This window comes from Carassius auratus, chromosome 20 (assembly GCF_003368295.1).
Source record: "Carassius auratus strain Wakin chromosome 20, ASM336829v1, whole genome shotgun sequence".
Classification (NCBI taxonomy): domain Eukaryota; kingdom Metazoa; phylum Chordata; class Actinopteri; order Cypriniformes; family Cyprinidae; genus Carassius; species Carassius auratus.
In genome coordinates, this window is record NC_039262.1 from 12,975,886 (window position 1) to 13,097,637 (window position 121,752).

Consider the following 121,752-nt stretch of genomic DNA (forward strand, 5'->3'; position numbering starts at 1 on the left):
CACTTTCAAGTTGTTCCAAGCCTGTATGAATTTCTTTCTTACGGTAAACAAAAAAGATCTTTTGAACAATGTTGGTAATAGTTGCTGGTAACCATTGGTTTCCTTAGTATTTTTATTTATTTTTCATAAAATGGAAGTCAATTGCGACCAGCAACTAAGTGACTGAATACTAATATTTTTCATATATTGTGAATCATATTTTGTTGTAGAAAGGCTATTGTAGTGCAGAAAATTTGCACAAGAGCTCAAGTAGGGAGATCCTGAATGTTAGTGTTGTAATGTTGCACTGGACCCACTGGTTACAAAAGGATACTGTTTCAGAGCAATGCGTACAACATAATACACCATCATACTGTAGGAATAAACCAGATACATAAAAAAGGCTTAAAGGGGGGGGGGGGGGGGGGGGTGAAATGCTATTTCATGCATACTGAGTTTTTTACACTGTTAAAGAGTTGGATTCCCATGCTAAACATGGACAAAGTTTCAAAAATTAAGTTGTACGTTTGGAAGGAGTATTTCTGTTCCAAAATACTCCTTCCGGTTTGTCACAAGTTTCGGAAAGTTTTTTTCGAGTATGGCTCTGTGTGACGTTAGATGGAGCGGAATTTCCTTATATGGGTCCTAAGGGCACTTCTGCCGGAAGAGCGCGCGCTCCCGTATAAGCAGAGCACTGGAGGAGCACAGACATTCACTGATCAGAGCGAGAGCGTCGCAAAAAGTCACAAAAGAAGTGTGTTTTTGGTTGCCAGGGCAAGACAACCCTGCACAGATTGCCAAAGAAAAAACAGCATTAAGGGACCAGTGGATGGAGTTTATTTTTACAGAGCATCAACGGAGTTGTGCAAGTGTTTGTTTCCCTGCATTTCGAAGATGCTTGTTTTACAAACAAGGCCCAGTTTGACGACGGATTTGCATATCGTTTATTTCTTAAGGATGACGCAATCCCAACGAAAAAGGGTCACGATCGTGTGTTGGAACCGCATGCGGTGAGTAAAACTGCTTAAAATATCTCTGCCTCCTTGTTAGTGCGTCCGCCTCCCATGCCGGAGACCCGGGTTCGAGCCCCGCTCGGAGCGAGTCGTTGCTGCTGCTGCTCTCGTTCAGTTTCAGCCTCGGGATCTGATTCTGGATCATAAATAAACGGCTGAATCTGACTGTAAGCCATGGTTTGTTTTAGATGATGGTTTTTTTCCTCAAGGTAATGTCACAGCTTCCAAACGCTCTCAACGCAAAAGCCTACTGGCGCTCGTGATTCTTTAGCTCCGCCCACACATGACGCCTCCAGTCGGTCGTGTTTTTCTGGGAAAAATTGGTACAAACTATCTTTCTCTTATGGATATAATAAAACTAAAGACTTTTTGGAGTTATGAAGGATGCAGTACTACTCTATAGGTACTCAAGATTAACAGGATATTGAGTGAAAACGAGCATTTCACCCCCCCCCCCCCTTTTAAACTCAAGACCCATCTTAATGTGTTCATATAGCGTCTAATCAGTCCTGTACTCTCCTACATGAATATTTCACCATTCAAAACAAAAGGCTGGTAGCTCAGCGCACTGGAATCTTAATGTAACAGACAAGAACTCGGCCCTGGAACATTCTGGGTGTGGGACTATCAGCTATCCCCTCATTAAATATGCAGCGGGAGGTGTGAGGGGTCACAAAGGGCACCATATTAGGTTTCATTTTTGTTGTCTTTGTCCATTTCCTTTGTTCTGCTGTCTTGTGTTTGACCAGCCGCTGACACTTGCGTCACTTGTACAACACTACACTAGGTATATATTCTGTGCCTGAGTCAACAACACTGGGCAACTACATTTAGCTTAAAAAAAGAGGCTTTCAGCTGGATAATCATGTGCATCTCACCTACTTGAAAACAGATGTTTAGAAATATTACTCTGGGTTCACTCCAGGTTTTTTGCATATAATTATCACATGCCAAAAATTCCCCTCAGGGACCAATAAATAACTAGAAATCAATCTCTCCACACAGCATGTGCAAATAAATATCATGTATGACAAATTATTCTTGCACAACATTTGTCTTGCTCAAATGTTTAACCTGATTATGTAAGGGATGCACGAAGAAGGGTAGAAATGATCTGTATGTGCCATTGGCATGAGTTTTTACAGGGTGATGAACACAAAACATTTTCTCCCATCTGGGCGCCCATGCTGTCCACAGATGGTCTCAGGATAAAGGCATGGTAAGGATATGCCCAAAGTCCTCCATCATGCAGGTCAAAAACAGTACAGAGTACTTAAAACGTTATGTCTCACTACAAATCCTAATGAAGCTTGACAATGCAAATTCTCATAGTATGTCAGACACTATTCACACATGACGATGTACAGCTTTTGCCGCATGGCAGTGAAAAATCACCATGCTTACAGGAACCGGCTGGAGGAATGTCCTCACAATTGAAAGAGTCTAAAATGCACACAGGTGCCACATTCTTCTGTTTAAAACAGAATTAAAATAAATTGCATGCAGGTTTACACAAGGTGTCACATAGCTCAAAGACAGGCAACTATTATAAGATCAATGCAAATGCATGGAAAGGAACTAACAGGGTAAGTGTTAGAGTACCTCTATGGTTCTTGACAACTGCATTGTATTTCAATGGGGCATAGCTTAAATTGAAAAGCTTTTCCAAAGACTGTGTTTGTGCTTCATTTTCTGTGCTTGTGAAGATGTCATGTAATATAACGAGCTGATTTGTTTAAGCATTAAATGCTACAGCACATCTAAACCTAGAGATTACAGAATTTAAAAGAGATGCAAATAGTTTCTTTTTATTTTAATCTAGCAAGTAGTTGCCATCAGTGAGTTTGTCATTCTTTGTTTGTCTGTAATGTGTATCATACAGTATTTGCTCTTCAGATTTCAAAGTTATGTTTTGAAAATGTGATGCTTATTATAAAAATTGGACTATTTTTTGACAGAGGTACTGTATACATTTAAATTTACTTCGCACAAGAGTCAAGTTATTACACATTAGATATCACTTACTTGTTTCTAATTTCTATGAGACAGTTGCAGAAGTTCTTTATGTGTCATTTTGCACTTTATTGTCAATATTAAACGCTTAGACTAGGGATCTAATGTTTTCAAAGTTTATCAAGAACTCTAAAGGAAGGAAACATGATTAAGACATGACCCCTTTAAAAATAAATCATTGCTCCAGGCAAACAGCATAGGCAAAAAAAAAAAAAGAGGAAAAACATGCTGAACTACAGAATAATTTTATACTCAATCGTACATTTTTTATCAAATGAAAAAGTTTTGAAATTCAAACTGTTTATATTTCCTGTCTTTGTGTCTTTTTCTAGGCCCCAAAATGACAATTGTTTCGCTGTTATCATGGATTCAACTGAACAATACATTTGCCACAGTGTGTTCAGTCCTGTTCACTCACATTGAGTTTTTTCCCACTCTCATTATAGACAAACCCCATGAACTTATGGTTGTTTACTCAAATACCATTTCCCATTTTCTTTGCAAATTGACTCCTTAAATCTGTGTTATAGTTAGTTATACGCATCAGGAGTTATTTCTGTGTCTTTTAAGAGTTGCCGCTCATATGAACTTTAAAAATATTTTCTTTTCTTTCAGTTGAGTCCATGGGATCTCTCTCTTTATTAGTTTTCTTCTGAGGGCATCCACCTTCATGGTATTTCCAATAATAAGTTGTGGTTAAAAAGGAAGTTGTTTTCTGAGCGCCGAGAGGCCATTTTATTAAAACAGGATTCAGTCAGGAATGCTCTCTGGAACTCCAGAGGCCACTTGGGAAGCTTTCAGGCACCAAAAGCATGCACAAGTGCTGCAGTGCTTCATCTTATGTAGCCCTCTCATTCAAGGTAATTTATTCTCAGGTTTCTACGTTAGGATCTTATTTAGGACAGTTTAAATGAGCCATGAGTTTGGCTCATTATTTAAGTACACAATGTTGAGCAATAAACACCTCACTAAGAAAATTTGTGTCTGTAGAGAAAAGATTTAGGCATGGGCGGTTCTGAGGGCAGATCATTTGAAATATGCTTGTTTGGTAATATTTTTATAGACCACAGAAGATATTGGCTAGACCCGAGAGATCAAGGGATGACGCACGTAGGTTCTACTAAATATAGGGCTTGTTGGGAAACAGGTGTTACTGCACCATTAAATAATGAACAAGGTAAGTTAAGATGATCTAAAGAGCGTGATTTGCCACTTTATCTGGAAACTCAGCCTGTGTAGCAAGAGATCCCTTCAGAATGGGCATCTTTACTGCATTTGCATACATCAGTTTCAAATTTTGTAAAAATATTTGTGTAATTTTTGTCAACAGGCATTGTTATGCATATTTTTCTACATTAGTTGATTGCAATTTTGAGATTTCAGATTTTTGCCTCAAATATACAGCCTAAATTTTTCCTTTTTTAATTAAAACAGTTAATACTGTTTTTCTACCTAACGGTTAATTGTTTTTGTTTCATTAAAGGGTACAAAAATAATGACCAGGAAAACAGGTTTCCAGAATATGATCTTGTCTCGCATTGGTCAGATAAATAGATAACCCAGCCTCAAATACCAAGGTTGCTGTTGGTCAGCTTGGTCCTGTTAATTGGTTCTCGCTGTATGGCTGATGCTATTTATCTGGACCAAAGGTGGACCACAGTCTAAAAAGACACAGAACCCTTACAAGAATCAACATCTGAACTCTGCCTCACAAGCCTACCTTCCCCATTCAAGATAAGACACCCAATTGAGGCTACGTTTACATGACAACGATGCAGTCAAAAACGGAAAAGTTTTTCCCTTGCATTTTTAAAAAGTTAAAAAGTTTCATGTATACACGACAATGTTTTCAAAATCATTTGTGTTTACACATATTCTCAAAATTGGCCAAAGATGCTGTATTACGCAGGCCAGGTTTACACAGAAACTATAACGGTGGCATTTTTGAAAACTTGCTTTTTGAAAGCCATTTTCAAACATATGTGTTTTCAGTCGACAAAACACCATTGTCGTGTAAACAAACAGGCAAAATGTATAAAAAGATTCCAATTTTTGGATAAAAATGTTATCGTTCAAATGGCCCCTGAGAGAGACAAAAGTTTCAAACCTTATTTATAATTCTCCACGTCCACTTTCTTTACTCACTCTCCCCCTCTCTCCCTTTATTTCCATCGAAACACAAGACACTACAGAGATCACCGGAACCACTTTTCTTAATCAGAGTTTATAACAATGCAACTGTTCTTGTTTGATTTCTTTTGAAAGGCCTCTGTGTGTCTGGTAAAAAGTTCTAATTCTCTTAACAAAAGGACAGACAAATCCTAAGAGTTTAGAGATAAGTTGATTACTGTAGAGGGCATGTCATTTGCGAGTGTCTTTAATGCAAATTACCTTCTGTCCCAAAAGATGTTAACTCTACTTTATCAATGCAAATTCCAATTGTTAGTTCTTGTATCCATGGGGGATGCTTGTCTTGGTCTGGTTAGCCAGTTGCAAGAAGTCAAGTCAAGTCAAGTCAAGTATGCTTTCTTGTCAATTCTTCCACATGTACAGTACATACATACAGAGAACTGAAAATGCGTTACTCTCAGAACATTGGTGCATACAGATAACACTAACAGTAGAACATTAAATACAGATAAAATATAAAGTACAACTATACAAATATCCAAATAGGTCATGTTAAAAGAAAAATAAGTAAAGCAGCACAAGGCACATGGCAGATAGAGTGCAAACCAGAGAAGTAAACAAACAGAGCAGATATATTGATTGTAGTGCAAAGAGCTTATTCAGTCTGATTAAAGTGTCCAAAATCTCGGAGAGCAGTTCTTTATTTAAACTGACATAAGAGGTATCAGTTCCCTCTCCAACATAAAAAAAAAATGTAATACATTTTTAATTGTTTGTACATGTCTTGGATAATTGTCTAAAACAATGCATTTTGATGAAAATCAATTATGTTTCAAAATAAAATTCTTACATCCTTCTTAATTTTATTAATTGTATTAATTAAAATGTATTAAATATATTAATCTAACCTTATATTCGGCAGCAAACATACCTAAAATGCAAAAACTGAAAAAAAATTATTTCCATGAAAATAGCTGCTGTTGTTGGGCAATAGAACATTCAAAACAGGCTCAATTAAACACAAATGCACACACATACGAGATGAAATGTAAGTAGATCTTTACAAAATACACCTGGATTATAAAGCTTGTGAAAAGCACACACAAGATAAAATAAGAATGCTTCGATTATGAACTGGGTTGAGCGAGTGGTACTGCGCGTATTGAGCGAGCCGAGCGGGATCTTCAAAAAGGCTAATTCAGTCTAATGCTGCACAAAATGTGTGTTAGTGGGAGCTTGGGGGGTGGGGTTGGCATGCTGAGGTTCAAAGTTCAGTGGTGCATGGGGAAAAAAGGAGAGGTGGGGGCAAGGTCGGGAGGGAGTTTAGCTTCCTGACAGCCTGATGAATGAAGCTGTCATTCAGTCTGCTGGTCCTGGCCTGGAGACTCTGTAGTCTCCTCCCTGGAGGCAGTGGACTGAAGACCGTAAATGTCCTGGAGGAAGGGGAGGGAGACACCAACAATCTTCTCAGCTGCTCTCACTATGGGTTGAAGGGTCTTCCGGCAGGACACACTGCAGACGTGTCTGATGGTGTGCAGTCATGGGTCAGCAGAGTGAAAAGGAGGGGGGTCACCACACATCCTTGGGGGACCCCAGTGTTCAGTGTGAGGGTGCTGGATGTGTTACCCATACTGCCCAAGTTGTACCAGTCAGAAATCCAACAGCCAGTTGCACAGCGAAGTGTTGAGCCCCAGCTGGACCAGTTTGTGAATGAGATGTTGAGGGATGATTGTGTTGAATTCTGAACTGAAGTCTATGAACAGCATTCTGACATATGAGTGTTTTTTGTCCAGATGTGTGAGTGTTGAGTGGAGGGTAGTGGTTATGGCATCATCGCTCGAGCGGTTGGACCGATATGCAAACTGGAAGGGGTCCAGGGAGTGGGGGAGGGCAGACTTGATGTGGTGCATGACTAGCTGTTCAAAGCACTTCATGAGAATAGGGGTAAGTGCAACTGGACGGAAGTCATTGAAGCAGGATGGAGACGGCTTCTTCAGGCCTGGAATGATGGTGGTAGCTTTGAAACATGTGGCAACAACAGCCTGACTAAATGAGATGTTGAAAAAGTCTTTGAAGACATTAGTGAGTTACACTGCACAATCTCTCAGTACACTCCCAGGAATGTTGTCTAGACCCGGAGTGCATTGGTCCTGCTGAAAGATCTTCTCATTCTGTCTGGGGTCAGCGTCATCACCTGGTCACTGGGAGGAGCTGAGTCTTCTGTGCAGTGGTGCTGTTTTGTGCCTCAAAGCGAGAAAAAGAAGGCGTTTAGCTCATTCAGCAGAGTGATGGTGGGGGCTTGTAGACTATAATGGTCTGTATCTCCTGCCACAGGCTCTGAGTGTCTCTGCTGTTGCTGAAATGATAGGCTATCCTCCTGGAGTACTGGCTTTTAGCCTCTCTGATGCCGTGGAATAGGTTGGCTCTAGCTGTCCTCAGGCCCACCTCATCTCCAGCTCTGAAGGCAGTGTTCCACATTTTCAGGAGTCTGTAGACCTCCCCTGTCATCCACAGCTTCTGGTTGGCCCGGACAGTGATGGTCTTTGTGACTGTTACATCATCCATACCCTTGGTGATGTAGGCAGTGACAGTCTCGAAGTACTCTTGGAGGTCTGTGGTATTATTGTATGTGGCAGCCTGCTTAAACATATTTCAGTCAGTGGTGTCAAAACAGTCTTGAAGAGCCTCTCACGACCCTTCCAGCCACACTTGTATTTGTTTGTGAACTGGTTTGGTGACTTTAATGAGTGGTGTGTATACAGGCTTTAGCATGACAGTGATGTGGTCTGAGGCACCGAGGTGGGGGAGGGCTTTGTAAGCTCATCTATGTGTGGTGTAAACAAAGTCCAAAATGTTTTTACCTCGTGTTGGAAAGTTAATGTGATGGTGTATTTTTGGGAGCACACTCTTTAGTCTGCATGGTTGAAATCCCCAGCTAAAATGAAAAAAGCATCAGGGTGGGATGTCTGCTGCTCATTGATGTGCTGGTACATTTAGTGCCTCACTCCTGTTGTTGTTGTTGGAGCTGAGAGGGATGTATACAGAAACGAGCAGTATGGCTGAATATCCCTTCGGTAGATAGAACAGCTGGCATTTAATAATCATAAATTTCACCAGGGGTGAGCAGTGTTTGCAGATCACAATAGCATCGCGGCACGACACATCACTGATATAAACACAAATCCGCCGCCGCGTCGCAGTGTGAAAGGGGCTTTACAGTCTGAGTTGAGCGTAGTGATGAGATGTAGTCCAGTTTATTGTCCAAAGAGCGTACATCAGCCAGTACGATGGTGGGGATTGCTAGCTTTTATGGGTTAGCTGTTACCCTAACCCTAAGCATTCGAACCCAAATACAATGTCAGTGTAAATAAAATGGAGTCATTAGAATTTAACTTAAATTAAATAAATTTGTGCACTGAAAAGACAGTATTCCATTCATGCAAATGCACAGAAGTCAGTAAAGCTCCATGATGTATGTTTTTACCATAAATTACATTCTTCAAAGTTCAAACAAGATAAAAATCCTCGTACAGTACATTGTAGACTCATCAGACACACTCAGAAGAAAAGTGTCTTCCTTTATCATATCACTGAGCATTCTTGTGGTCATCGTACAAACATCCTGTTTCTCTGGATCCACACAGGACAAGGAAATCAACTTTCCTTCCTCCACAATCTATTCACAAGCTAACAACCCAAAACCATCACAGACGCTAACACACAAGCACACAAATAAACATCGGAAGAAAAGCGCCCTCGCTTTGGTGCACGCACACATTAAGCTTCAGACAGTAAAAAGACATTTCTTTTCACACAAATTACAGGGTTACGGTCTATGGATGTCTAATTTTCCTGAAAATCTCCATAGCTCTTTTTCTTGTCATAAACAATTGACTCGTTCATCCATAACAAAGCTAATCCGAAGAAATTAGTACAATAGTCTCACACTCGCTTCATATTCAAATTTCTAGCTGTCACATCCTACATTGCAAATAAAGAACAAAAAAAGTTGTATTGTTATCCAGCCGCTTCATGCTCAAATAGAGCTGGTTTCTGTACTTGCACACATAAAAAAAATTAAAATAAATGACTTTCTCAAACAATAAGCTCTCTTTTGTTCGCAAACGGTTAACCCACATATGCAATTAGTCTTAATGATAAATAAATTGTAGTTGACAGCGATTACCTCACCAACACCTTTCACACACTGTCAATGTTCTCACAATGCCAGGCCCTGACTAATACTCAGAAACACAGAATGCAGTAAGAAATTCTCATGGAGTTTATGTTTGTTCACTATCTAATGCCTACTAAAATCGGATCTGAAAAAAGCAAGGGGATTTACTGAATTGTCCACACACAATGTCTAAAGAGTGTGCGTGTGTGTAAGCGGTACTGCGGGGGTGGACTATTGTCTCTTCATTAGTTTGCTTGTCTTTTCCGTTCAAGATTGTTTTCCTCAAACACAGCTGTGTGGATGAGTGGAATGTGACGTGGAAGACTCACACTCGTGGAACTGACAACCTGAGAGCTACCCCTTCCTGTACAGCTGGATAGGCACTGACTGCATAAAGGACACACACACACACACAGGTATGGCCCTTCATCCTCAGAGAGAGACTGACCATATATTAATGAATAAAAGACAAACGTCCTGAAATCCAGCAACTCTCTCCGTCTCTCCAAAGCCTTATTCAGATGTATGACATCATATTCAAGCTTTGAGATTTTAGGAGAGTTTAATCACTGATCGACTCTTATCGCTCCCCACAGACCTCCCCGAACCAGCTGTGGCAACACACTCCCGACGCAGAGAGAGAGAGGACACATCCTGTCCAACTCACTGCACTTACTATAACCTGAGGATTTGTATTGTTTGTGGAGCATAATTGCATCAGTCTGATTGAGGTAATCCCCAGATCACAGCTGCTGATAGCTGGAATAACATTAATTGTTTAAAAGGAGCCTAATTAGTTCAGAAACGTGACAGATATTCAGTGTGATGTCATGGTGTTTGTTATAGAGGAGATCAAGCCGCACGATGTATTGGAAGGCTGATGAAAATTATTTACCGATGATTTATCAATTACTATAAAAATTATTCACATATTTCACATGAATTAGAGAATGAGACACTTCTTATGCAATTTCTCACCAAACTATTTTAAGAGGTGTATTTGATGTTAATTCTTACAAAAACATAAGATTTTCAGAAAAAAAGGCCCATTCCTGAACATAACCATCACTGGGGCATGAGTAGACTGCACAAAAATTTACAACTTAAATCATTCAAATTCTTATGAATTAGCCACCAATTCGCCATATTACTAAAATAAACTAATCAGTCACAGCCCATTAAAAGGTAAAATTCGATTTAATTTTTATCCCTTAATGTGAAACCATTTGTCCACCGCTCAGTGTTGCATTCCGCTTTTAATATCTATTACAATTTGGCTTGAGCTTTATTCAGTTATTGTCTGATTCATGCGATCCTATAACAAACATTAATGCCATAATGTCTCATTTGAATTGTATCTCCTTTATATCATCTCTTCAGCTAAAAAAGACTGTTTCTGCTTTATTTCCATCACATAAATTATGCCACATCAGTGGCCTAACATGTGGAACATATTCCATTTACATCTGGAACATATAACATTTACATCTGGTGCACAGAGTTTTGTAAAGTATCACGTGAAAACAAGCATTTTCAACACCAAGGCCATTGCAGAAATCTGCTATTCACACTTAGGCCATGATTAAATTATTCTGTGAGTGTAGTGTTAGGGTTAGGGTTAGTATTTGGCTGGTCATGTGATCTCACCATTAAAAAAAGAGATGAAACTCAAATCTAGTCATTATTGGGTTTATTTACCAATCATTGTCTTGTAGTAATTCCCAGTTTATATACTATACTGTGAGCATAAGTGTCTAACATGGTGCACAATTTAAAATAAAACCTGATGTGAGAATATTAACATGTTTTCAAAAATACTATTAATGTCTTTATGTGTAACACTGAAAACAGCTTTAAGTTCTATTTGTGTGAAACAAAAATGGTGAGGTCTGTTTTCAGTTTTCTCCATGATGTGGGTTTGATAATAAGATAGGTGCTGACAGAAAGATACCATCTCAAACTCTTCAAAACATCACCACTCAATACACAGACTATCACAATGTGAAACCATAACACAGCCGAGTCAAGGTACAGCCATGAATGATGCCTCAAGCCTCACATATGAAGTCAAGCATATAGAGGTTTGAGTCCGGCGATGTACAAATCTTACTTTGAAATGGAACTTTATTTGTATGCTTTTATTTTAATACGGCCAAGCCACCGAGCCTTCAGTGTGATAATCATCTGCAAGTCTTTCAGAATTAAAAATGTTGGATATGGCGTGTTGAACAGGTTAAAGCCTTAAATTGTGTTTGTCTGTTCTGTCAGTGTCTACGTATTTCCCAGATCATTTTACAGATGAAAAAAAAAGAAGAAAAAAGAACATTGCTTTGGGGAAAAAGTCATGATTTATATCGGAATGCATATAAAATGTTATGATCTTGACATGAAAAACAATCCAAGAGCAAGTCTGATTGTGCAAACCATTAAAGCTCAACATTATTAACATACTCTCTTGCATGTTCGACAGTGCCTAGCAAAATTTGCCTGAAGGTGTTGGTGTCTTCTGTGCTAATGTAGCTTTCATATTTGAGAAATTTAGCAGCAATACTAACTCTACCTACACAGCATTTCAATTGAGTAAAAGTCCTAATAGCCTGTTGTGTCAGAGAAGTATGCTGGAAAGTGAGAAAAATACTCCCCCTAGAGGCTGAAGACAGTTTGCCTCGTTTACAGCTCCAGCCACACACACATCCATCATCGCATCTTTATCTCACCTTTATATTTTCAATCAGAAATATAAAAAGTTTATGTGCCAATTACACTTATACCTACACAAATCTTTCAGATGTGAGTAAACGCAAGTTTCACCTAGCATATCATTTGAAACTATTCAGGACTGACGACAACAGGTTGAGCATGACTGTGTGCATGTTTGTACTGATACACGGACTACCCAACAACTTTTTTATTTGTTTCTTCAAGATACAGCTATCATTAATTACACGTGTTCATCTCTGCATTCATCTATTCATTCCTTCATTTCTTTTCATTTAAGATAAAGAGTACATGAAAGAAAGCAGGAATTGGCTTGTTAACGGGGACTTTTATGTTTATCCCTGAGGCGTGTCATGTCAAAGTCTTTTATTGTCGCTGCTGTCTTGAATGGAAGAAGAAATGCAATACGTTGAAATGAACCGCGTAGGCACAGGGCCAGTGACGTCTGTACATTTTCCATAAACTGAACTTGTTTTACATTCCTTACACAACAACAGCAGTGATATGTTTATGCCTGAATTGTATTTGCTTAACCTTATCTGTTAAGTCTTGATGAAATCAATTCTTGTGCATGCACACAAAGTGCTTTCCTATGAGATAAACTTTGACAAGAAGTTGAACACCCTTGCTGCTTTCGAATAAAAAGTGATGATGGAAATTAACAACATATTCAACAGATCATAACTTTGGATTTTCATATTTAAAAAAATAAAAAAACATCTTTGAGGACGAATGCGAAAACAAATGGGCAGCTATCTCTACAACAGAACCTCTCATCGACATCAGAATATTTGAACAAAGTAAATATGGACAAAGAGATAATGAATCTCCTAACTTTGTTGGATAGGCTATACAAATTGTACTTTGCAAAACCCAGGCCTTTCTTCAATTGACATTTATTATAAAGGAACTCCAGTGGAATTTACCTCTTGGAGTAATCTTTCTGTTCATTTGAAATTTTTAGCAAATATGTTCGTTGTTGCATTTCCAAACTAAAATATCAATCCCACCCAAACGTACTGCCTGAAAATAATAATAATAATATATATATATATTTTTTTTTTCTGAAATTAAGGTGATTTCTATTTAGGCTAACTGGGTTAAGCCTGCAAGTATAGTTTTCATCAAGGGAATATATTCCTTTAATGGGATAGGAAAGTTATGACTATTTATAAATTGTTCATCTGCTACAGATTGTCAGATGATAATGATCCAGATGTAAACTCATACGTCACCGACCTGTATCCCTGTATGCTTGTGTCACAACAGACCCGCAGAAACAAATAAAGGCCCGTCGCCTGAAGTCACACAGTTTGGGAGAATGTTATTACGACTGGCCCTGTGGCTCATATAAAGATTTTAATCTTACTAAAGTTTACAAAACTGTGCTAGTGTATTTATCGTTTTATTTTTGTCACATTGAAGTAACTTTACTCTGTACTTTCCTGTTGGCGCTTTGCTCGGGTAACCTGCTTCTTTTGCTCACCTTCACGACTCAGTTCATTCACTTCTGTTGTCTTTTTCAGACGCAGGATATATGCATAAACTCTTTAATAGAATTTAGTCGTTTTTTTCTTTCTTTCATTTAGTGTCATCCAGTTTTGCCAACTTATTTTCATGTAGCGAAAGTTGCTAAATGATGTTGAGACATCATTGGATGATGATGTCATTATGAAACCATGACGCAAAACTAAGTCATTGCGTAATACACATAAAAATTAAATTCTCTGTAAAGAATAGAATTAAAAAAATGTTTATTTAGATGTGTTCGTAAAAATAATATCAACATTTAATGTTATTTGTATATATAAACACATTTTTATTACATATTTTTATTTTTAAATACAACATTGAATTATTGAAAATATACACATTTCTGAACAATTTCATTTTCCGTGTTTTCCAAATAGCTTTAAACTACACATTATTAACAAGTGTACTTTGGGCACAGTGTAGCTACTTGTTAATATAAAGGAATTTTCTTTATTTGTTTTTACCAGCATTTCATTGCATTGCATTTTGATAGATAGATAGATAGACAGACAGACAGACAGACAGACAGACAGATAGACAGATAGATAGATAGATAGATAGATAGATAGATAGATAGATAGATAGATAGATAGATAGATAGATAGATAGATAGATAGATAGATAGATAGATAGATAGTCTCTAGTTTCAGACCCTTGCTGATTTGTCAGCCAACTAAGTCAAATAATTTTCTAAATATATTAAAAAGTAAAGAACAACAGGTATGTTATATAACAGAAATTGGGCTCTTTGCAAACTCTGCAATTTTTTCACATTTACTCAAATTACTTTAAATTATATATTATATTTATTATAATTATATTCTGGAACAAAATAAATCGCACTGAAAATACGTAATGAAAAGAGCTGAAATTGAATTAGTTATTAATTTATTTACAGCTAATGTTAGTAATGTCGTAATGTGGCATTGAACTAAAGAGAACTTCATCAAATGTTACTCACTCAAAGCATCACTAGGTGGCGGCAGAGTTTTTATTTACCTCCAAAACAAAAGCGCTTGCTGATGAATATACAAAATATGGGCCTATGAAAAAAAAAAAAAAAAAAAAATAATATAAATAAAATCGTACATGAAAAATAAGATCATCTGATCATCATATTAGTTGAAAAAAATATTAGACGTCGACTGTTTGGATGATGTTTACGGTGTTTTTTCATAAACTTGAATGAGAGCAAGGGAGGACACTTGAAACATTCATTATGCTATTTATAGGAGAAGCCATTTCTCTAAATTAATCTCCGTTAAATTGATGTCTGAATTTTTATTTGAGGGTGAATACTTTAGGCTCATTGTTAGAGCTCTCAAATGTCCAGTCTTTGTATGTCACATAGGGTTCAAACTGTATGTGTGTTTGCGCATTTCCACTGCTTTCCACATTACCCATGTGCGCCAGTGTGCCAGAGTTTGTGTGTTTAAAGATATTTCCTGCCATTGCAGATCATTGCAGGACATTTCCCCCATTCCAAAGGAAATGACAGTTCCTGCAGCTAAGAAGGATACGCTTTTATCATGAAAGACAAACAGATAACGTCAGTTTTTGATCATCCCCAGCTATTTTCAATCATCTCAAATATAAACTGGGTTTAAAAACGCTATGTTGTGCTACTTAACAGAGCAAACATCCACATTGACATCATGATAAGCATTCACAGATTCCGTCAGTAGCAGCATGTGGAGCCATTCCTGATCTCTAGGTGGCGCTAGTAAGAATGAGTGCTCCTCAGATCATTGCCTTAACATAAAGAGTTTTAAAGTATGGCATTCCTGGAACAAAACTTGCACAGTATGTGTATGCATAACCTAAAAGTAAATGTGCGTGTGTGCATGGCTCAGGGCAAGCACTGTAAAATCGCATGCCCTTATTTGTGCCTGTGTTTGGCAGCAAGACTGTGGTTATCCTTTGATGTTGATGTTCTCAGGAGTTGTAGGCACCAGTACATAGTAAGTTTATGTAAGCACAGCTTCCTCACACAGTGGGAATCCAAGCAGGGTACAACCTCTAATTCACTCAAACAAACACCAGATATCAAATGCACGCAAAGGTTACAGGGCAAAGGTGTTTTAAGGAGATAAAAAAGGAATAATTATTGTTGCAAAAACTAAACTGTGGACTAAAATTCAAAAACATTCCATTTAAACCAGTACAAAGCTACTAGCTCAGAGAAAAATATAGAACAAATATATGTTGTAAGTGAAATGAAACACACTGAAATAGAAACACTCTAAAAAAAATTTGAAACATTTAATCAAGGAAATAAAGTCTTAAAAAGAAAAGTAAAAAAAATGTATATGAAATTAAATACATACAGTATGTTGAAATAGAAATATTAAATAATATTATAATATTTAAAAAATCTTTTTTAAACCAGGAAATAAAGCTTTTTTTTTTTTTTGATTTTTTTAAATAAACAAACATTATAAATGTTATATGTGAAATATAAATAATAATTTCAGAAACCTTTTGTTTGAACCAGAAAAAATTAATAAATCCAATTTTGTATTTCAAAAATTAAACAAATATTATTCAATTAAATTGACAGAATTTTCTGCACTATTTCTTGGTCACTATTCAAATGAATAAATGCATTTTTTCTGAAGCTCAATATTCTCTTTGGATCATGTTAAATCATGCTGGAGAACATGTTAAGATTATTGAAGCAAAACAGAGACAGACTGAATACTAAGACATTACTAAATTCATGTAGATTTTTACATAAAAAAAGATATTTGATCAAAAATTTTAATAAAATTATTTTGTTTTTTTCCACTTGTGTTCATAATGTTTCCTCCACTGGGAGACATGTGATGTGAAGCAACTAACCCACAGAATTTATTATTATTATTAATACAATGATAAATGTAAACAATAGCTGGATGATAAGTAAGGCCCAGAGCGCAGGTCTCACCACACTTTGATGGCCTTGTGCATGCTATTCTGAGCAGCCATTTTGAGAGCAGCACTCCTAGGAAAACACCCAAGGCTGTGTGAGCATTGTTTCCTCAGGCCCAAGTGTTCACACCCACACATACACAAAAATACAAACGCATGAAACCCAACATGCACACACTAGTAGGAAAAAAGCAAGTCTAGTTCACAGAGGCTGAAACACATTGTCCTGTTTTCTCCGACGTAGACAAATAACTAGAGATACGAGGACATTGTCTCGTCAGGGTCACACAGAAACAGATACAGGAAGAGAGGGGTCACAAAAGATGCATGTAAACACGCACACCTAAATCTTGTTTTTGACTGTCAAGAGTGTTTATTTAAAAAAAAAACTAATTACATTAATAGACGTGTAACTAAATAATATAATCATAATGGCAAAATACTGACATTTTTCTTACAAAGACAAAGAAGGCCCTCATTATAAACTGTACAATCAAAAGGCCAACCGAGAAACAAAGCTGAGAAAACCAAATTCAGACAGACTGTTTGTTGCTTGGGGGAGAGCAAGTCTGGTCACGATACGTTTAAAGACAATGCAAAAGATGAAGACAACAAAATGGAAAACATTCTCACACTCAATTGTCTGACATTCCAGTTGCTATTTCCTGTGCGGTAGGAAGAGGGCAGGTCTTTGCACAGGAAGTGGCGTGGACACACTGAGAGAACACTCTTGCTCCGCTAGTCTGTGTAAACATGATTGTATATGGCTAAGGCTTTCTCACTCTCAAAACTCCCCTTACATTTAGAAGAATAAAACTAAAACATATATCTTATCTGCTCCAAAACAGTCTGTTCCAAAACAATATATTACATTTATTTCAAAAAGCGAGTATGATAAAAAGAAACAGTTAATCGTTCAAATGAGTCAGTGGTTCCTTTACGCATACAATTACGCAAGAGGCGATAATGGTGCATCTCAGTCGAAGCTCAACCGCCAATTTAACAGTTTGTAGTTTTAGGGTGATAGAGTCATGTGGTATGTGAAAAGCCTAATGTGGGATGAAAGGTAAGAAGGTTGCTACTCATTTTAGATAGGAAATTGCCCTTAAGCTGTTCTGTCGAATGAGCATGAATGAAAAAATTAGTCATTTATGCAACTCCATGTTCTGTTAAACCTGTATGACTTTCTAAAGAACAAAAAAGTTGTAATGTACCAGACAATGTAAGTGGATGGAGACCAAGGGCTGACAAGCTAAAAAAAAATGGAGCATCATAAAGCTCATAAAGAGCAGCTTGGAAATTGTTTTATAAATATTTTGTTTTTATAAAATATTTTTAAAATTGTTTTGTTTTAAACATAAGAAAGAAAGTCAAAAAAGGACTTAAAAAGATGTGAGGGTGAGGAAATGATGTCCAAATTTAAACTATTACATTAAATATAGTTGAAAAATGAACATTTCAGTTTCCTCATTTACTCTCCCTCAAGTATGAGTTTCTTTCTTCTGCTGAACACAAAAGAGGGATATTTTGAATGTTGGTAAGCAAACTGCTGGCACCCATTGACTTCCATAGTATGTTTTTCTTCCATACTATGGACGTCGATGGCCACAGTGAACTTTTGGCTACCAACATTCTTCAGAATATCTTTTTTTATGTTCAGCAGAAAAAAATAAACTCACAGGTTTGTAATAACTTGAAGATGAGTAAAGCCCCGCTCACACCAAGAACGACAACTATAAAGATAATGATATTAGCATCCATGAAAAAAAAAGGTTCTTAAAGTTATTCCAATGATATGGTTTCTCTGTGCCTTTATCGTTAAAGCTGTGGTGTGAACTCTGCTATTCTTTAATGTGGAGAACGATTTTTAGAACTATATCTTTATGGTTATCTTTATGGTTATCGTCCTTGGAGTGAATGGGTCTTAAATAATGAAACTGAAATGTTAATTACTACTACTACATTAAAGATCTGAATAACAGAAAGAGCAAGACTGTTTGAAGCGCTACAGATGTTAAACTGGAGGCACACTATAACGGACCTCTGCGCTGAACTTGTCATTTCTCTTGGGCAGTGGAGGTTTCATCCGAATGTCTCTCTTCAGGATCATCTCCTCGTTGGCGTATATGGGGGCTTCTGCATCATCAGAGTGGTAGCCGGACTGATAGCCGCTGGTCTGATTGGAGGATTCAGATGCTAAAGACTCCTTACTCTTGCATCGCAGTAGTGGGCTGCGGATAAAAGCATGAATGTGTTTATATGATTGTGAAACTGCCTTGGTTTGTAGCTCTAATAAGATCAGGATGAAAGTGTCACCTGAAATTAAGTGGTCTTTGCGCTTGCCGATCCAAAGCTTTCATTTGCTCACGTGACAAGCCCACGCCACAGTCCATGTGACCATTCTGTCACATTTAAAATCAGCATTTAACATTGACAAGTCAAAAATATATTTTTAAAAAAGTTGTAGTATTGTAGAGTTGATGTACCATTACAGCAGTGTGCTCCAGGGGAATGTCCACAAAAGTCGTCACACTTACTGGCACACCGCAGCTGTCGATCTGCTGTGGGAACCTGTCAGGAAAGGCATGGGTGGGACCATTGTTGTATTAGTTTGTCAAAGGAGAGGTTAAGCACGTTATACCCACAAATGTCAGGTCTTCAATTTTGTGTGAACATAAAACTTGGGTGGGGATGAGTATTAGTACTTGCAAGGATATAAATAATTCAGAATCGTTTCAGTCAGTAATCAGATTCGAATCAGTAATGCCAACAATTCCACACACACACACACATTTTTTTTTTTGTGAAAAGTGGGGACATCCCATTGGCAGATTGGTTTTTATAATGTAGAAACTGTATATTATATCGCCCTTCACCAACCCTACCCCTAACCCTAACCCTCACAGGAAACTTTGTGCATTTTTACTTTCTAAAAAAAACTCATTCTGTATGATTTATAAGCATTTTGAAAAATGGGGACATGGGTTGTGTCCTCATAAGTCACCCTCTCCTTATAATACCTGTGTCATACCCATGTCATTATACAGAGTTGTGTCCTGATATGTCACAAAAACATGCCCCCACCCCCCCCACCCCACACACACACACACATACACACAAAACACCAGACTGAGAAGTTACTGTAACTAACCCTAGAGGTGGAGCATTGTCATAGTGGAGCTGGGCGTCTTTGTTGCCTGCATAGAAAGCTATTTTCGACGTCACACTGAGGTGAGGAGCTCCTGATTCCTCTTCGATCTCTCCGTTTGTCAGAGGGATGTAGTCCTTTCCATCCTAAAACAAAGGTAACAAATGGTAGTTCAATTAAAAGATTTCAATTTTGTCACATTGAACCATATTCCATTACATGCAGCAAAAGTCTCTTTATTCCTGTTTTTGTCGTTTTCCAATAAAAATATCTAACCATCCAAATTAACATTAGATGTGAAATCGGAGATCATTTGGTCTTTTTTTTTTTTTTTTTGTAAAGTTAAAAAAAAAGTTTCAAACTTAAAAAAAAGGTAACTGAAATATAGCAGAAATAAAGTAAAATCTAAATCTAAATCTAGATACACTTATAAAACATTAGTGAAAATGTAGTCTTGGCAAGTAAATGAATTAGGCTGCAGTGCTAAAATTACTAAAACTAAAATGAATGTAAGGTTATTAGAAATACATAAAACTGATATATTAAAATGACAAAGACACAAAAAATGAAAAATATAAACAAAGCTAGTTCTAAATATATAATAGTGTCTATATAATACTACAATAACACCGGTTTAGGCTTGGCAAAAACACGAGAAAACTATTTGCTAATGAAGTAAAGAAAATCATTCAAAATAGAAATGGAGAAAAATAATAGACTTACTATATGAACTCACTATATTAAGTAAATTTATCATATTTTTAATGTAAAACAAGACAAAGTTATTATAGTTAATTATTTAGCTATGTCTCAATTACTAAAAACACATGAATGAGACAAAACATATACTTGAAGTCCAATCTAACCTGTTGAGCGCTAGCTTGTAGCAGATTGCCCAGATGCTCGACTAGCTGAGTAAAGGTTGGCCTGTCTTTAGGGCGATCAAGCCAGCAGTCCAGCATGGTCTGGTATCTGGAAGGATTTCACAGTAACAAGGAAGAGATGGGATTGATTACATTTCCAGGATTCAGTCAGTTGCCACATCTCTCTTTTCAATGATAAGACTTAGGTTCCTCTGCAATCTGAACAGTATGAAATAGTATGAAAGTTAAACAAAATTGTACTACTTATGCCCATTTTCCACTGGAAACACTATGACTTGCATCGCCAGAACTACAAAAACCTAGATCAACTGCTTGTTTCCACAGACCTTCAATTTTACAGCAAGATTAAAAGTGTGAAGTATATTTACATCTCAGGTGTGGCATAGTCTGGAGCTCTCATTCTGGTTCCCTCCTTTAGTCTCCTGCAGAAAGACTCATCGATGCACACACCTGGGTATGGAGACGCACCTGCACCAAAGATGATGGGCCATCAGGACACCAGTCACCCTGTTATAGTACGTTTATGCTGTCTAATAAGCTCAGTGTTCATGTATATATCAAATATTGTGTTACCAAGTGAGAAGATCTCCCAGAGCAGCACACCAAATGACCAAACATCACTCTGTGTGGTGTACACGCGGTCAAAGATGGTTTCAGGAGCCATCCACTTGAGAGGAAGACGAGCCTGTGATGATACAAAAGAAATGCTCAAGTAAATGAGTCTACTTCGCTTAATAGCTGCAATGAAGTTGTCTGTGTGTGTAGGAAGAGTTCTCACATCTCCTTTGCGGACGTAATCAGGGTCTTTATATACGTCTCTAGCCAGCCCAAAGTCACATATCTTCACCACGCTGTTTTCGGAGAGAAGGATGTTTCTGGCTGCCAAGTCCCGGTGGATACACTACAAACACAATGTAGCATTATGACTGAAGCAATCGTCTTGAATGAATTGTAAACATTAATTAACAAAGTACACACACACAAGCAGACCATGGTCATGTGTTTCAGTTTTACCTTTCGAGAGGCTAGGAACTCCATGCCTTTGGCCACTTGGAAACTATAGCTAATGAGATCCTCCATCGTCAGGTGATCCCAGTCTGAACTCTCTGTACATGAGCAGATGAAACGTGATCAAAAACATTTTTAATATGAAGATTTTACGTTAATATTTACTGTATGTATGTGTATAAATATATTTTGTGTGTAAAAGTTTTTTGCATTCATCATTTTTTTAAATTCATTAATTATATATATTTTTAAATATGTATATATATATATATATATATATATATATGTGTGTGTGTGTGTGTGTGTGTGTTTTAATATACAGTGTGAACTTAGTAAAATTCCATATATTTTCTCAAATAATGTGAGCTCATTTAAGCTCCCTAAAAATTAGTAGAATTATTACTAAAAACGATTATTCTGTTTGTTTATTTATTTTTATTTTGCAGTTATTACTTATTTTTAATTTAAAGTGTGACAAATCAATTTTTACAAATATTCCATCTATTTTCTCAAATAATATGAGCTCATTAAGCTGCCTAATAATTAAAAGAATCATGTATAATATTAAAATAATTAAACTGTTTGTTTACATATGTATTTATTATTAAAAAATTTTTTTAATTAATTTAGAGTGTGGCAAATAAATTTTTAAAAGTAAAACAATTCACTGTAGGTTTTAAAATAATGAGCTCATTACCAGTGTTCGAACTATACCGTGTCCTTTGGGGGAGCCCACTTTTTTTTGGGGGGGGGGTTGGGAGGGGTAGAGTTCGTGCACATGCGCATGCCTCAAATAAGGACTTACAACAGCTACAAGTGTATGCACTATTATACATTATCGACACGAGTGCCTCAAAAAAGGACTTATAATGACTTACAAAGCTACATAACAGCTACAATTTGCACTATTATACTTTATCGACACAAATTAATAGGTCAGGAAGACAGCCTTGAATGATGTTGTGGTCTCCTCCATTAATTTAGACCTCAATTACTTTATTTGGCAGAATCGCCTTTTGCTTAGTTAATGCCACTTCAATGGCCATCTTGTGTGCAATGCTGTCCCTGTATTTATATATAATTTTTCGCGACTGGTTCTGAGCATTAACCATTAATCCACTCCTCAGACAAGTGCGTGCCAGGTACCTTTTCAGACAGAAGAAGGTTTTTTGCGTCCTTACAAGTTGTAAAGAGTGGGAAAAAATGTGGCCCCTTTAAGAGCTGCGCGCTCCCTGTAAAACGGCATGCACTCTGTATGATAATGTATACAAGCGCGACTCGAATCGCCCATGTATGCGGGTAATCTCTGTTTGGAAATCATTTTGTTTTAATCTTGTTTGTTTTGTTTTGGTTACGCTGTGTACGGTGGAACATGGGACAGACAATTGCCCGAGTTCGATTGGAGAAATAAAACGCGAGTCGTTGTTAAATGTCAATCGCCTCCGTGAGTTTTGTCTGGCCTAATAACTTTGTGAGCTACCCATATTTTGTCCCCCTCTTGACACAACGCGTTACAAAGTGATGCACCCCAAGCTTACATCCTTAACACACAGCCATGTATATTGGCTCTTCCAGTCTCTCCACTGCTGGCTGGTCCAGTTTAACGCGAGAGAGGACTCGAAGCAAGAAAGCAAGAGGGTTTAGGATCCCAGAGATTACTTTTCTTCAGCTTCATGCGTTTTCACGGTGGGCTTGGCTTGAGGTTTACCAGTGCTTTCAGCAAGTGAATCAGTCGTGCGTCATCACTACACAATTTCTTAATAAAACCAAAATTAATTGAACTACCTTGTTTTCTTTTTGCCCTAGCTATGATGCTATAACTGTATAATGGAAGGACTTTTGCGCACGATAAATGGCCTCCAACGTTTATTTTGTTTCTACGAACCTATGACATACTAACATGTGGAATTTGCAGCGCAGCGCCCCCACACCTTCTGTAATCTTAATTGAAGTTAATTAGGTTTTAATCGCCGTCATGCATGAATGAATAATATTTTGCCATCATAATCACATTACAAAACTGAAATTGCACTTAAAAATATTCACATTGTCAGTATTTTTTGAGACCCCCCAAAATTTCAGATTTCTCGTTTTCAGGGGAGCCCATGTCTTATTAAGGGGAGCCGAGCTCCCCCTAGCTCCCCCGTAGTTCGCACTATGCTCATTACTATTATTTTATTTGTATATTCTAATAGAGCATATATCTTTAACATTAGGCTAAGATGAATAGAAATACAAAAACTGATACATTAAAATGACAAAAACACATAATGATGAAAACTGAAAATATAAACAAAGCTAATTCTAAAAAATTAAGAAATGATATAATATTATCTATATAATTCTAAAATAACACTGGTTTAGGTTTGGCGAAACAGAAGAAAACTATTTACCAATGATTAAAGAAAATAATTATTCAAAATACAATATATCAATTAATATATCGATTTATTGCAACGATTTCAGTAAATATATCTTGTTTTAATTATTTTTTAGTATAGCATTTAGATGGAGTTGACAGCACAAGACATGTCAACTTCCCAAATGACCTAAAATATATGATTCATTTGGTAACATTTAAATGAACTAAATGGCTATATTAATTTAGACATTTGATACAGTCTGACACAGTTTCCATAAATTTATTAAAAGAGCCATTTTATCTCTGTCCAGATACAGTACAGAGTCTCTAACAGACTAATATACTGGACCTTCTTCGTCCTGCAGCTGGGTCGTGGAGGTCTGTTCCCCTGTCCTGGAGCACATGGCAGTACCAGTGCAGATGTCCAGCCGAGTGCTGGTTCCCAGACCCAGATCCCCCTCGTGCAAATCCTCATCCTGCTGCACCTCCCTCATGCACGACATCCGTGGCGTTCGTTTCTGAGAAACACAACACCTTTGGATCAGTTTCCGTTGTTGTCAGGGTCAAGAAGTACCAACATATCAGGTACAGTTCATAACACCTTCAACCTTGAACAACATTTAAAGGCCTTACAGTTGGCTGTTGCCCAATGTCTTACATAAGGCACCCGAATCAATCGGACCGCATCAGAGGACATGGAGCTGAGATCTCCAAAACCACATCACATCATTTTACTAGTTGCATTATGTTATAATGGAATTTACCTTGTAGGGACTGTACTCTCCTCGCTTGCTTTTTAAATAGCTGGAGAGGTTACCATGTTTACAGTACTCAACAATCACCATCAAGGGTCCTAAAGTAGGAAAGAAAGAGAGGAAGAAGAGGAAAGGCCTTTAATGTGGGTACACCGTGTTCTTCTCAACAACTACTTTGCGGCATTTCTGACTTTTTTTATATTTTTTGGGGTGTTAAAGGGATACTCACCTCCTGGTTTGGTGCAGGCTCCTAGAAGGTTGACCACATTTAGATGGTGACCAATATGGATGAGGATCTTCAGTTCAGACATCAGAGCGCGGTACTCACTGGTGGTAGCGCCCTCTGTTGGAGATTGATAATACTGCTGTCAGTTGTGTTATGAAAGATATGCACAGTCAGTTTATTAAGGCCAGTGAACAGATGCCTCATACCCTTGAGCATCTTCACTGCTACTGTAGTACAGGTGGTGGCCTTCTCAATACCATATGCGGTCGCCTCCACAACTTGACCAAACGCCCCTCTGCCCAGCGGCTCTCCTGGAAAGCATAGTGGTTCAGATTTGTGAACACTTACATTTATAGTACCATTTTTGTGCAAATATTTTAGCTTTAGGCAGAGGTTAAATTGGGACTTGTCGGATGTCAGAAGCCAAAAATCTGATGGAGATTTTGGGCAAGTTATAATATGCTTAAGAATAGATAACATAGATAAAAATAAATAAATATGCATTTAGCAGACACTTTTATCCAAAGCGACTTACAGTGCATCCAGGCTATCAATTTTTACTTATCATGTGTTCCCGGGGAATCAAACCCCTAACCTTGCGATTGCTTGCTTGCTAACATAATGCTCTACCAGTTGAGCTACAGATTGAGCCAGTTGAGATTAATCCTAAAATCAAAACCAACAATTAACTAACAAAATAAATTAATTAATGTTATATAGAGAAATAAAAACATATGACTGAATGTGTTACACAGTAAACTTCGGTACAGTGTAGAAATACTTGCATTTGATGTTAGTAGTCCCAGATTTAAATGCAGATTGCAATTAACCAATTAACAAACAAACAAATAAATGCTACTCCAAATCAATGGATAGTAACAGATTTTCTGTTCTAGACAAGCATATAGTATCTTAAAAAATCTTACAAGTCAACCATAAACAAAGGGAAGTTAATGCAATTACCTAATTGCATTGAACAAGTACACTCATTAAATTAAGACAAAATTCTATTGAATACTATTATTTTATTTTATTTAAAAAAATCAAAAGTCCAGATTGGTCCTAGTTAATTTAACTCCTGGATATTTAAGCTTTTTAATTATTATTATTGGTTTATTTCTCACGTTCAGTCAACCTCACCTAGCTTCAGTCTGTCACGTGGGAATTCCCACTTGTTTGCATCATAGGTCAGTCTCTCACAGTGCTCATCCATTGGCAAATCATCTGAGTCCAGAATCATTGACAGGTAGCCAGTTTTCAGATCTCCTTCATTAGGCTGCTGGACAGGGAAGAGGCAGGGATGGAAAGGGTGAGCATGACAGAATGACAAACACAGTGCAAGACCTCCAACTTTGTCCAGCTTGAGTCTCCCAGAATCAAGCGCTCATTATAAAGACACCCACTAATGAGTTACTGGAAGCCACTATCATACTCAGAGGCAGAATTAAGGCTGGGGTAAAGCAGGACTTGGGCCCACGGCTGGCTGGTGTACGTGATGCATCGCAGCAGAATGTGGGCTGAGCATACAATAGAGAAGACGTAAGCCAAGTCCGGGTCGTCAGTTTTGATCAGTCAGGAGAGCTGACTGAGTGTGAACAGAGAGGGGAAGCAAACGAGGAAAAGGGAAAGAGATGGAATGTTACCCGCTTCCTATTACGGATGACGAAGACGATGAGGAGCCAGAGGAACATGGCGATGACCACGGCACCAATAGGCATGATCAATTCCACATTCATCTTTTCTTCTGCACCTGTGAGATGGGTCACATGATCAATCAGACATCACATGAAAAAATATGACAAAAAGATACAAGATTGAACCAAAACTGAGTAGATAGATAGATAGATAGATAGATCAGATAAATATCTTATTTCAGAGAGGAGCTGGAAAAAAGGCTCTTCGTCTTATATTAATAGCAAAGGGAGGCACAAATTGCCTGGAAGAACCTAGTTTACAGGAAATATTTGTGTGCTGCTAGGTGTGTGTCATGGGTACAAGAGCAAGGAGTGGGAATTGTTTGCGAACCTGATATTTCAACCAATCAAAATAAGACCAGCAAGAACCAAATCACATTTGGTTGAAAAATACCATGTTCTTTTTTTTATATATTAGAACATGCAACTGCTCAGTGGATTACTACACGATTTAGTTTATTTCTTTATCTATTCATTCAGGCGACAGTTGCCTTTGCAGTGACAACAAGAAACAGTGATGCCGAGAAACGTGTCACGTACACACGGAGTATGTCTGTTATTTGTGGGCCATTGCACTTTCTGTCCTGTGTGTGAAGCAAGAGGCTCAACCATACAGAGATGTAAGTGACTGGGAAGAATGTGTGTGACAGAGTGATAGAGAGAGGGTGGGACACCCCTCTTTTCTTTTGTGTTCTGGGATTTTGCTTTGTTTTCTTTAAGCACTCCCTAAAGGATGTACACTAACAGAGCCCCCTTCCTGACAGACTAAAAAGAGAGCTATTTTTGACACAAGGCCTTGATTACAACAAAATCTCAAAGAGGATAAAAGTCAGTGGGAGACTGAGCTCGCCTCACAACCAACACGTTCAGAGAATGCACCCTTAAAATGCGGTCTTTAATAGTGTGGATACTACAGTACATGTCGTTTTACGTGTCGATTTATAACTGACAAGCTACTGCAAATCTACCTGCCATCTTTTGGTATAAAACTACTGTTCAAAAGTTTGGGGTCAGTAATTTTAATTTTTTTTTTTTTTATTGAGAAAAAAAGAGGCATTCAATTTATCAAAAGTGACACTAAAGACACTGATAATGTTACAAAAGATTTATATTTTAAATAAACTATTTTCTTTTGCTTTCAACATTGATAATAATAAGAAAAATCCCTTGTATATAAATTATACTTATAAATTACATTTAAAAATATATTAAAATAGAAAACTGTTATTTTAAAATTTTAATAACACTTCACAATATTACTGTTTTTACTGTATTTTTATCAAATAAATGAAGCCTCTGTAAGCGTAAGACGATTCTTTAAAAAACAAATTACATTAATGTATTGCAAAACTTTACCGAAAAAAACGTTTTAGATCCTACTGCCCTTTCTTTAAATCGGCAAACCAATAAAATATAGTAAAGCAGTGTAAATCAATAAATTAATGAGTTTTGTTTACTCACCATCTACAGTGATACGAGCCTCGCGAGAGTCACAGCCTTGCTGGTTACACGCAGTACATATGTAAAGACCACTGTCCTCTTTTTTCACCCGTTGGATGGTTAAGACGCGATTTGACTGTTTCAGAATCACACCTGACAAAAGAAATGCATGAACATCACTGTCACTGTAAAAAATGCTTTGTCAGGTAGCCTAATTAATGTGTTTTCGGTGGCATAACATCTAAACGGGTCTTACTCAAATCTATATTATTTAATATCAGTGAGTACACTTAATGAACTTACACTTCATTTTAAGGGTCAGACAAACATAGCTTCTTAAAGTAACAATTGCCTATTACAGCTTTATACAGCGTATTACACAAAGTTGAATTAATATAGATTAATATTGAATTTGTGTGACATGCAGTAACAGCAGCATTATAATTTACATCACTGGTTTTGTTTGCTCTTTTGGGACCCAGATCTAAATGAGCAGGTAGCTATTAGACATGTGGAATATTTCTCTCAAAAAATCACCTCCCGGAGTGAGTTTCTGCTGTTCATTTGGTCTGTAAAGCACACTAAAACCAAACTGATTTTTTAATTAAGAGCTTAACAAAACAATAAATGAATTCCTTCTCAATCCTGAGAAATGTGGTAAAAAAAAGTGTTCTGATTATTTAAAATCAGATTTCCCTCCAACTTATGAACTGATATCCTCTGAGTAAAATGATTCAATGTCATAAAGGTTAAAAAAATATATATATAGCAACATGATTTTCTGTTAAATCTGACTTCAAAATCTGCATTTTTATTATTTGGCAACCATTGCTGATTATTTTAGTATTATTTATATACTATTATAATATTTTTAGATATTTTGAATTAGCTTTTTTTTCAGTTTTTTTTTTTTCAGCAACATTTCTCATTTTCTTTCTAATATTCATATTTTTTAAGTTTTTAATCTAATATTTATCTTAATTGAACTGCAAATGGCAAAAATCCATGTAGTGTATTTAAACTCTAAGGCAACTGCTAATTGATTATTGCTGTGGATATAGAGAGAGATGTTTATTCTTGCACCTATAATATTTTTGTACTTCTATAGAGGTTATATGTTGCTCACCTGATCCCTCCATGACGGTCTGGTTGTCTTTAGTCCAAACTACAGTAGGGGTTGGTGTGCCGGACACTTCACACACTAGAGTAGTAGATTCGCTCACATTCACTCTCTGGTCAGTCAGATTGGTCACAATTCTTGACATCTCAAGAGCTGCAGAAAGAAACTGACCTGTGATGTGCATTCGAGCTTGTGCAAGATTTCTGAACATATGCAAACTGAGCAATGCAACTAAATATAGTCTAGGAGTGCAATTTCTGCACCACTAGCATCACCAACAAATGAAATTACACAAATAGTGACTGTTTTCAAACAAGTTTCCTAAAAATCACTCAGTTTAAGGCTATGGACTAACCTCTGAGTCGGAGGTTGTGAAGTAAGCAGGTTCTCTCACTATTGCCCACGTTCTCCACTTGGCAAGCATACAGGCCTTGGTCCATCAATGTGGCATTGGGTATGGGCAGCTCCAGTGTTGCATTGGTGCCCTGCAGGCCTGATATGGTGACACTGGTCCGGTGGAGAGGCGACAGTGTAAGGGTGTCACAGGGCACGGCTGCTGGAGAGGCATCAGGGTTGACTATGTTGGTTACCCGATACCAATGCAAGTTAGAGTACAGCAGTCGATCGGCTACACAGCGCATTACCACATCCTCTCCCTCAATAGGATTGCTGGAGGGGAGGACGCTTAGGTTGAGGAAACCTGTGATGAAGACAATCATCAAAAGTTCAGATCTGACCACTTCTTAAAATGTGATTGTAGTTATTTAAAGTGGGATGTAGAGTGTAGACTGTGTCGCCACTCACGAGCTACTTGAAACACAATGACCCGCTCTTCTATTCCCATCTTATTGGAAGCAATGCACCTGTAGAGAGCATGATCAACTGCTTTCTGGATCTTCAGTGTGCTGATGGTCTATTGGAGAACAGCAAATCATCAAAACAGTATCGAAGGCAATGGGTGGTTTTAAAAAATCACCAACAATAATGCAGTGTGGTCCGAAAGTCTCAAATCACTTCTCCTCTGCATCTTCATTACAAATTTGAGTGAATAGTTCAAGTTAAAAATGTATGTGAATTTAGAAATGGTTTGTGCCTCTTTTGCTTTAATGATAGCGAAACTCATGAACTTAACAAGTGTGCTTAAAGTCTGATGATCTTGTTCTCCAGCACCATTGTGATGATCCACAGACCATCTTAAGCTTCAAATATTTGACCATCCTACAAAGCATCCTACAAAACACTTCATGCTGTACAGCCGTTTGATTAGTGACCTAGAAATACTGCAGAATCATGTTTATTTTACAGTACATTCTAACATTTCTTTGCTTCACATTTATAACCGGGAATTATATTCTTAAACCTTTGGACCCAGCAGTGTATTCTGTGTTTAGAAAAAGCTTTTAGCATGTTCAAAGGCTGAGCTGAACACCGCACTCTGACACTCTACTGGAATTGATGTTTACCTTAAGAGAGCGTTCGATGACAGATGTGGGGCTGACGATGGGGTTTTTCCCAGTGGTGTTTGATATCTCCCTCCACTTGTCACACTTAACCACACTTTGGTCCGACTTAGGTCTGTGAATAACACATAATAATATGCTTTACCAGTTTAACAAATCTCAAGAAATATCAAACAGTAAAACACTAACTATCTCCACATCTCCAGCAGGAACAGAAAACACCACACGTAATCAACAACAACAATGCACCTATTATTAACAGTCTAAATTTAGACCGTCTTATAACAGACTCCTTTCCTGTCTTATTCCACTTCTGGGCCTCACATATTTATGAGCATTGCAATAGGAATTATTCTAACGTAGACTTATAGGACTTATAGACATATAGGTCAGCCATGGGAGACGAGACAGAGAAAGAGCGGAAAAGAGCGGAAAGGGGAAAAAGACACGGAAAAAAACAAAAATAGGACACATAGAAGCTGTAATGAAAGGTGAGAGCGAGTGCGAACTCTTGTTAGTAGGATGCAGTGACAGACATTGTGCTATTTTCATGTTTGATCAAGGACACGGGACTTGAATGAGTCTGCTTTTAGAACAACAGGAAGTTGTGATGAGGACTACGGAAGTAGGTGAGGGTGCAATCTGAAGATAAGGCTTGCGTGATGCCTGGCCCTGGATGCTCATTACATGATCACAACATCCTTGGAAGTGATTTTCTGTGAATGCAGCCTGCCAATCAAAGTCACAATTCAACCAAAACACACTGGAGCTGATTTCTTAGTAAAGCAGATCTCTCTAACCAAGGCAGTCATGCTGACTGCCCAATCACAACAGTCGTTTCAGGATGAATGCCCATTTAGAGCACAACATGCTAATGAATTGCACTGTGGGGCACTTAAACACCAGGAACAAATGTGCTTGCACAGTTCTGACACATCTTCTCTTGGAATAAAAATGCCAAAGCACTGAGCAAACAAGGACATGCAAACATTTTTATTCCATTCTTATTTGGACAGCAAATGAGGAATAAAGATATTTTATTATTTCTGTTGCCTCTTAGTAGCAAGCTGTTTGTGAGGTCAAGAGGAAATTCTGTTTTTGCTGCGATATACATGTTTTAGCATTTGCATTTCATTTCTTTCAGACGTTTGGGTATACTGGTGTATGTACACTATGTCACACACAAGATATTAGATTTTTTCTCAAAATATACAGTAGGACAGGATGATTAAAGAGAACTTAAGCAAAAATAATATGTTGGTAAAAGACTAACAAAAATAATACATGTCTGTATAAACTGTAAAATGTGGCATGTGCAATCAATCTTCAAATAACTTTCACTTCCCTAACCTTATTAAATCAGGATGACTGAGTTATACTAATAAATATTTTTAATACATTTACTACATTAATGACACATTTATCTGAAATTAAGTTTCTATTTTTAACAGTCTACATTCTTGGCTGTATTACATGGGTTACATTTGAAGCAAAACAAGAAGATTGCATCAAGTCGTGTGATATGCAGTAAGACTTACTGAAATCTGTTTGGGCAGTCCTCTCTGGGCATCCACTGCCACTGTATTGTGACAGGGCTGGATCCTCCGCTAGCTGTGCATCTGAGTGTAGGGCTACTGCCGTACATGTGGACATCTCGATCCAACGGCACTTCCTTCTCAAAGATCTTAGGGTGAACTGTACATATAAACACACAAGTTAACAGACTAATACAGAAGAGAAGAGAAGAGAAGAGAAGAGAAGAGAAGAGAAGAGAAGAGAAGAGAAGAGAAGAGAAGAGAAGAGAAGAGAAGAAGAGATTCACTACCATTAACCAACAGCTGAAATGTTCTTCTCTGCTCCTCCTTGGTAATCTTATTTGTCATGACAACAGTGTAATTCCCAGTATCCTTCTCTGTAACCCCATATATCGTAAGAGACCCCCTGCTGGGCTTCATTCTGTACTCATCCTTCCACACTATCGGCTGATCATTCTTAAACCTGGATGGACAACGGTGAAAAGTTCAGTCTGATTTACACAAAATCCTAAAAAGGTACTTTAAATAATATAATATAATATAATATAATATAATATAATATAATATAATATAATATAATATAATATAATATAATATAATATAATATAATATAATATAATATAATAATCATCACTTACCATCTGACAGAGGGCTCTGGATAAGCATAATATTTAACAAGGATTTTTGCCTCTTCCTGGCCAGCAGTTGCCTCTACAGTCTGCAACATCTGATCATTGAGCGCTATAAATGGCTTCTCTGAAATATCAATTAGCATAATGTATTGAAATATTGTTTTATGTATTATTGTATTATTTTCATTGTAAAAAAAAAAAAAAGGTATTTATGCTATATATGTCAGCAGCATATAACTGATTTAGGTGTGTGAAATATATATGCTTTCAAAGATATAATGATCTCTTTTGTTTAAAGGGATAGTTCCCCAAAAATGAAAAATTCTGTCATTAATTAATCACCATCACAAAGAAAAAATATAAATAATGACTTTATTTATTTTATTTTTCTCGTCGTGGTACTCTAGTGAATGACGTGGGACTGACCCGGAAGAGAAGTGGTTGAATAGAGCCATTATTTTTGTTTTCTTTGCCCACAAAAAGCATTTTGTAACAGCTTCATAACATTATAGTTAAACCATTGATGTCACATTTTAAAGATGTCATAAGTTTTTGTGTCTTGACCGTGGTAGTTCTCTCGCTGTGTATGCAGGGTCAGAAAGCTCTTGGATTTCATCAAAAAATATCTTAATTTGTATTCTGAAGATGAATGAAGGGTTTGGAATGAGACATGAGAGTGAGTAATTAATGACAGAATTTTCATTTCTGGGTGAACTATCTAAAAGCACATACCATAGACTATGAGGGCTGCTCGGGCAATCTTCTGCATCTGACCACTAGAGGCTGTGCAGATGTACTCTCCTGTGTCATTTACAGTTACATTTTCTACAATGAGAGTATTGGACAGTTCTAAGGAGTTCCACAGCTTCTTCTTGTAGGACCTGGTCTCATAGCGTGTCCTAGGCATTGAGCTGTTGACGCCTCTCTGCAGGAGGAGAGAAACGGTTTAAAATATGCATGATGTTATTAATGGAATTGCAACAAAACTGAGCTGGACTAGGCTGAATCACATCGAATTATAAAAATATGAAACATATCAAACTGAGATTATGATTGAAGTGTCTCAAGTAAAACACAAATGTCAAATATAAAAATGTATATATATGTACTACTAATAATAAATGTTTCTTAAGCTGCAAATCAGCATAAAATCTTTTCTGAAGGGTCGTGTGACTGAAGATTGGAGCAATGGCTGCTGAAAATTCAGTTTTGCCACTACAGGAATAAATTATATAATGGTAAAATATATGAAAACAGGTATTTTAAATTGTAATAATATTTATATAGGTGAAGTTCTAGTTATTTGTCACCATTTATGGTTCATACATCAACAGAGGCAAGCAGTCACACACCTGCTATCAAATAAAGACGTAACACACAGCTTTTGTTTAGACTGTTTCTGGCTGTTTTTCATCACCGGACATTGCGAACTTATGTAGAGAACAGGAAGGAGACAAGTAGAAAAAAAAACCTCCAGGAGTTAGACCAGTTTTTTTTTTCTGTGGCGATCAAGATTATATCACAAATGCTGAAGACTGAGGTTAACTTCTATTAAACTTGTCTGAATAAGTTACCGACCTTCTCATGAGGGAAGGTCCACTGAAAGTCGATTCCCACATTGAGTTCGGTGTGAGCGGTGCAGTTTAGCATTAGCCTCTCCCCTACCGTTAGCCTCTCATGAGCTGGACTCAGGATGAGGTCATAGATCTTGTATCCTGCGGAAGAGGCAAAGGGAGTAAGGGACGTGCCGGGTGGAGCATTGTTCTCTTGAGACCAGGGCAGCTGATCTCACACCAGACTGCTCTACAGTCTAAACAAATACAATCTTGCCTCCTCAAAAGGCTTGCAAAAAGTCAGATGCACAAACCAGGGTCATATCATATCTGTGAACCTGGACCACAAAACCTTAAGCCACTGGGGTATATTTCTAGCAGTAGCCAAATGTACATTGTGTGGGTGAAAATTATTGATTTTTATTTTAAACCAAAAATCATTAGGATATTAAGTAAAGATCATGTTCCATGAAGATATTTTGTACATTTCCTACCGTAAATATATTGACACTTCAAATGGACAACTTTTTAAAGGTGATTTTCTCCATATTTTGCATTTTTTTGCACTCTTGGATTTCAGATTTTCAAATAGTTGTATCTCGGGCAAATACTGTCATATCATACAAAACATACATCAAAGTAAAGCTTATTTATTCAGCTTTCAAATGATGTATAAATCTAGATTTCGAAAATTTGACCCTTATGAATGGTTTTGTGCACCAGGGTCACATTTCTTAATCACAAAACTTCATGGAAATGAACATTTTGTCTTTTTTTGCTTACCTACGACAGCCACAATGTAGGGTGATGAATGATAGGTCTCATTTCGTATAGTGGTTTGGCAGTAGACCACCCCAGCATAGCTGACCACATGACTAGGCAGGATGAAACCCCTCTTGCTATCCCAGATAACCTCTTTCCCATCAGTGGCCAGCTCTTTTACTGGATACTTCTGTTGAAGACAGACACCATAAACACATTGTTCCCATCACATTACCAACAGCGAATCACAAAACAACACAGGGATCTTGACAAATGAACTTGAAAATATTAGTATAGTATTTTAAAGTCGCATCTGCGATGTTTATTATGGATTGGTACAGTAGTCAACAGATAAGGCATATACAGTTCCATCAGAATTTTTTGAAAGATATTAAAGCCCCGTTCACACCAAGAATGATAACTATAAAGATATAAGCATCTACACAAGCGTTTATTGATTATTATAAGCGCATATGCATCTACTGATTTAAATTATGGAGGTTGTTACAGCAGGATTGATTCTGATTGGGTGTCAATGTTTGTGTCATTCATCAGCTAAAAAAAAATCGTTCTGCAAGTGATTACAACGATAATTTTTCTCTGTGTCTTTATCATTATAGCTGTGGTGTGAACTCTATTTTGAAAACTATTTTTAGAACTATCTTTATCATTATCTTTATAGTTATCGTCCTTGGTGTGAACGGGCCTTAACACTTTTATTAAGTAAGGATGAATTCAATTGATCAAATGATGAAAGATATTTATAAGATTTCAAAAGGTTTCAAACGATTTCTCTAAATGCTGTTCTTTTGAACTTTATATTCATCAAAGTATCCTGTAAAACATTTTCCACACCATATTAAGCAGCATGATGAAAATCATCTTTAAAAATGATAAGTAAAGTTTCTTGAGCAGCAAATCAACATATTAGAATGATTTCTGAAAGATCGTGTAACACTTAAGACCGAGTAATGGTTACTGAAAATGCAGCTTTGCATCAAAGGTATAAATTATATTTTAAAGTATATTCACATAGAAAATTGGTAATTTTATTACCAATTAAAAATATTTCATTTTTGCTGTATTTTTGTTCAAATAAATACAGCCTTATACTGAAACTATCAAAAACAATCAAAAAAAGAACTACACTTTTGAATGCTTGTGTAATTTACTGAAAACTCACTACAAGTTTTGCACAAACCATAACAAAAGCAAAATTAACTGGTTTTATTTTGATGAAAAATATTATTTAACATCACCGAACTATTCTTAAGACATAAAAATGATGCCAATGAAAATTTACACTTAGATTAAACAGAAATAGCTCCTTAGAAATACAGTAGGACGTAACATTTCCAGGTTAGCAATGTAGAGTAGGAGAAAATGTGTGTGTATAAACACTCACTGTGTACAGTGTGACATCTAGATTCTCCACAGATACCAGGCAGGGAATGACCACCTGTTCTCCCTCACGGATGAACACCACATCATAATCTTGAGCAATTCGGACAAATGGTGTACGGTAATCTAAAAACATAAGTATGTATTGTATATTTTAGGTTTCATAGGTATTGAATGAAGTAAGTTTTCTAAACAAAATCCTATTTCCTATATTTTGTATGTCTGGACAAGGCAGAAGTTTATAGCTATATTGGTTGAAAAGGGAAATAAAATGTGGTGGTTCCACCAGAATGAAGAGGTTTTAAAGTTTAAAGAGGTCATGAGGTTATCCTGAAGGATAACAGAGGAAGTATGCGATGAACACATTTTTGTAACTGTCTCGCTCCCACTTTCTCCGAAAGAGAGTTGGAGACCGGGTCCGAAAGTTATGAAAAATGTGTCTATCTATTTGTTAAAAACATTTAAACGTTAAAAAATGACACATGAAAATCATACCTTGTATGAAGACATACACAGATACAGAAGTCTTTCCATCCTCTACAGGCAGGTTTTTATAGAAGCAGCGATATAGTCCAGTCTCATTGGCTACTGCTTTTGAGAGCATTAAAGTGCTACAGAACAGTCCATTGCCACTGCAGTCTGTTGTGCTGAGCCGGGTTTCAGAGCGGGTTCGGTTGTAAGGTGTAGACCACTCCAGGATCTGACGTCCCCTGTGTAACAGGTTGAAAAGACAAGGTTCAAGCAGAAGTGACATTGTTTAGCTGCTTTTTTTACCATGAAAAAGGAATAGCTAACAAAAACTGCACCTTTGTGGGGAAAGGGTAGCTTCAGAATGAAAAGGAATGAAAACAGAATTGCTCTTCTCCAGAAGCGAAGCTTACCTGCATGTGATCTCCAGTGTTTCTGAAGCATTGATTTTGAGAGTCTTTTCAGTGATGTTTAAGGTTGGAGGATCAGGAACAAACCTGAGCTCTATCGCTGCAAGAAAAAACACAGCAGAAGGTTTTAATTATGGAAATCGACTGATATTTACATAAACGCTCACTAACTGATTTTAATGAGGACTTTATATCAACACTTATTCTGCCTTTGGATCAATTTTGTATATGTGCTATTTATCACAGCTGCAAATAACTTGTCTGGTTGATCTTGTTTTTATTTATTTATTTATTTTTTGCTTACTAAGGTTACAGTTAGGTTTAGGGTGAGTTGCTTAGTTACGCATATATTAATTATGCACAATTAACTATCATTACTGTATTAAGTACATTTATTATAACTAGTCTAATTGACCCTTTAAAATAAAATGTTATTATTTTCTGTTTGTTTTTGGAGGAAAAATAAGCTTAAAATAATAAAATAATAAACTAAAGAAACAAATGATTCCAGATTCCTGCTTTTCATCTTTATCTAGTTGAATTAAACCAACTTAAACCAACAAAGACACAAAACATCCATTGCAAATTGGAATCCAGACAACATATCACAATATTTCACATTAAAACTAAACACTAGACAGTAGGACCACCATCCTCAGCATTATGAACCACTGTGCATATGGCTGTAATTACAATAACCTCTAAACTAAATAGACTTAAAAAGTGCAACATGCACCTTTCCTAGGATGTCCCTAATATGGTTAACTTTAAGCCCATAATAAATTAGTTCAGTCCTAAACTTTACTTTATCTTCAACTTCATCTGAAAGCAGCTCCCTCTTCTATTTTATCTTAAGTACATTGGCAACATACATAAAGAGACTGTGTGGAAAAGGTATGTGCAGTTAAAAGAAAGACTGCGCTGCTCTGCTGCTCAAACTACAGCATGAATTCACAGTCAACTGGAGTGGAGGGACCTTGAATGCCTGTCCATAGCCTGGCCTGGTTTTACATTGGATGTAAGGGATGCAGATGTGTAGAGTATGGCACAGTGCATTGTGGAATGGAGCAGCGTAATGTGGGACCCTGGGATATTTTTCCACTGGAACTGCAAGAGCAGCACAGAGGCATGGATGTGTCAAAACAGGAAGCCTGGGCAGATGGGCCGGGGCCAGGCTAAATGGCCCCGTGCTCCAAAGCCTGAGGTGGGATTCCTGCTCCAGAGGAACTAGCTCTGAGAACACACACACTCTTAAGGGCACGCACAATCATGCTAAAACACATGCACTCCATGGAGACTTAACTTATTCAAGTGTTTGTTTTAACATTTAAACTGCGAGGCACTGAAGCATTTGAAACAACAATGGTGGTGAAGGCTTGATTGTATCTGATGAATAAGAACGAAGTGAGGGAATTACAAGATAAGGGCAAGAAAGAATAGGTTTATTTTTAACTATTCTAAAAGCAAACATCTCTCACTCGATTCCTCTTGAAACTATACATTTAATTTGAATAAGTTCAATGTTAGCAGTGGTGAATTGGAGCAAGAAAAAAGGTTCCATTGATGAATACAGTTGTTATATATTACATACAGCATTATAAATACTGTGATGAAAATCAAAATCAAACAATAAATGCATCTTGCTATTTTATACAAGGAACTCTTAATCTTATTAATTTGTGATTTCACATTTTTTTATTTAGTTTAAAAAATTATATTTGGTTGCTAATGCTTTAAAAAGCAACAACACATCAACAATATTTAGCTGTATTTCATTAAATAATATAACATACTAACAATCACATGCTACTATTAAATGATCTGACAATAATATTGATTAAAATATGTAAAACTACATGATGACGAACCTGACTTCAAAAAATAAAGTCCCAATAAAAAATAAAGCAATGCTATACTAAAAATGACATTAATGCAAGATAAAGTAACAACAACAAAAAATAACATGACTGACAGGCAATAGCAATCTATACAAATGTTGTTTGTGCAAGGATTTCTGGGAACAATATTATAAAAATTACAACAAATATAAATATCCTACTTTTTATAAAAAAAAAAGAAAGAAAGAAAGATCATAATACTATTTTATCCTATTTATTTATTTTTAAATGGGTTCCGTTTTAATTAATTTGTAATTTGTTTGCATCCAAAAATATACATTTTAAAAAGCATGCGAGAGTTAGACGAATAGTTAATTTTGTTATGGTAGTATGTCATTTTAGCAGTGCAGACATTAGCAGAGAAGGAAGGAGTGACTGATACACATTAAGTTCAGTAGTATTTTTGGATTTGCGCCACACGCTTTCAGAAGCTCTAAGCTTAGAACGGTGTTCGCGTAAAACAACAGATAACCAAGGGACAGAAGGGGTATTACGGGCTGGCCTGGAAGATAAGCGGCACACAGTGTCTAAACAAGATGTAAGAGTGGAGCAGAAAGTATCAGTAGCACTGTTAGCATCACTCAAAAACAAGAAAAAAAAAAAAAAGTTGTTTCAAATAACAGGTGTACAGTTTTCACAAGAAAATATTTTAATAGGGCTTTTATAACCCATGATCTATTAAGATCAATTACAATACCTATTAACAATAGGTTGCCTAATATGGAGAGAAAAGCAGGCTAATGATGATGTGAGCATTTGTATAGGCCTATTTAATATCAGAGTGTCTTTTATATATTTAGAAACGCTTATGTCATACCTATAACCAAGTTGATGGTTAAGAGGACTTCGACGAGAGAAAGCACATGAGATGTCTTTGCCATCGTCCGACAGTAACCATCCAGACATGAAACCAAAATTCAGAAGTTCCTTAACTCCTCATCACGATAATACGACACAGTTGTGCTCTTTAAAATCCTTAACCTTGCAGAGACGGATGAAGAACAGATTATGTAAGGGACAGATCTGAGTTTGACACTGAGAAAGACCTGTTGCGCGCTCACTGACGGACGCGTGACTGAAGTGCGCTGATGGAGAGGAAGACGAGGGAGGAGCGCAACACACTTACTAATCAAACACATTAGTGTTCATTAAATGTCTGCACACTCTAGAGGTCAAGGGTCTGGAGAATATAGACCTCCGGGAATAAACAGAACAGTCACATCTGAGATCGATCACGATAGGAACCTAATTCAGCCAATAATTGAAAATGTAACAAAATGCACAATTTCCACTAAACAATGCAGAGTGAAAATCATGGTGGGTTACAGGGGCATGGTGACCCCATAATTAAGGTTCAAACCCTCGCAAATAAAGTCTGAAGAAAGTTGGGTTGTAGCTTAAAAGTAGCCTATTGTGATTTTTAAAAAATATATATATTTAATGAAATGTTTTATTTAAAAATGTGGTAGGCTACTGAAAGTGTAAAGCGATATGAAAATAGCATGCTTTATTTCTTAGGCTACTTACAGTAGATCAATTCATCAATCGTAAAAGTTAGTTATCCTTATGGAGCCCGAATTAAAATCTCAATTAGCCAAAACAGTGAACTTTCTTATCTTGACAGAACTTTGGTTTGGCAGAAGGATCGTCTAACCTTGTTTATTAACCTTGTTGATCACTTAAAAACTACAATAATAATAATTAATGATAAATAGGCCTAAGCGTTTTTGCGTTAAATATATCCTAATCTGCAACCCTAACTTATAATAAACATATAATTATCTTATTTATGAGTTTTTGTATGAATTCGTACAGTTTATAAAACCTATAAGACACTCAGCGGGGCATAAACAAATTGTAAAAAACGAAAGATCATATTAATTCATACAAATTTTTGCCGTCAACTTGCCAAAACGTAATTGCCACCAGCACGAGAGCATTTTGAAAGGAACGTTCGCAAATTAGTCTTTTAATAGTCTTTTCAAGGAGCCAATGGCATTTGTGGTTGCCAGACAAACGCTAGAAATGGCTTTAAATGCCTTTAAATTCGGATGTTTTCACAGATATCTGAAATATAAACTGATACTTGAATCTGAATAGAACTTCTTGAGATAGTTCTTGAGTTGCTGCTGATATTGTTGTTGTTGTCGTTTTCTCAGGTCATTTAGAATAAATTACATTTCTAAATGTACAAAACTGTCTTTACAACTATTTGGACGTCTCTTAATGTAACTTACTGAGAGAAATGCTATACTGTAAAGTATGACTTGTTTCTAAACCACTAGCAGATTCATTTTGCAGAGGAAGACACTTTGACCATTCCATTGTCCGTAAACAATCTGGGTGGTCACGTTTCAGTCACTAATAGTATTTCCCCCCTTCTCTGGAGGTAAGGAGGTTGGCGGTGTAGTGGTAACCTCCCTTGTTTTTCCAGCAAGCTGAGATAGAATGTCCCAGAGAAGCTGCCGGTGGGATATGGGTGGATCCAAAGGATAGAACTGGGAAAGGGAGGGTGTATATTTTGTATAACATACCAGTAAGCCGTATGACACAGGAAGCAAACAATGCACTAAGGCCTTGTGTACGAGTGATGGACAATATCAGGCCTTGGGTCAGCTGTTGGTTGTTTACAGTGGTTACACAATTTCTTAAGGACAGTGGCTAAACATTTACAGTTACGGCAACTTTTTGTTTTCCCATTATTCTACTGCTGTTTGACATAACTAATGAATCAGTTAAATGTTGAGCATATGATATGGGAGGCTTAATTAAAGGAATACTAAACAATACACAAAAGTGGTTTACCTGTGCAGGTAAGTCTTGAAAGAAAAATACAGTTAAAGCATTTCTTAAAGGCATACTTCACCCCATAATGATTTTTTCATTAATCACTTACCCTGTTGTCGTTCCAAACCTGTAAAAGCTTTGTTCATCTTTGTAACACAATTTATTTTGGATGAAAACCGGGAGGCTTGTGACTGCCTACCAAGTACATTAAACTGTCAAGGTACAGAAAAGTATGAAAGACATTGTCAGAATAGTCCATCTGGTTCATTCTGGTTTATGAAGTGACGAGAATACTTTTTGTATGAGAAGAAAACTAAAATAATGACTTTATTTAACAATTTGTCTCCTCTGTTTCACTCTGACAATGTCTTTTGTTCTTTTCTGGACCTTGACAGTGTAATTTACTTGGCAGTCAATGGGACAGTCACAAGCCTCCCAGTTTTCATCCAAAATATCTTAAATTGTGTTCCGAAGACGAACAAAGCTTTTACAGGTTTGGAACGACATGAAGGTAAGTGATAAATTACCAAATTTTCATTTTGGGGTGGAGGTACAGATTTACATCTTTAATATTTCATACATCACAAAATTGACTTGGTTTTGTGTGAAATTAATCAAGTCTTAGAAGACGAGAGACATTTTTGGCCCATGTTTGCCTACTTTGAAGTAAGTTTACATGTTAACTGATGCATTATGGGTCTTAAAAAAAAGATTGAAAGGGTTAGAGTTTGAGTCTCCAACCACCACATGTTTCCTGTCCTGATCATTTCTGCTGGGAGTCGTAGCACCTAAAACACTTCCCCCTCTGAGCAGGGGATCAGGAAAAAGAAAGCACTTCCTATTTTTTGGACTCATGCTAACAGCGGGCATGGAAAAGCCCTCAAAGTGTTTCCTCTTTGTGTTGGTAATTTATTATGCTACCATAAGCTCATGTAATATGGCAAGACGCAAATCTCTAGACAGATTGATAGATACATTTCTTCAATATTAAAATACTTTCTTCTATCACAGTTTCACAAGAAAGCTATAAGTAAGACATTTTTACAGTAGTTTGAAATTGTAGACACAGAAGTGTGTTTGAAATCACATTTATACTAGGTGCTACATTTGGTTTGAAACTTGCTTATGCATAAGGATGACTGGAATTTGGATGTATTACGTGAAAATACATTAAAATTTACATAAATTTGAAATAATCAAACTAATGTCATTTGGTGACAGAAAAGACACAGAAGTACACAATTTAACTTCAAAACAATTCAAAATCTACTTTTAGATTTCAAATTCTGACCAGACTTGTACCATGAAAAATATTACTTTTTTTCTCTCTCTCTAGTTTTTTGTTATTTTTAAGCATGATTTAATAATTGAATACTCTATTGCCTGACACATCCCAGTGGGCCAGGCCAAGGTGTGCCAGTTCCTGCTCTGTCACCAGCGCTGGGTATTGGAAAGAAAACACATGGAGAGCCATGGAAAAAGAACTACAGCCAAGCAGACAATAGAGTGGAAAAGCAATATGATCAACACAATCTAACCGCAGTACCACTTCGAAACATATAAATGCACAGTTATACCTGCCATGATTATATTCACTTATGGGTTTGAAAAGGCAGCTTTCTGAAATGTCATAATAACAATCACCATTAAAAGAAAGCCATTTAAGAGAATTTGGAGAAACTGTTTTAATACATCTAACTTTCTTCTGAAGATCACAACTCAAGACCATGTGAATGGTTTTGGAGAGTATGGATGTGTATGCTGGGGATAGGGTTTATTTTCACATTTTATTGATACATAGATATAATATCAAAATAGGCCTATAGATAAAATAAGGGACAGAAAATAGTGAAGAGAGTAAAGAGAAAATCTGCAGTAGAGGAATGAGTGTACATGAGATCCCCACATATTATACTGTACACTACTAAGACCAGAATATAGTACTATCTGTGATGAATAAACAAGATATGATTTGTAACATGAAATCTGAGATCAAAGATTGAAACCTGATTGTTCTCTATAAATCAATATATTCAGCTAACTTCTTCAACAAGTATTTGTTAAATTTTTAATAGAGGGTTGAATAAACTACTTTAATTTTACAAAACAAGTTTCCACAATGGTGTGGATCTGACGTCAATGCACTAAACGCAGCTATATAACAGCTGGTAGCTGATGAATACTTTAAAATAACTGTATACGCCTAACCAAAATGAACATTAATCATACTAATGGTGACTTCAAACAAACAAATACAAAATAAATAGCATCAAAAACACTAAATAGATATTTAATTCTAGATGACGATGAAATGCACAGATCCTCATAATTCTGTTTTGACCAAACACGCAAAATGGGTATTCCCCCAGCCACAATGCTTCTTTAATGTGCATGCTCAGAAATATATGCAACAATAAGGTCCAATTCTTAGCTTTTATAGCTTTATAATAGCATACTCAGACTTTCTGGTGTTAAATACAGTATTACAATATTTATATTTCAGAAATTCATTTAACTATGAAAACATTAGATGACAATTAAGACAAGTCTAGCTGTGATAGCCATAGTATCATGGTGGAATTGTTTTGTATTAAAAAAAAATTGTAGAACTGAGAACCAGTTACCAAATTCAAGCATGTTCAATAGCGAGCAAATATTTCAAATTATTAATTGCTTATTCTAAATTTACCTAAAAGTTTTTCTACATTATATAGTTCAATCAGCCTTTGAAATATACTTAGTATTTAGTAGTGCATCTTTAATGAAGCCCATTTACACCTCAGAGTGAATAAATGTCATTTTGACTCAAAATAATAAAAAAATATATGCAGCAAAAATTATTATGATTTTTGTTTTAATAATTACAAGTGATCCCATGACAATACATATGACAAGCGGTTTGACGAATGAATGGGCGGATGGATAGATGAATTTCCATATATACACAGTGCGAGAGAACATTCAAGTTACTGTTTGGCGAATTCAAAAAGTGGAAGATGCAAGGAGGCCATTGAGAAATGGGTTGAGAAGCAATGTCGATGGATGAGCAGTGGGATAAAAGGATGGAAAGAGAAGAAGAGTGACAATAAGAGTATCAGAAGGGAGCCTAATGAGGGTCCAGCACTGGGGACAGTGAGGAAGAGTCGGGATGGGGCAGGAAACACTGCACACATCCTCAGATAGGAAACCTGCCTTTTCTATGAGGCATCCTGGAGTCAAATACTTTAGAGGCTTTGGTTTACACTCTTTCACACACTCTTTTATTATATAAGTGGGGAATGAGGCTTCCTTGGAAGACAAACTGTACATGCAAACAGATAAATGCATACAGTCTAGTCTGATTATTGTGTTACTTCCTGTTATAAATCAGAATCCCTGTAATAGTAAAAGACAATGAGTGAAATATTAACTCCAAAAAACAATTTTTAATCCAAAAGGCCACAGGCCAAGTACAGCAGGTAATCACATATGTGTTGATGTACTGTAGACATATTGCACGGCTAGGGGTGTGATTTTACTTTCATACAATAATTTGACGCCTCAAGTGTGTAAATATTAAAAATAGAGTGCAGAACTACTTTACCCCACTCTCTCCTACAGATATGTGTACATACTATAACAATGAGGCAATGCAAAATGTCCTCAAACCAGTTCAATGAATTAATTTTCTGTCAGCGTAGCTACTGACATATTATATTTTGCCTGCTGCCCTCTTGTGTTTTTAGCAAGATCTGCAAATGGTGGCTTTGAAGCTACATTTTAAAGATGTCTATAATGACAGTTTGAATGAACATAAAAAAAAGTAATGGTTTGCTACCATATGATATTCTTGCTATCAGTGGCGTTGTGATAACTTAGCTGTTTCTTCACGTTTCTATGATCTACAGTGATGAATAAATAAGCGAAAGGTCGTTTTAATTAAACATTCGCATTCATAGATACTAAGAGCTGTAGATTTTGAAAAGTATATGACATGCAGAAATGTTTATTTGTGGGTTTTATCATGTTACATATTACCTGACCATGAAGCAAATCCCTGAATGAGTGGAACCTTCAATATCGGGTAATTGTTTCCTCTGGTATCTGTACACAAGCGGACCGCAGTATGATAATGCTTTTGCTGCGATGCCCGACTCTATAGCAATAGTTAATGTTATATGGTTTTTGTTAGCGTTGTGTTTTCTAGTAGCCTTTTGTCTCTGTAGGTTTTCATTGAAACTGCCTCACAGATTCGAGCACGTGTTTCAGGATTTAATCCGATATGGAAAAACTAAAGAACACATCAAGCGCTCAAACTGGCAGCTCGTCTTTGACATATCAAAGAGGTGATTCGGGATAAAATTTAGTTTTATGTGGCTCTGTATATTCCCCAGATATCATGGTCTGAGCTGGTCAAGGCGATAATACAGGAAACATGTTATCTGATGTTGTTTTTAGGTGTTTCTATCATTTCTATGCGGTGTCTGTCATGTGGAATGGACTCCTCCTACTATTCTCCTTGTGTTCTGTCGTTATGAATCAGGCTCTCCCTGATTGGTTAATTGACACGCTTTGGTGTTTGACTGGCAGATCAAGAGCTGCTTGGAACGGTACTTCAAATTACAAAGAATGTTTTATTCTTCTTCTCCACTTTATCCTTCTTTTTTATACAATGGAAACCAGTGTGTTACTATAGTAAAACCTTGAAACTATAGTAAACAAATCAGAAAAAAAAACTCTTAAAAGCTCTGTATATACACAATGTAATGAAGATCCTGCATTTTTTAAATACATTTGTAATAGTTTTTTAATTGGTTGCAATGTACTTTCCATTTACCATGTTGCAAAGAATAATTCACATGCTTACTTATGTTTGCTTTACAGAGTTACATCTCTCCGTTCTGCTTTTACAAGTGCTACTATGGGTCCACTCTCTTAGACGGCTATTGGAGTGCCTGTTTGTCAGCATATTTTCTAATGGTGTGATCCATGTAGTCCAGTACGCATTTGGTTTGGGTTACTATGTCCTACTTGGACTAACGGTCCTATGTATAAATTCCTCTCTGCCACAATCGGGTAAGTACAGTTTCCTAGTTCAGATCCTTTCATTTTGTCACATTGTTTTTTTGACAAAAATGCACCTCCACATTGAAAACTCAAAATCTAATTCATGTTAACTTGACCAAAAATATTTCAGTATTTATTAGCCTAAATGTAGCTGGACATTTTCCTGAATTTTACTAACTATCTGTGTATTTGTCTCTGCAATACCAGGGTCTCTTGTTAATCAGCTCGCATGGCATCATGTAATTGGGACTCTTCTTTTCATCTGGGCATCACTCCTCCAGAACCGGTCCCTCTCAATGTTGGCCAAAATGAGGACTAACAGCTCAGGTAGAAAGTCACTGGGGTTTAAACTAATTAAACTATATATATATATATATATATATATATATATATATATATATATATATATATAATATTCTTATAACAGTACTTTTTAAACAATACTTTTTTTTTTTATATTAAATCTTGTTCCCTCTATCCAATCCAGGTAAAATAGAGACTCTAGCCCACAAGATGCCTTGTGGGGGCTGGTTTGAGCTGGTCTCTTGTCCGCATTATCTGGCTGAGCTTCTGATTTATGTTGCCATGAGTGTTTGTTGTGGCTGCAGTTCTCTGACCTGGTGGCTGGTGGTACTGTATGTACTCTGTAACCAGGCACTGGCGGCACAGCTCTGTCATGATTACTACAGGAGCAAGTTTGAGACTTATCCAACTCAACGCAAAGCTTTTATTCCTTTTGTCCTGTGATTTTTATGTAAAAGCTCTTTTATATGGGAATAAGAATCAGATTAATAAAGTATTAACTAAACAAAAGCATACATATCCTTAATGTCAGTCTTTTAAATGGGAACAGCTGACACTTTGATCATGTATGTTTAATGTGTAAGGAACAGGGCAAGGAGAGAAATACATGACTGGACCGAAAAGGACCATTGCCCTGACACAGACTGACCTCAGATGGTGATTGACAGCAGCTGCTAGCTTAGAGACTCAATTACTGTGAGATGTCAGCAAATAACTTAAAAAGGAAGTGGCTTTTACCACATATTAACTTCCCTAGCTTCTCTTTTTAGTCTTGTTAAAAAGAGAATCAACTGAATTACTTATTTTCTGCCTGTTTCCGGCTGCTGATCAATTGATGACAGGTTTGTTTTACATTTTGTGCACTTGCACAAAGGGACAATCATTTGTATGTAATATGTATATATATATATATATATATATGTATATATATATTAGTCTCTTAAGCTCATCAAGGCTGCATTTATTTGATTAAAAATACAGATATTAATAATATCTAATAATACAAATATTATTGCAATTTATTATATTGGTTTCCTATCTTATTATACTTTAAAATATATGTTTCTGTGAAATTGTACTGACGCCAAACTTTTCTATATTTAACACAGCATTTTTTTTTATTTTATATAAATACTATTATTTTTAACTTTTATTTATCAAAGAATGCTGAAAAAATTTACAGGTCCCAAAAAAATATGAAGCAGCACAACTGTTTCCTACACTAATAATAAATCAGCATATTAGAATTATTTGGCTTAGTTTATAGACATGTTTTTGTTGTTGTTGTTATTTATTTTTGCTCAAATAAAAATTGGAAACCCTACTTCGGAGTTAAAACAATCATGGTCGTTCCAAACCGAAGTGCTCAAAACTGGACACTTCAAAGGGCGCTTCGGAATGAAGGATGTCGAAGGGTGCAACTGACGGACACTTCGGGCCCCCATGATCCTTTGCGCAGTTTCTTTGCATGATGACGGCACCACCGTGTGGGCACGGGATGATGACGCAAAAGAGCACTTCAAGAAACATTTGTTTGGTCCCCTACACCCTTTAAACATTCGAAGTTCTCATTCCGGAGGGTAAACCCTTTGAAGGGATTAGGGCATAGGCATGAGCCTTTCCGAATGGAACGCAGAGTAGGTCTCTAATCTCGTTTCCTTTTTGCGTTGCAACACTACCTAACGCTACCTTGTAGGCGTTCTTCATGAGTCGTTGGCGCTGACGTTTCAACCAATAGTCTACCCCAGTTTCAGTGACGTATGTCTCTACTGTACACGTGTCTCTCAGCTGACCAATCGCGGATAGTTTTCATTCAACTGATAGTTTTGTCTTTTCCTTGGTATCGGTCTCTCTCACCGCGAAGATGACCACGGTAGCCTGATAGTAGCGACGAAACATTCATGTGTATAAATTAGCGGTTTTATTATCTTAATTTGCAAAGTATTATTATAACAACAACAGCCGTGTTAGCCAGCCCTTAAGATGCCTCTTCGGGCCGGCGAGCGGCGTGGCGGTGGCAGGTCCTTGTGCTTCCTCATTCTACTGAACGTCTGGTTGTTTTCAGCCGGAGTTACAGCAACTCAAGAAGAGAATCAAGTCATTCACGAGGTGAAGCCAGCGGAGGTTCGTATGAAACATTTATCATCTTTGCTAGATAACATATATACGTACGAATGTTTATTAAAACTATAAATATGTCAGAGAAGATTTGTGCTGGAAGTAACGTTAGCCGGGTGATTATGCTAGCAGCACTGAAGGGAAACTAATTTGATTACAGACTGTCTAATAGATGTGTCCACTGATTAGGCTGAATGTAAGTTAGCTTTGACAGTCAGGGATCATTCAGGAGATACATTTTTATATTTTGGTATTATATTTTATGTTAGGTGTTGTCCACCCTTCAGAATCATGAAGTGGGGGATGAATTAAGACATTTTGTTGGTCAGAGAGACATCGCGAAATTGAAAGGATGCTTTGATTTGAGGGCCTGAGTGCAGATCAAATTAAAATCTCAAGTGCATCGATCGTACGTTAAGTGTTTTTGTAGTTTTAAATTGGTAAGTTGATCTCAAACAGGGCCAAAAGCAGACTTCCAAGGGGACCCAGTAAGTCTAGACGTTATTTATATTTAGTTATAATAACGATCAGCTAAACTGATTGAATATCCTAATTGACATCATATATTCAAATTATTTGTTTTATTTTAATAGAGGTAAATATCAGTTTAGGAGGGTCTGCCAAGTGTTATCTCTGATAATTGGGGGGCCTTGGAGTCAAAAAGGTTGAAAACTACCAAACTAAGTTAAAGTAGTCTCATAATTACATTCATTCACAGCACACATGTATAGAATAAAAATATTACCAATTTTGAAACGTTTACTTTGTGGATTGCATTTAAAGGATTTGAGAAATTATAATATTTGGATTTGGTGAATTTATAGCATTTAAGAAAATGATGGAAAGTTAAACATTCATAACATTCTTGTTCAATTCTTCACATTTGTGTCCACACTACAATATATTTCTTCAGACAAACTGTTTGAATGAATAAGATCTCGTACTGCTACAGAAGTTGACACAATCTCAAGAACTGCTCTGTTTTATACCCCCATATTTTCTTTACTTTAATCCTTGCTTTATAGATAAAACACACAAATGCTCATATTAAAATGTAGAACCATATCTCTAAATATTTATATTGCTTCATATTTTGAATAAATGTGTTGCATGCAAAAATTGATCCGACCTCTGAACCATAATTTTTGTCCTGCTGCAGAAGGCAACCACCGGTCATGCACCCGGCCCGGCAGTGAGTGTCGATGAACTCAATAAGGGAAACCTGGGCTTTATTCATGCCTTTGTGGCAGCCCTCTCAGTCATCATTGTCTCTGAACTGGGAGACAAGACTTTCTTCATCGCAGCCATCATGGCAATGCGCTACAATCGCCTCACTGTCTTGACAGGCGCCATGTTGGCTCTGGGACTCATGACGTGTCTGTCAGGTAGGTTGGTCAAATGCACCTTTACTTTTTAAATCATGTTCAGAGGTAGGCTGATTTGCTTCACATCATATCTCATCTTCCACTTTTCACAAACATCTAAACCTTTTCCTGTCACATGACTTTTAGACATCCATAATGTTGAATAACCTTGAATAATAAACAACTATTATCTAACATAAAATGAACCTAGCATTAAAAGAAGTTAGTTTTAAACATAATCAAGGCCCACCTCCTTAAAACAGGGATATTGTCCAGTCCCACCGCAGGGGTCTTGACCTCAATTAAAATGTAAAATTATAATGAGTAGTTTAACCATTAAAGTTAAACAATAATATAATAAGCAATCAGGAATTACAAAAGAACATCATTTGGTCTAAAAACAAACTTACTGAGTGAAAGATTATGTAGTTAAATTTGTGGTTATTTGACCTATGTTGACTTGACTGGTTTTATTTTAATGTTTAAGGCTTGGCATTTGATTCCTGTTTTTGTTTCTTGTTTAAATTCTCTGGGTTCCTATTCTTGTCTTTTTATATCTCTCTCATCTAGCTCATCTGATGCATACAGTGTCAATGAAAGTCCTTTGAGATATTTACAGGATATAATTCATCATGCAAATATTGTAATAAATTTGCATCTGTCTAAAACAACATCATCATGCCATATTGCTCAACTGACAGGCCTTTTTCTTATATAATTATTAGGGTTAGCTCATAATTCAGCAATTTGGCTTCTGAGTTTGTCTTTCTATGTACTTCAAATCAAATGCATTAACCGAGTGTTTATGTATCATGTGTTTTTCTAAAATCCTCTGAATGCAGGAATGACCTATTTTTCTTCTCATTAGTCCTGTTTGGTTATGCCACCACCATTATCCCACGGATCTACACCTACTACATCTCGACAGCGCTGTTTGCCATATTTGGTGTGAGGATGCTGAGGGAGGGACTGAAGATGAGTCCTGATGAAGGACAAGAGGAGCTGGAGGAGGTCCAGGCTGAGATAAAGAAAAAGGATGAAGAGGTAAAAGCTTTATAGTTCAAGTGTGTTTGTTCACAGATGTGGCTAAATAATACCCCCTGCATAATTTAAGCATTTTATCTTAACTTTAAATGATTGACTCTCTCTCCTCTCGTAGCGTCAGCGCTATAATCTAGCTAGCAGCTCGCCTGATGTGGAAGCTGGGACGACGGCAACCTTATCATCTCAGAGAAGGTGTCCCAGCGTGATTTCACCGATATTCATTCAGGCACTCACCCTCACCTTCCTCGCAGAGTGGGGCGACCGCTCTCAGCTTGCCACTATTGTGCTGGCTGCAAGAGAGGTATGTACACGGGGTACAAAATTAGACTCTTATTCTTAATTTTATTTTAATAAGTAATTAACTTTTACTGAAAATACTTTCTCGTGGTTTACCATTTTAAATATCGGTAAGGCCCAAGAAATGGTGTTTTGCATTTAAAAAAAGAGGATTAGACATTTTATTTATAAATAAAAACATGCTGTACGGTGCTGTATTAATCATTTTGTATTTATACAACCCAGAACCAGTGGAACAGAGAGAGCCTGCGCAAAGACTGCAGATGCCTTGTTCATATGTTTGAGTGATACATATTACAATAATTTAAAAATTCATGTTCTACTAAAATATTCACATTTTATCATTATTTTCTAAACACTCATGAAACCATATTTTGCATTTTGTAACAAACTGATAGATGATATATTTCTATTTGTAATTAGAATTAATCAGTTTACACATTTAGTCTGAATTATGTTTTATAAATAATTTTTATACAAATATTTCTACTTAAATTTCTTGTAATGTTTATCATTTTGAATAGTCTTAATGCTCATGAAATTATTTTGCAATGCATATACACATCATATATATCTCAATCATATTATGATGGTTATGATGATTAGATTATAGTTGCTCATATATTAGCTTGTCTAAAGCCCTATTCAGATGGGACTAGTTTTCTAAAACTTGGTTTGAGTATTGATTCTTATCACCCTTTTATCACCAGTTTTACCACAAATACCATGGTGAAGCTAAATGGGTAGTTTAGCGAATCCATGTTAATGTGTGGTTACTTAAGTTTAACTTTTTTTTTTCATTTCTTTGTAGTAAAACTATGCTTAATTTTCATAAAGTTACATATGTAATTAAAACATTTAATTGCAGAAATGAATGCAAGTAATATTACCTGACGCTGATATTACAATAGTCGGTCTTAACAGTTTACATGATTTGGCTCTTTATTTTATTATTGTTTAATATATATTTTATTTATTTATTTTTTATAAACATGCGCAGGGGTAAGAGCATCTGTGGTAATTCACGTTGGCCAAAACACACAAGTAAAACTTGTTGTTAAAAAAAAAACACCGGCAATCACAGACATTCGCATTTGGACCAGATTCGTTTTCTAGTTCGTTATAGCACTTGCAAATCATTGCTCTTTTTTTTTTTTTTTCCTTTTTTTTTTTGATTTTGCTTGCTTCCATTGTTCTCATTTGTAAGTCGGCTTGGATAAAAGCATCTGCTAAATGACTAAATGTACATGTATTATACTATAAATCAATTTAAATACATTTTATTCTTAATTCCATCAGACTTTTATTCTAAATTATATTTTATAAGTAATTAACTTTAATTAAACATACTTTGTCACTTATTACTATTGTAAATATTCCTTAAGCTCATAAAAATGTATTCAACTACATTACATCACATTTCATTAATATTTAATATTATATACATACATTCATCGATAGCTCAATATTAGCAGCTAGCAAATGACTTGGGTGTTGTTAACTGTGAATAACTGACAGGTTTTTGCTGCAGGATCCATTTGGAGTAGCAGTTGGGGGAACTTTGGGACACTGTCTGTGCACAGGCCTGGCTGTTATCGGCGGAAGGATGGTGGCTCAGAAGATCTCCGTAAGAACTGGTGAGACGGAGTCATTTAGTACAGTACAGCATGTTCTGTTGTTTTGTGTAAGCACTGATTTAGATTTATTTGCTGATACTTCCTGTTGTTATTTCTACAGTTACAATCATTGGTGGAATCGTTTTCCTGGCCTTTGCGTTCTCCGCCCTCTTTATCAGGCCCGATTCTGGATTCTGATGGAAAAACCTGACTCTTGGTTTCATTTTGTATAAACCCAGCAACAACCCAGAACAAGTGGAACACAGAGAGACTGCGCAAAGACTGCAGATGGCTTGTTCATATGTTTGAGTGAATCTCTTTTGTGCGAGTAAAGTCTGATTGACTGAATGAATGAAAAACACTCTGCTCATGTCTTACTGAGCATTTCAGTTTTTTTGCTTAATCCCTCCTTGTTTTTGTCTTTCTTTCCTTTCAACAAGACACATTTCTGCTTTTAGGTGATCATTATATTTCTTCTGTATTAAGTTTACTTGAACTTGGCAGGTTTATTTCCGGCACATAGTAAAATTTTAAATAACAAATCCCTAATCTTGTTTCTACATTGTTTTACCTCTGTTTGAGCGGTGTGTGCTGTGGGCAAACACCGGTCTGGCTCCAGTCTAATTTATTCAAGTTCAAGCTTACTTGGCTACAAAAGATCGAAAACTAAAACCAGATCAAGCACTACCACTCACCCACTGCACAGCAGTAAATCTACACCGTCTCAGGAGTATCTAGTGGGTAAGAGCCTCAGAAATATAACAGTCACAATTCCTTCATCAATAGTGAATTAAATGCTGAATAATGCTACAGGAACTGCCTGGTGTCTAAACTGCCTGTTGATGGTTTGTCCTTTATTCATACCATATTACCAAAGGCTTTAAATGTAGTATGGGATTATGTGAGATCTGATTACTACATCACATGTGGCCTTTAAACCCAGTCACGGTATTTATTGGTCATCATTGTGTGCTCATAAATGTATTTGTGCTTCTGCGTCACTGATCATAATGTGTTAGGGACAGTCATGCTTTCACAGGCTCCCCTGAAAGAAGCACATGGCGTACATTTGCTGTCTCCTTGTGAAGGAAGAGTATCATTTCTTACATCTGCCCTTCTGATTAGTTTTTATTTATTCTACTATGGAGCACAGATATTGATATTTTGTCAGGGTAGATTTGTTCCATTGAGAAGGATATTTGGTTCTTTTTTTCTTTATGTTTTTAGGGTACTTTTGTCAATATTTGACAGGGACTAACTTTGGAGAGTGTGCTGATTTTACTATTATAGAAGATCTACAAAAATGCTATTCCTGTAAATATTGAATAAAAAGGTCAGTCTGTCAGATGTGGTTTTTTTCACAATACAGAAAAATGATTAAATCAAGGAGCAGATGCAATAACCCTACAATGTTAGGAAGCAAAATTTTCAAAGATGTATCCAAAAAAAAAAAAAAAATGTTTTGAGGCCACGAGTTAAACACTGCATTAGATGCAAAAAAATCTAAAAAACTGGCATCTGCAGAAAAAGTGCACTTCCGTTTTATTCGGGACTAGCTTCAGTTTTGTAAACTTTATTATTCTTTTTTTCTTTCGTTTTCATTTTGAATTAAATTCCTATAGCTTCATATTTTGAAACCTAAGAAATATTGTAAATGTTTTGTTTAAAATGTGTGCTTGTGCTATATTTAAAAAAACATACCACTTGTCATAGATACATGTATAATTATTTTTATGTGGCCAAGAAAAATATTCCACTGTAAATATGTAAATTTAATTCAGATATTTTTCTCTGGTCCATATTATTCATTGTAAGGGATAAATAACAGACATTTCTCAGTTCTACTGAAGCACTGGTGGTGACCAGATTTCTAGTTGAAAACATGGGACTTTTTCCCCCTCCATTTTGTTTTCATTTTCTCAAAATGTGAATATACTGTACACAGAAATTACTAATTATATAGTAATTAAAATGTTATTATATGTTTAAGCAATTTCCCTGAGGAAATTGATCTTTATGATCCCGAAGTAGGCTTATTATATTGTATTTTAAGCGCCAAATGTAAAATGTCATAGTTTGGTTTATATTGTGTGGCAGTTACTGCAGTGTAACGTTACACCGCGGTAACAATCCCGCGCCGTTCAGGCCCGTAGGACATACAAACGATGTTACTTTAATTTGACACAAAAATGTGTACTTTATTAACAAACGACATTGAAACCGATAACTAATGATAAGAGTCCTGCTCTCATCCAGGTGAAGTTGTTCATTGCTTAAGTAATGATGTAAAGTAAAGTTAATATCACTTAACTTACCGTACATTTTCAACAGGATGTTAAATACGTCGGTTTTCCAAACAAAATTAGTTCCAAAAGGAAGCCAGAGTTCGGATTTGGTGATCGTCTCCAAGCAACAAACGGTGACGTGAATCTTTACTTGAACAAATCAGTTCAGTGAATAATTAATCGACTCGACTGAAAATATCCCTTCTACCGAAGCACAAATCTAAATTATTAAACGAATTTAGATGAAAACAATCACACGGAAATGTATAGGAATAAAAACAGTCATGACAATGTTTATATATTTATATATATATATATATTTTATAATTTTATTTTCAAAATTGAATAAGGGGAGTAAACTGCACTGTTTGTTTAAAAAGGTTCCATTATTTCTTTGTTAAATGTAAGAATGGCCTGGCTCACAAAATGAACCCAATACAGCACACTGTTTTCTGATATTGCTTTTTTCTTCTTTTTAAATTGAGTTTATGAAAACAGAGCTATGCTCTGGTAGCCCCTGATAGAGCGTTAAAAATTGATAAAACCTAACAAATGGTGAGAGTTTAAACCTCTTTATTGGTATAATTAAATAGTTTGCTATTTATCCTCAATATTAATGTGTACTGACCAGATACATTTCATGAGCCAAACACAAGTGCTCTGCAAAGAACATCACACGTACAAAGATTAAATGATAGCAAGAGAACACTGATAGACATTCAGAACTTCTAGTGCGTACATCAGAACTACAGAACATTTAACATGGTTCACCACCTCCTTTTCCACTGGGCGCTTTTAATATTTCAAAAACAAATTCAACAGGATTTTGCCATGTTCTCCCATCTTTTCTCAAAGCTCTTTGGGTTAAAACGCCAGCTGACATGGAGTTGCATCGAGCACCACAACAATTCAGAGGTACATAGAGGGCAACCATTTTGTATCGTCCTGTGTGTGTGTGTGTAAATGCAGAAGAATGTGTTTTTGAAGAGGTCACCATCACAAGATCAAGTGAGGAAGAGAAAGGAGGGGCAAGATGGATGTGGGTTTATTATTATTCTGAACCAACCTGAGGAAGCTGTAGTATTTCTGTTTGTATCATGGCTGACATGATACAAACCAGTGCAGAAAACAGAAAAACAACCCCTTGTACTCCAAAACATCATCACGTGTCGACAACTGACATCTGATGCCGGTGCGAGAGGATGCACTATGCATCAGAAGGTCTTTTTTGACCCAGCCTGAATTTGTATAGGTGACCTATACTCTTTAAGCAAGATTGTTTAAAAAAAAAAAAAAAAAAAAAAAAGAAAGAAAAAAATGATGTATTACCTTCAAGTACCCCAAAACATAAGCAGAAGTCTGTAGCAAACATTAAAGACCTCTCTTACTCAGGCAAAAACCTAAACACTTCCTAATCCAACTGCATTGTGGGGAGAAAGTTCAACTGGTCCTCCAGTGTGTCACAGTTTGTTTAAATCCTTCACTTGAGGTTACAATATGGAGTAAGCTTAATTTTCTGTTCCCTTTTCTAGCAAAAGGTGTATAACAGCCGTTTTATACATCAACTATAGTCTATCTGCATAAATTCTCTGTTCTGACCTTGCCGTAGAAAAATAAGAACATCTAAATTTTCAATATATTCCTCTTTAAAATATTCTTGAAATGTTACTATAAAGCTAAGTGACAGTTTTACATTCAATCAATAATCTCGCCTTGCTCATTCTAGCCATGCCGTCACAAGATTTCTGTGGTATTGAACCAACACAATGACCGTCATAGACCTTAGGACCATCTTGAAGAACAATAGGATGAGTTAGATTACATAATCATACTGCATTACTATAGATCACATGAGTTATTCTGCCGTTGAGTGGATACTGCAACATGAACTGTGATTGGACCAGCACTCCGGGTGCTTGGATTTAAAAACCAAACATTCAGACTGGCACTTTTATATATAGTGAGGTCTGATATTGAAAATATTGGAATGAACTACACCTGTCTACTCGTACTAACCTGAAGAGGCAATATTGCTCATTAGTGCGCAAACTTCTGATGATTGGAATAATAATTAAAACAATTAATAACACGATCTTGTCTTACAAGACCAAAACAAAAAGTACAAAAACTGTCATCCATAAGTGCTACCCGTTGATAAAAGTGACTCTCAGCTTTCATAACTTAAAAAAAAAAAAAAAAATAGTGTTTAAGATTTCTTCTTAAGGATAAAAAGGGTTCCATAAATCATATAGATATATAACTAGAGGAAAACATAATTATTACTTCTGAACATTCATGATGGTTAACTACTCACAACTTTGGGGAAGCTTTAATTCTAGCAATTACTGTCTTGTCGAGCATAAATCTAAATCTCAAGATCCTGAAGACAGTTAAACTGTTTGAATGTCAAATTAATCAACTACAGTCAGGCTCATCCGAATTGTAACAAGAAACAGATTGTCAACATTAGGGTTGTTTGCTGTGCTTTGGACGACGAGATAGAAGCTAATAGTGACTATGTCAGCATTACAGAGGTACTAGTGAACCGATACATTCCTGCTTTCCCAGAGCTGAGTGGAAGAGGGTTGCAAAGTCAAGTTGCTGTCATTGAAATGTCAACGAGCGGAGCCCCAAGAAAGGCAAGTGAAAGTGTTCCTGCATTGAAGCTGTGCAAATATGTGATAATTTACTATCTCTAGATGATAAACAGGTTTGGCGGTTTAAAATATTTCTGGTTACTCAAACCTATTTAGTTAATCATACCTAAAACACTGTATAACAGTGTAAACAACCAAGTAAACCATTGTAAAACTAGAGGAAGCCATGGCTTACCTTAAGCTAATTTACCTGTATCCTTTAGGATCATACACTATGCGATTATATTTTTCCTCATCATAACCTTGCTGTTTTAAGCATCAGTTCCAGTTTGGCAGAGTATGTAGCTTTGATAGCGAATGTTGCGAGGCCGCTGCCAGCCGTAATGATTCTATGCTAAACAGTCGAAGCACCATTTCCTACTTTTCTTTTTTTTTTTTTTTTGCTTAATCGCATGATATACTAAATCTGAAGCCATCTCTTTAAACTATTTACAAATGTAAAACATCTCTCTGAAATATATCTATATTTTTGCAATTACTAAGGTGCATAACATGACACGAAACATCTAAAGATTGCCTGTTCCTTTAACAGTTTTACTAAAACACGAAGGCCGTTTTTAAACCAACTGTGACACGATCTGTGGATCCAGCATTGGCAGACACACACACATACGAACACACACGTGCGCAAGCACATACACACACTCACCCACATACCACTGGAAAAAGGAAGTCTGTGAAGAGATCAGCCATTATGTGTATTAAGTTTAGCTTTTTTTCCTCTGAATATTAGAAAAAAAGAATATTCAAAGCTACAAATAACAGACTACGCTTTTTGTCTCATGCATCATATAAAATATTAGTTTCTCTTTCCTTTTGTCCATATATTTACACATTATTTTACAGGTGAACTGTACAATAAAAGCGGAATCCACGTGAAATTCGTAAAAATATTTTCTGACCCATTATTACTTGCGACAAGTAAAATGAGTAGGAAAGAGAAAGACGCCGTTTGTCCTGCGTGACTTCTTCAAGCTTCTTCTGCATAAATTAAACCTGTGAAAAAGAGGGATGACGGCACACACTGGGCATACGAGACAAAGGGGGATGCGAATATTGTGGTGGAGAATGTTCGCGGAAAACCAGACGCCGCTGTTTCCTCACCAGCCAGCGGAAAGTTTGGCTTTCATGGTCGGACCTCTCCCAGAATTCAGTGCAAGCAGCCGGTGATCAACTACCTATAGGTCAGAGAGGGCACGGGGTGAAAATCAACACCCGTTTAGCTCTTGCCCTTCACCTATAAGCAGTGGAAGGGTATCTGAGAGGGTACAGTACGAAATACTGCTATTGTTTAGCTTCAAACAGCCCCCTCAGAAGCCCCTCAGCCTGCAGGACTGCTCAGTGGAGACTGGGTTGTGTCCCTGACGTGTGGTCAGCTACTGAGGTGGCGCTTTGCTGTCGGAGCGATGAGCTGCCATTTGCTGCTGCAGCTGCTGCTGCTGTTGTTGATGTTGTTGTTGCAGCTGCTGTTGTTGTTGTTGATGCTGCTGCTGCAGCTGTTGTTGCTGCTGTTGCTGCTGCTGCTGCAGTTGTTGCTGCTGCTGTTGCAGTTGTTGCTGCTGTTGTTGTTGTGTTGCGGCTGCAAAGGTGCCTTGCTGCTGCAGGGGAAAGGCTTGAAGGATCAGCTGGGCAGATTGGTTGCCGTGTAAAAGCCGAGGGGCCTGCAGGAGGAAGCGTGAAACGTTATTATATATGGCAGGGATTTAGTGATATTGAATTGCCAGGTGATACCAATTACACAATATTTAGTTTCATGTTATGGCCAATAATCAACATGATCAATATTATACAGTCATCTGAAAAAGATAAGACGCTCTATTGAATTCCATGGTTTCCGTATCAGGACATTCTAAAAAATATCTACGACAACAACAAACCTGTAGGAATTGCGTTTGCTGCTGGGCAAGCTGAGCCTGTCCCTGCTGTTGGGCTGTTCCTGTAGCTATCTGTGACTGCGTTTGCGCCTGCTGCTCCGGCGTCTGCGCAGACGGCTGCTGGGTGATGCTGATTGTTTGAGCCTGGCCCTGCTGCGGGGCAAACGCGGTCACCACCTGCCCCATGAACATGGTGGTAGGCACCATAACTGCACCACACGCCATTGGGCCGGTTACTAGCTTAGTGAGGAGCTGTGGGGCAGCAGGGAACCTGTGGAAGGCAAGACAGCAGGTTATTAGATAGCTTTGTTAAGAGTTTGTACCTTGACATGGTCAGGAGTCCACAGGCACTTTTGATTTTTATTTTTATTGTAGCAAAATGTTTATTACTCTAGCATTTGTATAGTCTGTATTTTTTAACCTATGTGTAGGTAAAACTTTATAAATAGTATATTTATAGTCAAAATCTGTCAGTAGGTTAGTTGTGTATAGGTTTTACTAATTTGTTGTATGTCTGTTTTTATGTAGCACTGGGGTCCTGTGAGGCATGACATCATTCCACTCCACTGTATGTCCACACATGTAGTGAAATGAGATTATGAGTGTATGAGATTAATGCTAATTGTTTTGAGCAAGTCTAGTATTCTAATGTGCTTATTAAACTGCGTACATGCCCTTTATGTTTCAAAGTCTGAATGTGTGTTTGTAACAGCTGCACATGTACCGTATCTGCCGGTCTTGTGCGAAGGTGGCGACCGCGGCTCCACTGGGGCTGCTGTTCTGGGCCAAGCTTGTGGAGATCTGGACAACGTTGGCCTGCGCCGGCTGAGAGATCATCATGGTATTATACAAAGATGCAGGCAGTGCTCCCTGAGGAGACTGCAATGTGTGAGAGGACCTCTGCGACTGCTAAAAACAGACAGAGATAGAAAGAACTGATGTTAGACTATATTGTTTTATTTACGGTGCTGAGCAACCATTAATCATGATTAATCACATCCAAAATAAAAGTGTTTGTTTATAGAATATATGTGTGTAATGAGTATATTGTATGTATATGTATATATAAAAGAAACACATACAATATATTTTGAAAATATTTACATGTATTTACATACATTTATTTTCATATATAAATATATTTAATATATAAACATAAAATTTTTCTTAAATATATCCATGCATGTATGTTTATTTATATATACTAGGGCTTTCAGTTGATTACATTTTTTTATCTCATTAATTGCATGATGTTTTGATGAATTTATCAAATTAAATCGCAAAATATATTTGAATGTGAAAATACCCTACAAATATATATTTACAGCTATTTTTGTTAAATGAGAAAGTATCAATTACAAATTTTAGTTTTAGAAAGAAATATTTAATTTGATTCAACAAAAGTACACATAAGCATTTAGGCTATAACGGCCTAAGGTAAACTATGGAACATAAAAGAAGATAATTTGAGAATTATTATTTTTTTTGTTTACAATGAATGTCATTGGTAACTAAAACAGTTTTGTTACCAACAGTCTTCAAAATACCTTCTATGTTCCACAAAAGAAAGTTCTGAAACGACATAAAGGTCAGTAAATTATGACAGGTTTTTTTTTTTTTGGGGGGGGGGGGGGGGACCTATACCTTTAATGTATTTTTTTTAAAATTATTATTATGATTATGATACTCTTAATAAGAAACTAAATCTGCCAGCAGGTGGCGGTAAATCCCTTTATGATTTGTTCAAATGACTTCATTCAAGAAAGAAGTAAATGGCTCTCTCTCTTGAATGCATCTTTGAATCATTGATTCACTCAATTCATTCAGAAACTGAACAACACTGTGTCGCTCTGAGATGCACAACAATATTGATATGGCTTTAAATGTAAAATGATCTCTGCAAAATTTAGCAAAAACATAATATTGTGTTTAAAATATATAACACAATATCAGTTTCTTATTTACTGAACCGTAGTATAAAATCACATTTAAACTTGTGAAACAGCACTCGTCTGATAACTACTGTTCTTGCTGCTCATGTAACATTAATATCCCTTATCATATGATATAAATATGAGACAAAAACACATGCAGGGGCATTTTTTGCTCCAATATCTTGAATTTTAGGGCATAACTTATGGAGTTGTTGCCCTGCATCATATTTGTCAACAGTCAACTGTATGAAATGTAAGATTATACAGTTCAGGGGGTGTGGCCAGTGCATTAACTGCAATAAAAATATTTTTACTTATTAAGTATTATAGTAACATCTCAGTTAGTTGTCAAGGCAACATTTTTAAATACCATTTCATTTTCTTTAATTTTTTCATAAAATATTTATATTTATTTAACTTTTTTTTTATAAAATATTTTTGTTTTAGTTAATGACAAAAATCTTTTAATGCAGCACTATAGTCAAATTTCCGTTCATTAAGTTCTATGAGGGACTAAACTTACATATTTTATTTAAATAAACTGAATGTAATTGAATAGAAACTCATTCACTTCTATAAATAAATGTGAATTCCTAGTAGACTTTATTGCTACGTCTGCTGCTGTGTTTCAGATGTGTTTTAGCTCCGTCTCACCTGAGTTAGTGTGGAGCTCTGATCTCTGAGAAGGTTCTGTTGTTGTGGCGGTGCCTGCTGAGGATGCTGTGTGACAGTGTGTTGTGTCACTGTGTGTGTGGATTGCAGGCCGCTTTGCAGGCTCCCTGCCGGCACCACCGCCCCCTGCATGGACAGAGCGCCCCCCGGCTGCACGGATGATCCCTGCGTCAGCTGCACAGAGCCGAGGTTGAGCCCACCACCTCCGGGCTGTAAGAACATCTACATAGCCAAACAAAAGTGTGTCAATTTGAGGCAGGGAGTGCATCTTTAATCAAAAGCTAGGGGGCGCTCTCACCTGTAAGCCCTGGCCTTGCACCCTCTGCAGCTCCTCCTGGATTTGCCGCAGTTCCTCTTGTTGTCTCTGGATGTTGGCCTCAATCATGCGTGTGCGCTGTTCCAGTTGATCCTTAAGATGTTGCATCGCATCCATCTGCGCAGAAAACTGCAGCACCGGCTACAAAACAAAGAACAGCAGCAGGTAAAATACTTTCAGTAGGCCTCAGGGTTAAAGTTACCAGAGCAATACAGGTCTTCAGATGCAAAATGCTCTTCAAGGTCACATGATGTTTTGCAGCAGCATTTTATATAAATATATTTTAAAATGTTCTGATAATAGATAGGTAAGATGTAAACTGGTTGCAGACTGTAGAATGTCTAATATTCAGATGCTTAAATATATTTTAATAAACCAAAAATAAGATTTTAATGTGTTTAATGATCATATTATCAATAAATAAAACGGTTAACACTGCAAAGAAGTGTGAAAATCTGAGCCTGTTACAGAAATGATATCTATTAAAGGGATAGTTCACCCAAAAATGAAAATTCTGTCATTAATTACTCGCCCTGGGAACGATATGGGGGTGAGTAATTAATGACAGAATTTTCATTTATCTTTAAAAATTTAATATTTGTATCCCTTTTTAAAAATCGTTAAAATGTTACTGTTCTAATGTAAAAAAAAAAGCCAATAAATGCATTCTGGAACAAAATAATTTGCATCCCAAAGTTATTTGTATAACTTATTCAGTTTGGGATTGTTTTTTTTATATATAGAAACCAAGGATTAATTTATTTTGATCACAAAATATTAGTAGAATTTAAATAACTGTTTTCTATTTTAATATGATTTGCCAAAGTAGCCATTACTCCAGTCTTTAGTGTCACTTTCAGAAATAATTTTTATATGCTGATTTGGTGCTAAAGAAACATTTATTTTATTATAAGAACTGTAGAAAGAAAGAAAGAATACTATGGAACAGACTGTGTAGTCGAACAGACTGAGTAACGGTTTCATTCATTGAAAAGACAACCGTTTAGCCAGTCCCTCTCTCTGCATCAATGGCACACCAAAGCATGGCGTAGATCCCATTGATTTTACATATCAAAGGTTAATTAGGTACCAGGACACTAATTGGCAAGAGTGAGAGAAGTGAATGCAGTACTAGGGATGTTGAATTACCTGCACGCTGGGCTGAAGTGGCTGAGGCTGCTGAGGCTGAGACACAAGAGATGCTGCCATCGTCTGTCCTGTGTTCTGAGAACTCATCGACTGAAGAGGGACGACACACACGGTCAATACTCATTTCATGTTACAGTTTTCTCCTCTTGTCCTAAATTGTTTGTTTCCATGTTAAAATGGGTTTTGTGTGTGAACACTAGATTTCATACCAACCTGACTGCTAATGGAGGACCTCCGCTGTGACGTCATCTCAATGGCTGACACTGATTGGCGGGGGGGTGTGCTATGGTCTGTCTGTAGCTTTGTCTGTGTGGCTACAGACACACAAACATACAGTATATGGGTCAGTCAGTATATGGGTCTGTGTAAACATCTCAATATGCTATGGCTGTGTTTTTGAGAACCACCTTCTGTCTTTGGTATGTAATACATACACGTGGGGTCCGAGACAGCGGTGTGTGAGGAGGATTTGCGGGAGCTCCGTGAGGAGGCGGAGGGTGTGCGGCTGTGATCGAATCGCTCTAGCGCCTCCTTCAGGCTGGAGGTGTTCAGCTGGGACTCAGAGCCGGAGTCCTGAGACTGAGCGGAGTGAAACGGAGAGGGAACATCAGGGTTTGTTGCCACAGAAAATATATATATATTTTTTTAATTTTATTTGGGTGGTAAGTATATACACTGCTGGGTTTAGCACTTCCAAGTGAAGTGTGTCAGTGAATGAAGATTTGTATTTTGCTACAGAACAAAATCTAGTGCATAACCTAGATTTACGCTTTCAGTTTGAATGGAAATCTTATACAGTATTACAGTTGATCTGAGAAGGTGATTGCGTTAACCGCTGTCAACCGTGTTAGTTCACAAATGAGTGGTCTGAAATTATTTACAAAGTACATTTTTAATTTTGGTTGTGCATATGCACCTGCGCACCACTTATATGTATCCTTGGATATTTTACATATTTACCCAAAATGTACTTAATTATGAATCACATAAAAGTATATAAATCAACTAAATATTGAAAATATGAAATAAATATATAATATACATAAATATATCAAGATAAAAAACAAATATACATTTATATACATGATATTTTACATATTTGTCTGTTATATTTGTAGGATGGGAATTCAGAATTGAATAAATATAATCTTAACAAATATATGTTTTAAATCTATAGAAATAAATCACACTTATTACACATAAAAATAAATGATAAAAATAAGCTTAATACAAAAATACTATTAGTAGTGTAATATTAAATCAAATGTATAAAGATATATATATATTTTTTTTTTTTTTTTTGTAAATGTATACTTGCCTGTTTTAATAAAAGGCTAAATGGGGATTCAGAAGTGATTTCAGTAATGTCTCACCTTGTCTGCTGAGATCTCAGGAGGTGATTCCTCAATGCCCAGTTCCCTGCGCTGTTCAGCCCTCACTTCAGCATAGCTGAGACAAAAGAAATACATCATTCAGAAAAAAATAAAATAAATAAACCTAAGAAATTCTCTCTAAACAGGAGCGCACCACATCCTGCTTTATGCTTTATTATTCTGTGCCTGCTAAGATTCAGTGCCAAACCACTGGCAGAAGATGTCACACGCTCTGAAACTCTCACCTGACCACAGTGTGTGTGCAGACGATGAACTCCGGCCGTGAGTTCCACTGGTGGTAAGTGATATAGTAGTGAGTCTGAAGCCAGATCCACTGCTGACCTTTAGTCAGGAAACGGTAATAGCACGACTTCCCCTTACCATACTGCATCACTGCAGAGAGAGAGAGAGAGAGAGATCTTATTATTACAAAGTCAAAACTCAAAACAGTGCCACTCATTCATACATTTCAAACCATTGTCCATTTTAACCAGGAGTACACACAAACATTAGATGAACTCACAGTGTTCATGGCACTTGGCCAGGGTCTCCAGGTCATCCACATGATAGTAGTCATACCCTGAAGTCCCCAGAACCTCGAAGGGTAGGTAGCCTATGATGGGGGGTGCCCTGCAAAATACAACAAATCATAAAAGGCATATTTCTATAATCTAACAATTTGTTACACATTTCAACAATACAAAAAACTACTGCTAAATTATTTGAATGTGTCAAGTGTGCCCATTATCCAGTATAATACTTCTATGGCTAATATTGTTATTTGTTTATTTATTTTCCAGGTTAATCATTGGTGCAAAGTCTAACAATTGTGCTAAAGCAAAACAAAATACATTTAATAAAAATACAAAATACAGTCACAAACATTTAATGTTTTAAAAAAAAGTATTTTCAAAGTCAAAACTCAGACTTCAAAGAATCTTCACATGGAGATTTCCCCACCTACTTAATAAAGTTATTAATGTTAATGCATTTTTGTTGCTAATTGCTTTGTTGCATACTTAATGACTAGAAATAATGTTATTATAGAAGAAAATTAACTGAATTCAAATCTTCACTGAAAAAAATATTCATTGAATTTTTTAAAGGTAATTAGTTGCAATCAATTTATGTTAGCTACAGTACATTTAAATAAACACATTTAGTTGACTATAACTTTCAACATGTTGTAATGCATCTAAAATAAATTGTTTGCAACCACTTAACTTAAAAAAATATAATTTTTTTTAGTGTTCTACATTTTTGAATTCACACCATCTATTTTAAACAATTGAGCATTTTAAAATGACTCAAAAGCATTTTTTGCCAAGACAAGTCTTGGAAACCTATTTTCAGGCATTCCTTGAGTCACATGAAAATGTTTTGGGATACAAACAGCATAAAAAGATCTGAAGTGCCACTAGCGTCTGCTAAGCACCTGATAATGTGGAAAATCTTATTCAAATGCTTTAACATCTGTGCCGATTCAACCGAATCCATGATTTGAACTAAATATAGAGCATCATCAGCGCCAGCAGCTATTCTCCTAAAACAACTCATCTCAAATCTGTAAAAACCTTTACAAGCATAATGGCATTAGGATTTTATAGAGAAAATGAGGTTTATGTTATTCCAAATGTATAAGCCTTTGACCCTGTGGGCTGAACGTGAGCTATTGATTACTCTGAGACATGCTAATGCTAACAAAGTGCAAGCATGAACAACAAACGGCTTCAGGAACTGAGAAGTCTCAAGGGGAGCGTATTGTGACTGTCACAGGCCCACACAGCTTGAAGTGCAAGACTTCTCAAAACCAGGTACTGTAAAGAAGTGACATTAAGAAAGTGGTTCTCAGTCATTTTTCATCTCCATGGCTCTCCATTCTCCACAACAATATTCTAGTGCCCCATGAATTTTCTATTTATTTGTGATTACTGGATTAGGATTTGTGGTAACACTTTAATATAGTGTCTTATCCTCACTATTATCTAGTTGCTTATTAGCATGCCTATTATTAACATATTGTCTGTTTATTAGTACTTATAAAGCACATATTCTGCATGACCATATTATACATCCCTAATCCTATCTGATACCTAACTTAACAACTACCTTACTAACTATTAATAAGTGGCAAATTATGAGTTTATTGAGGCAGAAGTTGTAGTTAAAGTTTTACTGAAACTGGACCTTATAATAAAGTGTGACTGGATTTGTTTTTATAAACATTTTATACTTTTAATTTGTTCCCTTTAAAATAGTTCACAGCTTGGCATAAACAAAAAAATGTTCAAAGAGTTTCATGAATTTTTTAACCTGATATCCTCAGATCTATAAATCACTTATTCCAGGTCTAGAAATGAACCCTCACACACAAAAAAATAACGGTGTTTTTAGTTGTTTTGTATTCTTTTACATCATTTTAAGTCATTTTTAGGGCAAAAAGCTGATAAAGTAGCATCTTTCACATATTTCCAGTTAAAACTGTCTTGCTGAATGGACTGACAGGCATTTATGGTAAACTTAAACATTTTAATGTTATTTCTGTTGATACTGTACATGCACTGTATGTCATGTATTAAATAATATGAATCATCTTTATTAATCATATTTGTAATTAAACAAATGCAATGAAATGCTGCAATTTAGTTGAAAAACGTAACATATTCACTTGTAATGTAATATCAAGTAACATTATAGTTAAAATCATATCAACATAAGTGTGAATCGCAAAAGATTATTAAATCATGATGATTTGTGATATATTTGAAAGCTTTTAATTTGACAATATTACAAAGTACACACTTTGTGCACTTAAGCAGTCTTTAATTTCACTAATATTCTGCAAGTACACTTAAAAAAAAGTTTATCATTTTAAGAGCACAATTCAATACACAATTGTTTTTATCAAGGACTGATTTGTTCCTTTCTCTTTCTTTTCCTTCCTTAGATCTATTTTTTTTCCATTATTTTCTACTTCTGCTGCTTGTTTTAGTCTTCCGTTTTATCTTTCCTGCTTTCCATGTTTCTTTCTGTCGTAGTAGTACATACTGACATAGTGATGTATCAGTAGATATACAGCCATGAAATCAGAGATCCTCTCCTTGAAATCCAATCCCATGAGTTCACGTGAGACACATTCTATCCAAAGTAAAATCTTTAGTGACCTTTAGTGATCCGATCTCCTGAGACAGATAATATCCGGACCTAAGTCAATCTAACTAGCAGAGGTACTCTTTCGTTTTCTTGGAGAGGGAAGGTGATGTGTGTGCTTGACGATGAGCTCACGAAAACAATCGTGAGAACAGATGAAGTTTGTACCTGTGGTCCAAGAAGAGGAATTTCCACTCTAAACTGTGTCTGGAGGTGAATTCCTCATTGGGCTCCTCCACAGTACACATTTCCTGCGGAACAGAGGTTATAAACAAGAGCGTTCGTCCTTATAAGAACATCTAGCAGACAAAAAGCAGAACAGAAACCAAGTGACCTACTTCTCACACTGAGTGTTTTGCATGCTGGTCATTTATCAGTGTCTTCAAAAACAAAGCCAATTCTTGTACAAACATGTACAGTGTCTATCAACACGCCCACACACATACATTCACCCCGTGTCATGATGAATATTTACACAACAGATCTCACTGGGGTTGTCACTGTCTGTCAGGCAAATATTAGAAATCACAGGACCAATGAGAAGGTGCCAAGTCGGCTTTGGCTCAACCTACCTTGATAAACTGAGGCTTGGCTAACCTCACAGTGGCTATGAAACACACTCGGTCTTCGAACATGGGCCTCAGCGATCGCTGGATCACTCCCTCAAAGCCGTTACGTGTCGAGTTAGGCACTACAGAGAAAAAGACCAGCAAATCTTCATGAATGGAAGTGTTTTGAGAGAAATCCATAAGCTTATTTTCTTTAGTATACCACTAGGGGGCAGCACCTGCGAGGACACGTCCATTACTAAATATTAATCCAGGTACAATAAACTCTTCTTGTATGGAAAACAGTACATTTATGCAGTGTTTCGTTTTCAACACTTAGCTTGTCTTTGGACAAAAATGTTAGATGTTGATTTTTTTTTTAACATTTAGCCTTGTTTAATGTCTTACTGATTGATTCATTAATTTAGGTCCATTTTAAACTCACTAAAATTAATAATAATAATAATAATAATAATAATAATAATAATAATAATAGAACATTTAATATGAAAATAGTTATTTTTATTATTACTAAGAAGAATTACTTTAAAGCCATACCTGTAACAAGTTAAATTACCATAAAAATAGGGTCTGTTATTAGTCTTTTTTTTACCTTTAAACTGGTCAAAATATAATAAACACACACACACATATATATATAGAGATATATACCTATCTATACATACATACACACACACACACACACACACACACACACACACACACACACACACACACACATATATATATATATATATATATATATATATATATATAGTTATCTAAATAAAAACAAGTGCAAAAAATATTACTGATAATAATAATAAATGTATTAAGCATCCTGAGCATCAAATCAGCAAATTAGAAGGATCATAAATAATCGACATAAATAATATATATAAAAAAAATGAATCAAACTATGACAAACTGAACTTTTCCACCATTAAACAATTATTAGTTAACTTTTCAAGCATACAAATGATGTTTATTAACCTGAACTCCTGAAATAGAATATAATGAGTATCCTTATGCATTATCTATTTTAATCAAAATGGTTTTAATTATCATCACGGTGACTTTTTCATCTCATCTAATCTTATCATTAATGTTGATGATAAATTCGCTGACAGCATTAAAACATTTCTGTATTTATTGTATATAATATTCTATATTATTTAAAGGTTTAAATACTCCCTCATCAACTACTGTATAATTAAGTCTATTTGTAGGTCGATTGGCCTGATAACCACAGAGACCCTCTGAAAAAACTAAAATAAATAAAAAAAAATAAAAAAAAAAATCCAAAAATCATTCCAACCAACACTGGCTCCCACAATGGTGTGAGTTTGAGGTGGGACTATCTATATGTGCAAACTAAGGCATTCATTATTTTTACAGTTATATTTACTGATGGCTGTCAAATTACACACTTCACCTTAAGCCACAAACGGTCAACTTTCCATCTCAAAATCTGGGTCAGAAGCCTGTTTCTTTGGCACACTGGCTTTTCGCAACACTTCCTATTCAAATAATGATCCTTGCTCCATCTACCCTCATAAGAAGCACAAGCAATCAAGCACTTGGCCGGGTAATTCAATAAACGGATCCATATGAAAGACTCGGCTGATGCTGCAGGCACTCGCTCTGGCACTCACCAGTGTTGAGGGACTTAAAGTTTCCGATGAACTTGACATACTCATAAACGGGCGGCTCTTTCGGGTCGATCGTGCCCCGGAGCATGTGGCAGCAGAACTCTAACTGGTTCTTTGCTGCGGGGAAGCAAACAAAACAAAACCAAAACAAGAAAACAGCATTAATGAGCTCTTGTCTAGTGATCTGTGCTCAAAGAAATGAGACAATAACAAAGAGAGACAGACTAGAAGAATTGTTTGGTCATGATGAGATGATAAACATGTAAAAACAGCATGTTTGAGAGGGGTCCTTACTTTTCAGGTAGTCTGGTGTGAGGGTCTCTCCCTCCAGTATGTGTGTGGATAGAGCTTTATACACCTCTGAGTGCTCACCCAGTGGAAGGAAATTCAACAGATTCTGATCCACAAGATCAGACTGAAAACACAACACCAGACACTATCAGTATCTCTCATATTAAAGCAGTAAAACTGTACATCTCAGGGATAAACACATTTTAAAATATATCTAGAACAGAAAGTGTTGTTTTAAATTGGTATAATATTTGACTTGAATTTTACTGTAATAAATGCAGTGTGTTTATACTCACAGGTAGATGTTCTAATAAAGACGTGACACTTTCTGAGACGTAGATTATGTTTCCGTCTGTCATGATGGCCAAAAAGAAGCCATCTAGAGCCTAAATTCAAAACAATATCAATAATTCTGCACTTTTAGTGTTTCCTGAATAAATACACATAAGTAGAGTGTTTAGGCGAATGTGTGTGTATGAGTAAGCCCTCACCTCCAGCATCAGCTGTGTGAACTCCTCATTGCTGAGGAAAGGAGGCTTCCAGTCCTGACGGATTTCACTCGACTCAGACTGTGCAGCAATTTCTGATAGAAAGACGATACAAATACTGGACAAAGAACTAAAACAAAGCTTTATTTCACCAGGTTAATATACTAAATACCTGATTAATTATAAATGTTCACTTTAAATAAAATAGAACACAATTATGCAACTTGTAATATCAGCCCTCTTAAACAGGGTTTTTATATTTTTGAATATTTCAGTTGTTTCTGTTTTGAATTGGTTTTGCATTCCAGGTTTAATTTTTAGCTAATGTAATATTATCACTTTGCCTTTTTAATATATTTGATTCAATTTATACTATTTTATTTGCTATTAAATTCAGTTTTCTAAAAGTTTCTGGCACTGTACCAAACTTCTCAATCTCTGTCCGGCACACACACCACATTTAAAAAAGCCATGATCCTCAAAAATGATGCCAAATGATATCCGTCCAAATTTACCTTTTTTTTATTTTATTTTTTTTATTATTTTTATTATTATTATCTTTTTTAAGGACTGTTGTACTAATAATTGAATGAGCTACCACTTTTTGTCTACTATAGTCTTATTGATTTCAGAAATATCCACTCTTATCTAAAAAAAATTTTTAAAAATCTAATTGGCGGAGGTTTCACATGCCATTTTATATGTCATGAGACAGCTCCTTCCTGTCTGAGTGGGTGGTTCTTGGCTAGAATTCATTAGTAGTAAACAGTATGGCTTGTGAAATCACAGAAACCATAACTGACTGTAAAATATGAAAATAAAATACTAATTTTCTGTAGTATTTAAAATTTCGTTAACTACATCTTTGCTTTTTTTCCCTTAATATTTTCCTTTTAGGCAATGAAAATACTGAATCTGCTTTTATTTTCGGAAACCAAATTACAAATTTGGTTACAATTATTAGGTATGGCAATGCAGTAACCTTTGTGCTTGCGCAGGAAGTCGATGCTCTTCTGTAGGATGGTAGACTTGTCCATCTTGCGGGTGTTGCCCGGCAGCATGGTGCCCAGTTCCTTGATGAGCACATTGAACTGGTCTCGCCTCTTCTTCTCCGACTTGTTCCTAGAAACTCTGTAGGTGGAAAAACAAGAGGTGGAAAATTCAAGTGGAAATCAAGTGCTGACTTCCAGATAATAGAGTAATAAGATAATTTAACAGCGATTTAAGAAGTTTTCGAAGTCCCAATTAAGCACCAAGACACACGTCATCTAACTATCTTTTAATTATCTTAAATTTTACAATTTACTCCTCAAAATGATAAAGGGACGCTATCTTATCTGAGAAAAATGCTGAGAGAAACCATTTCACGGTTCTGTGACTGTATACAGAAAATGAGGGTTAAGCTGTGCACTCCGGTTTAAACAGTCATAACTAGGTCACACTTAAGTTTCTATTCCTGCTGCAAAACCACTTTGGTTATACTACCATGAAAAAGGACTTGTCTATACAATCCTCTGGTGTAATAAATCATGTTTAAACCACTCTTGCATGAGATATGGAATAAAGGGTTGGCTCATAACAGGAGTTCGACTCAAGGTAAAAGAAAGGAAATTCCCGTTGAGGAATCATAATGATGATCACGTTTTGCTTGTGTAATGACCTTTTTGCTTTGTCCTTCTCATCTTCTTCCATCAACCCATCAAAGATACTGCTGTCATCCCTGAAAAGACAGTCAAAGTAAAAAAAAGAGGTTAGACCAGTTTGACCAATGCGAGCTCTGCTCATCTGTGTGGGTTGCCAATTAAGGACAGTTTCAGTCCTCATGTGTTCCAGTGTTTGTAATCACAAAAGTGACTTTATATGATGATTCCATGATTCTATGACTTAATATATGAACAGATTTTATCTAGGCTTTTATTCACATATATACCTTTAGAAGCTGTTGGAATGAACTTTCAGTCGAGAGACAAAAATCTGTTAGGTTTCATTGCGTTTCGAAGATTAACAAAAGTCTTGTGTGTGGAATGACAAGAGCGTGGGTAACTGATAACACGATTTACCTTCTTTATAGCTGCTAAGATCCGACTCAAAAGAACAATGAATTCTTGAATCAAATATTGTTGACACATAAACCTTTCTGATCCTTTCTGCTCCCATTCATTGTAATTGAATGGAAAAGGGCAACTCAAACAATCTCCAACATTTTTCCAGTTTCACAGGAAAAAATGAATACAATGACACAGGTTTGGAACCACGTGAGGGTGAGTAAATGAGGAATTATAAAAAGAAAATGTGCAAGCCTTTTCTTTGGACACCCCACAATATTTAAACATTATCAGGTCATGCAATAATTCATTGATTAAGCCGGCAATAGGTCAGCGGCAGTGGTGGATATAAAGGCCTGTAGGGGCGCTGTTTGTGCCAGTATATATTTAGATTGCCAGTGTTCTCTGACTCAGCTGCTTTGAGAGCACAAGACAGAAAACGAGACCAGCTGGTCATGGCAAGGGAACTGAAGTCAGTTAGTAACGGTCGTGACTGGGGTTGGATTTCATGACTGATGTCATAGCAGCATCTCTGCTCCAAAGTAGTATGGGTTTAAAATGACAAGGGGTTGAGTAAATGGCAGCTTTAATTTCTGGATGAGCTCTTTAAGGTCATCTCAACACGACACAACAATTTAAGTCTTTTTTAGCCCTGAGATAATTGGTCTTTTGCACAGGGTGTACAAAATGTGCATCTGTCCCTGGAACTGCAGAGATCACAATGACCTTTTATTTGGTGCATGCGAGTAGACTGATGCATGCACACGATCGAATGAGTGTTTTTATGTTTGCGAGACCAGATGCAAGTCAACCGTATGAATGTGTATTTGCAAAGTTGCGAGATTACAGAGTGCAAACAATAGGCTGGGTAAATAAAACAGTGTGCATTTTGCTCTGCCACTGGGTGTCCATTACCACAATTTTACATAAACAATTCAGAGTTTTCCTCAGGCCATTTGCATCAAGGCTTTTGGGTGTGAGACTGTGTTTGCATAAGGCCATAATAATGCCATATTATATGGTCAATTTTATTGCAGTATGTGAAAACTGCATTTTTTATTAAAATATTAAGTGATACTTGAAATAGAAAAAGAAAATAAAGGGAAAAATAACAATAATGTCTAACATCTATTACGGAGTAAAAAAAAAAAAAAAAGACATTGACGTCAACTGATTTGGCTGCCAAACAAAAAGATATTTATATCTGCGCTGTGAAAATCAAAGCCATCTGCTCAAAACGGAGGGTGCGTACAATAAGAGGAGGTAAGACTGCCTAACATAATTTAATTAGGACAATTAAGAGAAAAGGCGTAAATTTCAGTTTGTCCTTGAAAAGAAAAAAACATAAGCCAATAGTCCTAAGTTTACACTTTTGCTCAAAAATAAACCAAAAATAAAATATTTGAAAAAAATCTGTATAGTTGAAAACAACCGATTTCTGTTTTTATCACATTTTAACATGTAATTTATCCTGGGATGGCAATCACAGCATCATAGCTCCAGTCTTCAGTGTCACATGATCCTTCAGAAATCATACTAATACGCTAATTTACTGCTCAAGAAACATTTATTATTATCAATATTCAAAAGTTGAAAAGTGGAGCTGCCTAATAATTTTGTGGAAACCTTGAGACTTTTTTTTTTTTGCATTCTTCGACGAAATCATTTATTTGAAATAGAAATCTTTTGTATCATTATAATTGTCTGTCATCACTTTAGTCTATATAAAATACATGATAAGTTTTTTTAAGTCTTTGCTACTTGCTATTGCAATAGGAATAGACATTTATTCTAGTGATATTTTTATTGGACAAAAAATTGGACATGCCCATTAGTGCAAGATGGGTCATCAATATTTTTAGTGCATATTGTTAGCAGACATATATTATTACATGCATAAACATGAAGTACACTAGCATATAAGATATCAATTCATTCGTCACAAACAGAAAGGATTACACATATTCGTTGAACATAGTACATTTAGTACATTTTCCAGCCTTGGAGCCAGAATCCCATAACGTTATGTACGAAATGCAAATGAATGCTTCAGTTGCATATTAAGCCTCACACTCAACTTTCAACATCATTCGCCTCCAAATGCGTCACCGCATTTGCCACTACCATGACTCGCTGCCAGGATAAGAGCATGTGTATCAGCTCACGACTCTGAATGACCTCATTCCACACCTGTCTTTAAGCTTAAAGTTGCTCAGTCTAAAAGACCCTCTACACAGTGACAGCACACACACATTAAAGTGAGAGGAGTGCTCTAATTGTTTTGAAGACACAAACAAGTCTATTAGTCACTGCACACTCATATTGCAGCATTTTCTTTCTCACACAATCTAACATCCGCTTGACTGCTTTACGAACGACTAGTTTTGAAAATGCGGATCATTTCTGTATACTTAAACGGACCTCACTGAAACAATTAGAAGCAGAAAAATATGATGACCTACATTTATACTCCAAAAACAATGCGGTGTTTGTGTAGTAACATTTCTCCATTCTTTCTCCGACACGTGCACATAGAGGATGTGGATGGCTGATCATTAACTTTAATAGTGTTTGTGTTGTGACAGTGACTGTTTTTGTCACTAGTCTGCTAATCTTTCTGACTCCTGTAAGGCAAACACACCAACCCTATGACCACAACAACGCAATAAAGATGTTTCAGAGGACAGAACTGATCACTACACACGTGCACGGGGTCTTTTTTATAAACAGAGTTTTTCCTTCTTCCGTTTAAAAAAAAAAAATCTCCGTCCACACAAAAAAAAGAGCATGCCAAACCAACAGGTGGTGATATAATCTCAACTGTTAAAGCCATGTTGGCCAATCAGAAGTCTGTAGTTTCTAGTAGGTGGAGATAATAGCGCTGACTCCAATGTCACAAACCAAAAACGCCGGTTTCGCTGTCTACAACCGTTCACAAATCAAAAACGCCGGTTTCGCTGTCTACAACCGTGCAACCCGGAGTTTTTGAAAATCTTGGCAGGCGTTTCAGTGACCTGGTGCTGCATTTACGTGTGGACGAACGGCCAAACCGTGTAGTAAAAGCTGTGTTTTTAAAAATATCGGGGGCCTAAGTAGTTTGTTAAGGATTGTTAAAGGTACAATTTGTAAGATATTTGCAGTAAAATACCCCAAAACCACAAGGCTAGTGTTATATATTTTGTCCAGCTGATTACTAACAATATCTCTAGTGTTTTCAACTACTTGTAAATCATGAGAAAACTCCCATTCTAAACAGTGACACGGGGCAGTGTACCTGTCAATGACATTAGTTACCCTTTGTTACCGCCTTTACTGACGTAGAAATGACATGACAACAGTGTCGTGGACAAATGCGGAAGTAGCTTCACGACAAACTTCAACTAGAAAGAGAAGCCGATCTTGCTTGTGTTTTACTCGACAGGTGAGTTGTTTTGATTCATATCTTTACAGAAAACATATACTATTATAACAAGATTAGTATTATGGGGCATATACACGCCAAACGCGGGGCATCACGTCTCTAGACCCGTGCGAGGACGCGTCGGATTCATAATCTGATCGTGTCTTTGCATGTATGTAATCTACTCGCGCAAATCGTTGAACTCGCGTTAAAGCCATGATTTATCTTTCCGTCTGATTGATGGCCGTCAGAGGTTGGGTAGAAGACAACAAATCCCATCATTCAATGCTCCTTCTTAGCGTCAACAAACCACGCAATTTATTGTTTTGGTAGTATGCCCTCTAGTGGCAGGTCCTACAACCTGTACCTTTAAATAGAAGAGTATATCTTATAGAGAGGTATCAATTCATGGCACTGGCATTTATTAAGAACCAATATTTGGAGTAGGACTCAAAAAAGGAAAAAATTTAAACATTTCAGCAGTTTGCCACACAAAGTACACTTTGTTAAACTAATACAGGAAAAGTGGGACATCTCCTGATAATTTATCATCGCCATTGTTTTTAAACGATACAAATGGCAATGTCAATGACCCATACTCATTTAGAATAATATTATTATATTTATTTATTTGAACAATTTTTCATTAGGAATGCATTAAACTGATCAAATTGGCACTAAAGACATGTATAATGTTAGAAAATCCATTCTATTTTAAATAAATCATGAAATTTCTATTTCCAAAACAATATTAAGCAGCACAACTGTTTGCAACACTGATAATAATAAATAATAATAAGTGTTTTCTGAGCAGCAAATCAGCATTTTGAATGATCACGTGTCACTGAAGTGTGGAGTAATTATGCTGAAATTTTTTTTAGTTCCCATATTTTTTGTCAATAGAATGAAAGTCCACTGTATACTTTTCGACCCCATAGACTTTTACTACATGGACAAATGGGTTGAAGCCTTAGTCATGAAATTGATGCAAGAAATGTATCAATAAAGCTTAAGTGCCCTAGTTTATCTGTATTCAACCAAATTGTAACTTTTATTTGAACGTTTTTAAAGCAGCCCAGAACTGTTCAAAACACATTTGACCTAGATTTGCTCAACGAAATGCTTATCGGTGAAAATCAGAGATGTGGACTTGAGACTCCTGACTTGAACTCAAGTCACAATGTTGATGTCTTATTGCTTGGCAAACATTATATTAAGACTAACATTTGCCAGTTCTGACAATTCGTTTTGAAATTGGAGTCTGAGCTTCCCCCAAGTTGCTGTCAGACGTTGTTTAGAAAGTGTCAAATATGTGAATGGGGAAAAATATCAGATATGACTAATCAAAACATCATTAAGAACGAACAATGTAAATGTCTGAAGAAATTTGGCTGTAAAAACAAGAAAAGATGTGTGATAAGTTCATAATGTCGAATGTACAGCAGCGAGTCCAATGGATGTTTGCTTAGACTAAGTTTTGAGTTATGTGTTGCTCTACTGATATTGTTTTACATGCACACATTTATATTTTAGCATATTTTAATACTTAAACCTGACATGAAGCATAATTTTCCATCAAAACTAAGATTTCAGAGAACCTTGTCTAAAGAAACTGTGACATGTCCCAAATTCAGATAGAGATGTGGTCATAAAGGTTAGCACAGCTTTGTGGACATTATCAAAAGGCAATCATGATGGTAGGTGTCACTGCATGGTGAAGTCTAAATATATCGGTTTACACTAAAAGGGTTTTAGTAGTTTCACTTTGGCTTCACTGTACAGCAGGTAAGACCAGTCTCATCACTACAGGAGGCGAGGATGAGAGTGCATAAATGCTTACCACTTTGCTTATCACAAAAGTGATTACAAACTTGGTATGAACTTCAACTAAAAATGCGATTGTGAAAATTAAAGATCTACTAAAGAAAGTATTAGAGTTCAAATGAGGTAAGTTTTTGTGTCCTTCTCAATTTTAAGATGAGAAACTTATAAAGAATCTTTAATTATGAATAAAAAAAAAAGAAACATCAAATAATTCTCCTTTTCTGATAGCAGGAAACCATATAATACTAAAAATTCTAAATACTGGACATTTGGATTTGAAAACACAAAATGTACCAGTGTTACAAAAGAAAACACAAGCACTGCACACATTTATTGTATATCTGCCATCAAAATAACAATTCATAATTTGTATAATAAAACTGTAGTTTCTACAATAAGTTAATAAGTAATTATTTCATGTAGCAGCTTATACTTTACAATGTTGTTTATAGTTCTATTAAAATTACAATATCATTTAATGTTTAAAATGCAACTCAAACACCCAGTATGCTAAACATAAAATATTCAAAACTTGATTTTTTCTTGTTTTCCAAAGAAGTGGCTTAAAAGAATGACAAATACACCAAAATATTTCAGAAAAAAAAAAATTAGGAAAAGAAAAAGTACCTCTAGAGACTGAAGGTGTAGAGCTTCATTTTCCCTTTTTTTTTTTTTTTTTTTTTACTCAAATCAATCAACACAAACTGTGCTTTGCAGAAACACACGGAAGTTTGATGAAGGTGTTTTTGTCAGCTTCGTAGAAACACACAGAAGTTGTTCTGACAACATAACTGACGCCCTGCATTATAAACTACTGTATAAAACTGTTTGTCTACTACATTGGACATCACAGAAGTAAAAAATATTAAATAAGTTAGAAATTGCCCTGCATTCAATCTAGCTATGTTTGACCGTGTCCTGAAGGGCCACTTAGAGCTCATGCTGCCTGAGAGATGAGACGAAAGTGGAGCTCCCAAAAATATACAGATGGTAAGAGAATACAGATTGTGCAAGCACCATATGGTCCCTGTTTTCGACCGTAGGTGCCATCTCCACTTACTTTACCTGGAAACCTTTGAGAGAGGAAAATGGAGCTGCAGCTCTATTCAGTGTGGCGGTAATCCAGAGATAAGCCTGGAAAATTCCACACCGCCGCCACACAATGGCCCATCTCACTGTCACTCAACAGGCCCGACCAGTTAGAAGGAAGCCGGGCGCAGTGAGGCTGGCAAGAGCGGGAATGTTTAATGTTATTCCATTCACTGTAAGTCACTATAGCAACTGGCCATGGGTGTGTTACATCTGCACGTAAGAGGCAACGAAAGCGGTTTACACAAAGATATTAAGATTGTTTACTATGAGCCGTCCATCTCAGCTACAAAGCTTTCTGTGCATCTGCTGTAACTCTAACCGTGGCTATGGTGTTACTAGCCTAAATTAAAAAAAACAAGCTCACTGAAAACAAGTATGAATGAACATGAATGCCAGACAGTGGGAATATTAGACTGCTGTCATTTTAAGAGCTGGCCGGATCTAATATAATGTTGCACATGTGTTTTCTTTCCCAGCTGCTCGCTTTTACTTAAGACCTAAATTACTGTGTTTATGACGAAACTTGCAAAGCTGGCCATTTTTACATACAAGTGCATGTATTTAACTGGTCAAGGCCTATAAATCTTGTCTGCAGATAAATCGCCCACCCCAGATGTTGAGTTTTTTTATTAGTCACTTAATTGTTGTAATGTGCTTCTCTAATATGTGTTGGCGATTGCGGCTATTGTTAACAGAATCCTTTCTTCACGTGATGTCATGGTTTGGGGTCAACCGAGGACTTACCGGTCTATGCTAGAGGTCATTTTTGTAGTGTGTTCAGGGTCGCAGTTGTAGAGAGAGGACCTTTAAGCGTGAGGTAGACATTTGTAACCTGTGTCAAGAACAAAGCAAGCAAAAAAACATTTAATGCAATTTAAATTAGACACACTCTAAATGAATAAATACATTTATCTGGGTTTTAGTGTATAAAAGTGCCTTGAAAAAGACACAAGAGGAATAAATGTAATAATTTAATAATTCATTCAAAAGCAAACTTACCTCCAGGCCTGCTTGCTCTAAGGAAGGAAGAGAGGAGCTTGCCACAGGATGTAGGATGAGGCCAATCTGTGGGCAAGACAGAAGTTGCGTGTGAATATGAATGTTTTTGTGTGCAGGGTCAATCAGAAGATTCTGAGGTCAAGGTAGAGAAGCCTGCTGCGGGTCCCTGTGGGGTGTATGTGCTTTCATTCGTGTGTGAGACTGGAGGCACCACATGTTAGCACTAGCCACCTCCTAAGGAAAAAAACAAACAAACAAAAAAAAAAAAAATCCATTTTATAAGTAATAAAAGTCATATGTTTTACAATACTCCTTAAGTCATCTTAACTTAACTAAATGCCTGACTTATAAAACAATGGCCCGAAACTGAAGTTTACTGAACCTTTCAAGAAAAAAAAATTGCATATGTTTTTTGTGACCCATTTAGTATGATATAGGACAATATGAGAATGAAATAACACCTCAATTTTATTAAGAAGCCAAAACGGAGCAAAAATATGCGATTACTTTTGGCAGATGCTTATATATACAAGTTGAAATTCGAATTTCCGAAAGAGATCTTTTATTGTATAAAAGACTACATACATAGCACTCATATAAATATCAGATGTACGAATAATATGTCTTGTAAGATGACACTTAAATGCTCAAAGCTTTGTTCTTTTAAATGTGGGGGCAAAACATATAATGCAATGCAATGATGATTGAGAGATATAGAATTAAACTTTACACAAAAGCCTGTTTAACACATTTGATTCTCAAATAAGAAGGTTTTTCAATAAAAATAGAAATCACTGTATGGAATCAAAGTTACTTCGCTCCTGTAATATTACTAACAATATAAAAGTTATTATTACATTAAATATTTAATAGCAGAACAATATTTGTAGAAAATATAAAAATGTGTATAGAGTATAGATGGCAAAAAATAAATGATGTAGTCATTTTTAAGATGACTGAATTTTAATGTATAAAATATTAATAACTGATTAATTAAATAACTAATTCTGTAGGTAACAAACTTACTCATGTCATTATTTCTGTAATAGCAGCAATGTTCCTGAACCACTGTAAATCTGCTCTTAAATCTGAAACACAGAGAGAAACAGAAATTAGTCACATAAACAGCTGGCTCCAGAAAAAAATACTTTAATTACATTAGATAAATAGTAATACATTAGCTTAACCAGTACCAAGAAGATTATAATAAAATAAAAACATTTGAATTAATAAAAGTAGGTTCGGGTTTCAAGAGAAAAACAAAACAAAAAAATAAAATATATATATATTTATATCCCTTTGACCCAGTAAGCCTAAGAAGGGTCATGACCTTAAAGTCCCTAAAGTCATCATGGTAAACATTTTGTGAGAAAAAAAAGGGGGAAAAAATCTGTGCCGTACCCAAAATAATGGCTTAACTGAAGCTTAACATTTTCCCCTAGAACTAACAGTTCTGTCCATCCCAAAATAAACTATTCAGCCTACTACTAGATATTTTACAAGGCCACAGATGTTGTGATGTACTGCCAAGACTGATAAACGACTTGGCAAGACCTTCTCCAAAGATAAACATCCAGTACTGTAAAACCAGGGCCGAAGTTCAGCTGTCATAAGAACAGAACTTGTCAGAATATACAGAATTCACCGCACCTTCATCAATCCATTGCTTTATTTATAAAGCACAATTAAACAACTTCTGTTGACCAATGTGCTATACAGAATGCAAAAGTTTAAAATAAGCAGCATAACATGATAAAAGAAAAATGACAAACAGGACAACCGCATAAACATTCATTTTGTATAAGACAGATCAAATAGAAAAGTTTTTAACCTCACTTTACAAATGGACAGGGTGGGTGCAGTTCTAATTTCAGGTGGGAGATCGTAGCAATAGAAAATGCTCTACCTCCTCTATTCTTAAGTTTTGATCTAGGAACCACTAAGAGGTCTAAAGCCTGGCTCAGACTACAGGAGTTTTGAAATCATAACCGATTTTGAAATCTGTTTGCAGCACACACATAAGGAGAATCTTTGCAGATTATCTTTCCTCAAATATTAAACAAGCACACACAAGATTTGAACACCGTGGCACATCACACACTGCAAGATATCATTAAGATTATCATGCCAGAGGGAGCGCCTCACATGATCTCACGCAGCAGATCGTCACTGATTGTTTTTTTTAGCATGCAAGCTTTCTGCACTCACCTGGTTTTCACTAGGGCTGCAACTAACGATTATTTTGATAATCGATGAATCTGTCGATTATTTTTACGATTAATCGATTAATCGGATTATGTACTTATATTTTAGTTTTTTCCATTTTTTCCCCAAGTAAATTATTAATAAAGGGTCTTTATCATTCAGCATAGACTTTTAAGAGATTTTAACCATTTTGCATTGTCATATCCTCATCAAAAATATACCTGGAGTTGTTTTATTATGTTAGTAATCCTTTGTCGAACTCTTCTGCAATCAAAACACTGACCCATACTCTAGCAAAATTCACAAGGAGATTTCAAATATTGTTTTCACCATGGCAGTCCTTAGAGCTCCTAAAGTAGTTTAACATCCCAAACAAAGCTTAAGGAATCTTTGAGAACATATTTTCACGAAGTATAAGGATAAAACAGAATAAAATTGCAGTGCATTGTATTTTATTATTTACTGGGAAAAAGCTTTATAGCTTATGCTGTGAAATTGTAAACAATCCTTCGAAAAAAAGTGCCAATGGCATGAAACCTGAATGGAACTCACAATTTAAAGTAAAATCCATCAGAAGGTTGTCCAGAAAAAAAAAAAATTGGGACACACACAAAAAACCTGCTGTGTGAAAAAAGGCAGTGAATACTTAGAAAAGAAGTGCATTTTAAATATACTCAAACATTTACCTCTCTCATTCAGTCATAATTAGGCTGCAAGCCTGAATTATGAACTGGTAAACGACAAACTGATCACATAACATGTTTGTAAAGCTTTAAATGTTTACTGTTAAAAAGCAATGTTATCAGCTTTTACGACTAAACTTTTGCAAACAACCTTGTACTGGAGAATCTGCACAAATAAAATTCTTAGGGGCCGTTCACATATCGCACCTAAAAACGCGTGGAAAACGCTAGTCGCGCCGCTTTCTCCTTCTTTCCAAAGCGCTCGGGCAGAAGCGCCCCTGGGGCGTCTGCCTTTGCTAAGCAACCATGACGTGCTCTCTCCATGACGTGCCCTCTCCATGAAGACCCGGAAATTTCAGCAAAGGATAAATGGATGCGGTGTGGACGCGCCTGGAAAAACGAGCGCATCGCACCGCGTGCGTGTCGCGACCGCGTCGCTTCCATTATGAGAGTGCATACTGCGCGCCTACATAGGAAATAACGAACTTGAGCACGCAAAAGACACGATATGTGAACGGCCCCTTAAACAGTTCAGTAGTGCAGAGTTTACAGGTTACTCTTCATTTTGAAGGCTCAAAGTAAAGTACTCCCACTTCCCGCTGAATGCTGCAGAGACGCTGTTCGGGAAGCACGTGACATAAAACGAGGCCAGCTATTGGCTAATCGCTACTTCACCTGCTGTACTGGCTGAGTAAAACCTCCGGTGGCTCATTACTGCCACACTTTGGTCACTGCAGATTTGAAATATGCACGAAATGAGCCGCTTATGGCAAATAAAATTTATTTAGCGACGAATCGATTACTAAATTAGTTGACAACTATTTTAATAATCGATTTTAATCGATTAAATCGATTCGTTGTTTCAGCTCTAGTTTTCACTCATTTCACTCCAGCAATTCTATTTCTCCACACAGTCGTGATGCGTTTTCACCACATTACAGACAGTTGTGTTTGTCAAGTAACAGTTTCCTCTATCTCCACTATCCAACAAAGCCATACATCAGCTGTTTTGCGGTTTTGCGCATTGGCTGTGAAAGTACTGACATAAATCATCATCCCGATTTAGATCCTAAATATCAAACATGTTTGACAATAATCGGGGCTGCCCGATTTGTGTGCAAGCAGATCGGGAGGTTCGAGATTTGAACGGTGAACGCCTGATATTACCACATAATCCACGAACATCGGGACATCGGGATCGGGATATAAAATGCATTTTACACATATTTCTAGTGGGAGTACTTAAATATTATAAAATAAATACAATGAATTAATGATTTTTTTATTATTTTAATTTGTTCTTTTTATTACATAGGTCTAACTTACATTTATGAGCACCTCCCTTCAAGTGGGAGGGCATACATCTTTGTAAAATACGAATAGGCACTGTCTCTCTCTACAGGAAAACCCCCGGCAGGAAAAGAGCAGTAAGTGTGAGCTGCGTGAGACATGATGGAGCTGTAGTACCCTGACAAGTAGCAAGACATGTCCAAGGAAGTGCATGTGTCATAAAGGCACACGACCCTGAGGCCAATCTATATATAGCAGTGGTGGTGTGGTATTGCCTTCACTCATATTAGGTTTCTTTCCATGTTCCAACAGGAAGACTGCAATGATCAATGAGCAACTTATAGAGAAGACAGCATCCTGGTCTTTTCATTAAGACAGTCAGAAAAAAAAAAAAGTGATGTGCACATAAAATGTACAAAACTTCACAGACAAAGGTAGCAGCTTTGACCCAGTTTGGTCCTTTGAAAAGCATGCAATCATGATAAAAGTTAGGTCAAAGTATGCATGCTTATCAAGATTACTACAATCAGAATACATCAGCTCACAGTCAGTCTGTTGTGTTTTGGTTAATGCCATCAAATATTTAACATTTATCCTGTTTTCATGCATGGTTTAATTGTGTTGTCCAAACCAGAGTTTGATTCCACCTGATTGCTATCCCAAAATACAAATAAACCTTACATATAAAATGTAATATAAAGCACAATGTATAAAAAATGTAAATAAAATATTGATGTCTGGGACTGCTATCCCTGAATTCCCATTTCTAGTGTGACACGCAAACCAAATGAAACAAGCTCTGATGTCAAACAGACAGTGGTTCTTCTTTAGTGTGAAATCACCCCTAAAACTCCCAGCACATGACACTGTTAAAACTACCATAAAGCTATTTGTTGTTTGCATACTGCAGAGAAAAGCCTTCAGTCAGCCACCAAACACTCATAAAATACAGCCTAATGATAAAACAAATGACTGTCTTTGTCGTCCTGCCAGAAACAGTTGGTCGTTCTTGTTTACAAGCTTGTACTTCATGGCCATTTCAATGGCCTATAAAAAGAAACGATAACAGCAAGAAGATTAGCCTAATGCTAGGAGCTAGCATGACCTATCAGCTACCACATGATTTGAGCAACAGTTCAGATGACATCCACACATGAAGCAGCACGGACACGCATACCTTAACACACCCACGGATTCAAATGAGTTCAAATAGAAATCACACGCAACTGGGTCATTCTTCATCTGAAGTGCTGAAAAAAATGTACATTGTGAATCATTTCAAATTTTCAAATAGTAACATGTATTGCTATACATTTAAAAAGTGTTTAATATGCTATATTCGCAGCGAAGCTTAATGGGACAGTTCACCCAAAAATAAAACTTTTATCATTATTTACCAACCTTCAAGTTGTTCCAAACATGCTTGAGTTGGTTGAACATTAAAGAAAATATATTTGGTTGCAGTTTGCAGTTTCTAGTCCCCACTGACTTCCATAGTATGGAAAAATTGCTATGAACATCAGTGGGGGCTATCCCTTTAGAAATGTTTTCATTAAAAAATTATTTTTTAAATAAAATACAATGCAGTTTTTAAACAAATGTATTAAAATATCTACTGTAGATGTAACTTTACTAATAACATATGAGTCGTTTCATACTACAGCGTTTTAGTGCCACGTCAAAAAATACAAAATGTATGATTACGAGATTAAAGTCATAGCAAGAATAAAGTTGAAATGACGAGAATAAAGTAGAAATATTTTTTAGAATAAAGATGAAATTACAAGAATCAAGTAAATATATGCAATATTTTGATTTTTCTTTATATATTTTCAAAATACTTTGAGAAAGAAAAGTCAAAATATTTAGACTTTAATGTAATCTTAGATTATTATTTTTTTATATATTTTTTTTTACGTGGAACTAAAACAGCATCATAGTTTGTATATAAACCTCATCACATCTATAAAGCTGGAATAACAACAAAGAAAACTCTGACGTTTATTTAAGTGATTAGCTCAGTTTAAATTAGCTGCTAACGTAGCCACATTCCTTTAGCTGAAATGTAGACACGGTGGAGACACACTGACTAATTACAACAGCAAACAAGACGATGGCTGTAATGCACTATGGTCCATGGTGCTCGGATGTGTGGTGAGGTGACCAGATGAAAACAACTGTGCTAACGATGGTTAAAGCAGGTTTTGATGAAATCTCTCTTTCATGTTTTTACTATGAGTGTCTTGTCACATGCAGGTCTGGACCTCTGGTCACGCCACGCTGCACACCAGCTATGTCCCCCTTCTGATCACTACATGTGACCACTGACCCAGACAACACACGCAAAGAAAATAAACAACATACCAACACAGCTCAGACTCAATTCAGCCACTCCTGTAACATTTAGGACAAAAGAAAGTCGCAAACAAGCAACCAGACCAGACGCAATAAACTTAAGACAAAACACACCCGTTGTTTCTATTAGACTTCAGACTGGAACTAAATACACCACCATTCAAAAGTTTGGGGTCAGTAAAAAGGATCATGTGACACTGGAGTAACAGAGCTGAAAATTCAGCTGTCATCACATGAATAAATTATACATTAAAATATATTAATATAGAAATACACAGTTAAAACAGTAGTATTTCACAGTATTACTGTTTTAACTGTATTTTTTTTAAAAATGCAGTCTTGAGCAAAAGAGATTTCTTTCAAAAACCTTTGAGAGGTAGTGAAAATGATGCTAACAAAACACAAAATAAATCTAGATATTTGTAGTACAAATATGACTGTTAAGGTATCAAAAGCATAAAATACAGAACATCAAAAGGGATTCAAAGGAAATCCTTTGACTGTCCGGAAGCAAAACATTATTCCAACACAATACACATCTGATGAAACCAAACAATAAACAATAAGATTTAAAAAAATAAATAAAAAATAAATAAAAACCCAGTTAATATTTTAATAATAATAAAAATTCCTGGAATTGTTTTACATTTGAAAGAAACTACAAGAATTAAATGGGAATTGTGTTACGGGATAAAAACATAAATCGCATTTTCTAGCACATCCTCCCAAAAATATTATCATTAGAGTATTATGAGCGGCAACATAATATCCTTGTAGAATAACAAAAGGAATGTAAAGGAAATATGCCAGGAATTTTCTTTCAACTGTCCCGAGATTAGTACTCAACAAAGATTATACAAAACACCCAGGACTCCATAAAAAAGAATCTTTTGAGAGTTTTAGTTCATCCAGGAGGATCATTTTGGATTTAATGTGAAGATTCAAGATTAAAGATTACAAATTCAGACACAAATACTCAAAATAGGATTCAGCAGAATTGTTTGACAAGGGACACAAAACAATCCTTACAGATTTCATTGAAAGTCCTTTTGATATTCTTTATTTTGCTCACTGAAGATATTTTTTACATTTACATGCTTTCCAGATATGAGTCACAAATGTTACCGGAGTATCAGTTCAACAAGAAAAAAAGAATGGCTTCACTACAGGGAAATGTGGGGAAGAGAAATCCTCTGACACAGTTCCACAAATAAAACCTGAACACATGAAATACATCACATACATCACTAGGAATCCAAAGGATTTCTTTGAATTAGGAGGCAACATAAAAAGTCGTCGAAATACAAGGTGGGGGATTCTGGGAAAAACATATGAGAAGGGTACACATGCAAAGAGAGAGAGGCGACGGAGGAGTGGAAAAGGATGTAGGACAAAGTGAATTTTTTTTCAGTTCACCGAGACATGGAGGCAATTTCGCAAAAGTTTTGACAGAGCAAGACTTGCTAAACCGTGAAGGAGGGTTCGACAGAGAAAAAAAGGACAAGGCTTGCAAGAAGAAAAAAAATCAGGGGGAGGGTTTGTAAAAGAAAAACTCATCATGGTGAAAAAGGATAAAATGAGACATAAAAGCAAAAGAGTAAAAGAAAAAGGAAGTAAGGCAGTCCCCAGCATTTCCTGTAGAGCGGTTGTGGCATTAACAGTAGGCTGAGCAATGGTTTTGTAACTGTGATGTCAGTAGATGCTTCACTGACCCGCTGACCCAGTGACCTACTTTTGCTTCTCTCGCTCACCGTTTCTCTCTTCCACTGCGACTTAATCACCGCTCAACAGGCAGCCGCAGCTGCAGCCAATCACACGACGGCCTGAGTCACCACACACTCGCTATCAGCAAATCAGGAAATCAGGAGTAGCTCACCACAAACAAACGGCAGCCAATAACATGCTGAGAAAGAAATAAAAGGATTTCCAGCCAATCAAATGCGGAGTCTACAAACTATCAGCTAACCAACCACAAACAGGACAAAGACACAGAGTAGTATCAAAGGAGGGAAGGAAAATACGAGAAATAGCAGAAAGAAACCAAATCCAAGCTTCCTTTCTTGCCTAGAGTTACACATTTACCTATTCGGCCAAAGTCAGCCAAAACAGATCTGCCTGAAGCACTAGGTTAAAACCAGATAACAAACAAACTAATTCTTCCTCCGCTCTCACGCCACACTCAAACAGATGAGGTTTCTCACACACACCCACGTCTACCCTTAGGGGCTCTGTACGCAATCGACTGGGCTGGGAATATTTTCACGCACTTGTGCATATCTTGAACTGTACCTGCACGCAAACGGTCACAGACGGACGATACACAACTGTGTAACTGCATATTAGGATTCCAATGACTGTCATTTGCTCTTTTTGACTAATATGATCTATTTATTTATGAATGATTGATTGATTGATTGATTATCATTATGGTCTACACTTCAATAATAAAAGACTGGTTCACTTTCCTGTTTTAATTTCCTGATAAATGTTGTTTTCAAATTTGAGTATTATTTATACACGGTTATAATTTTATGTTATATTTTTACGTTATATATATATATATATATATATATATATATATATATATATATATATACACACATATATATATATATATATATATACACACATATATATATATATATATATATATATATATATATATATATATATATATATATATATATATATATATATATATATATATACACACACACACACACACACACACATTTTTATATATTGTCAGTTTGTAATTTTGTTACATGGGTTTTCTTATTTTTATTTCTCATTAAATTATTTCAAAATATATTATTTCATTTTTATTTTGCTTCATTTTCATTTTGTAATTTTGGTGCGTCAACTCGATCAAGTTTCAGTTAGTTGACACAGCAACATTTCTCATTTTCAGTTAGTTTAATTTCATTCCATTTATTATTTAGAATTTATTTCATTTCAGCTTTACTTCCAATAAACGAAATCGTTTCTTAATAGTTTTAGTTTCAGTTTACAATTACACACACTTTGCATTCTAAAAAGCATTGAGCTAGCAATGTCAAGATCATGAGTTTCTTTCAGGAAATGCATGAACTGATCAAATGTATATGTGAATGCAATGCACGTCTTTTTAAAGTGCGTTCCAAGAACTTTGAGAAGATACAAGTTAACTCACTTAAAACTTTGTCACATCTTTTGCTAATCAATGCATAAAGACCCAGGAAGACTAAGGACTCAAGAAATAGTGAACAATAAAGCTCAAGAGATGTTGCAAGTTAATGACAAAAAAAAAATGCATTAAAAAATAATAAATATGTAATTGTCATGAACAATGACATGTATCGCAATGAGCATCATAAAATTATTTTTTCATGCAAGAAATGCGAGTTTGCATAAACATTTTTAGTTGAGTGAATCGCCTCACTGCACACAAACCTAGTCTCCGACATCACTAACTGTCTCCTTACAGTCTCAGGATAACCACCAAACATGGCTTTTTCTATTCCCTTCCAATCCACATTCAATTTTTTTTTTTAACACCGCAGAGTCTGCTTTCCATTTTTAATAAATTCATGCAAGGTGCCTACACATTCTCACTCTCTTTCTTCTCCTCCGCTCCCTCAGATCGAGTCTCTACAGGCTCTGTGCGTGTGTGTGTTCTCTCAGATGTAGGTCAGTGAAGCTCCGAGGATGTGAGTCACGCCAGCATGACAACGGTGCCCATCGGCAATGCCATAGCAACCACTCTCACCAAGCGAGGTAAAAATAGATGTGCTGAATTCCTCCACTGCAGAGTTTCCCATCTCATATTTTCTCTCTCAGCATTTTCTCCATTACTCAAGCAACAATCGACCCACAATAGTCTAGAAAAATGCTCTTCCAAAGAGATGCTTTAGTTTTCGCAAAACTTACGGTAAAAGGATAAATCGCAATAACACAACACACAACCACCTTACACGCATACAATGTAAAAATAAATACTTATCCTCACGCAAATACGACAACAGCTTGGAAATATTATTAATGTGCACTGATAATGACGAGGAATCCATTAAGACCAGTGATTGCCATACTTAGATATGAAGACTGGGTTTCTGTTTAAAGCAGTTAGAGTTCTCCTTTTCCCTTTATACAGTCCATGTCAACTCCACAATCCCTGGAAACATAAAATTGCTCTTTTCTAGTGACAGATTTGCATGTTATCTTCAGGTGTAGTTACCGTATAGATAACATGGGAAACATTGTGCAGTATGTTAGCCGTAACACTCCTTATCAACCTGAAATGACTTCACTGGCTTTTAAGTCTGGAAATGCAAGGGATTACTCACTCAGCCCAAAGCCCATTCACATGTCACACCTCTGGACCTCTTTAGAGAATGGCTAGGGAACACGAGCTGAAATAGAAGGCATTTACTGTACGTTGGGAAGCACTCTACTCAGGTTTAATACGCGCTGACTGAACCCAAAGCTGCAAACATGTAGCCTACATTCTCCATTTGGAAGAAAAATATAAACCTTTGAGAGAACAGCTGATTTTTGTAATGTCTTTTGTTATTATTATTATTATTATTATAAACAACAATGATCAAAGGACAATAACTAGAATTATCATGTTTACTTAAAATACATAAAAAATACATATTGAATAAAATATTTCAAAAATACATGAGCCAGAATTATTTAAGAAATTCAAAACGCAATGCACCTGTATTAATAATAAAAAACACAAAATATTTAAATATATAGTAATAAAACTTTTTCACGTGGTCAATTGCAAATAATCACAATCAAATTTATCATGAAATTAAGCATATCTTGTTTAGTCAAAAAATATTGCAAGTGTGATTCTTACCAAACTGCATTTTCTGCAAGCTTATTTTAAGCTAAATTTAGATATATTTTCAAAAAAGGGCACTTGGAGGCTCCAAAAGGACACAAAAGAATCAAATTATATAAAAAGCTCATAATCATTCAAAAAAAGCACACTTTTTTCACAGTTTGGTTGTCTCTCTATATATACACACAGTATATGAGTCTCTATTCTCTCCGCCATCTCTGATGTAATCAGCCTGGTTTTCTTTACATTAGCGTTGTTTTGGACTGATTGTTCCAATGCGTTTGCATACTGGATCATTGGACTGTTAACTTTCCCTAAGTTTAACATCTTAAAATGATCTGATGGCAAACAGATTGGGTGAAAGGTTTAGAATAGAAATTTCTGTAATCTTTCATATATATACGAGTAAAAACCATTACAGATGTGTCACGTGATGTCAAATGCTGAAAAAAGGGCATGGTACATATACTGCCGCGGTACATATACCAGGAAAAGGTGTGCTCACACTGCAAACAAACATACGCTGAAACCTTCAGATAGTAGGTACAAAATTCAAGGACAAAAAGACTGAAAGAAGATATAACACCTGAAAGAAAACACCTCAGTATTATGAAAACAAACTGTGACAAAGATGCCTCCATACTGGGATATCATACTTCTTTTTTTATCTGTAGTCACAGCTAAAGATTCTCAATGTACTCAAAAATGTTCTACCGCTTAGACTTGCATTAAACCGAAAGCTTCCATATGGAGAGGTTTCACAAGCATTAAAATGCTGTTGATAGTGAAAGAGCAAAAGTGGCTCTTCAGAGACAGGCTGGGCTTGCCGTCCTTGTCAAACGCTCTCACAGGGCGGGAGAGGGGATGACTGCACCACTGTTACCATGACGATCAATCCATAAGCAACCACGGTCGACATTTAAAACCAGCCACGGCTTAGATGCACACAGTGGAACGTGAGGAACCGCACAAACACAGACCAATTTTAGTTTAGCGATGCAACATGCACATACTGTACAACCCAAATAAGAACACACAATATATTAATTATAATCAAATTACGCTCATCATTCACACACATCAAAGACCGACAACCGCTACTAAGAGATACACAGAGAGCGGACACAGACAGTTTAAGCAGGAACATACTAACACACATTTATTGTCAGGGTGACAATGAGATGGTTCGGCAGATGCTAGCAGTAAATACATTTATCTAATGAGTTCACGATCCAAACACAGCAGAAAGGTGTTTATATAAACAGTGCCAAGACTACAGCCATAAAACATAGTCATATCCAGAAAACATTGCACAAATTTTCCATGCTGTGTTCAATAAATCATAGATATTGGTGGGTCATTATCCAAAAAATGGGTCGCTGGTCTGTTCTGATTGGGTGAGAAAAATGGGAGAAAAAAAATCTAAGCATATTATTGTGTATTGGTAAGATGGAAAAATAAGCATATATAATTATATTTTATATATATGCTTTTATTTTAATTAATTTACACAAACTAGTAAAGAATTTTCATATCAGTCATTCATAGCTAATTTGCTATAGCATGAAAATTACAATTGGCTTATTGTTTTATTTTATTTTTATATATATATATATATATATATATATATATATATATATATATATATATATATATATATATATATATATATAACTTCAATAAAACTATGCAAGGTAAAAGAAAACACAACCTACATTGGTAAATCTTTTTACTCAATATGGTTCAGTGAGAGGTTATGAGAGACAAACTCCAGAAGACAGCAGTAGTGTGGACATTACTCCAAACGAGAGACTCCTTCATGAACAATAAAACCACACAAGTGTAAAAAAAAAAAATGTAAATAATAATAATAAACAGCACTCTCTAGTATAGTAAAATATATTTTCCTTTGTGAGAATTCATTAAAGGTTCGAGTTTGTGCCAAAGACTCTTTCATAACACGAGGAACAAATTAAACGGTGTCAGGTCATTTTGACTGCTTGAGTACGCAACAGATAAAATCTAAGTTTTACAAGTAAATACTATTTTAGTCATTCTACTTCAACATTTTGTTTAATTCAATAAACTACTTGCAGTTCATTGTATTTTTGGTATTTTTTGCTAAATTTACTAATAATTTCTGAGTAAAAATAATAGAATACTAAATCCTACAGCCGAAAGGCTCCATCACTATTGTTATTTCCAAGTACCCTTGGCTATCCCTAATCTCTGTGCCGATTATCCATCCTAAACATGATAATCATCAAGCAAAGGTCATTTTTGTTCCCTCCAGGACACTTTGTGTCACCACACCCTGATTTCCCAGGGTTAGAGTCCCTTCTGTGGGCCAGCAGTCAACCTCAAGCCCCTGTTCCTGGATCTCACAAAAGCGCCCTTTGTTAGCGTGAACGTCCAGCAGTCTACAGACAGGAAAATGTCTGAGCAATACTGCTTTCCACTGGCAGGGCCTCACGACGCAGCTGGCAGAGGGCCTCCTGGTGGAGCTGCTGCGGCTGAGGGTCTGGTCTTTCAGAGAAACGGCGAGGAGCCAACCGCTGGCACTGACGCCAAGTGGGTCAGTCGTGATCCCAGCCAGAGGGAGGCAGAGAGCACGGGAGAATGGAACGAGGATTGAAGGCAAAAAAAGGTGACTTCTAGATGTCAAAACTGCTTATTAAATAAGATTTGCTCAAACTTACAGAGAAGATCTGGGTCTGTTTATGCAGGTGACACATTGATTCACTTCCATAAGCATATGCATTGACATACAGTAGAAAGCTAATGACTCCAAAATGGAATCCAAAACAGGTTTCCCAAGCACTCCTCCCATTTGCAATCGTCGGTTAAAGACATTCACGCCATTGGTTGAGCTGGTCAGGATACTCAAAAAAAAAAAAATAATAATTTCAATATCAATGTATATATTTTCAGGGAGGTCAAAAAAATGGTCAAGGAATATTCCAGTTTCAGTAAATTAAGCTCAATCAGCAGCAGTTGTTCCATAACGCAGATTATCACAAATATTAATATAAATAACTTAAAAAAAAAAAAAAAAAAAATCAAGTTTATTGTGGGATGCCTACAATGGAAGTGAGTGGGGCTTAATTTTGGAGCAGAAATATGAGGCTTACAATTTTAGAAAGCTATTTTTGGTAATTGAAAATAACAAAGGGCAAATAAAATGACATTGTGTGATTGAGTTTGAAGGCCTCACGTGTGAACCTGTTTGCTTCGATATATTGTTCTAGCTGAGCTCACGTGAGCCTCTCCCAGGCTAAAGGCGGCTAATCGTGTGCACAGGTCAAACGCAGACAAACATCCTACTTCCTCTCTCTCTCTCTCACTCACCTGTCACGCCTGCATGACTCAGAACACACACAAAAACGCCACTTTCACGCGAATACATAAATAATAGGCGCCAAGAGGAGCTGAATAATCCACTAATCGTTCATAACTGCCATATGTAATTCTTCAAAATCAAGCTAAATGATAAATGCTACACAAAACAACTACTAGCCCAAAAATTTGTCAGCACAAACACTTAAAAACAAACATGATGAAGATTTACGAGTGCCACAGTGACAGTTATGATCTACTATCACGCTCTCCTCCTCAGAAGTAACTAACTATGGCATACACAACACTTGTAATACACTATATGTATATACACACACACACCATGATTACTCATTGACATATAGCCCCAAAAAAAAAAAAATAGCCAAAGTGTTCTTGTTTTTTTCTTACACTTTCAGCATTTTTTTTAATCCATAACTGATCTTTCACCAGCAAAATAAATGAGAGAAGTTGATTGCCGTGGATAAATTCCACAGATTTTCCACAGAAAAAAATAAATGGCACACATTTGTTTATTTGAAATATAGCAGAACCCTACACATTTCAATCATTTAGCGTTTTACCAGATACAGCGTTATATTAACACAATTTATCATAAAGTAGTTTGGAAAGTGTCACTGATGAATAATATTTTCTATAAGACATGCACATTTAGGGGCCATTCACCCACACACACACATAAATTAAAAGCAGTGTAGTGGAACACAAAATCAGTCTGTGTGAACTTAGCTCTTAGTACTATATGGATTTATTTATTTATCCACTGAAATCATTTTTTATTGTTTAGAAATATTTGCCAAATCTCCAAAAATAACTAAATCCACACAAAATGTCTCATCACGTTCCCCACAGAAATGAATGTAAGAACAGTAACCAGCATTTGTTTTCCCCCACAGAACCGGTAACACACAAAGGCTACACTTACATGGTGATGCGTAAATATTCTGCAGGTCTTTAGTGGCCAGAAAATAAAATTAGCATACAGCTGACAGGCTTGCTTTAGATGCCACAGGGATGAAGGCCTGTCGTCAGCAAAGCCATGCCATCCTTGGAGCCAAAAAAAAAAAAAAAAGAGTTTTGTGGTCTCAAAAACAACACAATGTATTTTTATGGAGGGCAGGAGATTTCTGCCGAGTCATACGGCCTCTCCAATTCCCGCTTTTCCCTAGCGCACAATCACTTCTTTTCCTCCTAGTGAGAGAACAACACAGAGACGAGTGTGACGTGAGGTGGTTTGAAGCCTAGACACTGAGATCACTGGAAACAGTGCGTATGTGGGTTCTCCAGGGGAGTTTTTCTTCAGTTCTGAATCCCCAAACAGCACTGTAGCCTGCAGCTACATCCATCCACATGGAAATACAGAAGCAGCGCTCAGTGCTACACACATCATTTACAAACGCAAGCATGGTATCTTCATGCAATTTACACAGCAGGCCTGAAAAAAAAAAACGCAGTCTACACAAACAGCTGTGCGAAATCTGAAAGACAATGAGAAAAGCATTCCAACTAAAATTCAGCTTTGCCATCACAGAAATAAATTGCAACGTAAAATCTATTAAAACAGAAAACATCTTGTAATATCATCTCACAGAAAACATAAAATGTGTGCGTATTAATACTAAACCATAATAAAAAAACAAAACAAAAAAACATAAAAGTGTCATTTAAATGCATGGAAGATCTCCTCAATTTAATTATTTTCTCTGCAATAGGCAGCAGAAACATAGACAGGCAGAAGGCAAGAGTTTGATTTTGGATCGTCATGCACCAGTTCCAATCCCTCTGTCTCTATCATAAAAAAGAGTGCAAAAAACAAAGACAAATTCTGTGAAAATTAAGAAATACATCTTTTTAGCTCTTCACGTTAGTTATAGAATGTGGCTGCCATTCCCTTTGAAAAGCAAAATGTCATGTGTATATAAAACCAAGTAAATACATCCTCCTCACAAATCAACGCTGTGCTTCATCTCTCTCCAGTTCTGCCAATTGTGGTTTCATCTCCAGGGCTTGCAGGGTATTAAGCTATTAAGTGAGTCAGACCCTCAGCAAGATTGGATGCAGTCAACATGAAAATCACAACACTGGCATAAGCACACAGGCCATCATATCGAAATAATAAAATGAAGCTAGCACAAAAGAACTAAGTAGCCATTCACGCAGGACACGTGAACTACATTTAGCATGCCACGGATGTGATGCAGCAGCCAAAAACAACAATGTTTACTCAACACCTTCACCAGCCACAATAATGTCTTTGACTAATGTTCATTCCGGAGACAGTCGTTCTCACCATTTTTCCATCTTACCTTCTTTAGGTTGGGAAGGTTGCAGAAAGGCTCCTGTAGATTGTCATTGAGTGTTTTAAGTCCAAACACAAAAACTCAAATCCATTGGTGATGGAAACCCTGCAAAGGCAAAATGAAAAAAATGACAATATCATTGAGAGCATAAAGAAGAAATGAAACCGTTTGAATGCATAAGAGACAACGGGCTCTCTGTGAGGATTTGAGTGATCATCCAAGTTAGCTTTAAGAATATTTGAATGCGTTTCTTGTCACAATTTGCTGACTATTATTCTGCGCTGAAATGTGTCAACAAACCAGGTCACGGTTTATATATGCGGTGTGCTGCCGTGTGTGCTGTGCATGTGTACAGAACCGGTGTCTAGTTCTGAGAAATGTTCTGCATCCACCCGCTCTCTTCTCTGCTCGTCCTAGAGGTTCTGATTAGAGATGAACTCACAACTAAAACATCTGGGTCATTCTGAGTCTTCACACATACACGCACACCCACCCAAATCACTGGACTCCCGCTGCAGTGTGACAAATAATTGTCCCTCCATGCAAACATCTTACTGTTACTCTTTTCACCTCTAAACATAGATCGAGCTGAGAACATGAGGTGAGAACTGGCTTGTAATACAGAAGCATAAAGTTTTTTTTTTTTCAGTTTTTATCCAAATACTACAATAAAATCAATTTGATTCGAGGCGGTAACACGTACAGACAAAAGCTGAGCGTAAACTGACCCCCTGGTCTCCACTATCCCCAAATGTCTAGAGGGACATCACACAGCAATTATAGTACTGTTAGTGGCACCGGATTAAAGTGTCTGGTGACTAAATATATCAGCAAACTGGCTGAGCAAAATACAGCTTGCCTGTTTAAATTTAGGAGGTGACCTATAACGGTTTATCATTTAAAATAGTGAAGAAATATAGCCTTGTCTTAGGAAGAGGTTTTTGGTTTGTGTATTGAGGACGCTAAACAGTCTAGGAACGTCTGCTAATTAGTGATGGTTACTAAGGCAATTACAGTTGACATGACAAGCCTGAATCTGATTGGCTGACTAAGACAACTTCCTAACACATGGAAAATCAGTACGGAAAAACCGGGTATTTTATTATCAGTTCATCTGCCAGACTGACAATCAGCTCTTCTGGTCATTTGTGTGTTTTCCACATTAGTGAGTTTTGTATGAGGCACTTACTTACAAGTTAACTTAATAAAAATGACTGCACTATTTTTGTTTTATTTTATTTATTTATTATTTTTATCTTGTAAATAAAACCCTCCAGGTTTGCTGTTCTAGAATATACATAAATTCAACAAAAAATAAATAATAATATTTTAATCAAGATCATTATTATTATTATTATTATTAGAATATAGTAATATTTTTGTAGGGTGCACAACTATGACCAAATTATTGATTATTTATTAATATCACAATAAATAAATACTATTATTACTACTTCTATTATTACTATAACTTATAATAATAATAACGATGCACTCTGCACTTCATGATTTTATGACATCAATATGTGTGAGAGCTAACACAACATTTATTTTATAAATTATGATTGAATAATTAGTGTGCTATGTCCCCAGATGGCAAAAAGCCAAACTTTAAAAGAATAAAACCCTAGCTTGCAAATCAACAATCACCCAAATAGATGAAAACACATGACATATTCCCCTGCAATATGTCATCTTTTATTTACAAGTGTTTTGACTTTGTAGATGATGGATCCTTGCCAACTGTTTTACAACGTCCAGAAAACCAAGCACCTGATAAAATCAAACCACTGCTTATATATGGAACCAAAAGAGCAATCATTCATCAAATTTAGAATGGCAAAGATAAAACTGCTTTATTGAGTCCACATGGTGGTAAATCAAATTGAACCCGGAAATAACATTAGCAAGGAAGAAAACATTGTAAACAAACAATGTTTTAAAGCTTTTACGATGTTTTTAAAACTGTCAAGCAACAACAGAACAGATAAAAAAAACAATGGAGTTTCAAACACTCTAATCTAAGATAATCTAATAGATTTTACAGCCCTAAACACCATTCGTTTAACCATTTTGCTATTTTTAGCCACTTGCACATACCGCAGTTTCATTTTCTACCACTGGCAAGGATGTTACTCACCTCACCATTAAAATCGCATTGAAATCTACTTTCTTACTGTGAACGATTCATCTGTTCAATCTTCTGGTGAAAATTACCGATCACTATAAGTTTATTCACACACACAAAAAAAAAAAAACCTTTTCCTACAAATCTGCCTCCATCCAATCAACAACCGATAAACTGAAAAAAAAAACCAATTTCAATTGGATGTCCATTACAATATGGAAGAAAGAATCAGTGGCTACATTTGCTACATTAAGACATCTGTAAACCAAAATGGGCTTTACTGCCAACACTTAAGTGTAATATGCTTTTGATCTGAAACAAGTTCTCGAGCAGAGAGCAGATGGAGGCATGCATACATGTGGGTTTGGGTGGAGTGGGTGGATGTTGAGAGCTCTGGGCATCCAAAAGGACTCGTCACTCCAACCCACACTCCCACAATGCAGCCACATGTCCCTCTGGACACAAGGCTGGCACCCAGCATCGGGCCATAGCGTCCCTCGGAGACTGCCAAACCAAACTGATATCGGCTCCAGTTTCATCCATTGAAGAGAGCAAGGAGGAAATGTAGGATGACTGTGGAAAAATTCAAATGCCAGGGAATTCCAGTTTGCCTTGGACCACCCAATAAAATTACCATGAGTGGAAATGTAACTTTTCTGAACAATTACAGATTGGAAATTAGAGGCATCAGCTGCCAGGAAACGGGAAACGGTGTAGAAAACAAGCCTTTACTGTCACACGTCATCAAAACACAACCATTCCCATCGCTCTCTGACTGACTGACATGAGCAGATCAGATATGGACAGGAGATGTTTGAAGGTCTCTAACGGAAAGTTAATTTTCATTAGAGGGCTTGGTATCTGTGTGGGCTGAACTGAATGTAATTTGGCAAGCAGGAAGGACAATCTCAGGCTATGTTCACACTTGGTGCCTTTTTTTAAGCTGCTAGCATTTTTTAAAACGCCACCGCCGGCATCTTTTTCTGCAGCTCATAGCGTCTTTTAAAGTTGAAAAAAAAAATGGCCCTACATCAAGTGCGTTTTTGTCAGCTGACCAATGACAAGCGAGTGGTGAGTCGTTTCCATAACAACAAAACAACAAGAAAAATTGAAAAGATAGCCGGTATATTAGCTCGTAATAGTTTCGGAGCACAAGAAGTTGAATGACCTAACTTAAGCTGTATCTAACTTGATCTAAAATATGCTACGAACCGAGCAACATTCAACCGGAACTCCTGGACTAAATTATTGTAAGCACCATACTGTTTCCTCCCCTGTATAATGTCGCCCACCCACAAACATCGTCGTGAACTGACATTCTCCTCCTCGTTTTCTTCAAAAGGCAACATATGAGCCAACTTTTTACTCTTTTTCAACATTTCTGCAGCATACAGTGCTAGGCTACTGTTGGAGCAGTTGTTATAGCAATCAAAGACGCACGCGGCTGCTATTTGTAACCGAAACGCTGGAAGCTTTTTATTTTATAAAATCGCAAGTGTTAACGCCCTCAGACAGTCTTATGAAATGGCGGCATGAAAGACAACAACACCTCAGATGGCCTCTTGACCCAAAATCATTCAAAGTGGAAAGCAAACATCGGAGAACTGCCGGTTAACGGCCCCATAAGCATATGGTTTTAACACAATTAACAATGTTCACAAGTGGCCAAAGTACACAAACAAACACGTCTATAAATAAACCAAAGGCACAAAGAGAAAATAGCTCTGAGGTAAGTTTAGGAAAAAATACTAAATAGGCCTAAATGAAGAAGATAATGATAGAAAAGAGAGGAAAAAACATAAGATATCTAATGTTATTATTGCCATTGGTTGCCCAGTCAACAGTCAAGACCAAACAGGAAGTGGTGAAACTTTGCCTAAGTACTTGTCAGCTTCCATCTCTTTGTAGCTCCATGACTTTTAAAGGCCATTTGCACAAACTGAGGAAGTAAGAAGCACTATATGGCTCAATTTATAAAATTTTCATCTGTTTCATAGATTTTGGCAACACTACATTTGAAGTTTGAATTCGTTAACATTAGTCATGCAAGTAATATCGAACAACACTGAGTATCTATTTATTTACTGTAGTGTAAATGTACACATATACAAATACATTTTTTACATTTTGTAAAATGACATTTGCTACATATCCTACAGTTATTTTATATATTAATATTTTTTCCTGTACAGACGTAAATAGCCCCATGAACACATTGTTATCAAAAGCCTGACACCGAACAGAGCCAATAAGGTCAGATCGGCATTGTATCAGCAGCTACGTATTCTGTAATGCCTTCCAAGTACAATAAGATATCTTTGCAAATCAAAGTAGGTTAATCAAGATCTGTTTAGTGCGCTTTTCGAGAATTACTGGGTGGCCAGAAGTTTATACTTTTATGGGTATATTTGGACAAGAGAAATCAAACCACAAGTCTCAAAATACAGTCAAACAGTACTTAAAATAACTGTTTTGGTCACACTTTATTTTAAGGTACAGTTCTCACTATTAAAAAACCATTAACTACAATTTTTGCTTCAGTTAACTCCTAATATGCTGCTTATTCATATTAAGGTAGTTGTTAAGTTTAGGTATTGTGATTCGAGCTATAGAATATGGTCATGCAGAATATGTGCTTTAAGTACTAATAAACAGCCAATATGTTAATACTAGGCATGCTAATGAGCAACTACTTAACAGTGAGAATTGGTCCTTGAAGTGTTACCCAGTTTTTAAATTTAATATATTTTGAAATGTAATTTATTCCAGTGATGGGAAAGCTGAATTTCACTCTTCCTCTTCAGTGTCACATGATCCTTCAGAAATCATTCGAATATGCTGATTTGCTGCTCATTGCACATTTATTATTATTAAATTGTATTCTCAATGTTTAAAACAGTTGTGCTGCATAATATTGGCTACTCATTATAAACGATACCTACATCCCAAGAATGTTTGCCACAATTAATTAATATTTCACCTGTATTTTTGTCATTACACGTGAAATACACGTTTTGCATGTTTGTCATTAACAATATGTAGCTTCTTCATGTGTGAACATTTAACCAATGGCATGCTCCTTAGACGTCAGAAAGCGTGACCCAGCCCTCAAAACCCAACTGACCAGATCAACAACGCTTTAATATTACTGCCAAGACATACTGGCCACCATGTGTAGTCTGCGTCTGCTACTAGAATGCTTGCTTTTATCCCCAGCCTCCACATACCAAACCACAGAGTTCATAATCCATAACACTTTTCCCAGAAAATTAAAACATTAACCCAAGAGTTTATTTTGGAGGCAATGTTAACACGAAGACTTAGCAACTTTGATCTGAAATGCGCACAGGACCACATAATGAGATATCAAAGTCTCTCTTTGATAATAATTTCTTCATGGCAAGTAACAGTACACATCCATTTCAAATGATTCTGATCACAGTTTCCACTCCTCGCGAAGTACTCTCAGTGTCATTTCCTTCTCTAGTAAACAAATTCATGGTCTTCATTTAGGCCAAATTATAACATTTAATATCTAATTAGGTTTGATTTACAAGTAATTGTTATGGCTTGATCAACTCAATGTTGGGACATTTATAGGTCAAAAGACTTAATTACAAAGTCATCCAGTCTAAAAAAAAAAAAAAAAACACTTTGAGACCCACTTTTCTAGACTTCATGTAATAGTAAATGATAAAAGAATTCAAGAGGGTACAGTGACAAACCACTGAATGAAAGGTCTTGTTACAAATCACGCACTCTGCCCTGCCCTGACTCCTGTGCTCGCTATAGCCTTTCCATCCTAAATGACAGTTTCTTTCCTAAACATATAAACACACGCCTCATTTATTTCTCATTAATATTTTTGACCTACACTTTGATCGTCATGCCTTTAATGCATAAAACAAAAGCCAGAGCAGTTCAGCCAAAGCTGCACACTTGCAGATGTGATAAAGTAGGGTGCAAGGTTGTGATAGATTTGCAAACGCTGTCAAAAGCGATATCGGCCAAACCTGTTAAGTCGGATGGGCATGACTTTGCTGGGGTGACATTGCAGTTGACTTCTCCCTGAATGCCCTCACAGAGTTCAACTTCATGACCAATTCAATCACTGACTGGACTTGTTCAAACAATGTAAAGGTTCTTACAATGGGGGATATACAAACAAATCAAATAAATCACAAAGGCATTCAAAAAGTCACAGGAAGCATGGCAGGTTTATGATTTTCTCGACAGTTTAACAACAGTGCAACTCCATTTTTACATTAAATATTAACCACCACTGGCATAAATAAATATAATAATTATACTGTACGAAGGATCCAATAATAATTTACCTTGACATTGAACACTGTAGTATTTTTTTGTGAAATTGGTGGTTACATTTTTGTAAAGAGGAATAATGTACTGACAAATAACTGCTCTGCCAAAAAAAAAAAAAAAAAATCACGAAAAGGAAAAACACCCTCCACCTCAGTGAAGGACTGCTGCTGATCCACATTGTGAAGGTGAAAAACAACCTGTTTTCTGGGATTCCTTTTATGGGGATCATGCGGCAGTTTCATTTATTTACAGAGTGTTATTCACGTGTACACACAAGCTATTTTGATAAGAAATGTTGGGTGGTAAACGAACGCACCTTATCCAGAGCGAACCTAAAAACAGAGGCACCATTAACAGTGGGGACGGATGGGATATATCTCTTATATTCAAATCCAGATGCAGTGTGTCATTTTTTGACATTGTATTTTTGTCAATGCCCATGACATACAGTGGCACTTTTGATTTATAAGAAAAGAAAAAGTTAGGTAACACTTTCCCCTTTCCCACCATTAACTAGTTGCTTATTAGCATGCATATTACTAGCATATTAGCTGTTTATTATGTATAAATCATATATTAATGCCTTATTCTGCATGACCATAATTTAGATCCCTTAATCCTACCCAAAACCTAAATTTACCAACTACCTTACTAATTATTAATGAGCCGCAAATTAGGAGTTTATTGAGGGAAAAGTCTTATTTGATAGTGAATATGTGTACCTTATTCTAAAGTGTTATTAACTCTACATTAGAAAGTATCAGAAGAACTGGAAATTAAAATGTTACCAGTGTAAATCATATTTTGCCTTTGAATGCTGAGCAATGGATGAATCCAATGAGCTTCAAAATAAAAAAAATAATAATTTAAATATATTAGCTTAACTGTTCAGAAAATAAAAATCGAATTTCTCAATAATGAGAATATTAAATATTAAAAACAATACTTGTATATAGAAAAAGCAGCACCTAAATTAATACAATCATGTAGGCTATATATATTTAGAATTATACTAATGTTCATGTTTTAGTTCTGATTTGGAATCAGCCAAATAATCTGCAAATAATCGACGTTTATTGATATATCAATACAGCAACCTTTATTTTAATTTCAATGGCATAAATAAATTTTTGTGCATAACAATATTTAAGAGCTAAGGCTTAAGGCTTTTGTGACGTCGCGTTCAGCTTGTATGGTTGAAATTACAACTAAGGGTTCGGTTCAATTTTAAAATTATTAATCAGTGGCAGCTGTGTGTGAAAATAAGTGACATAGACAAAAACCTAGTGAACTGCCTACCAAGACAACATTAGGCATTTAGACGCGCCGTTATCAGACACAACAACAATAGCAAGGCGCTTTTATGCTTCAACAATATTACCAACAATCATATTAGCTTACAGACACATGAGATAGACCAAATATAAAATTAAACGCGTCCATTCAGTTCCAGCACAGTCCATAAGAAATACAGCTTCAACGACAAATAACCCTAATTCACCTTCAGAGAGAAACCGAAACACCTCTTACTTGCTGCCAGTCGATTACCGTTTTATTCTCGTTAAATTAGAGAATTAACAGAAACATACACGCAAAAAGATGCAGTACGACCCGTTTAAACAAAAGCAATTAATTACCGGTTTTATCTTCTTTTTTTGTCGCTTCACTCCCCGGTCGCATGATAATTTAATAGAGCCGGACGATGCGCAAAGCTGCTATTAATGGCCAAATCTCCAAGATGTTGTTAACTAATTCTGTGTGCGGCTGCTTACTCCGCGCTGTGCTTAGAAAAAGGACGGGATGTACAGTACATATTCAGCCGAGCTCGCTACAGGTTGCTCTGTCAGAGCTGCGATAAAATGGTCAGGTCAAATTGGATTTAATTCCCATCCTCGGATTCGCAATCCCGCTGAAACGTTCAGACTGCATAGTAAAATAAACGAGTCGATTCGCGATCACGGGCAGATATTCGTGCATCCGCTCAAACCGATTTATTTGATCGATATGCTCACTGAAACACAGATTAAAATACGACCTGAAGAAGCGCGAGTTTACAGACTGACAAACGCGCGTAATTCAATATAAACCGGGTTATACGTGCATAGCCGATAAACACAGCAACAAAGTTTTAAATGCACAGCCACAAAGATATAGCTTCTGCTTGGACTAAATCATGCGATGCACGAGAGATGTCCGGGCTTTAAATCGGTTGTGAACATTTGGCAGCGCAACATCATTCACTCCCCTTGCCTCACACTAGTAGAACAAATGTAGGTCACCGGGCCTTCGGATTCTTCCCAGGCAAGCATTTAAAACATTCCACCGTATTTTCACCGCATAGACGCTTGTATCAAACGCGACACTGGAGTTCCGCTGCTCTTTTCTTAAAATAATGCAATCTTGCAAGTCCGCTTGCTTTCTTACCTCGGTTATTTGCCGTCTAGGAGGGGGATTTTCTTGCGCCTTGTTTTGGTTGAGACGGCAGTGTAGGATTGAACTCGAGTTAGAAAAACAGCAGGGCCTACCCCAGGCTTCCCATGCGCATGCGCAGTGAGGCTAGAGCAGAATCCCACACAATCTGGCAACACGCAGCAAGACCTGGCTGCTACTTTGCATGCGAGCATCCTTGAGAGTTGCTTTTGTTTGTTTTTGAATAGAAAACAATATACTGAAAGGACCAGAAAAGTTATTCTGTTTCAAGGGGATTACAAATAGAAAAAATAATCTTTATAGAAATTAATAAGAGTAAAACATTCAAGCGTACAATAAATACAACATAAAATAATAAATAAAAAACAGACACAACTGGGAAAATACACAGGTAACTGAAAATTCATAAAAACAAAACAAATGTTATTAGGGAATCATATAGAGGTGGCATAAACGACTTATTTATACCAGGTAAGAAAGGATAAAACTGTATAACTTTTTTTGTTATTTTTTTTTATGAAGTATTTAATTTAAAATTTACCGTTTACTATATACAAACATAGGCACAACTTGGGAAAACCCAGTTTGTTCACGTTTTTAAATTTGTGTTGTTGTTTTTTAACCAAATAATCCGACTCTTAAAGTGAATACGTGAGTTTGAACACATAAGAAGAAACAAGCAAACATTTTAAATAAAAAGAAAATTGGGGGCATGAATAAATGCATGAAATGTGTTACCTAAAATCCCCCACATTCATCAGTCTGAAATCATTTATAGTCTTTATAGGCTATTGCTGAGTTTTGGCCTTTTGTGAAGTGCAATCAGTGATTTTAGCGTTTCTGTTTGAAGTTCTTCAATTTCACCGCTTCCGTGACGGTTTTAAAGTTTCAGTAACTTTAAACAGACAATACCCTGCTATCTTTTAATTGTGTTTCGGTGTGAATTTTATGTTATACAAATGTTCCTAATCTTTGGCCCACATGTGTCGCTCTTTCTTTTGGCCGAGCGCCAATTAGGTCAAATACGCACGTCAACCTATCTTGAAACCACTACAGTGCGCGCGAAAATTTTAGCGCGTGACGTGTTGATTGACAGTTGTCTTGTCCAATAGGAAGATGATGCGTGTGCGTGACGTGCTGTGGCGCACAGCAAAGACGTTCGGAAGGTAAAAATATTTTGTGGCATTATTTTAAGAGCAATTGTGGATGAAAAATTATTGCGTGTTTTAAACGAGGCCCAAGACCATTTTACGTTGTTTATAGAAGGTTATTTAAAAACCTTTACATAATTTGCGTTTAGTCCATTGTACTAATTTTCCGAAGTGAAAACATGTAAATGTTTCAGTGACATACAAATCAGTGAGGTAGAAAGCACGCGCAGACATCAGTTCATGTTCAAATCTAACTCACCATGATACAGTTCTGTTGTTTATAGTAAAATTAATTTAGCAATTCTTTTAATAAAATTAATTTTTTATGTATTTTGCAAATTGTTTAGCCTTTTAAAATGTCAGTGTGTGAGACAACAGTATTTAATAGGTATTTAAAGTATGCTAGTAATGATAACTTGAGTTTAGCCCACTGCTATTTTTCATTACGGACAATATGTAGGAAATTATAATCATATTTTATCATAAAAACGATTCGACTTTGTTTGCCAGGATATGTTATTATACTGAGTGGAGATCGTGTGACACCTAGTGGAGCAAAGCTTTAATGTTCACGCGCAACTATAAAGCAGTGGGAAAATAACCACACAGTGGTGGTGTTGCCATAATAAATTCATCTGTTAACTCAATTTCTACGATATATACAAGGCATATTCTCTCTTTAGAAGTGATCATTTAGACTAGTGCAAATGTATAAATACACACTCTTTTGGGGTAAATGATATACAAAACTTAAACTTAGAAATTCTCTTTCCTTTTTTATGAATTTTTGTTATTCTTTTGTGGAAAAAGAAGTACATTTTATAATACTTTTAAAAATAATACTTAATGTTCTTTAAAAGAATATTCTTAAGTGTGAACTGATTGTGAATTGCATGTTAATTGCAATTAAATAAAAATGCATTATTGTTAAAATTTATATTAAATGCAGCAGTGTTGGACAAAGTTACTTTTAAAAGTAATGCATTACAATATTGTGTTTCTAGGCTGCCTAAATTGTAATTAACTGCATTTAGTTTCTTTTTATGGAACGCAAGGGCTTTTGTTACCATTGTATTATTATTTTTTTCTCCCTCTCTCTCTCTCTCTTTCTCTCATCTAGCATGGACTAGCTTGTTTATTTTTAAGATTTAAAAAATGTATTATCTACAAAAACACACACATTCAGTATATATTTTGAAAATATTTACATGTATATAATTTTATATATTTTTGTAATTTATATTATATATAAATATATTTGATATATAAACAACATATTTTTCTTAAATATATACATGAATGTGTTTGTATTTATTTATACATTTTACATATACACAGTACACACACTTATATTATGTAAACAAACTTTTATTTTGGATGAAATTAATCGTTTGACTGCACTAATTGCAACCACTTACCTTAAAAATTTTTTTAAATTCAATAAATATTTTTTTTCAGTGTACAATTAACTTAAAAATGATGATCTTGGTTGAGCATGAGTTAAAACTGCAAATATGATGAAAGGATGAAAGAGAAGATAATTGTTTTGGTATTATTATGCTTCTATTATAAAAATGTATTAAGTGTCAAAGGAGGAAAGTAATCAGAGTTCAAGGGTCCTGGGTCACTTCAATTTACAACTAACCAGCAATGTTTGTGTTTGTAACCCAAATTAGATGATAACAAGCTGAGCCTGAACAGGTCTAGTGTATGTTTCATTTGTGTACTCCTCTCATACCCTCAGACTGATTGCGTTCGACGTCTTTTCACAGCCCCGAAGCTTCCTGTTTCACACCCAGCCCCCTACAAAACACCCACTACAGGACTAATGTGTTTTGAGTCGTACCCTCTAGGACTGTCTGTCTAGAACCAGTGATCTTTCTCATGTTCCCACTCTGTCTGTGTCCCGTTTCTTAAAGAAAATGCAGTCACGATCCATGACGTAAACTACTTTGTTATTTCAGGCCCAAGTTCATCCTCACAGCATGACAACAACTTAATAAATACATTATATGTGTTTATGACAACAATACACCATCAGCAAGATTCTACTAAATCAATAAACAGATGTTTATCAGAAAGGATGCAGTTCATGAACATGCTGTTTAGATGTACAAATCCAATTAAAATGGCAGTGATCGGAAGTGAAGGCTGATTAATGCTTTTTGACTAATTGTTGTAGATAGCGAGATAACAGAAACACACATTCATTTAGAGAAAGAGAGAATGAACCAGAGTCACATTAGTGCTTTCAATAAATAAATGGAGAAGGGGGGAAAGGTTTTATTTCTTTGTTCTTTGGTAACATTCCAATATACAGAGAAACCCATACAGTGAGTTTGGTCAAAATCACACTGGCACAATGAAGAAATATTTTATAATGCTTTTAATTCAAAAGACACGGCACAGTTACACAAACAGGAACATCTGAACAGATAAAATACTTTATTTGGATTCTGTCTGTACATTCAACATCATAATTCAATAGAGGGAGGTTTTCTGGAGCAAGCAACGTGACGTTTCAAGGTTGACTGGCTCTGGATCAGGACACCTGCAGGACGGGGTTTGGAGATGCTGAAAATATTCATAAAACATGCTTTTTTTTTAAAAGACATTATTCTGTATTTTTGTCCTGTGAGATTAAACTGCACATGTAAGAAACACAACTGAAAAAAGTAAGGCTTAAACTTATTTTTCTCAGTTGTAATAATACATCAAATAAATTAAATACCTGTCTTTTCAGTTCTTTATTGTTTTACACATACTCATCAGATCTTCTTCCATTTCGTGGCTGCAGAAAAGAACAAAGATAAATATTTACAGAGAAGTATTTTTTTTTTTTTTTTCAATTAATAAGATAAAATGGTATAGCCTATTTAAAATGTGAAATACTGTATAGGTATGTCAACTAAAAATAAAACTTTGAATAATTTTCATAATTAAAAAAACAAAACTTAAATTAAAACTAAAAATGTTGCTTTGCCATCTAACTGAAATATGTAAAGTATTTAAAAAACTAAGGGACAAGAAATACATTTTAAAAAACATAAATGCATAACAAAATGACTAAAACACACTCAAATAAAAATGAACAAAACAATTTAGTATGTAAGTATCATGTAAAATCGAAAGGAACTAAGAGTCATAAATAACACTTTTGAAAAATACATTTTAGTATTTTTAATTTTTAACTAATCTGAATATTATGGAAAACTATCCCCCTCAATGCTTTTCTATTATGAAGAAGATCATACAGTTTCCATGCTGTGCTGAACAATAAAAAGAAGGCATTCATATTATGACCTACCCGATAAAGGAAGTATCCTCTGCTCTGGATCCGTCCGGGCCTCTGAAGCTCATCCTGTGCACAGAAGGAATTGATATAGATGTGATTCAAATATCAAACCACACTTTCTGACGTTGCTACCAAACTTTGTGTACACAACTTTGACTAACTCAGTCATCAGAGGTTTTCAGATGAATCAAAGGTTTGATGACGGCAGTGTTGTCAGGGGTTAAAAAGCTTTATCTACCCAAACAAAATCCATCAAGACCATTTCCGGTGCGAGAGTGAGGCAGTCATTTACTCTTGTTCAGTTTTGTCTTTTACCCTTATAGCACAATAACACTTTTAGCGTACAATTACTTCAAATGGACAGGAGCAGTTAATCTAAGGTTGAGCCATTTCACATCCTGCACATACAATTAGATGGACTCAAACTCATATATGCACGTCAGCCTCATGAAAACATGTATGTGCACAAGCAGCATACATAATACAGAAATACTTTTAAATACAACAAAAAAAATTAAAGGTACATATTAAAAATAGTCTTCTTTCTATGGGAATGAATACATATTACATTTATACTAAATGTAGTATACTCTCTGTGATATACACTGCTAAATGAATATATATATTTTTATCATCATTTAAAAAATATTTGGGAGCAGTAATAAATGAACACTTTTATATGTCATTAGAATGATTTCTGTCCATCAAAAAATCCTAAAAACAAAATTACAGTTTCCGCGAAAATATTAAGCAGCACAGACATTTTTAACAATGACTCATAATAATAAGAAATCTTCCTTGAGCAGCAAATCGGAATGATTTCTGAAGGATCATGTGACACTGATAATATCAGCTGAAAATATCACCATAGGAATAAATACAATTTTAAAATATATTCAAATAGAAAACAGGCATTTCAAAATGTAATACTATTTCACAATATTGCTGTTTAAATTTGTTTTTAGTTAAATAAATTAAGCCTTGGTGGGAATAAGAAACTTATTTCAAACACACACACACACACACACACACACACAAATCTTATCAACCTTAAAGTTTTGAATGGTAACATGTGCAGTTCAAAAATGAATAATTAATTAGTGAATAAGACAACCTTATTTCCAGCATCAACCAGAGAAAGAGCGATATGTGTCCGGTAGTGGTGTATAAACACAGATACACGCACTGTCTGTTTTAATAATAATTAACACTTAGTACTTTAATAATTAACACTTAACACTTAATTAGATCCAACAATTACTGATGGTCAGAAAAGAACCCCTAGAGCCAAGTCATGATGAGATATTATCAAACAGCATATGGCATTTCACCAAGCATTACAGAGGACTGAGAAAAACAGACACTCAGTCTCTCTCCATGAACATCCGTCTACATTTAAGATGTTTTTATCAGCTATTCATGCAATTACCACAGCAACTGTATGTACTTTTTTAACCTTTAAATAGGCTATCAGTTTTAAAGTAATACTGGTGGTAGGTTACACTGGTTTCTATGATGGTGAATAGCTTTTTTTTTTTTTTTTTTTTTTTAACCACACTCTCCCCGAAAATCTGTTCTATGAGTAAAGGTTCTTGCACACTACTTGAGTCTGACAGAAGGACGGATTGCTTTACAGCAGCAACAAACTCAAAAGTTAGTCAGAAATATATATTTACACACAAACTGACCACCAAACGCCATCTTTTTTTTCTCAACCATCACAGAATGGAACGCACAGGATTGTGGGATATCAAAGGCAGCGAAGGATACATCTAATGCTGCCTTCAAAATTCCATCAGAAGAAGGTTCCTCCGGAGACAGGAAGTAAAGCAGAATTTGGATTTGAACGTGCCTTGATGGCTTCCTGCCTTGGAATGCTGCCTCCAAAGGCACTTTAGCTCCAGAAATACACAAAGCTACAGTACATACAAGTGCTTTAATATTTAACAACAATGGACTCTTTATCAACAATGGATACTTTATTTATCTCACTATTTATTTCCAAGACCATGGGAAAACTCTTCAATAAAATGTATGCACTATTCAATTACATAATTAGGTGACCATATACTGTATTATGTTTAGTACAGCTAAATGTGCTAAACTTGACTTCTGAATGCCAACCCTGGACATCCAGAATTTAGACACTTACCCAAAACTAAATATTGCTTTAGCTGTTATTTTAGTGGTTCTCAGGGTGTCTACTCACAGCGCTAGTCTGAATGAAGGTAAGCATGCAGGATACATACATTTAATTTCATTCTCCTGCTTCTTCTTCTGGCAAGCTGGGGTATGAGCTCCAGAAGAGGGTGCAACACAGTAGACTGACACATACACATATATAGAGAGAGATCATGAAGACAGACATGGAGAGATATGAAAACCATGAACATTTGTTCCTGGCGACTGGCCAGGGGTCGCAGAGAGGATTCATTTAATACACACGTGTCTGTCCTCAGTGCGACTCAGTGTTCATTCTGCACACGCGGTGCATTGATGTTCAGTAAAAACGCAATCACATGCAGGCCATGCCAGATCACATCACAACATACAGTATGTGAGGGTGTGTTAAATAGCAACATATAGCAATTTGTTACAAATATGCAGTACATTTGGCTGCATATTTGAAATGTATCTGAAAACTGGCATATAAATATTTTCAAATGTAAAATGAATCAATAAATGTCTGTATGACACGTTTAAAGAGAAAATGTGGTTAACATGCAAGGAATGGACAGTTTGGAGGAAAAAACACTGAACACTTCCTCTGACAGCATCAACACAAAATGACATGTAAAATAATTTTGAAATTAAAAATAAAAATTACAGAGTAATTTTAGGTTTTATTCTGGTTTGCGTTGCTGCCAAAATTCTGATATTAATTCACACACACACAAAAAAAAAATAATAAAAATCTAATATTTCAATGGAATATCTAGTGCAAATTATAACATTTCGGTTATTTTTTGGAGAGAAAAAAAGTAATTTGTAAAATCATTGAAATTATTTTCTGTTTCTGTCATAAGTGTGAAGGCTGTCAAGGAGGACTTCAGATGTTACATGCATGCAATGGGAACTGAAGAGTAGATCGTTTTAAATACTGTAGTAGGGTGATAATCTGATAATTATCTGAAAATAATAATAAAGATGCATTTTTTTATATTTAGTGGAAATATTAAGATAATATACAGGTAAAATGATAAAATAATTTCAAGCTAAATGTTTTTTTAATATCCAAGTGTTTATTTTTTATTTATTTATTAAATATTTTTTTAGTAGCTGTGTGACTAGTTCAGATCACTCTGTCAAGTTTTTTATTTTATTGATTTATTTTGTAGTTACTTACATTATCCTTTATATCCAGTTTCCTAAGAATGTGGCTACATTGCATTTTGATTTTTCCATTACCTTGGCCCAAAAGGGAAATGTGCAGTGGCCTCAAATACAATTTATTTAATTAACTTGAGCTTTAATTAATGAGTATTATATCCCTAATTACGATATGCAGTTGGGTGTGTTGTTGAAGACAGTGCAGCATAGCAACAGTAACAGCATACACTTAAACAACCCGTGAGGAAACCTACCGTCCCATCTGACAATCCTGCACCATTCGGTTTAGTATAATGAAATAAAAACTACACATACATGTATAGACACACAAATACAAAACCCAAACACAGAAGTTACACAAACACCACAAATCAATACAGATAAAAACATAAAATATCCATAAAAACCCCAATATCCATAAAAAAGACATTACCCATGTAAAATAAACATACAATTACAATCAAACATACATGAATAGGCAAAGATAAAATAATGCTGAGGTTATGTTGTCATTGCATTGAACGTGTGTGAGACGACCTCAAATTAAGACTTCAAATGTCATACACTCACCCTTTTGCTGGTCTCTCGAGCTGTGATCTCCTGCATGTACATAATAATTAATTGTCTTTTCATTAATCTATGCATTACTATATTAATAACTAGACCCATATTTGATATTTACTAACTAACTATTAACTTACTACTAACTATTGAATAAAAACAAATATGCAAAGGTTGGCGATGATGTGTAGAATATTTGTGAAATCTTCTGTGTGTGCTGACTGCGTGTGGGCATGAATAATATTCACCTCTGATTTTTGCAGTGATCCCAGCATTAGGAAACACAAGTCCTCCAGGACATCAGATGTCTGGCAAAGGTTAAAAGAAATGTAAGTGAAAAGTATAAGCCTTTTACTGCGTATAAAAAAAAAAAAAATATATATATATATATATATATATATATATATATATATATATATATATTTTTTTTTTTTTTTGCATTCAATCTTTTTGCCACCTTGTTTTCTTAAATTTTAACTTACTTTTGTTTTATGGATCAGATTTCTGGAGAGCTGCTTTATAGCTTCAAATTAGTTTATTATTAATGATTTTTGCAACTTCAACACTGTTATTGAACTGAAATGAATCAACATGGAATTGACTTGAGCTTAAAACAATACTGCCTTCATTTGAGATGCCTATTGCTGAACTGAACTTTATTTTTGAGTATTGAACTGAATTGAATCAACAAATGAACTGATAGGAATTGAATTAATGTCAATAATTTCTTGCTACAGCGGCTTTCCAGCAGAATTTGGATTTGGTGAAGTTAGAATCACTGATTCTGTAAATCTGCTTTGAAACAATCCCTATGTGTAAAGCACTATATAAATAAAGGTGACTTGACTTGGTCTCTCAAAAACACTTGAGGCCTATGACCAGTCAGTTCCATGAAGAAATACAAATTTAATCAAAAGAAAAAGTTGACAAAAAGGTTCAATATGTCCAGAACACAATGAGTTAGCCTTACTGAAATTGTTGACAGTGTTTCATTATTGAGATTAATTCTTATAGAAAAGCACAATTCACTTGGTTCACTGGGATTCACAGAGCTGTTAGCCCTCAGTTAACACAAAGTTTCTCTATATTTCTCGTTTACATTTATACCATAATCCACTCTCGGTTTGGTTCCTCAATAATATTGTATTGCAAATGGCAACAACGCTGCATTACTCACTCTGAAAGATGGGTCTGCGGAGAGGTAGAACGAGCACAGATCAGTTATCTACAACAAAAGATAAATGCAGCTGTAATTTTGCATAAATGAAGATTCAAAGAGCAAATACAAAGATCAAATTCAAAATGGATCACGTCATTTATGTATTGCGTTGTTCATTTCAGCCCACGGCCATAAACATGCATTAAACTACACTTTCATATCCCCGGGTTCAGCCATGTAATTTCTCACGTACACACAGTTAGCACATGTAAACAAAGCACAGATGTAATCATCACTTTAGAGAGTAAAGTTAACAGGTATTGAAACTGAACAAATATGGGATAAGCCATTTATAATACAATTTTGTCTCTCAGGAAATTTGTATATAACTGAAGGCAGTATAAGAGATTTATTTGGCGAGTTAATCTATAAGGTCAAAATGAAAGAGCTCATAAGGACGTCTATTGACAGTAAATCATACACACCTGGGTTAGTAACTGCTCATGCTCTATTGAAGATGGATTCAAGAGCACAGGAGCACCTGCAATCCATGCAGAAATCATTATTACATATATTCCAATAATAATATTTAGTGTTACAGGTACAGTGAAGATTAATAACATGAAACATTTGTATGAATTTTGCATGGAAAAAATCATGTTATTGACACACTGAATTCTACACAGCGTAGTTTTTATCCACTTATAATGATTCCAAAGTCTCCATTGGTCATAATTATTTGGCCAGTGAAATCAATTTGTAATCTTTGTGAGGTTTAGTTGTACAGCTCTGAAATTAATTACCTCTGCTTATCGATTTTGTTGTTTTGGTGATTTTGACCTCTTCCCTCAATGGAATAAGCTTCAATTTAACTGAGTTTGTTTATTGATCTGTTGTATAGGTCTCTCAATCTGGCTTTCGTTTTTGAACCATTACTGTCAAAAGGTGTTTTCTGTGAATGAATTATGGGACCTGTTTAAGACCTGGAAAAAGTGAGATCATTCAGCTGTAACTAGTCAAAAACAACCACAAAAACAATAGTAAAGACATTTAAAAAAAAAAGTTATAAACTTGCATCTTCATGACCCTATGGGTCTCTTATGACATTTAACAATCAGTCCTGATGGTATTATTTTATCTGTGTATTAATACATAAGTCACATATTTTTCAAGGCTACTAATCTGTTAGCATCTCCCCTGGCATTTTCTGGATTTTTTTATCATAAGAGTGATTAAATCATAAGAATTATAAAATTTTTGAGACATCACTGCTGTCTCCGCTGTACAGTAATATTCTCACAATAATTATCTCAGTGACATCATAATTATCAGTTACATGACTAAATCTAATTAGCTGATATTGCTCTTGGTGTATAGAGTGAATTCTTGATTCCTGTACTGCATATGATCAAGACGATGATCAGTTTAATCCTTATGGTGTAATGATTATTCACAAAATGAGTCATAAATGTATCAAAATCTCATTTTGTAGGTTTACTAGGAAGCATCCAGCAGTTTTTATTGTGCTAATTAGTCTCAGCCTATCAAGACACTTTAACAGAATTCATCACATGCATCATAATGATACACAATCTACTGACACACTAATGCAGCACAGACAAGAGTTCTAAGCCTTTAATAAAGATCACAATTATTTTCAATCATGAAATCAATAAAAAGTCTATATTAAGACTTACAAGATAAATACCTGTTGCAAAATGTATGTATTACATCCATTAAATTTGTCACAATAAGTAATTTCTGCTTGATCTTTATACATATGTAAAACATTTTATCCTCATCAGTAAATTAATCCCATGTGATTAACTGTGCAGATTTGTACATTTATACAATTTCACTTTTATGTATACCCTAAAAAAGTAATATATTTAAAAAAATTTCATACTAAGTGTAGTGCGAATCTATTAACATATTTACTGACATTTCGATTGAGACTTACTGATACAAAATTATAATTAAACTTTGTTTGGAGAACTGCTTGTGCACAATGCACATTTCTTAATTATTCTTAATAATTAACCTAAAATGTCACTATTGATGAGGATTGTATGATCTTTGAATAATCTCAGTCTTTTAATGCTAGATATTTAAAGTGCACCTAAAGTTCACTTGTGATCTGTACTTCAAACTACTTCCGTACAGTTAAAGTTCATTAAGCACAAAATTAGTTCTTCCAATTTAGTCAACTTTAAGTATACTGTTTAGTAGCAAAATTACAACTGCAGGGTATTTTTATTAATACGTAAGATGTTAAATAATTTTGCAGTGCACTTAGCATGAAACAAATGTATTTTTGTATTGAGGTATTGATTGTATTGTATAAATGTAATGAATGATTGGTTTTAAAAATTACTGTTTGAGATGATCTCAATAAGTTTATTTTTGATTGTTACTGTTTGATTATCAAGGTTTCCAGAAAAATATAATGCTACACACACATACACACACACAGACACATTTTAAAATATTTGTATTTGTATTAATGAATTTATATGATTTAATTTATATTATGTAATTTTCATGATCCAATTGCTCTTTAGAACCAACATTAGGCTAAATGTAATGAATAATTTGATTTAAATAAATAATCAGCTTTCTCATTAGAGACAATGTATAGGCCACCAAACTTCTGGTAAGTTCTTCTAATTACTCAGGTGAAAGGAGAGACTTACTTGTGGTGATGGGTATGACGGAGATGAAGAGGACAGCGAGCATCAGGGCTGAGTTGTGTGCTGGTCTCATCGCGCTCGGACTCGGACTCGGACTCTGAGCTGCTCCGCGTTCACACTGACTGCTGCTCCTCATGCTCTCGTGTTCAGTTCGCGCCGCTTCGTCTGCTGCTCTGCTTTCTCAGCCTGACTGACAACATTAAGAACGCTCAGAGTTACACACCCTCTTCGTAAACGGACCTGCAAAGTACGTCACGATGTATTAGTCCCAGCACGTGATTAATTTGCACAAATGATGATGTAGAATAAATGGACAACTTACTATGAGTAATAAAACTAAAATCTTTAGTCTTCAACAGGACAGTTTATTTACAGGACCGTTTTACTGTATTTAGATATATAATATCGCTTGTTGTATTACAAAACATTTACTGAGAATGAGATAATCATATTTTAAACTTCCCGGTGTAACTAATTCATTTTGTTTTACACCAGCTTTATTATTTGGACCACACAGCAGAGAGAAAAAAAAAACGTTGAATAAATATTGGTCTGCGTACCATTAAAGACTCATTAAATATGCATAGTAATTCCTCTGGTTTACAACAGTCATTACATGCCCATTATATCAAAGCGGAGGAGCATTTTTTATGGTTTCTTATGTTTATGGGCAAAACAAAGGGGTAAATAATGTAAACAAAGTCACACTGAATGTGTCCAAAGCTATCCATTGTCATTGTCTTTCTCCAGAGTCGGTCTGTAAGAAATAAGAGTGTGTTTGAGTTTGAGATCCAGGCTCGGGTCACCGAACTAAAGTTCCCATTGAGTCCAATTACCAAAATATTATACTCTGTAGGATTCTATAAATGTAGGAAGGACCAACTTTAGGATGCTCTATAGTAAGATTTAAACAGTACTTATTAGAAATTATTTTATTATTATTTTTTAATCCTGTAGAGTGGTAAATCCTGGTGGTTATTCAGACTATGATGTTCATTTACACATTATCCAGTACAAACTAATAAAACTAGTTTATCACTTCTGGAAAGAACTGGACTCAAATGTCGGTAAATAGCCTATGCTTTGAATCCCTTTTCCTCTGGATTTTACGTATCTGTAGAATATGTAATTATCACTAAACCACAAGGGTTATAAATTAGTTTTAGAGCAAATGCCACACAGTTTTCAGAAAATAAAATGTATTGTGTTTCTTGCAAATGTATTTCCCTTGCGAATCCTTTATCTTCTGGTGTTCAAACGGGGAATCTGATGCACCACTGTTGCTTGTACATGATGACCTGATAGAGAATAAAAGCAGACAAACCATGTTCTTTGGACCATTTTTCCAAATATCCCTGTGATATGTTAAGCCACGGCCACATAATCACTGTGTATCTGACATAACAGAACCAGGAAATAACAACTTGCTTAATTTAAAAAATTAATGAAGATTATCCCTGCATTTTTAATCATAAAACACATAAACGCAATTTAACAACTACAGTTTCTTGCTTTTGCAAAATGCAGTCTACCTTGGGATAATGTTATTACCGTCAGCTGAGACGTGCTTATGCAAGAGCAACATAACGGCACAAGCACCACCAGGACCTAATGGATCTGATCTAGCTTTACAGGTCACCAAACTGGCTTGAAACTGTGAGATGTGGTCTGAAGTGCCAGTACACATTCAGACACTGGAAATAATTGAATTATGCTTATGCAAATATTATATGGCATCTGGTGTAAACAGAAACACTAAAAGCACTAGCACTGAGGATGTTTTAGCTGTTTATTAATATATATATATATATATATATATATATATATATATATATATATATATATATATTGTTAAAGTTTGAAATATATTTTTTCTTTTTTATAAAATCATTCCTCAAAATATATCCTCTGTGGTAGTATACACTATTGCAGTATAAATGTACATTTGATAAATACACAGTTAAACAGATGCCACCTGAGATTTTGAACCTGCACCAAGAAAAGTATCACTGTATGAATTGACTATGACAGATATGAGCTAAGTAATAACATTTAAATCCCATATTAATGCTGTTCTGGAAGGCAAACATACATGCAATATTTTGCAT

General features: G+C 35.9%; 5 protein-coding genes across 12 annotated transcripts; 2 read left to right on the forward strand and 3 right to left on the reverse strand.

Moving 5' to 3' along the window:
* Positions 1–16,823: 16,823 nt before the first annotated feature.
* LOC113120988 (vascular endothelial growth factor receptor 2) lies at positions 16,824–40,316 on the reverse strand. Of its 2 annotated transcripts, none has more exons than XM_026291168.1 (30): positions 40,047–40,316; positions 37,335–37,431; positions 36,949–37,163; positions 36,458–36,579; positions 35,074–35,242; positions 34,316–34,452; positions 33,470–33,662; positions 32,744–32,861; positions 32,396–32,568; positions 32,109–32,265; positions 30,574–30,685; positions 29,915–30,023; positions 29,466–29,810; positions 29,117–29,263; positions 28,012–28,143; positions 26,500–26,606; positions 25,997–26,135; positions 25,063–25,167; positions 24,860–24,973; positions 24,640–24,728; positions 24,225–24,393; positions 21,520–21,611; positions 21,284–21,406; positions 21,079–21,190; positions 20,874–20,973; positions 20,488–20,593; positions 19,625–19,767; positions 18,960–19,044; positions 18,790–18,875; positions 16,824–18,704 (listed from the first exon to the last, which is right to left on the reverse strand). In XM_026291168.1, the coding sequence occupies exons 1-30, from the start codon at positions 40,108–40,110 to the stop codon at positions 18,488–18,490; spliced, it is 4,077 nt and encodes a 1,358-aa protein (XP_026146953.1). In that variant the 5' UTR covers positions 40,111–40,316; the 3' UTR covers positions 16,824–18,487. The 2 variants fall into 2 exon arrangements, with proteins under 2 accessions (XP_026146953.1, XP_026146954.1); XM_026291169.1 differs by having other exon boundaries at positions 18,488–18,704; positions 25,997–26,132.
* Positions 40,317–46,106: 5,790 nt separating this feature from the next.
* Positions 46,107–47,880, forward strand: LOC113120990 (polyprenol reductase). The gene is made up of 5 exons (XM_026291170.1): positions 46,107–46,341; positions 46,454–46,605; positions 46,880–47,071; positions 47,270–47,389; positions 47,550–47,880. Exons 1-5 carry the CDS (start codon positions 46,142–46,144, stop codon positions 47,807–47,809), a joined length of 924 nt encoding a protein of 307 aa, XP_026146955.1. The 5' UTR covers positions 46,107–46,141; the 3' UTR covers positions 47,810–47,880.
* A 943-nt stretch (positions 47,881–48,823) lies between these two features.
* LOC113120991 (transmembrane protein 165) lies at positions 48,824–55,149 on the forward strand. The gene is made up of 6 exons (XM_026291171.1): positions 48,824–49,489; positions 50,643–50,868; positions 51,716–51,891; positions 52,007–52,192; positions 53,720–53,825; positions 53,926–55,149. Exons 1-6 carry the CDS (start codon positions 49,349–49,351, stop codon positions 54,000–54,002), a joined length of 912 nt encoding a protein of 303 aa, XP_026146956.1. The 5' UTR covers positions 48,824–49,348; the 3' UTR covers positions 54,003–55,149.
* A 1,876-nt stretch (positions 55,150–57,025) lies between these two features.
* Positions 57,026–107,583, reverse strand: LOC113120992 (circadian locomoter output cycles protein kaput-like). Of its 4 annotated transcripts, none has more exons than XM_026291174.1 (24): positions 107,453–107,583; positions 98,584–98,682; positions 82,580–82,641; positions 81,554–81,787; positions 81,299–81,386; positions 73,854–73,913; positions 73,176–73,324; positions 72,197–72,288; positions 72,002–72,091; positions 71,709–71,829; positions 71,418–71,531; positions 69,787–69,905; positions 69,383–69,465; positions 66,588–66,694; positions 66,310–66,457; positions 66,065–66,140; positions 65,099–65,270; positions 64,905–65,005; positions 64,692–64,781; positions 63,525–63,683; positions 63,209–63,448; positions 61,345–61,529; positions 60,624–60,891; positions 57,026–60,407 (listed from the first exon to the last, which is right to left on the reverse strand). In XM_026291174.1, the coding sequence occupies exons 5-24, from the start codon at positions 81,316–81,318 to the stop codon at positions 60,123–60,125; spliced, it is 2,679 nt and encodes an 892-aa protein (XP_026146959.1). In that variant the 5' UTR covers positions 81,319–81,386; positions 81,554–81,787; positions 82,580–82,641; positions 98,584–98,682; positions 107,453–107,583; the 3' UTR covers positions 57,026–60,122. The 4 variants fall into 4 exon arrangements, with proteins under 4 accessions (XP_026146959.1, XP_026146960.1, XP_026146961.1 ...); XM_026291175.1 differs by having other exon boundaries at positions 60,123–60,407; positions 81,554–81,619; XM_026291176.1 differs by having other exon boundaries at positions 60,123–60,407; positions 65,126–65,270.
* Positions 107,584–110,759: 3,176 nt separating this feature from the next.
* LOC113037836 (neuromedin-U-like) lies at positions 110,760–119,853 on the reverse strand. 4 transcript variants are annotated; one of them, XM_026195182.1, is made up of 10 exons: positions 119,648–119,853; positions 117,440–117,495; positions 116,973–117,020; positions 116,044–116,103; positions 115,805–115,834; positions 115,489–115,539; positions 114,154–114,228; positions 111,917–111,970; positions 111,341–111,400; positions 110,760–111,160 (listed from the first exon to the last, which is right to left on the reverse strand). In XM_026195182.1, exons 1-9 carry the CDS (start codon positions 119,778–119,780, stop codon positions 111,365–111,367), a joined length of 543 nt encoding a protein of 180 aa, XP_026050967.1. In that variant the 5' UTR covers positions 119,781–119,853; the 3' UTR covers positions 110,760–111,160; positions 111,341–111,364. The 4 variants fall into 4 exon arrangements, with proteins under 4 accessions (XP_026050967.1, XP_026050966.1, XP_026050968.1 ...); XM_026195181.1 differs by having other exon boundaries at positions 111,040–111,183; XM_026195183.1 differs by lacking the exon at positions 115,489–115,539 and having other exon boundaries at positions 111,040–111,183.
* Between the last annotated feature and the right edge of the window lie 1,899 nt (positions 119,854–121,752).

Bases quoted from the DNA above. Each gene is read 5' to 3' on its own strand.
- LOC113120990 (XM_026291170.1), top strand. From the start codon at position 46,142: ATGCCCGACTCTATAGCAATAGTTAATGTTATATGGTTTTTGTTAGCG. The intron at 46,342-46,453 runs GTGATTCGGGAT...TGTTGTTTTTAG, and splicing joins GTCTTTGACATATCAAAGAG to GTGTTTCTATCATTTCTATG. The intron at 46,606-46,879 runs GTACTTCAAATT...TTTGCTTTACAG, and splicing joins ATCAAGAGCTGCTTGGAACG to AGTTACATCTCTCCGTTCTG.
- LOC113120992 (XM_026291174.1), bottom strand. From the start codon at position 81,318: ATGACCTCTAGCATAGACCG. The intron at 72,289-73,175 runs GTTACTGCATTG...TCTTTCTATCAG, and splicing joins CTTCCTGCGCAAGCACAAAG to AAATTGCTGCACAGTCTGAG. The intron at 60,408-60,623 runs GTTTGTTGTTGT...TTCCTCCTGCAG, and splicing joins AGCAAACGCAATTCCTACAG to GCCCCTCGGCTTTTACACGG.
- LOC113037836 (XM_026195182.1), bottom strand. From the start codon at position 119,780: ATGAGGAGCAGCAGTCAGTGTGAACGCGGAGCAGCTCAGAGTCCGAGT. The intron at 116,104-116,972 runs GTGAGTAATGCA...AACCTTTGCCAG, and splicing joins CCGCAGACCCATCTTTCAGA to ACATCTGATGTCCTGGAGGA. The intron at 111,401-111,916 runs GTAGGTCATAAT...TCTTTTCTGCAG, and splicing joins GAGGATACTTCCTTTATCGG to CCACGAAATGGAAGAAGATC.
- LOC113120988 (XM_026291168.1), bottom strand. From the start codon at position 40,110: ATGGCAAAGACATCTCATGTGCTTTCTCTCGTCGAAGTCCTCTTAACC. The intron at 29,264-29,465 runs GTTAGTCCATAG...TTCTTTCTGCAG, and splicing joins TCACAACCTCCGACTCAGAG to CTCTTGAGATGTCAAGAATT. The intron at 24,729-24,859 runs GTGAGTATCCCT...TTCCTACTTTAG, and splicing joins AGCCTGCACCAAACCAGGAG to GACCCTTGATGGTGATTGTT.
- LOC113120991 (XM_026291171.1), top strand. From the start codon at position 49,349: ATGCCTCTTCGGGCCGGCGAGCGGCGTGGCGGTGGCAGGTCCTTGTGC. The intron at 51,892-52,006 runs GTAAAAGCTTTA...CTCCTCTCGTAG, and splicing joins TAAAGAAAAAGGATGAAGAG to CGTCAGCGCTATAATCTAGC. The intron at 52,193-53,719 runs GTATGTACACGG...TTTTTGCTGCAG, and splicing joins TTGTGCTGGCTGCAAGAGAG to GATCCATTTGGAGTAGCAGT.